The following is a 144179-nucleotide window of genomic DNA, read 5'->3' as shown; positions in this document are numbered from 1 at the left end:
CAGTGGCTGCCTATGGTTGAGAGTGTGGCAACCATAGTCTGGCTGGGTTACAAGGAAGGAAGACGAGCAAGAGAACCAAAGATCTTTAAAACAGCTTCGCAGGCACTGGCAGCTGTCACCTCCTGATATGTGTGTCCTATTGCTGAAAACTGAAGGGTTTGCTCCTCAAATGCCACAGGGATCTAGTGGGTGAGGAAGTTGAAAACCAAACCATGTATACCTCGTGGCTTCCATACAAGAAAATATACTGAGAAATTATGTTAGCTAAAGAGGTGGGGCTACAAGCACAATTGTCACAACCAATTTTAGAATATTTATTCATCCCCAAAAGAAACACAATAATTATTACCAGTTGTCCCCCATTTCTCCTCAAGCTCTCTTCCATACACATATCTGTGCAGACACTAACCTGCTTTCTGTTCCTACTGATTTATCTTTTTTTTTTACCTATTTTTCTGGCTTTTTTTCCTAGCGTAATATTTTCAAGATTCATCTATGTGACCATTAATCATAATACAACATGAATGGTTTAAGAAACACCTAGCAGATTAGTAAAGCACAGTTCTGGCTGTGTCTGCAGATGATTGACCTACAGGCCAGCAGACTGAGTTGGAGGACACACTTGAGTGTGTGTGGCACCAACCAACAGGCTTACAGCCCAGATGAAATAAAAAGGGGAATAAAGAAGAAAGCCTGTCCAGTTTGGAAGAGCTCCAGTCTTTGCTGTCACCTCAGGACACGAGTCTCCAGTTTCTTCAGCCTTCAGTGCACACTTTCTTCCACTGGTAATTCTACAGTGAGCTGCTAGAGCTTAGACCTTAGACTGGTGCTGTATCCTGGATCTCTCTTATTCTGCAGCTTGTCCCTTCCTGGACTCAGCAGCTACTTCACCCTCTGGTTCCGCAGCACACAGACAGCCATTGTGGACTCCCCTGTGTCTTGTCCTGTCTGCCCACCTAAAGCATCCCTTGGATAACTATGCATAGATTTTCTATTGATTCTGTTCCTCTAGAGAACCCTAATTAATACCATCTATGTTGTTGTATACATCAGCCCTTTACTGCTTTTATGAACAAGTAATACATCATCATCTTATGACTGTATGGAACACATACATAGCTAAACATTTTGTTTATATACTCCTCAGCCATGGGACATTTCCGTTGTTTCTACCTCCTGGTGTTATAAATAATGTGGCTATAAATATTCACACACAAATGTATTTTTTGAATAGCTGTGTTTTCATTTCTCTTGGATAGAATTCTGGGTCATATAGTAACCTATGGTTAACTTTTTAAGAAACTGCCAAACTGCTTTCCAAAGAGGTTGCACCAATTTACTTTCCTACCAGCAGTGTGTGAAGGTTCTTAACATGTCTATTGTCTGTCTTTTTTGTTGTAGCCTATTAGTGTATGTACACTAGATCTCACTGTGATTTTTATTTGCATTTTGCTAATAAAAAATAATGATATCTTTTCATGTACTTATTGTCCATTTACATATCGTATTTGAAGAAATATCTATTTAGACTCTTTGTTCATTTTTTAACTGGTCAATTATCTCTGTATTGTTGACTTGTAAGCAGTCTTTATATCTTCTGGATCCAAGTCTTTATAAAATATATGATATTAAAATATTTTTCCCATTGTATAATTTTTTTGGTATAATTTCCTTTCTTGATAGTGTCCTTTGAAGCACAGTACATTTTTAACTTTGATTTAGTCTAATTTAACTATTTTTGCTTGGTTCTCTATTTTATGCTTTTGGTTTCATATCTAGTAACCCATGGCCTGATCTAAAGTCATAAAAATTTATACTTATAGTTATCACCAATAGCTTTTTGTGGGGGGCCTTGACCCCCCCCCCGCTAGAACTCTTGAGTGCCTTTTACGGGCATGTCTAAGCCTGCTGCAAGTCTACCCGGCAACAAGGAAGTAGCCCCAGCACCCTCCCCTTGCTCCCTCCCTCTAGCCCTACGGTATATATGCTGTAGCAGCTTCTGCAATAAATGAGACTTGATCAGAAACCTGTCTTGTCTCCATCTCTCGTGTCCCCTGTCCTTTGTCATTCTCACTCCCCCTCTAGGGTCTCCGTTGACTTACCCGCGGGCCGGGACAAGTGGCGCCCAACGTGGGGCCAGAGAACGGGGGATCCAGTGAAGAACGCTGCTCGGGGGCCCAATAAAATAAAATAGAAAAAAGAGGATTGCATTTGATGTGAACCTGCCGTCTTTCCTGCACCTCGGCGAGTTGAGCAGCGATTATGGGACAGGGCATTAGCCAACATGAGTTATTTGTACAAGGTCTTAAAGAAACTTTACAGGCACGAGGGGTAAAGGTTACAGTTAAACAGTTGCTAAAATTTTTTGATTATATTAGAGATCTCTGCCCTTGGTTTCCCGCCGAGGGTACCATTGATGAGAGGAGATGGAAAAGAGTAGGGGAGGCCCTTAAAGATTACTATGCTACTTGTGGACCAGGAAAGGTCCCAATTACTGCATTTTCTTATTGGAATCTTATTAATGACATTATCTCCCAAAAAACCAAGGATCCGGTGGTGGCTCAAGCCATCCAGGTCGGGGAGATAGCTCTCCGATCGGAGGACGGGTCGATCACTCTCCCTCGGAGTGAGGAGTTTGTAAATACCCTGCGGGACGCCAAGATGGCACCAAGGCCCGAGCCCCTGTGGGATGGGACTCCCTTAAAGGATGAGGGAGAAGACTTGATGTCTTTTGATAGTGACGATGACTCAGACAAGAAAAAACAAAATGCAACTGATGAGGGTTTACAGGCGGGCTCTGCCTCTTCCAAGCCTTTTAAAGAAAAGCTTCGGCGCTCCTCAGCTTCCGCCTCTGCTCTTTCAGCCTCTGCCTCTGACCCCGCCCCGCCTGTTAAGGAGGAACCAGCCTTGTATCCTTCCCTCCGACACTTCAGAAACCCCCCCTTCCCACAGAATGGTCCAGGGGAGGCTGACTGGACCAATCTCGAGGAGGAGGCGACCAGATATCGCAATCCTGATTGGCCACCCGTAGTTCAATGTCCGCCTCCTTATCTTCCAGAACCCGACACTCCCATTGCGCCCGCTTTGGCATGCCCTGTTGTTGATCCCCAAAAGGAACTCCGGGACAAAATAGAATTTCTAAAAGAGCAAATAAGGTTAGAAAAGGAACATCAAGAACTTATTACCCAGCTCGAAGGCTTAAGACAGGCTCAGCCCCCGCAGGCCTGGCTCTCCTGACACCTTTCTAAAATTATAATTTTAAATTGAAGACCTGTGGGGGGCCTTGCCCCCCCCTGCTAGAACTCTTGAGTGCCTTTTACGGGCATGTCTAAGCCTGCTGCAAGTCTACCCGGCAACAAGGAAGTAGCCCCAGTGCCCTCCTCTTGCTCCTCCCCTCTAGCCCTACGGTATATATGTTGTAGCAGCTTCTTGTCTCCATCTCTCGTGTCCCCTGCCCTTTGTCATTCTCGCTCCCCCTCTAGGGTCTCCGTTGACTTACCCACGGGCCGGGACAGCTTTTTAAATTTTATTTTTATTAGTATATGTTGGCAGTACATAATGATTACATTCATTGTAGGGCATTGGTCCATGTATGTAACACATCTTCATTCTTTTCTTCATCCCTTCTCTACTTTCCCTCCCTCCATCTCTTGGTCCTCTTCCCTTTGCAAAAGATCTATCTCCCTGTTTCCTATGATCTATCTTTTATTTTTCTCTTTTATTTATATTTTGGGTTTCTCATGTAAGAGAAACTATGTGATATTTAAACTTGTGTGTCTATTTCACTTAGCTCACATAGTAAGGGTTTTGACCCATTTTTAGTTAATTTTACTTATTTGTATAAGGAGTCTCACTTTATTCCTTTGCATGTGTTTATGCAATTGTTCCAGAACTATTTATTTAAAAAATTATTCTTTCTTTTGAATGGCTGCTATCAAGAAATCAACCAACAACAAATGCTGGCTGAGGTGTGGGGAGAAAGGAACCCTTCTCCACTGTTGGTGGGAGTGTAGACTGGTGCAACCCCTGTGAAAGTCAGTATGGAGATACCTCAAAGAACTAGGATTGGAAGTCCCATTTGACCCAGCTATTCCTCTGCTGGGTATCTTCACAAAAGATTTAAAAGAATCATACCACAGCAATATATGCACACCCATGTTTATAGCAGCACAGTCTGTAATAACTAAATCTTAGAAATAGCCCAAATGTCCATCAACCGGTGAATGGAGATGTAGTTTTTTAAAAAATAAAATGGAGTACTACTGATCCATAAAAAATGATAAACTAGAGGAATTTATAGCTAAATTGATGCACACTGAGGCCATATTCTTAAGTGAATTAAATAGGACACACGTATGTAAATACCAAATAGTTTCTCTGGTGTGAGAAACTGCAAAAGTAAATGAGGACCAAAATGTATAATAGATAATGTAAAATAAGAAGAAAAAGTCCAAAAGGGAAGGGGAACTAGGGAGGGGGTAGGGAAAGGAAAGAAGGAAAGGAAAAAATATGAGAAGAGAAGGAAAAAACAGAAACAAAGTTTTTGTAAATAGGGAGGGGTGGAGGAGTAAAAGGGAAGGAAGGGGAAGTGAGAAAGAACAAGTTGCAGATACAGATTCCCAGTGATGAATGTGATCATAATATATACCTAAAATACACAAATAAACTTAATGAAATAAAAAAATAATAATTCTTTCTCTCATTGAATTGTCTTGGCACGTTTGTCAAGAATTATTTGATCATAAGTACATGGATGATTTTCTAAATGAAACAATGTAACTTTTATTCTTAAAATAACATATGTTCTAGCTAAAGGACTGGAAAATGAAAATAAGAAAATAACTTTACCTAATTTTTTATAATTAAAATATATTTTTTACAGTTTCTGCATGTGTGTTTAGATATATAGTAATTCATGAGGTTGTTATTATGATCAAATGGAATCAGCTGACATGCTACAAAATACTGAGAAAATATTAATAGTTATAGCTAATATTTATTATGCACTAATACACCAGTCTGTCCTCAGTGCTATGAATGATTATCTAATGTATTCCTCATAACAATCTTACTACTGTTTGGTTATGGTCTGAGAGACTTCCAAGGGTGCATGTATTAAATCCTTAGTCCACAGGGCGGTGTTCTTGAAATGGAGTGGAATCTTTAAGAGGTAGGGCCTAGGCTTATGGCTCACTGGAGCCGCTGCCCTGGGAAGGCATTAAGGTAGTTTTTGTGGGACTCCTGGGAGTTCTCATGAGAAGATGGCTGTCAAAGTAGCAAGCCTGGCCCCTCATTCTCTCTCTAGCTTCAATTTTGCTTTCAATTGTGCTCCTGCCACGGTGTGACACCATCTGCCATTGGGCCCTTAGCAGAGGACAAATCAATGGGGCCAAGTGATATTGGAGTTGGAGTATCCAAAACTATGAACTAATCAAACTTCTTCATAAGTAGCTTGTGCACAAATTATAACCAGCTTTCATTATCATGACAAAAAGTTCGCTAATACAAACCCTGTAAGTCATGTTCTACAACAAGGCCTAATTTATCATGGAGGAAATGGGAACTGACTTCTAAGTACTTCTTACCACTTGCTAAAATAAGGCTCTCCAACACTTAGGTCTTCTCTGTGCCTATGCTAGTTACATCTGTACCCTAAAAACTCCCTATAACTTCAAAACAATTCTGTAAGACGTATTTTTAATTCCCATTCCTGTTTTTGATAAGGTAACAGAAACTCAGAGATTTAGCAAGACACACAGCAAAACTGGGGTTCACATATAAACCTTCTTATTCCAACCTCAGTTATCCTTCTAGTGCACTAAAAGTGATTTTAAAATCATGTTGATATACATTAGGAACACTGGATTTCTATTGGTTTGGCTATGTAAATAATTTATAAGCAGTTATATATTGAAACTTGGAAAAGGTTTCTGGGTTTCAGTTTGTTCCTTTTCAAAATGAGAACTTTGAGTGGTTTCAAACATTTATTCTATCATGGATTTCTTTGGGAATCTAATAAAAACTTTGGACATTTGATTCTCAAAAAAATAAAGACACGCACACATATGCAAATCATTTCTGGGGTTCTGGACTCCTTAAATTCAGTCAAGTCTCCCAGGCCAAGAATTCAAGTTCTGTGATCTCTAAATTCCTTTTAGTTCCAAAATGTTAGAATTTCTATGATAACAAAACACAATCCAGTAAAGTAGCTGTAATGATATTTATGGAAACCAGTTTTTCTTCCTGCTTCAGCAGCAAAATCAGAGTAATGCAAGTTGGAATTAAGTCAGCAAATGGATTTATTTCCAAAAAAAGATAATTGAAGAACAACCCACAAGCTGAGCCCACATGGCAAGTCCCCCTGCAGAAAAAATCCTTGTTCCCATATTTGAAGTGCCCCACTCCTACTGCACATAAGATATTATTCTTAGCAGGCAGAAAATTCATCGTGACATGGATTTTAACAAATATTTATTTGGTATTTCTCGGAAGTTTCTGTAGGAAAAGTTAAGAGGTGTCTAGATAAAGGCCAAAGGGTTTCTGAATCTTTTAGGGTGACCAAGATACAAAGTAAGAGGGTGGAAAGTAAGATATGCACTTTTTCATGCTGCCTGAGAAACTCATTTCAGTTTCTCAAAGAGAATTGCCCTATTTACAGGGGCAGCACACTTCTTTCTGAGGAAGGGGAACCTGAGATTTCAGTGATCACTAAACCAGGCTCAGCAGTGGCCCGGACCCAGTGCAGGTGACAATCACTACGTGGTTTATCAAGCTCACCAGACATCTTCACTTCTGAGGCTTGAAAGAACATTCTAGGCAGCTGTTCAAGACCAGGAAATTTTAATACTGTTATATTAGTAGTAGCAAAACTATAGAAAAATAAATGCCTCTGTCCCAGTAAATTTTTAGCATGGAATTTTGATATGGCCATTTAGATTGCCATCTATTAACATAGCAAGCCAAGGACAGTCAGAGCTAAAGGGCAATTACAAAACCATATTTTAACCTGACTCCATCTATGTTTAAAAAAAAAAAAAGCATTTTCATGCCAACCAGCATTGAAAAAATAGAAAGCTATTCAACAAAATATCAATGGTGGTTATTTCTAAATGATAAAATTTAAATTTTTTTCTGCATTCAAATATTTTTCCAATAAATGTGTTATTTCTATTAGCAGAAAAAATTAACAATTTTCATTAATAGGTTAAAAGATCTTTGTATATCACTGGACATGGTGGTGCAGGCCTGTAATCCCAGCACTCAGGAGGCTGAGGCAGGAGGAGCACCATGAGTTCGAGGCCAACCTGGGCTGCATAGCGAGTTCAAGGCCAGCCTACACTAAAAAGTGAGACCCTGCCTCCAAAATTTTTTTTAAAATGATCTTATATCAAAACTAACATTGCTTAGTTTCTGCTTTTGTTTTTGTTTTATCAGAAGGCTAAACATTCAAATTGTTTTACTTTAATGCATTTATTTGTATCTATCTTGATTTACTCTATTTTGAATTCTCAAATCATAACCTGAAATAACTTTCACTGTCTGTGATAAATTGAAATAAAAGGAAGTAATCGTCCCTGGTGTTTGGATTCAAATACATAAAAAAATGAAGACAGGCACATGTCTCTCTGATGAACAGTGCAAACATTGTCTTTGTAACTCTCCATTACTAAGAAATTATTGCACTTATTTGTATACAGTATACTGAAGGGTAACTGGTTACATAAGACACAATCTGCTCTGAAAGTACTATGTAGTCCATAACTTTCAGATATCAAACTTGTATTGGTGCAGAATCCACCCTAATACTATCTACTTCCCAAAACATTAACACCTGGACTCTTAAGCAGCTAAAAAGTAGCTATAGCTTTGGTGAATTCTTCCTTCTACCTCAGTTGAATACGCTATGCTCAGCGGGTTACTTGTCAGAAAATGAAGGAATGATCAGCTGTCAAGGACTATAAACAAAGAAGATTGGTTAGGCTTTAATTATAGCAAGAATGAGCAATGGATTGCTAGGCATGAAATGAGGTGTGCCTGGATACCCTCTAGCCAAGAAGAAACCTATCTCTACCAAGAACTCCAGTAACCTGAAATTCTATTACTAGAGATTTATTGCTTTGGATCTTGAAGACTTCAGATTCTCCCCATGAATATGAAAACATCCTTTCAGTAACAAAGGTTAAGCCACCATTAGCTCATGTCTTGAAAAGATGTAAATACATGGACCATTTTCTCTGAACCCTAAATACATGGTTAATGTGAAAATGCTTTTATGGGTTGGATGACATACTGTACAAAATGTTAGGATTTCCTAGAAATTCGGGATGGATAGTAGTCACTCTGTCCAACACTATCTTTTTCCATTGGCTTGGAAAAGTTTGGTGGCCTCAATAAGAGACCATTAGATCCATTCATTTAGCCCTTTGAAGTTCACCCTTCCCAGATGTCCCATCATTTAACTAGAGCAGAAGGTCATCTGGTTTGAATTGCCTGGCTTCTGCTGACATATAAAGACACAAAGACACCGAAGTCTGGAATGCAAACACTGGAGAAGGAAAGAAAGAAGAAATGGGGCACTAGAAGAGGGTGTGTATTGGGGTGCTAAAAGCAGGGGTAGACTGTGGATGCAAACACACACACACTTTCTTCTTCAAGATTGGGCCAAGGACTGGATTAAACCATGGAAAGGCCAATGCTTATTTTCTCTTAAACTTTACCAGTAAACTTGTATTATTCAATAGGTAATAGTGAATATCCAAAATGACTAGCAATCATAAGATTTACTTGAAAAGGAAGAAGAAAGTAGTCATATTGTCTGCATTTTGCACCTGTAGATGTTTAAGGAATACATATTGAATGAAAATTAAATGAGTGAAAAAATGATGCCAGGCACAATAGTGATAATATTAACAATAACAGCAATACTCAAGGGTAAAGATAGATAGCTTACCATACATCATCAAATTAAGCATACTCTTGTCTGCACTTCATGTACTGAAAGAGTATAAAATATGTCTTAGAAGAAAAGAAAAATGTCTCTCAAACAAAGCAAAATTCCAAACCTTGAATTCTTGCTTTTATCTTTTTTTAAAACTCTACTCTCTTCCCAAAATGAATAACTACTAACTTCCTGGCCCTTCATAAGTAGGTCTTGAACTATTATTTCCACTGATTAATCTTAACTTGAATCAGGAGCAATCAAAGCATTTTGCTTTTAATAATTACGAATTTTAGACTCGTCAAAAACTTCAAAGCCAATCATTGGAAAATCTGTGATCCAGACTTAAATGGGGCAGCTGTCAGAAAAGGAAAAGCACAGTACTCTATCACATGGCATTTAAGGGGCCTCTTTTCTATACAGAAAAAATGATAAACATATATATTTTGCAGAAACCTAGTACTCAAACCATACAACTTTCTGCTCTATTTGAATACATAGCCAGCTGGAAAGACTGTAGCATAAATGAAAAAATGGATCTGGCAGTCTCTTAGGAAAGCGTTAAACTTTCCCAAACCAGTGGAAAGGGACAATAGTGAAGACAGTGACTATCTATCCTAAAATTTCTAGGAAAACTTAACATTTTGAATAATCTATTATCAATCCACAAAATTATTTTCATACTTACTATGTTCTTTAATTCTTATTATGTTTTTTGATTTGTGTGTCTGAAAAATAATGGTCCATATATTTATAACCAAGTCCCTCCTCAGAAAATAGCTCATAATTGTAGAATGGTTGTTAGTTTAAATTTATAGGATTATTAGTTTAAATTTATTATGTTGTTATAAACTAAGGAGAATTAATCTTAATACTAACTCACTTAGTTTCTTAGACTGAATGTCATGTTTTAAATTCCCTTGAATGTAACAGACTATGAACTAGGCCAAAGCATAATGGAAAAAATGAATATATTTACTAATACTAAAAATAATCAAATAGTCTTCTTTTTCATTTCTTTTTTATTCATTAAGTTTATTGGTACATTTTAAGTATACAATATGGTTACATTCATCATTGGGAATTTGCACCTTTACATGATGTATCTTTGTTCTTATTTTTTTCCCCATTCCCCTGCCCTCCTTTCAACCCCTCCACCCCTCTCTTTACAAAGACTTGTTTCCATTTTTTCCTTTTCTCATATTTATTCCTTTCCCTTCTTTCCTGTGCCCTACCCCTCCTACTTCCCCATCCCCTTTGAACCTATTCTTCCTATTGAAATAGTCTTCTTAATCAGATTTTCTCATTACCTAAGGATTAGGCCAAAATAACTTTTGCAAAAAATAACCTTTTTGAAATGTCTGAGTCAGTCTTAAGAGTACCAGTGTGCTGAATGGAATTAAATCTATTTTTATGGATTCAGGGTCATAATTCTGTACTTTTTTAGGGACCATTTGTGAAAATGGTCTGACAGTGTAGGCCACTTGACTGAAGCTGAATTGATTCTAAAACAGTTTCTAAAAGATATTTGGAATAGTGAAGTTTTAAAAAATCTTATATACGTCCTATAAACTATTTTGGGTTTTTGAAAACTCTGTTTAGTGATTCTTTTTGATAAAATGCTATCTAATAAATCTGCCTACCTCTGTGTGCCCACCTTTTGCCATCTGCTACAATTGGTGGATCCAGGTTTCACTGCCTTTTCCTTTTTTCAGATGGCTTCTCTAAGTTCTAAATGTTTATTCTTATTCTCCTTTGAATGCCTGACTATATCTTAGTCTGGTGTTTGTGGGAAGTGTCTGTGGTCTGTGAACCTTGAATAAGAAACACCATCTGTGGTTCATTTCTTTGGCATTAGAATCTGTTTAGAGAGCGTTTGCGGGGGGGGGGGGTTGTTTTGGTTTTTTGGATTTTTTTTTTCCTTTAAAACCAAATTGCTGTGCTGCCCTCTGGTTGTTTCTGATAAAATCAAAAGAAGAAACCGCCATCATGTTCCCTTACAGGTCTTTCTCAGTCTGAAATTTCATGCTTGTCTCAGAGCCCAGTTGAATATCCACTAATCACATCAGATTGGCATGCTTTATATCTCACTAGCAGGACTCCAGACACACTTTGAAACAAATTACTCTGGTCCTGCCTCCTGTTAAAGTCTTGTTTGAGATTGCTTATGGATACTTGGAGTAATTTTCCAGCCAGTAAGTGTGAGTGTATTTCCTGACAGCTCATATATGCTGTGATTTTCCATTTTCACCTCCCTTAGTCTGATTCCTACAGATTGGGGAAGGACCAGGCAAAATGCCACTTCATTTGCTATGCCTTTTGCCAAAGGTGGAAGATTTTTAATGATCTATTTTTGCAAGCTTCCAAGAGAACGTAAATGACCCATGTGGCTACACTTACAACCTAATTGTGATAAAACATCGCATCCTCTTAATTTGCTTTCTCTCAGATTCAAAAGAGTAAATGTGATCTATCCAGGGGACACATCTTTAGCCAGTCCACCAGAGAGCAGAAGCAATCTCTTGTTTCATAACTCAAAATGATGAAATTCCTTTCTTCCTTTTCCAAGATGACAATATTCTATCAAATTCACAAAGTTTTAACAAATTATTGTACCTTAGATTTATAGACAGCCATTTGTCAAAGCTCTCATTTTAAGATGTTTTGGAACACTAAAAAGTTAAGGGATGTCTAGGTTTAATTCCAACATGTAAAGAGTTTAGATATTTTCAGATCTATCTTTAGAACAAGCAAAAATGGGAACAAACTGAAACTCAATGACTTAATTCCTATTTTGTTTTTTCAACAAACCCTGTTCTTGGCAACATTTGTGTTTTCTCGTTAGCCATTTTCTGCTCCAGGGGGCAGATGGGAAGGAGAAGATGGGCAGAACACATTTGCTTTGGGACATCAGCCTCAAAATGGCAAATCACATCTGCTCACATTGCATTGGTAGGAGCCAGTCACATGGTCACAAGTAGATGGAATGGGAGGGAGGACTGGGCAGGCTGGGAAATGTAGTCCCTCGCTGGGCAGTACTTTCCAGCCACTAGTGTCCAAGGGAGGCAGAACATGCATCTTTAGTAGATAGCTAGCCATCTCAGCTACCCTGCTAGAGATTCTAAAACCTAGGACAAATCTGACTCATTATCACCCAAGTCAGAATCTCAAGCCACATGAGACAGAATTAATATTTAACCAAATTCATACCTTCTAAGTGAGAGTTAACTACAACAGATAAAAATATGGAAAAAAGTATAAAAATTGTTTTTTTTGCATCCACAAAAGTGCATGCAGTCTAGAATAACAAAAACTATAGCGAACAACTTGTCTTTCTGCCACAGGATTCATAAATAAGTATGTGGACCTTTTTATACTGGAAACTAATCCAGTTCTAGTAGTAAGTTTCCAGACTCCATGGATTAGACCTCATCTAATGCAGAACAGGGCACACTATCTCCTACAGCCCCATTACTCCAAATTATCAGGCTATTCCCGTCGCCCCTGTGATTACATAAGCACAGTAGAGTCACCAACTATTTTTGGATTCAAGATGGTCTTTTATTTGCCTCTAGGGCTTGTGACCTCCAGGAGGCTGAGGGCTGACAGAATGTATGTTTCAGCATGCAAGCAGAAGGTGAAAGAGAAAGCAGCATTTCTGTCACTGTTGCCATTTGCTTCTGGAAGTTCTAGCAAACAGCCCAGAGAGGACTTTTAAAGCAGGAGTTGCCTTTGAGAACAACCTCTACTCCTCACTTAAATTCTAATTTTACCTTCTTATCTCCCAGTAGAGGAATTTTGTATGAGATAGAACCACAGCACTATTCTTGTACAACAGGATGCATCCATTCTATGAGCTGGAAAGTGAAATCAGTTTATTAAGATGGTATTTTAGGTCCTGGATTCCCATTTCCACTAGAGAACATTTCTGTTGCTCTCCCCTCCCAAATTCTCCCACCTTCCAGTTCCTCAGGAAGGGCTTTTACGTCATCCCCTGCTGAGGTAGGGAAAGAAGTCACCATGCTCATCTTTCTTTATATCCTTATTTGATCCACACCACAGGAAGAGGAGACACTCTGGATTCCAGAGTCCTTGGCATCTATGGAACACTTGTTTTCTTTTTACTTACTGATTTTGCTGCTAATGTTGCTGCTGCTGTTTTTACCAGAATGGGCAAATTGAAAAGGCAACATAGACCTTCTCTCACCTTCTCTGTGATGTTTATCTTACAGATCAATCAGAAGGGTGCCCCTCTTCTCTTTCTTGCTCCCAAGAGGAAAGCCCTCAGGGTGGGATCTGCCTTCTAGACACCTAAATGCTTACATTCCTTAGGACTTTTAAATCTGCTGACAATTCTCTACACACAGGTCTATGATCTTCACATTTTAGGTGAGTAAACTCAGGGTTTTGTTGTTGGTTTTGTTTTTGTTTTTCTGTTCTCCACCCACTGAGTCACCAAGTCTGAGTATGAATGAGTGCTAATAAAATATCCTTATGTTGACCTCAGACCTGGGCACTTTCTCGGCCCAGCTTTCCTAGGGAGCTCTGTATTTTGGGGGCTGTTAAGCTGCTGTATTGATCACCAGTCACTCTTTGGGGAATGTTTTTCACCAGATAGAGCTGAATGGTAGGAGTGATGAGAGGTTGGAACCCCTAATCTTTGACATGGGTAAGTGAGTTAAACAAAGAATCCAAAATAATCCTATTATGCAGCACTGGGCATGCCTAAATGCCAAAATAGAATCAATTATGTAGAAACAGTATCAACTCAAAGCCTTTTTTCTGCCAAACTATCTTACCAAATGTTTTGAACCATGTCATTTGTCATTCATATACTTCAGGGGAAGGGGGACAGAACAGGACTTGTGAAATATTTTATTCATGGTTTCTGGGCATTAATTCTAATGTTTGGTGAATACCTGATTAGGATGTGACATTTGTTTTAAGTAGCAGACCCTCTTCTTCAGCTGGGTCTTTTCACATAGTGGTGAACAAGTCCTGGAGCACAGATATCTTCACCCAAAAAGCGAACATTGAACTCTTCATTGGAGTGATGGGGGTAGGAGGGGGATGGAAATATTATGGCAGAAGAAAAGCTGATCACCTCATGGCACCCAGAAAGTAGAGAGGGAGAGGGAAAGAGATGGAGATCGATACACTTTCCCAGGTTACAGCCCCACAGACCTACTTCTTCCAACAGGGTCCCACCACCTCATAGCCCATTCAGTTATGAACTCATGGGTGGACTCATCATTGATGAAGTTGGTTCCCCATGATCCAATCACCTCTCCAGCCCTCACCTCTGAACTCTGCAGCACTGAGGAATTTTCCCATTTATTCTGCTGCAGATGCATAGCCAGGAGTGTGAGCTAGACGGGAGCAATGGAGACCCCAGGATAAACACGATCTTCCTGCTGTCAGGAGGACCCAAGTCTGAGGTGTGTGCCGCAGGGCTCCTCAGAAGGGCAGCAGCAGGGTGCAAGTCCATTGCCCACAGCGGTGACCAGTGTTCCCACATTTTCTGCTGTGTTCTTCTCAGACTCCTACTCCATTCCATGGAGTCCTTGCCCTATCTAAACTACATTCACATGAGACCTGAACACATGCTCTGCCCTTTGTAGGGGACACAGACTAAAATATGGGCTTTTCAGGTGACAGTTCTAACAGACAACAAAACTATACCATCCTCAAGGAGACTAATTCTTAAAACTATATATTATTTCTTTCTCTTTGTCATGAAAAGATTCAAATTTACATAAGACTCAAGAAAATAGCATAAAGGACCCTTACATATCTGTTACTCTTCTCCTGTTTCTGGCAGGTTTTTAATAAGTACCCTTTTAAATGTTTTTATTTATTTAATTGAAAAGTTAAAATTGTAGATATTTGTTATGTAAAATATTTTGCTTTGAAGTATGCCTACATTGTGGAATGGCTTAACTGATCTAATTAATATATGCATTATTTCATGTACTTATTTGTGGTGAGACCCTCTAAAAGCTACTCTCAGCAATTTTCACCAACACATACATTATTGTTAACTATAGTCATCATGTTGTACAATAGATAGATGCCTTGTTTTTGACAATAAATATTGAGATGCTCTGATTAGCATAACTGAACTAAGCATAAGAGTACCTGTCTGTTGTAACAATAAGAAAATTCCCAGGCCTGTAGGATACAAACTGATGCTGTTGCTTTGCCCCAGCAATTAAATCAAAGCCTGGTATGTAATAGAGGCTTTGGTCTTACCCTAGCCAGACTGCTTGGAAGGTAGGCAGACTTGATCTGTTCATCAGCTCAGGCTAGCACTCAGCATTTTGGTAGATGGACTTGAAAAGAGACTATCTTTTTCCTGTTGAAGCAAAAAGGCAGCATGCATCCCTGTCAGCACTGGCAGCCATGCTGTGCTCATGAAGCAAACTGGGTTCAAAACACACCCAGCTCCATAAAGGGGAGTCAGAAAAGCACTGGGTCATAGCCATTGTATCAGTTCCTGTTTTGTGCATCTATGCTCTAGAGTTTTCAGTTATAACAACCGATTAATGCCTATTATTATATGAGAGAAGATAGAATTTCTATAACTACCATACAAATGCATTCTAAATAACGTATTTCATTTAGAAGTCACGGAGTTTTGCGAATGTTATAGAAGTCTTTTCATCCAAAATGGTTAAAATAAAACTAAGAATTTTATTATTAAAAACAAAATTTAATTACTTTTTTTCAAGATTACTAGATAAATGGAGTATTATTGGATGATACATAAGGGTATTGAAGCCTATTATTCTTTTAACCATAAGATTATCACTAATTATTTGAAGAAGTTTCATGAACATTCAAGCCTTAAAAACTTCCTTTCAAAACATGCTTTTTCTGAACAGAGATTGTTTCTATTTTTGCTATCCCTAAAATATCACTACTCTCCTATTCTGCTGGGGCTGGAACCTCTCCTCAGCCCCTGATGCTTGCATCTGTGCCATACTGAGTCCTATAGTGAACACCAGCTGAAGGAGGGAATTTTAAAGACTTAGAGTGCACCTAGTTCACCTACATTGAGCTAATGCTTCGAGATATCAAACAACTTTTTCACACTCATTTGTTCTCTTGTGGATTTCTTACAACAAACAATTCATGGTACTAAACCTGGAAGGAAAATTCTAAAACCTTAAGAATTTATGTCCTGAGCTTTATGGGATAAAAATGGGCAGAACAGCAATCGAAATTTATGCTCTTCAGAGGATAGCAAGAATGGGGCCAGTACAGAAATAACTTCAGTAGCCCTGAAGTCAGCTCTCCCATTACCTTATTGACACTTTTACTGATTTTCTCTTCCTTAAATATGGAATGTATTTGCAAAGCCACTGCACACTTCCTTTGTAGAAAAGTAAGGAAAGAAGCAAAGATACTTGCTGTGACACAAAGAACATGAAATATGATGTCAGCTGGAGAAGTTTATCCACCCCTTTCTGGGCTCTGAAGAAAAGGAATTAAGACAGAGGAGGGAAAGGGAAGGCATAGAACAAGGGTCAGGATGAGAGAAAGGAGAGAATAAAGGGGTAAGGGAATGAAAGGAGAAAGGAAGAGAGAAGATCAGGAGGGTGAGGAGGGAAGAAGTTATAGTTTAGTGGGGTAAATTTCAAATCACAGAAAGCATTAATGTATCTGCCCATCAGAGAGGAAGAGAATATATGGAGATTTTCTTCTGAATGTTATAGTGATATATTACAAAACTGTGGGAAAGGATCCACTTTCTGCCACCCAATTTCAGAGAAATATTGCCTGGGTCCACACGGCCAATGACCCCAGAGAAAAATCTGTTGGCCCAGCAGCCTGAGGCTCCTCAGCTGTGTTCTGGTTCCTGAGGCTCCCGGCTGTGTTCCATGGTGAGATCCTGGAGCATCTTGGAGCCCTGCCTTCATCGGGTGCTCCGCTTAGCCACACCGGCACCTGCAAGGCCCAGTTCCACTCCCACCCCCACCCCCCACCTTACAGCTCTTCTGCTACCTGGTCCCTCACTACAGAGGCACAGGGGATTATACTTCACATAGTTAAATGTGATAGATTAATAACCACCACAAATTGTCATTTTCTAAGCTGTGCTTGATGCTATGGTATTGCTGATTGTGACATTTGGCCTAACATGTGATTGATCTAATCAGTTTTCCTTCCTGGTATAAGGAAAATAAAATAGCCTCAGAGCCATTAGAGCCTCAAACCTAAACACAGCCATATCTGCAAGACACCTCTGAAAAGCAATCATTCCACAAGGGTTTTAAACACAAGCAACAAAGATACCTGCATTAAGCAATTTTCAAATATCAACCCAGGAATTAAAGCAAGGACAGTACCAAAAACAAAAATGAGAAGACATTTAAGCAAGGCACAAATGCAGGCTTCCACACCACAAAAAGGAAATTCTGGGGGAAAGGAAGTGGAAAAGTCGGATAATCAACCACCTGAACACCCTGAACTGATAGCACAGGAAGTAACAAAGCAGATACATGAGGCTCTAAAAAATTCAAAGCAGAAATAATCTCCCAGATAAATGCAGAGATGGTGAGTAGAGTGAAAGACATGATTAGAGGCTCTAGAGCAGAAACAGACAAGAAAATAGATGAGATCAGAAACATGCTGGAAGCCATGAATGCCCAGCATAAGAAAGAAATGGAAATCGTGATCACCCAACATAAGAAAGTAATGGAATCCATGAAACAGATTCAAACAGATATTCAGGAGATTAAAAACTCCATTGAAAGCATGCAGAGCAGACTAAGAGACTCTGAAGACAGAATATCAGATATAGGAGACAGGATCGCAGTTAAGGACCATGAAAACAGAGATTTCTTAAAGATAGTAAGGGACCCTGAGAAATCAATCTAACAGCTGCTAGATGATGCAAAGAAGAATAACATAAGACTGATAGGAGTCCATGAAAAAACAGGAGAAAGTACAATTGAAATAAAAAACTGTTCACAGAAGTAATAGTAGAAAACTTCCCAGAGGTGGAGAATTGGACATACAGATAAGTGAGGCATATAGAACTCCACCCAGCCACGATCAAAAAAAATCTACGCCTAGGCACATAATAGTCAAGATCCCAGAAACCCAACAGAAGAACAAAATTCTACAGGCAGTTAGAGAAAAAAAACAAATCACCTACAAAGGAAAGCCCATCAGAATCACGGCAGACTTCTCATCACAAACCCTCAAATCAAGGAGAGCCTGGAGTGAAGTATTTCAAGCCCTAAAAGAAAATAACTTCCAACTTAGACTGTTGTATCCAGCAAAATTATTTTTCAAAATCCATGGGGAAATTAGATACTTTCACGACAAAGAACACCTGAGAAATTTCATGCACGCCAAACCAGCACTCCAAACAATTTTATGCAATATCCTAGAAAAAGACATTGAAGGTCACAACTTCATGCAGGCCAACAGAGAGAAGACACCATGCAAGGTAAGGGGAAGGGGGAAAAATAAGAAAAGAGCCAACAACAATAAAACATCATGGCAAGAATGAGTCAATATCTCTCAATTATAACTACCAATGTTAATGGCCTCAATTCACCAATCAAAAGAAACAGACTAACAGAATGGATTAAGAAGCAAAACCCAGCAATATGCTGTATACAAGAAACACACCTAACTCAAAAGGAAATTCATAGACTGAAAGTAAAAGGAAGGAAAACAGTTCTCCATGCAACAGGGTCCCAGAAGAAAAGCAGGGGTAGCAATCTTATTTGCAGACAAAGTAGATTTCAAACCAAAACTAATTAAGAGAGACAAAGATGGTCACTACATCCTTATGAAGGGAATAATCCAAGAGGAAGAGGTGACAATCCTAAATATTTATGCACCAAATATGAATGGCCCCAACTACACAAAACAAACATTAATGGACATGAAAAACCAAATAAGCACTAACACAATTGTAGTGGGGGACCTCAACACCCCTCTATCACTAATAGACAGATCATCTAGGAATGAAATTCTAGAACTGAACCAAGCTATTGAACAAATGGACTTAAGAGATGTTTATAGAGTGTTCCACCCCACAAAATCAGAACACACATTCTTTTCAGCTGCACACGGGTCATTCTCCAAAATAGATCACATGCTAGCTCATAGGGCAAATCTAAGTAAATGTAAAAGAATTGAAGTTATCCCCTGTATATTATCAGACCATAGTGCAATAAAATTGGAGATCAATAACATAAGAAACCACAGAACATGCACAAACACATGGAAATTGAATAACACTCTCCTGAACAACCAATGGGTCACAGAGGAAATTAAAGAAGAAATTAGACAGTTTCTACAAGTAAATGATAATGCCAGTACAACATACAGGAATCTGTGGGACACAATGAAAGCAGTTCTACACCGGAAATTCATAGCAGTGAATGCCCATATTAGGACAACAGAGAGAACTCAGTTAAATAACTTAATGCAGAACCTCAAGCTCCTAGAAAAAGAAGAGCATAACAAACCCAAAGCTCATACAAGAAAGGAAATTATAAAGATCCGAGCAGAAATCAATGCAATGGAGACTAAGAGAATGATACAAAAAAGCAATGAATCAAAGAGTTGGTTTTTTTGAAAGAATAAATAAAATCGATAAACCTTTAGCCAACCTTATCAAAAAAAGGAAAGAAATGGCTCAAATCCATGCAATTAAGAATGAAAAAGGTGAAGCCACAACAGATCCAGCAGAAATTCAGAGGATCATCAATACTTACTTTGAGAACCTGTACTCTAATAAAATGAAAAACACAGAAGAAATAGACAGATTCCTAGATACAAATTGCTAAATGAAGAAGATATAGAAATTCTAAACACCCCAATAACAATGAGTCAAATTGAAAATGTAATAAAAAATTTACCAACAAAGAAAAGCCCAGGTACTGATGGCTTCACTGCTGAATTCCACAAGACGTTTAAAGAACTGCCACCATTACTCTTTAAACTCATCAAGGAAATTGAAAGGAAAGCAAGGCTTCCAAATTCTTTCCTGGAAGCAAGTGTTACTTTGATTCCAAAGCCAGGGAAAGACCCAACCAAAAAAGAGAACTACAGGCCAATCTCCCTAATGAACACAGATGCAAAAATCCTCAACAATATACTGGCAAACAGAATATAGAGAGTCATCAAGAAGATCATACACCCTGACCAAGTCGAATTTATCCCAGGGATGCAAGGATGGTTCAACATCCATAAATCAATAAATGTAATACACTATATTAACAGAGTCAAGGACAAAAACAATATGATCATCTCAATAGATGCAGAAAAGGCATTTGACAAAATCCAGCACCCATTCGTGATAAAAATGCTACAGAAAATTAGAATAGAAGGTCTTTATCTCAACCTGATTAAGGCTATCTATGAAAAACCAACAGCCAACATCGTTCTAAATGGTCAAAAACTGAAAACTTTCATGCTAAAATCAGGTACAAGACAAGGATGCCCACTATCACCACTCCTGTTCAATATTTTTCTGGAAACATTAGCCATAGCAATTAGACAAGAGAAAGAGATAAAAGGAATAAAGATAGGAAAGGAAGAAGTGAAACTGTCATTATTTGCTGATGATATGATACTTTACATAGAAGACCCAAAAAACTCAGTCAAAAGTCTTCTAGACCTAATTGCCAGATTCAGTAGAGTAACTGAATACAAGGTCAATACTCAAAAGACAATACCCTTCTTATACGCAAATAGCAGATCCATTGAGAGAGAAATTCGAGAAATAATTCCTTTTGCAATAGCATCTAAAAAAAATGAAATATCTAGGAATCAGCCTAACGAAGGAAGCAAAAGACCTCTATGCTGAAAACTACAGCACTCTGAAGAATGAGATCGAAGAGGATATAAGAAAATGGAAAGATATCCCTTGTTCCTGGGTAGGAAGAATCAATATAGTGAAAATGGCCATACTTCCAAAACTACTGTATAGATTTAATGCAATACCGATTGAAATTCCAACAATATATTTCACAGAACTAGAGAAAACAATCCAAAAATTTATTTGGAAGCAGAAGAAACCTAGAATAGCAAAAGCAATTCTGGGCAACAGAGACATGGCTGGGGGTAACACAATACCCAACTTGAAACTGTACTACAAAGCTACTGTGATAAAAACAGCATGGTACTGGCAAAGTAACAGACCCGAAGATCAGTGGAATAGATTAGAAGATGCAGAAACAACTCCAGACATACTCAGCCACCTCATCTTTGACAAAGGAGCCAACCACCATCATTGGAGAAAAGATAGCCTGTTCAATAAATGGTGTTGGAAAAACTGGATTTCAACCTACCAAAGATTAAAACTAGACCCATACCTATCACTGTGCATGCACTAAACTAAGATCAAAGTGGATTAAAGAACTAAATATCAAGACAGAAACACTAAACTTGCTGGAAGATAAGTTAGGTAGAACTCTCAATGACATTGGCATAGGAAAACCCTTTATGACCAAAACTTCAGTAGCATGGGAACTAGCACAAAGAATCAACAACTGGGACTTCATCTTATTAAAAAGCTTCTGCATTGCAAGAGAAACTACCAACAGAACTAAGAGACAACCTACAATATGGGAAGAAATTTTTAGCAGCTCTACCTCAGACAAAGGTCTACTATCGAGAATATATAAAGAATTGAAAAAAATCAGACACCCCAAATTCAAAGACCCAATTCAAAAATGGGCATCTGAAATGAACAGACATTTCTCAGACAAAGAAATAAAAACAGCAAATAAATACATGAAAAAAGGTTCAACATCACTGGTCATTCCAGAGATGCAGATGAAAACAACACTGAGATTCCACCTCACCCCAGAAAGAATGGCTGCTATCAAGAAATCAACCAATAACAAATGCTGGCAGGGTTGTGGGGAAAAAGGAACCCTTCTCCATTGTTGGTGGGAGTGCAGACTGGTGGAATCACTGTGGAAATCAGTATGAAGATACCTCAAGAACTAGGACTAGAAGTCCCATTTGACCCAGCTATTCCCCTATTGGGTATCTTCCCCAAAGAATTAAAAGAATCATACCACAGCGATATATGTGCACCTATGCTTATAGCAGCACAATTTGTAATAGCTAAGGTTTGGAAACAGCCCAAGTGCCCATAAACTGGAGACTGGATAAATAAGATGTGGGGTTTTTTTTATAAAATGGAGTACTACTCAGCCATAAGGAATGAGAAACTAGAGTCATTTATAGCTAAATGGATGCATATTGAGGCCATACTCTTAAGTGAAATAAATAGGACACACATGTGTAAATACTCAATAGTATCTCTAGTGTGAGAAACTGAAAGTGTAAATAAGGATGAAAATGATTAAAAGGAATAATTAATAATTTGAAATAGGAAAAGGTCCAAAGGTGGAGGGGTGTTGGGAGGGGAAGGGGAAAGAGAAGAAAGGAAAGGAAAAAGTATGAGAAAGAAAAAAAAAATGGAAACAAAGTCTATGTAAATAGGGAAGGGCGGAGGGGGTGAAGGGCGCATAGGTAATGGGGGAAAAAATAAGAACTAAGATACATCATGTTCAGGTAGAGCCACCCAATGATAAATGTAAATGTATTGTATACCTAAAATGTACCAATTAATATATAAATAAAAAAAGGGTTTTATGTCTTTGTTTTTCCCGATACAAATGGATATCCCTTTTGTCTCTTATGTGAACCTCTGCCCTTCCACGCACACACTTCCTGCAAATACAGGCACCGCTCTCACAGACCTTCATTTGGTCATGGTGCTGCCATTGTCTGCATTGCCCTTTTTACTTTTTTTTTTTTTTTTTTTTGGCCCTTTTTACTTTTCACACCATCTCCATGAAAATCCTACCCAATTATCAGGATTTCCTTCACATTTTGCCTCTTTCCAGATGTTACCCATGCCCACTCCAGCCTCAAGTAATCTTTCCCATCTGTCTAACCTAAATCTGGATTATTCTTTTGGAAAGTGGTTGGGGACTGAATGAACAAATGAATAAATGAAGCAAATGAACTGCTTGAACCATTCATGGCCATTCTTGATGAATCATTACCTTGGTTTCTGACTATCTCATGTACAAATCTTCCTTTTTACACAAATTGTATGCTCTAGACAAAAACAATGATAGACTGAATATCAGAAAAAATGGTATTAATGTTTGGGATCTTCTGCATCTCTCCTTTAGTTTCCTTAGTGAAAATCAAATTTGTGAAGTGTTCTGCATGTGACATCCTTCTTGCCTATTGCTGGGTAATTCAAATAGAAGAATGACAACCACTCAAGAGTGATTTTGCTAAGGGGATTCACATATCAGATGAATTTTCCTGTATTGTGTTTTGTTTTGTTTTTTCTGGTACTGGGGATCAAACTCAGGACCTTGTGCTTTTGAGGCAGGCATGGTGCAACTGAGCTAAATCCCTGGCCCTCAGATGAACTTTGGAATTGTAAAATTCCTTCCAGTTCAGAGATTCTTCAACTGTGTGCCATGCTTCCACCAAGCAGTGGTTAATTAACATTTATGACCTTAAACTGGAAAGGACTGAGAGAAATCAACAATTGTATGACCCATCCTTTGGAGACATTGATATGGCTAGTGGTCTGCAGGGTTTGATACATGGGGCCCCTGTTTACTTCTAAATTTAAAATTACTCATGTATAAGCAATTTGTCATGTTCTAAGCTATTATAAAAGTTTGAGGGAAACAAAAATTTAAAATGTCATTTCTTTGGGGGAAAAACAAACTAAAATCTTTCTCTAGAGTTACATAAATGTAGCCCTTGTGATTGTTTTGTAAAATGCAGAATTATAGATTTTATTCACTTTGTACTTTTAATGTCTCATGAATGTTTAAGTGAGAAATACCAGTTAAATCAGATTCTGTCAAAAGCTTCATTCTGGTTTTTGTTTTTTTGTTCTTTTGGTTTTTTCTGCCAGGCATTATCTCTCTGGCCTTTCATTTGTTCTACAAGTTTTTATGATTTCTATAGATAGCCCCCTGTTAAACAAGAAATAAAACATATACCTCTCTATGAGTTATCTTAGAAGATAGCTAGTTTTCTGGTATTCCTGATGATGCTCATAGAAATTTTCAGTGGACTCCAGCTTTCATTCAGTTAATTTATCATTCAATGCTTAGACACATTGCAAAATTTCTCTCCTCAGTTCAGAGAATTAATGACATCATAGACTGCCTATCCAGGTACAACTCAAGCTTCCTGGGTTCTTTACAATGAATTAATAGCTGCTAATATGCAGCCTGTATCCACTCATTGGTTCCAGAAAAAATACTTAACAGATTTTAAGATGCAAGAAAATATTTTAGTCAGCTTTCTGTCACTGTGACAAAATGCCAGAAAAGAAAAACAACTTAAAGGAGGAAAGGTTTATTTTGGCTTATGGTTTCAAAGGTTTCAGTCCATGTTTTTCTAGCTCCATTAATTTGGGCCTAAGGCAAGGCAGAACATCATGACAATAGGAGTGGAGGAATACAGGAATCTGTTCATTGCATGGCAGCCAGAAGCAAAGTGAAGAGGTGAAAGGAGGGGAGGGACAGAGAGGAGAAGAGAGGAGAGAGGAGAAGGGTCCAGGGGCAAGATAAAGTCCCCAAGGATATGTGCCCTAACCTACTCTCTTCAACTATACCCTACTTAGCATAATCTCTCAATAATGCCATCAGATTAGGAATCCATCAAAGAATCAATTCACCGATAAAGTCAGAGTCTTCATGATCAAATCAGTTCCCAAAAGCCCATTGGCCATTAGTACATGGAATTTGAGGAACATTTTAGATCCAAACTATAACATCTATGCAGAATCTTTTTTCCAGGTTAACACTCATTATTTAGGTAAATAATTTTGGCTCTATAACCATTGCCCTCCACATGTTCTAGTTTGTTTTTCCGTCTCTTATGGCTAGTTTCCACATACTGATGCAATTATGGATTGATTAGCCTTTGGTGAAATAGGAATCCCCCCTTCCTCATTCTGGACTCTGAAATTCACATGACACCTCTGCTAAGAACTCTTCAGATCGCTATCACTGAAGCCACTGGCCACTAGTTCCAACCTTCTGTGGGCTCTGACCACATTTGTATAGGTGCTACCTGACAGCATCTTGTTTTTCACATTGCCAAACCTGTGTCTCTTGCCTCCCTCTCTGTGACTTGTGATACTGAGGTTTGGAGATGTTGCATATGGGCCCAGTGCCCCGTAGCATCACTCCTACAGGACAAATATTGGACAAAGGCAAGATGGGAGCTCACAGTTCAAGCCCTCCACTTCCTCCTCCTTATCCCAATCTACATGCTGTGGTTCATATGGCCTATCAAAAAACATAGCATCAAACATCAGTTCTTCTTGATGCCGAGCATTGGTGCAATTCATAAAGACTCCTCCCTTTCCAGCTTCACTCCTCTTTCCCTTGTTCCTGCTCTCCTGAGAAAAGTGTAGTACTTAAGTTTTCAGTCAATCCCTGCTTACTAAAGCAATACCTACATGAGTCTCATGTGCTTTCTTGTTAGTCCTATTACGCTACTAACTCATATTGGAAACCTGCTCATATAAAACTCTGAAATCTATTTCTTTGTTGCAGTAAAGTAACAATAATAATAATCAGTAGCATGCATAATGTTAGAAGCTAGGTTAGTATAGGTGCTGTATAAAAACTAGCTCATTTAATCTTCCTAACATTCCCAAGAGACAATAACTTTGAAGATCACTAATTTACTGCTCATAAAACTAAGGCACAGAGAAGCGAGTAACTTCTCCAGGGTCACAGAACTAATATGATGAGCCTAGGTCAGGAGCAGGCCAACTCAGAGCCTGCGCTCTAGTCACTCTTTCAGCTGTACTTCAAAACACTGCTCAGGTTTTTAAACGAAGTATGGACTTTGCAGTTATTTCCTTGTTTTATCTTGTGAGAATTCAGTCTTTTATTGAAGCCAGCCAAGAATTTTTAGACATTCATTTATCACAGTCTCTTAAATATCCTCCTAGTTTCATACCCTCTTGAAATTTATCTCCAAGTTTCCTTCCACTAATACGATTTGCTAAATCATTAATAAAATGATGAATGGGGCAAGTAGGAATGAGGAAAGAATCCTGTGGTAAATTACCAGGAACTTATTTTCAAGTTTATCATTCTTGATCAGCCAATAATAAATTGCACATAATTATAAAATGCTCCCTATTTATTTATCTCATCTACAATGACAGCAAGGCATCATTAGTAACATCTAGACATGCTACATTAAAGCACTCTTTGAATCTGTCCTTCTAATAATCTATCAAGAAAGAGATTTGGTTTGGTGGAGTGTATTTCACATTTGATGAATCCAATATCAATTATAAGTGATCATTTTATTCCTTGAATCATCTAATATTTTATCCCAGATTTTGCTTTAGAAGCATCTAAAGCTCACCAAAAGGAAATGTTTTTTCTTCTCAGAAAAAAAAAGTAAGTTAATCGATTCCTTCCTTTCTTGTCTTTTTCTATGTCTTCTAGACCACATGGTTCTTTAAAAGGTACAGAAAATGCTTTTTATCTGCAGCATCATCTCTTCAGATTAGGAGGCTTGAATCCATTTAGGGTGGAAAATATACTCAATAGAAATCCACCTTGCCTGGACCTCCAGTTCTCTCTGTTCAACTGGCCCTGGCCTTGTGTCATATTTTAGAACAGGAGTCAGGCTGAACTTATAATCCTGCTTCATCTTTGGAACACTGATTTCACATATTCAACTACTTGGCGCTCTTTTAATTTTAATAATCTCAGTTTTTTTACATCTGATTAAGAAACATGACTATCAATACAATTCTTACTCAGCTGCAACCACCACAAGATAGCAGTCTGAAAAGTGTTATCTTTCCAAGAGCATTCTTCCCTGCTATCCCTGAAGGTCAGTGCTATCCATTTTCATTCTATTTGTAGAAATTCTTTCCTTTTATTTGTTAATGCTTTAAATCCTCTTCCACTTTATAATTAATTATTCAAATACCATTTAAAATATATTTCTTATGCTTGGTAACCAATTTCAGATTTTCAAATATCAGTAGATATTCAGCTAGAACTGCTATCTGCACTCAAATAGAGCTTTTAGACTCAGATGTGACTTAGTGGCAGAGCGCTTCCCTAGCATGCATGATGCCCTAAGTTTGATCCCCAGCACTATGAATAAAATTAAGTTAAATTAAATTTTTTTAAAAAGACAAATCAAATGGGGCCTTCTCCCATTTCTATGCAGTAGATTCAAAATGGGAGGAAGGCACAGAATAAAAATTGTTTGTTTGATATATCTCAGTGTCTACTGCCATGTGCTCTGCTTCAAAGGGAAACTAGTCTTTCGTGAAATTTTTGTACATGATTATTTGTTACAATTATTTCAGCAAATGCTTTCTATTTCTCTTGCTTGTGCATATCCTGGTGACACTAGAGAAAAATAGTACAAACATTATTTCCCTACTGGGAAGTGAATTTTTCTTTTTTTCTTCCCCTCCACTTTTTTAGTTTGTGTGTAGAAGTGAGTAGGGAGAGATGGTTTATGTTGAATTTTTAGTTTTTCTTTTGCATGATACATCATGTTCTGGATCGTTAGAAAATTTCATACAAAATGAATGAGGAAACAAAATATTTGTAACTTGAAAAACATTGTTACCTCAGGGGCATTAAGATTCTGTGAGTCATTTCCACTACCATTCCTGAGCTGGCAGCAAGAACCATGGGTAAGAAGCATTATACCCTAATGTAATTCCTCTTTCTTTCAGACCATTGTCTGGTTGGCAAATGTTATTCACTTTGCATTTGCTACATGAGGAATTATTGTCTTTCAGTCTTTTGTTGCTGCTATTGTTATATTTTGAATGAACAGATGATATACAAGTCATGCCCTGAAAAGATTCATTTTTGAAACCTTTTTGCCACCGAACCAGAGAGCATAGCAAACTGTGTGCAGGAAAATTAAGACATGGCTAATTCTTGAAGGGCAAGACCAGGTCAGTTCTTTCTATTGGTGTAGGCTGTTTCAGGCTGCATTCATCTGCCCTCAGAGGTATAATCAATGAAAATAAGAGATAAAGACCATTAAAAACTCCCTCCCGAGGGCTGGGGATTTAGCTCAGTGGTTCTGCCGTCTGCCTCACAAGTGCAAGGTCCCAAGTTCAATTCCTGGTACCAAAAAAAAAACTTCCTCCCTCTTGTGGAAAGCAGTTTTAGCAATGACAAAGTATTCAATAAATGTTAGAAATTATTTTTATCATTGTAATTTCCTACCAACAGGAAAATCTGGGAGTTTTCTGGGTTTTTTTGTTGTTGTTTTTTTTGGTACCGGGGATCGAACTCCAGTCCTTACGCTTGCACAGCAGGCGGCAAAACCACTGAGCTAAATCCCCAGCCCTCCCTTTTTTTTTTTTTTTTTAATAATTAGCTAGGTCATGAAACGTGTTTAAATTTTGTGTTTGTTAGCACTTTCTTAAGACTCTACCCCAGTTCTAGCTCCCTTCTCTGTCTACCTCCCTTCCACAAGTCTCAAATTAGATGCCAGCTGGATAGGCACTATCACTGGTCTAAAGATCTACCCCATGCTTCCCAGAGATGTTTGGGTTCTGCAGCAATACAACTTGGGCAAAAAACAAACAAACAAAAACTTGGGCTTAGCCAACATAAACCTGCCTGGGACTTGGGAGTAGGAGGGTGTGAAAGGTGTGAAAGGTCTTCAACAAAGATCTTCTTTATGCATAAGTGAGAAGCAATGGACAAGGCCTACAGTGTCATCAGACTGTGGGACTCTGAGATGTGCAGGTTGGTCCTGACTCAGCGAAGTGGTCTCCATGATTAATACTGATGAGCCTCCCTCCTGGGTCCAATCTTCAACCTTCTAACTGAGATTTCCTACAGGAAGAACCTAGAAACCTGAATTTGAAATGACCTTTTCAAACAAGTTAGGAAAACCCATATTATATGATAGTAATGCAGCTGTTTGGACACTAATAGCATCTGGTAGCCATTTTACAGAAAAAGTGCAACTTGGACTCAAGGTCTCAGAACTAATAAAAGGTGGGACTAGTATGTGAGCCCAAAGCCAAGCTCTCTTTGTGCTGAGAGGTGGCCTTTGTCTATTGATATGACCTTCCCATCTCACCTGCTTCCCTCCCTTTAGAAAATAAAATAAGTACAAGCATCTTTTTAAAAAGGTCCTTTCTGATCTGAAATTCTGTTCTATCTCAAGGTAGGATAATAGTTACTATGAGGCAACTCAATGATGTAGCCATGACCAGAGAGGCACCATAGAAAAAATGAGAAGAGACACCCAGAGAATCAGCTCAGTTGTGCCAAGTCCAGATTACATGGTAAACTCATCAATCATAGATGCTACATTTAGTCCACTTAGATCAAACCAGCCCTTTGAGCTTTTCTGCTGCTCTGTGAGTGGAGGTAGAGCAGAATAGAAAAAACATGATAGGCTCAATAGTTGAATATCGCTAGGTTCAAATCTTGGCTCTACCACTTATTAACTTCTCATTCCCAACCTCAGTTTCCTTAACTATAAAATAAAAGAAATAGTACATAGATATACTGTTGGGTTAGTGGATGCTCAGCACATAGTATATATCCAACAAACAGGTGCTTCCACTGTACCTAAGACAGAAGAGAGAGAAGAGAGAAGAAGAAGGAGAAGAAGGAGAAGGAAAAGGAGAAGAACAGAGAAGAAATGTATTGTGGGATCTGGTGACACACACACACCCACAGGATCATGAAAAATTAAGCAGAGAACTCACACGAATGAATGATTCACAGCAATGAAACCATCCTTTCTCCAATGCATATCTGCACTGTAAAAGCATTTACAGGCACCTGACTTGGTTGGCTGTATTGTGCAAGAAAACACAGACCCAGGCAGGTCTGTATATGCCCTACTGAGGTCGAGAGTCGTGCGGAGCATGGCAAATCACCCCGTGCCCTGGAAACAATCCACTGGACACCCACCCCCGTCGCTCCTCTGTACAGCCACCTGGTTCCACACTACAAAGACACAGAGGACACCAGACGACCAGACCATGGTACTGAGTCCCACTGAGAAGCTCAGAGGTCCCAGAGGGCAGAGAAGCTCAGCCAGTCCCAGAACCCGGAAGGATGCTCCCCACCTCCATCCTAGGCTCCTAGGACAGAGAAGCTCAGCTGGTCCCAGCACCTGGAAGGAAGCTCCCCCACCGCCATCCCAGGCTACTAGGGCAGAGAAGTTCAGCCAGTCCCAGAACCCAGAAGGAAGGTCCCCACCTTCATCCCAGGCTCCTAGGTCAGGGAAGCTCAGCCTGTCGCAGCACCTGGAAGGAAGCTCCCTAGGGAAGGTGAGCCGTGTGGGCACCAGAAGCACCCCCCACCCAGTGGAAATGAGAAAACACATAAGCAAGCCTCAAAAACAGACTTCCAGATCACCTACAGCAACTCCAAAGGGAAATAAGATGGAACATTCTGATACTCAACCACCTGGACTCTCTGAACTGGCAACAAAAGAGAATCTGGGAAAAATGAAATCAGAAATAATTACTCAGATAACAGCAAAGATTGTGCTCATGGGGCAAGACATGATTAATAAATCTAGAGAGGACACAGATAAAAAGAAGAGGATCTGAGGAACATGATGGAATCCCAACATAGGAATCAAATGGAATCCATAAAACAGATGCAAATAGATTTCCAGGAGATTAAAAACTCCATTGAAAGTCTGCACAGCAGAATGAACCAATGTGAGGATAGAATTTCAGATATAGAAGATAAGATTGCAATTAGTGACCAGGAAAGAAAAATTGCTTTAAAATTGTAAGGGACCACAAGAAATCAATCCAGCAGCTGCTACGCGATGCAAAGAAGAATAACATAAGGCTGATTGGAGTCAATGAAGAAACAGGAGAGAGTGCAGATGACATAAAAAAGCTGTTCACAGAGGTGATGGCAGAAAACTTCCCAAGGAGGGAAAAAGAACTTGACATACAGATAAGTGAGGCATATAGGACTCCAGCTAGCCTTAATCAAAAAAAATCTACACATAGGCATATAATAGTTAGGATTCCAGAAATCCAACAGAAGAACAAAATTCTACAAGCAGTGAGAGAAAAGAAACAAATCACATACAAAGGAAAGCCCATCAGAATCACAGCAGACTTCTCAATGCAAACCCTCAAGGCAAGAAGAGCTTGGAGTGATGTATTTCAAGCCCTAAAGGAAAACAGCCTCCAACCTAGATTGATGTACCCTACAAAACTATCTTTCAAAATGGATGGAGAAATAAGATACTTTCATGATAAAGAGCACCTCAGGAACTTCATGAATACCAAACCGGCACTCCAAAAAATTTTTAGACAATACCCTAGGAAAAGACAATGAGGATCACAACCCCAGGAAACCCAGCAGAATGAATCCATTGGGCATGACAAATTAAATGCAAAGGGGGAGAATCCAACAAAAAGAAAAAGTAATGACAAGGCTTTTAAAACTTTTAACTTCATCTCCCTGAGTGTATAATTCAATCTTATTATTGTACTGATTAGTATTTTTCTGATTCTAGAATTGCACACCATTCCTTGTGCTATACTGGCTATTTATCATCTTCTCATGTCTACTTTTTAATTGGGTTGTCTATTAATGAGCTCTAAGAATTATTTATATATTCTGCTCATAGGTTATATGCATTGGAAATATGGTCTGTTTAAGGACTACTTTTCATTTTAATGATGTCATTTAAAGTTCTAAATTTTGATGGAATCTCATTTATCAGTTTTTTTCTTTTATGCATCATGGTTTTTATATCCTAGGAAGTTCTTGCCTACTCTAAATTCATAAACATTTTCCCTTATAATTTCTTCTTAAAGTTTTATACTTTTAGGCTTTCTTATTTAGGTTCATAGATCCCTTCAAGTTATTTTCATGTATGGAAATAAAGGGTTGAGGTTAATTTTTTATATACAGATACCAGGTGTTCTAGTGCCATTTCCTGAAAACACTATCTCTTCCTCGGCTCTTGATTTGAGTTTATATTCTATAAAATGCTAATGTTAAATAATCTTTCAAAATTCAGTGCACCATATAGGTGTGGTTCTGTTTCTAGATTCTCTGTTTTATTCAAATGATCTGTATGTCTTTCCTTACACCAACATTGCCTTGATTACTGTAGCTTTAGAAGAAGTCTTAAAATTAGGTATTAAATGTCTTCCAACACTGTTTTTCTTTTAACTTTTCTAGGTCCTTTGTACTCCTACATAACTTTTAAATTTCAATATCCAATTCTTCATTTATTGCAAGTATACACAGACCTGAATTTTTATATATACCTTGTGTTTTCTAATCCTGCTAAATTCAAGTACAAGTTCTAGGGGCTCCTAGAGATTTCTTAGTATTTTCTCTGTAGATGATCATTTCATCTACATATAAAGATTTTGCTTCTACCTTGCCAATCCTATCCTAGTTGTGTCATTTTATTGCCAGACTATTTTGGTGGGGACTAGGTTTCAAAGTTTAATGGACAGATAAAAAGTAAGCAAATCTGCCCTTGTTCCCCACCTTAAGAAGAAAGCATTGTATCGTCTCCATTTATATAAGGCATTCTCACTGGAAGTATGGAGTATATGTCTTTAATCTGTTGAGAAGGCTCTGTTCTACTTCTAGTCTGCTGATAGCTTTTACCATGAACAGCTGTAGAATTTATTCCAATACGTTTTCTACAACTAGTGACAGGATCATATGGCTTTTTCTTTTCCTCTGTTTAAATGATGACTTTTGGGGGTGGATCTTCCAATGCTGAACCAACACTGCCATCCCTATAATAAAACCACTTTCTACATCCTGTCAGATCTGACTTCCAATAGTTTGTTTTGTTAAACAAATTTCTATCTATGTTCATACCTTTTTCTTCTATTATCTTTATCCAGTTTTAGGATTAGCACAATGTTGAGATCCTAAAATGAGGGGAGAAGTGTTCCTTCTTTTTTCTGCTTTTATTGTTTGATATAATTTATCAGTTAAAATGTTTATGAGCCTGTTGTTGTCATATAGGTAGGTTTTCAAGCTAGGAATATACTTTCTTTAATAAGTGCTATTCAAATGTTATATTTCCTCCAGAGTTAGTTTCATTAATTTGTCTTCCAAGGTACTTCTTAGAAGTTGTTAAATTTGTTTCAAAACAGATTTTTATAATATGCTTTCTATATCCTTTTAAATTCTGTAAAATCTGTATTAATGTCGCCTAGATCTTGATATTGTAATTTAAAAAATGTATAACTGATATTGTGTAACAGGAAGAAAAGGTCTAAAAGAGCAGGAGAATTGGGAGGGGGAGGGGAAGGAAAAAAGAGAAAGGAAAAAATAGGAGAAGAGGAAAAAAACTGGAAACAAGGTCTTTGCAAATAGGGAAGGGTGGAGGGGGTGAAGGGAGGGCAAGGGAAGGGGAAAAAAAAATAAGAACCAAGAGACTCATGTAATGGTACAAGATCCCAATGATGACTATAACTGTATTGTATACCGAAAATGTACCAATAAACTTAATGGGGGAAAAAGAAAAAGAAATCACAGACCCACCCAGTATCATTTTCTTCTTTATTAGCAGTTGGAGGAAAGAATTAAGGGGCCAATTCCATCTGGTGAAACTTTGTGTGCAACAGCACACTATCTGATATCACAGACCCAGGCCCAGAGCCCTGACGATAAAGGGCCTACATTTGGCAACAAAGGTCCAGTTCTCTGCTTCCCCCTACTTCTGCACAGTGGGTTGGGCAGAAGCAGGCACATACCCACCAAGCATACTTCACTTTTGATTTGAGTTCCAGGAAATTAGGGAGCTGAGGGGAAGAAAACTAATATTTATTGGTGATTAGCATGTTCTGGCACCATACCACATCTTTTTCTTTTGTAAAAAAATTTTTTTTTTGTTTTGAAAGAAACTTGAAAAAATAATAGATTCCTGTAGTTAGAGTCCTTCCTCTAACTTCCCTTCAGGCAGAATTCCAAGGGGGTAGGAATAGCAGAAGCACAGAGATGCAACTCATTGTTATAGTCCTACATCTCAATTTGGGTAGTGGGTTCATAGTTTTCCACTGTATTACTATTTTAGTTATTTACTGATATATAACAAACTGCCATAAGACATAGTGGCTTAAAATAATACTTTGTTATTTCTGTTAAAATAGTTCATTGAGGAGTCAGCCACTGAGGTGGCTCCAATGCCCTGTGTTCTAACTAAGGAAACCAAAACTCAGCTCAATCAGATACCAATTAACCTCCAACTAGGGACTTTCCATGGGAATGAGTCAGTTAAGGCTGCTACTACACTTTAACCATCCAAACATTTTCTTCACCTTGCTTTCAAGTTCAACTTTCAAAACTCTTCCCCTCCCATCCCTTTAGGAAAGCCCCAAACCTGCCTGGAGCAAACTGATTCATAAATTGTTGTTTGCCAAAATAAGCTCTTTAAAATGTTAATGTGCCAATGGTTAACTTGCAACATATCTCACAATTCTGAGGTGTAAATGGGCCCCAGCTGGACAGTTCTTCTCATGGTGACCCTTGGGCATAGGTCACAACTGGGATTGGAACATCCAACATGGCTTTCCTCATGTATCTGGGCCCTTGATGTGAATAGATGGAAGGTGGGCCCCTTCCTCCAAGTGGTCTCAGGAATCTCCTGCTCCATGGGCCTCTCCACATCATCTCTCCATGTAGTCTTTTCAGTAGGGTCACTGGGAATCTTATATGGCAGGTCAGAGCTCCCCAGATGAAAAACAGAAATTACTAGACCCTTCGAGAGTTGGCAGAGCAACCCTTCTCCTAAATAATCTTAGCTCACTTAGTCTCAGTGCCAATGCTGATAGAAAGTGACATGACATGAATACTAGGAGCTATGGGCCAATTGGAGCTATCTTTGGAGAACAGCTATCACACTTGAAAGACAGCAAATTAGAGCCTCCTATGGGCCAATATTTACCAAAAAATTTATGTAACATATAAGTTAGTATATACAAGCAAAATCTGGAAAGATGGACACCATGCTGTTATTCCTGCAGTTGGAAATTACTGAACATTTTTACTTTCTGAGTTATATATCTTTCCAAAGTCACAATTTTTAAGTAATGAATATAATTGAATAGTTGAGCTGACCAATAAGAGCAGTGATATGACTTCAGGATAAAGGATTTCTCTGGGGCTTGCAGTGCAATTTCATCTGAAGAAAAGATGTTATCCATGGCTTGGAGAGTCTGGTCACCTGAGACTGTGAGACAAGTCATTTGTGCTATAGTTGTTTCCTGACCCAGGTCCTTGGGTGAGTGTCTGTCTTCAGCGAACTCTGATTCAGTCTGGAAGTTGTAGTCACTGGCTGCTCATGTGACCTCTGAGATATATTTAGCCTGTGTCATTGGAATGCATTGGATTCATTAAAAAGAAATTTCAGGATGCAAAAATCTAATGTTTGAGAACTGAGATAAGACTTCATTCTGTTATTCAACAGGTAATATGTTGTAGGGGCTAGAGTTTAGGGCTACTCATTTCTGACTGAAGTGATAAAAGAGGAAGTATGTTGTCTGGCGGCCAAGTAAAGAGTCTTTGGTGAAGAAAAATAAAGAGAAATGTACACCTTAAATAATTACAGCAACTCCCATTTTCTTAGGGTTAATCTTGCCAGATACTAAGGTATTTCTCTTGCATCAGGTCATCTAACTTGTTATGGGTAGAGTGAGTCCCCCAAAAGACTATGTGTTGGAAATTTAACCTCCAAATTTTTATTTTAATCGCGTTAGGAGGTGGGGTCTGTAGGTGGTAATTAGGGTTAGATGAAGTCACAAGGATGGTAAGATCCCATAATGCCATTAGTGACTTTATTAAAAAGAAACCTAAGGTAGCAAACTTCCTCTCTCTCTCTCTCTCTCTCTCTCTCTCTCTCTCTCTCTCTCTCTCTCTCTCTCTCTCTCCCATGTTATGATGCAGCAAGAAGACCCTTGGCAGGTGTCAAGCAGTTGCCTGTGCCATGTTGTTGTACTTCCCTACCTCCAGAACTGTGAGCCAAATAAACTTTTCTTTATAAATAACCTAGTTTCTGTTATTCAGTTATGGCAACAGAAAATGGACTAAGACATAAGTCTTATATGAACCCTGTGAGGGAAGCATCAACATCCAATTTTATAGCTGGATAAAATGGGTATTGAGGGTAAGTAACTTGCCTAAGGTCACACAGCTCATGTAAGATTGAACCAATCCTAAACTCTACACATGTAATTCCTTTGTAGTAATGACCTCAGATAAGGAAAAGGCTCACAGGTACCTGGGAACTAGCCTAAAATAGTATCCTTGCACTTAACACTGATTCCCTAGGAACATACATCTCTCTTTAGGGAAGATACTTTCACACTCCACCAATTCTGGGACCTATGTACACAGTATCCTTGACACCCTCCCAGCCAGAGAACCCATGAGTTATTAGAATTAGTTTGCAGATTTCTCAAAGTTTGGGTCAGATACGATAAGCAATTACTATATATGCTACCAATACTGTACTGTGTTATTCCTTAAAGATTTAACAGTGGAAACACTGCATAGGGTCTTTTCCAAGGACATATAATGCTAATGTGGTTTTATTAACAGAACTTCATCATAGATCTCTGAACTACTCCTGTCCCCACAACCTCTAACAGTGTCATCACATTTCATCACTCTCAGCTACCAAGATCACTAAACATTGGCACATGGGATGGCAGTAATTCAGGGTTCATCATTTAATCCAAAATCCTGGTCTTGGGGTCAGGGGATGAACTCAATATTCCAAGTAGGCAGCAAGTTATTGTTCAAGAGTATGGCAGGCTGCTGGCATGGCTGCCCTCAAGCAGGAGTGAAATTCCCTTGGAGCAGTCCTGAAAAAGGAAATCCCCAACCTCTCTAGAATAGGCAGGGCAGATGGCGTCAGGAGAGAATCCATCTCAGATCTGGCAGTGACAACTGACCACTGAGAAGTGACTTAAACTACCTGCCTGCCATCCTCTGTTCACTAGAATCTCAATTTTAACATTGATGGGTAAAGATTTTGCCTCTGAATATAGGGAGACATCAAGTTGGTATCAGAGAAGTATTTTTCTATGTACAAAACAAACCTCATAACTACCCACAAGCAATATCATCCAGTACCTGAGATTGCCTATGATGTGCTCAATTTTAGGTGCTTTATAAACATCAATTCACTTTCATTCCCACTGGCTTTATAATATGATCTTTATGCTAATATGGAAGCACTATTTTTATTTCCATTTTCAAATGAGGGTACCAGGCAAGGTGATACAATGAGAAAAGAAATTTCACTTGGCCCTGACCTCCCAGTTTCCATTTTATTGATCTTTTTAATAAGATTATGTTGATTCCTTCCTCTTGAATACCAAGACAACATCTTATTTTTCATCTACCAGATGGAGAAAGATGAAAGAATTGAACAGCATAAGACATGGGTGTAAGAAAGAGAACTTGCATAAATTTCTGGAAGAGATTTATCTTGATATAAACTTGTGGAAGAATAATTTGGCAAAAAATGTATCAAAATTAACAACATATAGAGTATTTGATGGAAACTTTGGACTTTGGTGTATTCTAGAGCAGTGGTACTCAAAGTGTGATCCCTGGACCAGTAGCATTAACATCACCTGTACATTTGTCAGAAAAGTCACCTCATACCTGAAACCTGTTGAATCAGAAACTCAGTGAGGCCCAGAAATTTGTGTTTTTACAAGCCCTCTAGGTGACTCTATACATGCTACAGTTTGAGAACTACTGTTCTAGACATATACTTCCTCCTATAAAAAGATAATAGCATTTTTTCAATGTCATTTATAACTGCAAAATGAAAGAAAAAGTGGAAATAGCCTGAATGCCTACCAAAAATGGTGCATTAAAATTATCATGGTACATCTTTACAATGGAATACCATGGTGGCATTTAAAAGAACAATGCAGCTTTGCATATTCTGATATTAAGAGATCTATAGAATATATGATTTTGTTTTAAAAAATCAATTTGCAGAACAAAGTGGGTAACATCTTGCCATTTGTGTTGAGATATAAGTCACATATGTGTGGATTTGAAATGCATAGAAAATTTCTAGAAGTATGAAAGAATGAACAGAGTATTGTGTCTGCGGAGAGAAACTAAGTGTTTGGGGGACTGGAACATAGAACAATTACTTTTCATTGTTAGTTCTCTGAATCACTTTAATTGTCTATATTTTGTGTCATTTGATATCTAAAATTTTGCACCAGGGACTTGAATCTACTGACTGTATTCCTTTAACAAATTCTGAGTGTCAAATAATACAGGTCTGCACAGGAAGTGGGAAGAACATTAAATGGCCATTTAAATGCCTTCATACTGGTTAATAAATTGTTAATGCCATGTACCTTGCACTTCTTGACTCTCTGCAGCAAACCAGGAGAGCAAGAAGACTGAGCAATGTCTTTTTAGAAACTCAGATGAGAAGGACCCAGATTCTTCAAGTTCAGTACTAGACAAGGTAGACATACCCCCCTCCCCATACACACATTCATACCCATAATCTGATCACCTTACATTCCATTAATTAATTGAAAATGAATTTGTGATGTTTTGATGGAGAAAAGGAGCCTTAGGGAAGATGACAGTAGCTTTAAGTATCTGAAAGGCAAATGGATTAGACAGATCTGTGTTTAGTCTCAGAGGGCAGAATGGGGATCATAAATTTTAAAAACTTAAAAGAATGCAGATTTCAAATTTTTTTTAAAAAAATTAACTATGAAGAAGGAACTGAAAAAACAGACCTGGATACAGAATCAACAGATAAAAAGAAAATGTGGCATATACTCACAATGGAATGCTGTTCTGTTAATAAAGTCTTGTCACTTGTAACAACATGAATGAACCTGGAGGATATTATGTTAAGTGACATAAGCTAAACACAGGTAGAAAAATGATTTCAGTTATATACGGAATCTAAAAAGGTTGAACTCATAAAGGTAAAGAGCTCAATGGTGGTTACAAGACACTGTCATCGTTGAGTGGTTGGTAAACAGAGAGACAAAGACATAAAATTTCATGTTGACAGGAGGAATAAGTTCAGGAGATCTACTTTACATTACGGTAAGTACCTGTCATTAAAAATGTACTATGTACTTCAAAATTGCTAAGAGAGTTGTTTTTAAGTGTTTTCACTACAAAAATTAAGTCTGTGGGGTAATGCATATATTAGCTTGATGTAACTATTCCACTATATATATATATATATATATATATATGTTTCAAAATATTATGTTACACAATTTTTATTTGAAAGTTTAAAAAATAAAAACTTATAAAAATAGACATGGATGAGTCATTGTGTAATGACCTCTGTATTACCATTCAAGGAAAAGCTGAGATATATGAAAAGGAATATTTAAAAGTATTTAGAGGATAAATGAATTATGAAAACTTCTAGTTTCTATAATTTCTGAGATGCTAAATGTCATGGCTGTGGCCACAAAATCACTTGTGTAAGCAATCAAATATAAAACATTTGCTAACTAGAGTGGAAACATCTTGTTCTTCCTTATTTTAAACAAAGCCTTTCCGTTATTCTAATGGTGCCAAAAGTACATCATCAATGATTCATAAATCTTGTAGCCACACAATTACTTTGAAGTTTAGCTTCCTGAAACACTTGGGAAATGTGGATCACTGACAGATGACCCTGAGAAATTAATATTCAATTTATAAATTAGAATCATTTCTCTAATGAGAATAGGAACTCTGCAGAAGGAAGACTTTCAATATTTTATTATTTATGCAGAGGAATAATAAAAATATAATAAGAAAATGTTCAGTTTTGAGATTACAGGAGACATGAACAAGGTCTTAAGAATATCTGAAGCACTATGATTTATAAGAAAATTCTTATGTGTGCCAAAGGCCATACTGAGGCCCAAAGTAAATGTGCCTTGCAAGATGACAAATTCTAGAAGATTCTCTGTGCAGGGTCATCAGTTTCTACTGGGTGTTGAGTATCACCAGCTGGACTTGGAATGGGGCTTCAAGACAAAGCCCTATGCTAGCTTTGCTGTCCTGCTCCCCAGGGATGTGGAGTCCTGTTCCCTGCTCTGCCACTGGAAGTTGGAGAGGGGATTAAAGATGCTATTATCAGCTTGGCAGAAAGTAGGTCCAGCAGCTTGGTCCATGGGTTTGGCCCCAGTGAACAATACCATGTGTGCAACACTGTGTTTCACCATGGTGGGCCTAGGAGTAGGTTTCAAGTCCTGGACCTGAAATGTATTCCTTCTCTTCCTCCTTCAAGCAGGTGTCTGTCTCTAAGATGGGCACACTTCTGGGGAGGGATCTTGGGGGCTATATCTGGCCCCTGACCCCCTTCCTTTCAGCTCTTCCTCTGTGCTCTGCTTTCCAGCTGCTACAAAGTGAGCAGCTTTGCTCTACCAGGCCCTTCCACCTTATTTCTTCTGGTCACCTCGGAGTCAGCCAAGCGAGGCTGAAACCATAAACCATATAAACTTCTTAAAAGTTATGTGTGTCAGGTATTTTGTCCCAGCAGTGGTAAACTGACCAATATATAGGGCCAATGTTTTAATGCAAATTCCATAAACTCATTGCACACACAGAGTTCAGTTGAGTTTTTAAAAAATAAAAATATAAATGAATCAATCTTAATTATTCTGTTAATGATTTTTTCATTAGTTTCTTATGCCACTGAAAATGTGTTTATTAAACACCTTAATGTATTGCTTTTTTTAAAAAGGGGCCCCAATTGATATCTTTAACATCTTGATTATTGACCATGTTAGCTTTACAGAAAGTTAGCTTTGAAGGAATCATAAAGGGCAGGCTGTTAATTTCTTATTTTACAGATAGGAAAGATGAGATCCAGAAAAAATAAAACTGAGCCAAGATCATATAGCCTTGAGAACAAGTCTGAGACTGCAGCCTTTGAATCTCAGTCAAGTCTTGAGCATATGTGGCCTGGGGATGGGCTAAATCATAATCAACTGGATTGCTTTTTCAAAACAACAGTTTGGGAGCAAGATAGAGGCTGATTAAGATCCTCCAGCAACTGTCTCCTCACACCAAGTTGAAGAGATATTTACACACCAAACTATCTTCATAGTTTCATAAGAAAATTAGGTGACTGACCACAGTGGCTCCATATAGAATAATAAAGCAAAAGGTATTGAAGGGATCAGGAAATAGAGTTGCCCTATTACTCCTCCACCAATCTATGCAGCCCTAGTCACCCTACAGTCTGAGAAATCTATGATTCCAGGCCCTGTTCTACCCCTGAATTGATGTGTTGATTTGGTAAGTCATTAGGCTTCATTTTCATTTTTGGTAGAACTGAAAGTTGAACTGCTTTGACTAAAACCTTGCTGAAGCTCAAGATATTCATCAGATGAAGTTAGGGCTGCTCTGATTGAAGAAGTGGCCATCCTGCCCAATTTATTACTGCTCCATTTCCATCCTAAAAGTTGTCCCTGGGGTCCTTAGTCTTCAGCTCCAAAGTCTACTGAACACATTTTAAATCCAGTGTGCTGTATTATTTCTAGCTCTTCCAACTCCGTGACTCATCATTCCATGGATATTAGCAAATTCCCAAAACTTTACTGAATTCAAGTTTTCTCTTGAACATTCAGAGTAAGATCTTTGGGGATAAGCTGGAATGATCACACTTTCCTTTCTCTCATGAGCTTAAGGGAAAAGTTAGTAGTCCACTTGCTATGAGAAATACTTGGAAAAAAGTTGCCTTATATCATAATAGAAACCTCTTACCTTTTAGCAGTCATTGTCCAACCTTCCTCAACCTCTCAGCCCTAGACATCCACCAATGTACTTTCTGTCTCTATAGATGCCTTCTAAACATTACATTTAGTTGTAATATATTATAAGATCTTTTGTGACCAATTTCTTTTACTTAGCAGAATGGTTTTAAGGTTCATTCATGTTGTGGTACGCATTAGTACTTCATTCTGTTTCCTGATACCACTTCTTATTTAACCAGTCATGAGTTGATGGACATTGGGTTGTTTCTACCATTGGAAAATGGAACAAGTGTCCATGGGTCCATGTTACCACGCCCCTTTCTCCCAATTTGCCTCAAGAGATCAGTTCAGGGGAAGGTGAGTTTCACAGACCAGCAGGCTCTATGCTTTCTGCCCAGAGAAGGTTTGTGGCAGAAAGGAAAGCTGTTGTTTTCAAAAATCTAAGCTCACTTGTAAGCATTTGCCATGCAACTTAGGGGAGAGATACAAGCAGATGTCTCTGAGGGAAACCCAACAGAGAGGAAGAGAATTCTTCCTGTTCCTAGGAACATGGAGGGAACACTGGGAGAGACTGCTGGGCCTGTGGAGCAGTGGGGCCCCTCCCAAGAGCGCCCTGAGCCTCTCAGCAAGGAATGGCTCCCATTCCCCAAAATGGAACTCACAATTGATGAACTGAGTTCCCGGTAATTCTTTGAAGAAGGATTCCCTGGCAGGGACTGAACTTTAATTTCCTCCCCAACTTTAGGCTGAAAGGCTCAGAGCTACTATCATGTTGGTTTAAAATTGCACTCAAATCTGGGTTTTTGGACTGAGATTTACATTCACTACACAAGAGTCAGAAATTAGTGCAAGAAATTGAAATAAATAGGTGTGGACTAAGGCTAGAATGGCAATAACCCCAGCCTTCCCTATCAGAGGTAAGCAAAAGCAGAAGAAAGGCAAACAATTCAGAAAAATCTAGAATGCACCCACACCAGTCAGGAAGGGCACTTATGATGAGGTTGGGTAGCGGCAATACCGAGACAGTGTCTCCAGTAACCAATAGATGTGCAAGACAGGGCCATTCAAGTAACATGAGTATGTCCTTCACATTAATTTCTCTTTGTAATTTATAATTTATTCTGAGCTCCACAGTGTGCTTTTCTCTTTAAGTAAAAAAAAAGAAACAAAAAGAAAGACTAGCATTAAAGCTGTATGTTGTATATGTGTCTTTGTGACCATTAGCAATTTTTTGCTCTGTCGTAGTTATAGATTTTTATAATCACAGCTATTTTGCTTCTGCCAAAACCTATTTCACAGCCAGCTTGCAGACACCAAAACTCAAAAGTGGCCAGACAAATGTGAATTTTTAAGTAAATTTCAGTAATACCTTGAGATGTGCTTTTAACAGAAAATTCCCCTCCCAGAGCAGGCACAGCCATTACTTTTGTCTCTATATATAAGCTCTACCAGAGGAGAGCTTATATATGTATTTGTATTTCACTCTAAATGAAAGTCTTCTTCACCTTGCAACTGCATCATGTGACCACAACTCCCATATTACTGCTTCTTGGTAGAATTCCAGTCCTCTATGTCTTGGCACAAAATGTCCTATTTGTTCAATCTGTCTCCACAATCCTTCCCTTCTTGTTCTCCCAGAGCACTCTATAGATACTTCTGGCTGTGTCCAGATTTTTCTGATAGTAGTAAAATTCTCATTAAAAAAAAATCTACTAAACTCAAGACTCAAATATAGGCCTAATTTTAGGACAATTCTAAAAGCAAAACAATTCTAAAAACTTAGCCAGGAAACTATGAGATCTCGAAGGCAGGGAAATGTCTTGTTTTGACATATCTTGTATCTCCAGTGCCTGGTAGACCATCTGATACATAGATGCTCAGTAAGGGTTTGTGGAAGGAATGGATAAATGAATGAATAAATGAAGACCTGTGTTGACTCCGTTCTACTGCTTTTTCTCTACCCTATTCTACTCTTTGAGAGTAGATTGTATTTGTATTTCCTTTTTCTTAAGCCATCGTTATATATGTTTTACTTGGCTTACTCTCTCTTCCTACTTCTTTCCTTGAGTCTCAGGAAATTTTGCAAATGGATGACAGGCTGATGCTCGGAATACGATTGTTATTATTGAAATACAAGTCCAATACCATGACCAGGTATCTGAGAGGACAGGAAAGGGAATTGGAAAAGCAATTCTTTAGCTTTCTCCACTTCAGTGTTCCACGGATACATGTTTGATTATCCTTCACTACTCAGAGACTCATTACCCAACTAGTATACTTTATTAACATGCAGCAAACCAGGGAGAAAAATATTTTCACCTGTCAGGCACTTTGAAAGGCAAGAAATAATTTGCAGTCTTCAGAGCTACTCAGAAGCACACACTGCTTCTCATTAGAAAAATAGGCAGTTTTATCAGATATTATGTTGGCTCGACATTCTCTTAAGTGAAATCTTGATGTTAATGTCTCTCTGGCTAACACATTCATCTTGACAATTAGTCTCTGCAGCATTTCAGTTTCCCAAGAGCAAACAGCAAAACAATTTGAGATTCTCTTGCAGATCATTTTCTGAAAGCAAAAATTCTTTCAGTTAGTCTTGGAGGGAAATATGGAAGGGATCCTAAAAGGCAGGTGGGTTCAATAACATGAGTTTGGGAAGGGACACACAGCGAAGCCTCTACCTCCCTTTTTGGTAGCTTTTATTTTCCAATCATTTACTCAAAATTGACAAAGTTCCCCAAAACTGTGTCCTTTCATGCCCTTCCAACGCTTTGCAACAAAGCCACTTTCCATCTCCTACCCTAATGAAACAGTCTAGGAGTGTGAGTTCAAAGTAGGTCAGCACGGGAGGCCAAATTCTCACTTCCCAGGATCCTAGTTCCCCTATCCCCAAAAGACCCTGACTATTAACAACTAGATTCACAAGTAGGACCAGCCTCTTGCAGTGGTAATTGCAATTCTACTGAGCTCAGGGCCAGGCAACAGGGAGAGTGGAAGCTCAAGAGTGGAACTCACAAGACCTCTGTTCCCAAGGACAGCTCGCCAGGCTCAGGCCAGAGTTGGTCTACAGCTGGGACACCTCAGTCTGGTCACTTCTCCAAGCCTCCTCCATTCCTCAGCTATCAAATGGGAATAACAAAATACAGCCTTGCTCATTTGTTATGAGAATAGAGCCTGAAGTTTAGTGACTAATTGTTATTAGCTAAAATCCCTGCTAACCCTAACCTTCTGCCAATTAGAGGGTATTCAAAGAATGATATTCACTCTGTCCCACAAGGTTCATTTAAAAAAATTAAGCAATAACTAACATATCATAAAATTCACCAAAGTATACAATTCAGTGTGGTTTTTTTGTTTTGTTTTGTTTTGTTGGTATTTGGGATTGAACCTGGGGCCTTTGCACTGAGCTACAGCCCTAGCCCTTTTCTGATTTTTTATTTTTTTTGAGAGAGGGTTGCTAAATTGCCTAGGGTGGGCTCACACTTGGGATCCTCCTGCCTCAATGGTTTTTAATATAGAGTATTCACAAAATTGTGTGACCATCACTGCTATTTAATTCTAGCACATCCACAATAACACCTCATGTCCACTAGCAGTCACCCCACATTCCCTGCCTCCCCTCAGCTCTAGGCATATCAGTCTCAATGGATTTGTTTTGGATACTTTACGTAGATGAAATCACATGATCTGTCTCCATTTGTATCTAGTTGCTTTCGCTTAGCATAAACTTCCCAAGGTCTATTCAAGTTGTAGTGCATATCAGTATTGCATTCCTTTCTATAGATCAATGATTTTTTCATTGTATGGACATATCACATTTTGTTTATTCATGTTTGTTGATGACATTTGGATTATTTCTACTTTTCGGCTGTTACAAATAAAGTTCCTCAAAATATTCCCATATAAATGATCCCATATAAATAAAATATCCCCATATATGTGGGCAATATTTCTATTTCCCTTGGGGATATACCTACAGGTGAAATTTCTGGGTCACATGTTAATATGTTTAACTTCTTAATGAACTGTCAAACTCTTTTTCCACAGCAGCTGCACCATTTTACATTCCCAGCAGCAGTGTATGAGGGCTAATGAGGTTCACTGTCTTTTAGGATGTAATGTTCCCTACATTAGGAACACTTCTAAGAGGACTTGAAATTTCATCCTTTTCTTTTTTCTTCCTTTCATTCATTTCTGTTCTTCTTCTCTTCCTCCTTCCCTTCCTCCTCTCTTTTTTCCCTTCTCTCCTTTTTTGTTCATTCTTCTTACTACAAAATCTCTTCCCAAATTAAATTTAAACATGATTTAAGTAACTATAATTCTCACTAGGTTATAGCTAGAAAAGTATGGAAATATTGGGAGCCTATACAGCAGAGCAATTTACCTTTAATTTAATGTAACTGAATTACCTGGTCCCAAAATTAGACACCTTGTAATCTTTGATGCACTCACAAATAAAAGAGGAGAATCGAGTGTTGGATGTCTGCACTTTTTATCACTCCATGGAGAAGTTTCAAGCCTTTCTTCTTTATTTTTAAGGTATTTGAAGTGATTAGCCTGGTAAATGGGAAGGGGGTAGTGATCTTCAATAACTGAAGGAAAAAATTCTAGTGCGTGAATGAGGTTCCCTGAGATTTTTAGAAGGCAGGAACAGGAAGATTACAAGTCCTACACAGAGTCACAGCCTCTGGGGGAGAGCTGCAGTTCCCAGGGAAATGTTAGTGAGGGTCCCTCTGGTCAACCTGGCAGCAGGGGTGTGTTTCTAGTGGATGTCATGACTAGAATCACCCACCTGTATAAACACCAGTTGTGAGAGGAATAGGTTGAAACAATGGCCACTACTCTTATTGTTTTAACACTGAACTTTTAGAGACCATGAAACGTAGAATTCAGAGCTGGACTAATTTTTAAAGTAAAGACTTCATCTTGCCCCTTGAGCATCCTGAAGCAGCTCACATCTATTTACATATGCATAGCTTGGGGAAAATATCTTCCTTTTATAAATGACAAAGTCACAGAGAAATTAAGGACTTGTAAAATTCACATAACTTGAAAGTTTAAGCCTGATGGAGTGAAAATCAAACTCCTTCTTTCTCCACTACACCATCTGCTGTGATGTGAGTGTATGCCTCAAAGTTCATGTGTTTGAAAACTTAATCCCACTACAACTGTGTTAATGGATGAGACCTTTAAAAGGTGATTAGATCATAGCCCTTGTGAATAAGTTAATATCATTATCTCAGGAGTAAGATCATTTTGCAAGAGTGGATTTCTAATAAATTTCTCACTGACATGCAATATAAATGGTTTTGTTCCTCCATGCACTCCCTCCATGATGTGCTGCCTCATCAGGACCCAAAGCAATGAGCCTACTCAACCTTGGACCGGAAATTCAGAAACCATGAGCCTAAATTAAACCTTTTCCCTTTATAAGTTAATTATCTCAGGTTTTTTGTCATAGTAAAAAGAACCTGCTGCCTAGCACTGACATAGACTCCATGCCTCTCCCTTTCTCACCCTCTTTCCTCTTCTTGCCTTCCTCTATGGGAGGGCATAGCAAGGAGGCCATTCCCAGGTGCTAGCACCTTGATATCGGACTTGCCAGCCTCCAGAGCTGTGAAGAATAAATTTATCTTCCTTACAAATCACCCAGTCTCTGGTATTCTGTTGTAGTAGCATGAAAGAGCTAAAGATATCATCTTAGCCCTGAACTTAGGACATGCACTCTATAATTTGAGATTGGAAAGGAAAATAACTCCCCATCAAGTAGCATGGGCCTCTGCCTGTGCTCACCTTCCTATCTCTCTGCAATGGAGTCAGTTGTTTGGCCCAGCCTTCCTTGAAAGGGGCATATTGGGATTACTTGCAACTAAATTACAGCTAACTTCATCTCCACAAGAAGAGGGATGATAAGTAAATTAGATTTTATGTCATTTTTACAGAATCAGGACAATGCAAGGCTCTGGGGGAGAAAAAGTACATACATATACTCTACTAAATATTCTTCAAACTAAGAACAGTCTTTAATTTTTTCTGTAATTGCATTAATCAGCTTAGATTATACTTCTTAAAATTTTCTTTGAAATTTAATTTAATCCACTGCTTTTTAAAAAAACTTTTTAACACATCCAATTTTCTTCTTTCTCTTTAACTCAAAGCCAGAAGGATGCAGTGATTTTTAAAATTACATAGCTTTATTCATCACTTTCTTGGTTCACTTTCCTCTGCTTAAGCAAGAAACCAACTGGTAAGATCTTAAGCTTGAGAGAGACCATTAATTAAATCCAAACTTTGAGATGCTACATTTATAATGTTACAACAAATTATTAATGACATCTTCATGAAGAGGAGCAGGACATTAACATGAAAAATATTGAGCAAAATACAGAAAAGAGAGTCTAGTTGTGATGAAATAAAATGTAAAATTAACTTTGTTAGAAAATGAAAAATTCTCCTTAAAACTTTACTTCTTTCCACATTTATATTATTTTCATCTTTAATTGGCATTTCTTTCTTTTTTTTTTTTTTTTTTTTGGTACCAGGGATCAAACTCAGGACCTTGCACTTTCGAGGCAGGTGCTGGAACCACTGAGCTAAATCCCCGGCCCTTTTTAATTGGCATTTCTTAGAATCTGTAGGCCAATGTTTTGTTTTGTTTTTTCTAGGCCAATGTTTCTATTAGTGGTTAAGATATACTGTTTCCTTTTGAATTTTCATTGGCTCCTTCTGGAAGATCTCAATACGACTTCATGTTTATCTAAGGAAGGTTAGAGATGATGGTTGGAAATTATTATACATGATGAAAAGGACTCACTGGATAAAAGATTATTTGAACACTTGAGTTTGAAGAAATCCCATTAGCTAGGCATGGGTGCACACTTGTAATCCCAGCTCTCAGGAGGCTGAAACAGGAGGATCACCAAGAGTTCGAGGTTAGCCTAAGCTACATAGTAGCTTCAAGGCTAGCCTGGACTGTATAGCAAGACCCTGTCTCAAAAAAAGTTCCATTAGAAATATATTTCTCAATTCTTCCCATATATAAAATTCCATGAACTAGAATAATATTTGTAACACCTGCAAAGGAATGGGAAATTAACCAGGATTCTTTAAATTGCAACTGGCAAAAAAACCAATTTGAAATAGGTTAAACAAGGGACAAAGAATTTATTGACCCATGGGAGTATAGCAACATTGCCTTTTTTAAATAACTTCTCTTTGTTCATTTCTTTCTTGCTTTCTTCTATTTAACTATAAAATCTTTTTCCAAGTGAAGAGTTGTATCCACCCCACTCCAAATTCATATGCTGCTGCTCTATCACCCATTGCAATAGTACTCAGAAGTGAGGCTTTCAGAGGGTAATTAGGTTTGTATGAGGTCACGAGGGTAGAGACCACATGATGAGATTGAAAAAGAGAAAGAGTTGGGTATGGTGGCACATGCCTGTAATCCCACCTATTCAGAAGGCTGAGGCAGGATGCTCAAGTCTGAGATGACCCTGGGCTACTTAGTGAGTCCCTGTCTGAAAATAAAATAAAAATGGCTGGGGGTGTAGCTCAGTGTTAGAACACTTGCATCCATGAGACCCTGGGTTTAACCCCTATTCTGCAAAAAAGAAAGAGAAGGAAATGAAGAAAGAAGAAGGTAGAGAAGGAGAAGGAGAAGAAGAATCACAGCTGCCCATCTCTGGCCCCTACTACCTCTTCCTGAGTTTGCACAGAGCAAAGGCCATGTGAGGACACAGGCAGAAAGTGGCCATCTAAAGCCAAGGATCAGGCCTCACTAGACACTGACTCCACTGTCACTTTGATCTTGGAGTTCAAGCATCCAGACTGTGAGAAATAAATGTCTGTGGTTTAAGCCACTCAGTTTGTGATATTTCATTATAGCAGCCAAAGCTGACTAAAATACCACGCTAAGCCAAATTTATTTATACAGTAATAGTACTTCATGCATTTGATGCACTCACTGAGTCACAACTGAAGTACAAAAATTAATGGGTTTTATTTAGCAGACTAAGTTTTTAAAAGTTAATGTTTAAAGAATTTAAGGATGAGCTTCAGAAACCTGGGCCTCAGGAATTAAGCCAGGGAACTGAACTCAGTATCTTTCTTGTCTCATTTTATCTTTTAATTTTTTAATGTTAGCTAATGTCATTACCTCTTACTGTTAACAGGCCTTCCTTGAGCAGTAGAGACATAGCCCCTGATAGTCTTGCAACTCTGCCAAAAAAGAAATAACGTGGTTTTTTACAGCCATTAAAAGTCAACAGGGAAGACCTCTGAATTGACTCTGTGTGAATGACAAGAACAGCCTTGTGGCCAAGATCTTTCACAGAAAGGGAATAAGAAAGTTTGATGCACAGATAAAATGACAAATAGAGCTGATTTTGCTCCTCCACGGAGGCCAGGTTTGATAGGCTGTGGAGAACCTATAACCCCTGATTTTTCCGGATAACTCACTAACTCTTCTACACATGTCCCCTTGACCAGTTCAAACTCTACAATAAAAGACCCGGAACAACCTTTCTGTGCACTCGCTGACACAGTCCACTAGAAAGCATACTTGTACGAAAACAGAAGTTATTGTGGCTTTCGCAAAAAGTACTAACTTAATCCTTTGCTATGGTCTGAATGCTGTGTCCCTCTAAAATTTATTAGTTAAAACCTGACCCTCAATCACATAATATCAGGAAATGGCCTCTTTGGGAGGTGATTAGGTTATGAGGTGGGAGCCCCCATGAACAAGATTAGTGCCCTTGAAAAAGAGGCCTAAGGGAATCTGTCTCCCCCTTCTACCATGTGAAGGGTCATCCATGAGGAACAGGCCCTCACCAGACATTAATTCTGCCAGTACCTTGATCTCAGACTTCCACGACTTCAGAACTGTAAGAGACAAACTTCTGTTGTTTATAAATTGTCCAGTTTATGGTATTTTTGTCATAACAGCCTCAATGAAATAAACACTTTATATAGTCCTTTACATTTCCCCAAAAACTAGCTGTTACTATCTTTAAAATAATATAATTAATGTGTAGTGCCAAGCATGGTGCATATGCCTGTAATCCCAGCACACAGGAGGCTGAGGCAGGAGGATTGTTGCAGGTTGGAGGCCAGCCCAAGCTACATAGTAGCTCAAAGTCAGCCTGGATTACATAGCAAGACCCTGTCTCAACATATACACACACAGAGAGAAAATGTACCTTATGATGAGTGTTTAAAATTCCAGGTACACAATTGAGAGACTGTTTCAAAAAGATTTTTATTGCAAAAGCTAACATTTTGAGAACTGTGACTATTATGATATATCAACTTGAGCAGATTAAGAAATGGTGGGGCACACCTGTAATCCCAGCACCCTAGGAGACTGAGGAACAAGGATCAAAAGCTCAAACTTAGCATGGGCAACTTAGTGACTCATAAGACTCTGTGTCAAAGTATTAATAATAATAATAATAATAATAATAATAATAAACAAAGAGGAGCTGGAGATGTAGCTCAGTGTGAAGGCCCCAGACCCAATCCCAGTACTGCCAATAAAAAGAAATGCCTAGTGGGTTAGTAGAGCACACTTCTTGGTGTGGTGGTGGGGAGTTTCCAGAGATGACTGCCAGGTGGGTCAGCACGGAGGGGAGACCCATGCTGATTGTGTGTGGCTCCATCCACTAGGCTTTGAGTCCAGGTGAAATAAAACAGGGAAAAGAGAGGAAGTCGACTGCATTTTCCAAGCTCCATTTTGCTTGAGTGGGTGTGTCTGTTGCTGCCATGGACTATAAGCATCAGACTTTTATATCTTCGGGCATCCAATGGAGACTCACTCATACTAGCAACTTTCCAGGAAGCTTCTAGGCCTTTGGTTTCACACTGCTGCTGCATCTTTGTTCTTTGGCTCCCAGCTTTTTGGACCGATCAGCTCCCTCTGACTCTCCAGCATGCAGATACTCACTGTGGATTCTCCTATCTCTAATTCCGTGAGCCTACCTAATAAATTGTCTTGCTATATATGCTAAAGCTCATGTGTGTGAGTGTGTGTGTGTGTGTGTGTGTGTTTCTATCAATTCTGTTCCTCTAGAAAAGCCTAATCAATATAAGAGCCTAGTCATTGCCAAATGATCCATTTGTTTATTATGTGTGGATGAAATTCAACCAACCAGTAGGTAGGAGAAACGGCTTTTGCACTAGAACACCACTTTTAACCTTCAATCACATGTATCCAATCATCATTATGAATTCATAAAATTTCTACCAAATTTTAAAGTAATTATAGTTTGGTAATTGGTTGCTTGAACTTAAAACCAAAGAAGGACTAAAATGTTCACCTGACATTTTGGTGAGTTTGCAGCTTTCCTTCTAGACTGAACTAGTGTTGAGTTTAAGCCACATTTTAGGTCGAGTGAGAACTCTTAATTTAAAACTGACAGCAGCAGAACATAGCTTAATAGTAAGCACTAGGGAACAAAAAGTCACCTGATTATGTCAATTTTATCCCAAGCTACACTTTGCTAGTTGAGAAGTAATGCAGGAAACATTTGTGAAATTTGCTTCAAAGAAAATATTGCAACTTTTCTGGAAGACAATTATAAAGGAGAAAAGAGCACAGGCTTTGTCAAAAGAGAGATGAAGGAATGACTCTCGGCTGTGCCATGTACTAGGTGTGTGACATTAATTAAGTCACTTCACCTGTTAGAGACCCTGGAAGGTAATCATAGGTACTTCACAGTGTGGTAAAACTGAGAAACAGGCCAAGAGAAAGAAAAGGAATATGCTCATCTGTGCAAGAAGAGCATCTGGTCTGATGTTTTCATCCTATTGGAAATTGCCGGGTTATGGCCCATTTCTTGGCTTCCTTCAGAGCAAATCTCAAGAAATTAACTGTCCTGGTTGTAGTCAATTTCTTTCCCCACATTCCTTCTCAAACTCACTGTGAGAGAAAATGTTCGTGATGAGATCGCTAATGACCTCTCATGGAGTCTTCCTCTCCTATAGTGATAGGCACTCCCTTGATGATCTTAATGAATCCTCTGGCCCTATAAATTACCAGCTGTATGCTGATGAACACCAATTTTATTTTATCTCCAGCCTAGCTCTTTCCCTTAATGTTCGATTCTTAAATCCAATTGCCTCCTCTGTGTCCCTGCCTGGACACATCTCATTGAAAGTGAACTCTTAATAAGCCCTTTGAAACCTTCTTCCCCCTTGAGCTTCCCATCGCAGTCAAGGGAAACTCCATTCTTTTAGTTGCTGAGGTCAAAGTCCTTGAAGGCATCTATATCCATGAACTTTCATCAGTTGTGTTACAATTATTGTTAAAAATCTCAGAGGCTTGCAGCAATAATGTTGTTTGCTTTGCTCATGTTACATGTTAGTGGAAGGTAGGCTGTGGCTTTGTTTCATATCTTCTTCATTCCAGACTGAAGAAGCAGCTCTCAGGGACATCACCCTTCTTGTGGCAGAGGGAAGACATGCCATATTGTGGTGCTTGAAGATTCTGTCGGAAAAGGGAGCATTACTTCCAAATTCACTGAGGAGAGCAAGTCAAAGTCTACCAGTGATGGGGAACCTTTTAGAGCTTTCAATGATACAAACAGCCCACTGTGGCACACATGCCATAGGTTCGCCAACACTTGGTAAGCCATAATTCTCCCACACCAATGGGCCCAGTAGGAAGGGTCAGCAAATACAGTACTTTAATAATAATAAAAGCTACCACAGAATGTTTGACTCCTCTCTTTTTTCAGACATCATATCCAATACATCAAGAAATCCTATCAGTTCTATCTTCAAGATATACCCAGAATGTAGTCATGATCCTCTCCCTGCTCCAACATGCCATTCATTGTCTGGTGCCTGGAGCGTTTTAGTAACACAAAACTCTGCTTCTGCTCTTGTTTCCCTACTGCATGTGCTTAATACATCAGACTGCCAGACTCTGTGGAAATGAGTCAGATCATGTAACTCCTGCTTAAAACCCATGATTAGTCTTCACTTAACATAAGTCTTTACAATGTCCCATGGTCTAAAAGACTTTACATTATCTGTCCACTATGCCCTGTTTCCTTTCTGACCTCATCTGCTGTTATCTACTCCTCAAACTCCAATCCAATCCAACCATGTTTACCTTCTTGCTGTTCTTCAAATCATAGGTGCATTCCAGACTCAGGGCCTTTGCACTGATTCCTTTTGGCTAGAAATTTCCTGCCTCAAATCTGTGCTTGACTCATTCCCTCCTGTTCTTAAGGTCTATAATGATCTTCTCAAGCTTACCCTTGCTGCCTCCTTTAAAATCTCAGCTTCTTACTCTATCTTTATTTTGAGATGGTATATTTGTAAATACAAGCACAAATTATTAATAGTATCTTCTTCATGAAGCAGAGTAGAATATTTATTACATTTCAACTTAATATGTAATTTACTTGCTATAATTATTATCACAGTCTGCTAAAATACAAGTTTTGTAAAGGCAGAAATCCTTGCTTCTCCCCTAGTGTATTCCAAAACAGAGGCACTTAGATCCTAAACATATCTAGTTAGACCAGGCTAGAACAGCATTGGGGAGCACATGATAAGCAATTCAACATATATTGAAAGGACAAATTGAATAAATTAATGAATCTTGCATAATTTTCTTACTCTGCTTCATAAATTTCCCTCATATCATTGTGAAATTTATGGGGTCTATCATTTAGATATTCCAATTAAGTATCTATAGTTGACATCAAAATTGCTTAGTCTTCATTAAACTTTATTATACCATTTACTTTCCCAAATGAAAAATAATAAAAATTGGATCAATTAAAATTAAGATTCATTTTGGCTGAGCAAAAATTTTGCTACTTCTTTAAAAACATACTGACATAAGGGTCTAATGGTACTATTAAGATTTAAAACATTTGTGGATTTTGTTGTTCAGATTTGGGAGGGAGATTTGGTTGGCAGAGGTAAGTATCTTAAACTAATGCTTGTCTTCAAAACTTCGAAAGAGAAGCCCCAAAATTATTCATCTAGAAAAAATGCCATATTAATTATAATCTTTTTTAAAGCAAGAGTAGTTATATACAAAAGAACTATCTCTGGAAAGAAAAAATGATAACTGAAAATATTTCCAGATAATACTGGTTTTTTTTAATTTTGCATAAGATCCTATAGTTAAGTTGAGACATTTTTGCAGCTCTGAAGTCTCCTTGGAAGAAAACCAATTTCTTTGGTTATTGGCTGCTTTTTAATCATTTCAAAACTGATTGAGCTCATCTCCCCCCTGCTATTTCACATGCATTGCTCATAAAGTCTCAACCAATTTCTCTGTATAGTAACAGAAGTCAAAATAATTAGCCAGAGTGTTATTAACATGAAACAAAGAAGTGACAGGTAGAATTAGACAAAAAAAATTGTAATACTTGCACATTCATTCTGCATATAGTGAACAAGTCACATGCATAGATTATTGGAATTGACTGACAAGGACCAAATACATATCTTATTTTGTAATCATAAGCAAATAAAATGAAAACTTTTCTATAGGAGCCAGGAGGCATTATTGGGTAAGATGTATCAAGCCATCAAAATTACTGTAATCACACCACCGAAAGTCTATAATGACAAAGAAGACTAACCATTTGCCTAAAATGCATGGCTTTCTCTTGAAAATATACAGTTATTACTAGAAAGTGCCTGCCTACTTAGTCAGGTGGGCTATGTGACAAGCTCTTGTCAATGGAAGGTAATAGGAAAAGATGCCCCTTTCTGGCATCCAACAGAAATGGTGCCACGTAGTAAAGAAGCAGTACCCTCCCCAACTCATTTCCCTTCTGTGGGCTGGAAGTAAACTCAGCATCCCTAGGGGATGGACACCTACGGAAAGATGGGGCTTGGTTTTATGAAATACTACAAAGAGAAAACCCAAAGTCCAAGAATTTGGTCAGATTGTTATCTTTACTTTTTAAAAGAACCCACCTTTGGAAAAGAAGAGTCATAAACAGGTTTATTTGCAGCATTGCTTATAGCAAAAATGGAAATAAAACTTAATATCAAAAACTGTTAAATGAATTATGGTATATTTTCTTAGCCATATATCCAGTTATATCTGCAGAAAGCTATATAAAATATACCTTAAAGCTGGTGCTATGACTGTTGGAGAGGCAATGAGGATAGAAGTGATTAGGATAAATGAGAAAGAAAGAGACAGAGACAGAGAGGCAGAGAGTATAGGGATAGAAGGAAGACAGAAGAAAGAAAATGGGCAAATCACTGAAAACTTGAACTTAAGAAGAATCATATACTCTGAGCCCCACACACATACACACACGTGCACATACACACATGTACACACACATGCACGGAAGAGGAGCAAGTGTACATACTACTGGAGCAACTCTCATTTCTAGGAAGGTTTCAGCCCTTATGAGATGTGCTTCTTCTCTCACACATTTGGGGTGACTGTTGGCTTTCTTTCCACTCAATTTCTTGAAAGTCAGACTTTACTAATCAAACTAAGACTAGAGTAGCTCAACCTTCTACCCTCTACACTTTAGTGGTTTAGAAATGAGTATACTTCCTCCTGCCATCTACTTCTCTCCATTAGTAATTTTCTTTCAGGAATAATGTCATCCTCTTTCCTTCCAGGTTAGCTCTGTGGGAATAGGACCATGTCTTTTCTACCTCTGCATGTATACCAGGGCTAGCACACAGCAGGCTCCCAATAGACTCATTCAGTCAATTATTATGCAAATATTTAACATGTCTACTATGTGCTTGGCCTTATTGTAGGTACTAGGGACAGAGCAGGGAGTTGCTTCTGCCCTACTTTGTGCTTAGTGGAAGTACCTGCCAAGTTGGTCCTTCCTACATTCTTTTCTCTCTGATATAAAATCCATCTGAGCATAGGGACACAACTATAATACTTTAAAAATAAATTTAAGAAGGCTTCAGTACTACACATTCACTAGGAAGGCCATTTTAAAAAGACAGATAATAACAAGTGTTGGAGAAAATGTGGAAAAATTGAAACCTTCATACTACATTGTTGCTGGACTATATAATGATGGAGACACTTTGGAAAATAGTCTTCTAGTTTCTCAAAAGGTTAAATATAGAGTTACTATATGACCATCAGTTCCACTTCTAGGTACATAGAGAGAAATTAAAATATATGTCCACACAAAAACTTGCACATGCATGTTTATATCAGCATTAGTGAATAAAATGAAGACAGTCCAAATGTCTGATAAGTGATAAATAAGGAAATTGCAGCTCATCTATATAGTGGGATGGTATACAGCCATGAAAACAAGTGAAGTATTGATAGATGCTGCAATATGAAGGAACTATGAAGGTATTATGCTAAGTAAAAGAAACTAATCACAAAAGGCGACATATTGTATGATTTCATTTCCATGAAATGCCAAGAACAGGCAAATTCTTACAGACAGAAAGCAGATTAGTGGTTGCCTCAGGTTGAGGGTGGATAGGGAATGAAGGAGTGATGACACCTAAGGGGAGTGGGGTTTCTTTTCAAGAAAATTTTAGAATATTTGAAAAGTGATTGTGGGGATGATTATGCAACTCTGTAAACATACTAAAATTCCCTAAATTGTATACTTTAAATAAGTGAATGATATCTCAATAAAGCTGTTTAATAGTTTCAGAATTTTAAAGAACCATTCAATGCATAAAGTATCAGTTTCTCCTTTGAAAGTTGGGTTTCTGAAGCCACTAAAAAGGGTTCACATGAAGTCTAGCCATCATTTTGAGATCTAAAGCTCCTTTAAATACAACCCTATTGTGTTAACAAGAAAGTGATTCATCATCATTTTTTAACCTTTCCAAAAAACTGAAAATTGGCATTCCATGACAACAAACTGTTTTTCTTTTAATGGCAAGAGCCTTAGAAAAAGTCACCAACTCTTTTTTCTTTCAGTGAAAATATGATACCCAAAGTTGCACAGCTGCAAAACATCAATAGAATGAAGAAGGTTTCGGCTTCCCTGATAACTGTTAGCAACGAGTCAGACAGAAAACAGATAGATCTGTCCTTCTGCCCACTTGGAGTGCAGTCACTGAATAATAGATGCAAAGAGCAATAATGATAGGCTTCTTTTAAAATAAGCCTTAAAATTAAATAATCAAAAAAAGTATTGAGTAATATAATATGTATATTACAAAACATTGTTTGAAGACTAAATTCAACTCAAAAAATGCGAATGAAAATATGGATTGTGTTATTCACGTTTTAAAATTCATCCATTAGCTGACTTATTATGCTAAAGGTCAGAGAGGCCCAGAAGGGAACTGGTTACTCATTTGTGTCTGGACCACATGCAATCTGCCCTTCCCAGATGACATGGGAGGAAGGAGCTATGTTCTGTGGCCTCAGGGGGAACACAGTTCAGTGCCCAGCACTGCAGCAGCCTTCCAGCCAGCATGGAGGTGGTGTTCCACACCCTGGGGTGTGCCAGACTGAGAAACACTGTGTTGCACCACACACACACTATCCCACTGCAGCAGGCTTTTGTGGTATTTGCTTTTACTTTTGTTGATATGATCTCACAGGCATAACCAAACTTTATTCGGAGAGGCCTTCCTCTGGGTTCTTTGTTTGTGTCTCTGGATTAAAGCTTCCATACTATGCAGAAATCATGAAGATCTCTTCTTGGAAAAACAAAGACCCTGAGTATTTCAGGCGTAGTGGTATAAAAAGCACTCTGATTTATTTTAATTTAAGCAAAGAAGTTCTCTTAGGTGCTAGTGCTACTTATGTGGCATTATTTCTTTATTTTTCAATTCTTAATTCCAAGGAATAAAATCTCATCTTTGCCACATTTTATGTAAACAGTGGCTGAGAGCCCAGTTGGTAGTACAAAGGTCAGGGGGAAACACAACCTCTCTCGAAACTGGAATCCTGACACTTGAAAAACAACAACTGCATGAAGAAAAAAATAGATCTCTGGGAATTGGCAGGGAGCTGATAGAAAAGCTAGAAAGTACAGAGAAGCTGAAGAAACTATATGCAACACAGAAAAGAATGAAGCTAAATGGAAAGCCAACCCTGGCTCCCGAGGAGGGGGGGCCTATATCCTCTATCACAAGGTAAACCCAAAGAGGCTCGGCTGCCCCAGGAAGAAACAACAGAGCAGGCTGGCAGCACTGCCCCAAGAAAAGCCCATGGTTATTGCAAACTGCAAAAACAGTGTGGGATTTTACTCTCAAAGTAACTCCTTCCACATGACAGGCTAGAATTAAAGAAGAAAAACAGCACAGTATCTGCCATATTTGCAAGTGTTTAATAAGGGGCCATCTTGGGAAGAGGTTGACTGTGTAAGTCTGAGCTACAGAACAACTACACTTTAGGGTTTCTGGGGTCACTCTACCACAATGACTGAATGGGTGATGGGCACAAAAGATAGTTGCAGTGGAGATGCAGTCTAGCCAGAGACTCCCTGGGAAGTTTAAACTTGGGGCAGGAAGGACACAGGGGTCCCACTATCTGTGGTAAAAAAAAATCAGGCCAATCATGTGTGGCTTTCAGAGGAGGCTGGTCTGAAAGTGCTGGCATTGTGTCCAGCAGACTGCTGGATACTACCTATCCCCCACTACCTACATCCACCACGTAGTTCAGTGGTCAGTTCACTTTCCCTGTCTGCCAACATGATCAAGCATATGCTTTGGGTTGGACAGTTGCCACAGACTGGAATGTAAGGACAGAGAGGTGTATGGAGCAGGCCATGAAGCTGTGTGTAGAGAAATGTGAGTTGGGACACACAAACTAAGGGTACAGAAACTGGGAACAGTGGAAGTGAGTGCAGTCCTAAGGCAGACACCATTGACCAGTTACACTCAGAAGTAAAGGCAGAGCAGGATTCAGCATTCACACACAGCTGGGGTGAGGAAACAAAAACAAGCCTTAACAGTGACAAACCCTGATATGAAACTACTCATTCAAAAGCATATAGGAAATATAGGAAGTTTTATTAACTCATTTCTCTTTTTCTTCATTGTTTTTGGGGGGAGGTTAGGCATTATATTTTTTTTTCTTTCTTTTTTATTTTGCTTCCTTTTTTCTTTTTACTTTTTTTCTTGATTGTTCTTTTCTGTTACTTTTATCTAACTCCATTTCCTTTTATTCCTTAGTAGGATCCTTTATCTCATTTTTCTCTCCTCATTCTTATCTTTCTTTTTTTTTTTTTTTTTTGGTACCAGGGATTGAACTCAGGGTCCTTACGCTTATGCAGCAGGTGGTGAAACCACTGAGCTAAATCCCTGGCCCAACTTTCTATTCTTTGTTATTCAAATTTTACTTCTTTCATGTTCTCTATCCCCAACCCTTCCATCTTTACTAATATAACTATTAAGTTTTATTAATTTTTAGATATTTAGTTGACCCCGTGCTATTATTATTGAATTATTCTCTACTGTTAATGTTATTGTTATTACATTTAGTAGGTATTTATTGCATGTAAATTTTTGGTTGATGTTTGGGCATCAATTATAATTACAGATTTCTTTTCTATTATTAAGGATGGTATAGTGACAACTTTTATCGGTTCTTACAATATGTCAATAACTAGTAAGACGGAATCTCAGTATTGTTCTCATTTGCATTTCCTGAGTGGCTAGAGATATTGAACCTTTTTAAATATATTTATTCGATATTTGTACTTCTTCTGAGAAATGTATATTCATCTTAGTGCCCCATTTCTTGATTTGAGATGGGGGCTAAATTTTTGGAGTTCTTTATATATTCTAGATATTAGTCCTCTGTCTGAGGAGTAGCTGGCAAAAGTTTCTCTCCATTCTAGTTGTATCTTCAGTCTTTTGGTTGTTTCCTTGCTGTGCAGAAGTTTTAAAATTTGATATAATCCCATTTGTTGATTCTACATGTTGTTTCTTGTGTGTTATTCCTTGAATTGGAGTTCTGTTGAGAAAGTCCTTGCCCATGGTTACGTCCTTAAAAGTTGTAGTTATTTTGTCTTCTACTAGAAGTACAAATATCTGATAAATATATAAAAAAATGTCCAATATCTCTAGCCATTCAGGAAAATATGAATTAAGTATGAATTAATTAAAAAGCAAATCAAAAGACAAGTAACAAGAAATAAGGAGATCAGTCTTTTGCAAATATGAAGGGGTCTAAGAGATGGAGAGAGACGAAGGTGAGGGGAAAAGTAGTGTACATGTTAAGAATTAAGATGTATTGGGCCAGGGATTTAGCTCAGTGGCTTCACCACCTGCTGTGCAAGTGCAAGGACCCACTTTTGTACCGATCCCCGGTACAAAAAAAAAAAAAATAAGATGTGTTATATACACATACCAACTCCCCAGCAATTACTATGTACTACAAACATGTATTTATAAAAATTTTAAATTTAAAAATACAGATCAGGAAATTTACACACATGACTGACAAATCCAGAATGCAGCTCCTAGTCCTCCCTGTTCCCCATCCAGCTGTGTGCTCTGTGATAAGGCTGTGTCCTCTCTGTTCCCATAAAACGAAAGCATTAAATTAGATGCTTTCTGGGGTCCTTTCTGGCTCATATGTAGTTTTCTCTAACACAGTGGAAATTGGCCTCTGTGCAACCCAATCAATTCTGCTTCTCCTTAGTATGCAAAAATTATTACTATGTGAAAAATTGTCTCCTGCTTACTCATTGAAGAGAAATAATCAGAATTCATAGCAAACTGCATTTATCTTTTTACTTTTAGGATTCCGGCTTTGAGAGTCACTTCCCGAAATGCAAAATGAAAGAATTTAAAACAAGAATCAGCCAAAAGATTCCTGGCCAAGAAACTGCTTTGGCAGCATCTTGATTTCTTGAGTCATTTTTTATATTTTTCCCTTGAAGTTGTGTCCTGGCAAATCTGATTGAATCAATATGTCTTTTATGGCCAGACTGTTCTCTGGCTTCATCTATCATCTGTTCTAGAAAAGCCATTAATTCAGTAGAAAGAAGTTGTGGGAGGTTTTTACTGCAGAGAATGAAGGTTTTTTTCAACACAAAATACTGATCCAACTGGAAAAGTGTGAATGCAGCAATTTCAGAAATCAAAGTCAAGGTCAGTCTTAACCATAAGCAGGATAGGTTCCAGCCCTGGGATATGAATGTTGGTCTAGTGGAGACTGTCCCAATAAAGCTCCTCTCTCTCTGATCCTCACCCAAGCTCTGCAACATCTTCTTTAAGCAGGAAGTATTCTATTTTAAAATGCATTTTTTCTGGTAAGGTGTCAGAGGAGAAGATGGGGTCAGGTGGAGAGCTCGGGACATTGCCGGGAATGGTGGGATTGTGGCGCTGAGCCTATAGAAATGTCCCCAAGGGAGCCAAAAGGCAGGGGGAAGAATAATTCCCTAGACAAACCTTCATATTTGGAGGGGTTTCATTTCTTTCTCAATAATTGTGACATTTGTTTTTTATTTCAAGCCATCTTACATGTTTCTGGAAAGAAGACAAAGTATAAAATAGAACTATTGACTTGGGATCCGTGCTGACTGAAACAGAAAGATTGCTGCTCTTTTTTTAAAGTTGAAAGGAAAAGCTTCCTTCCGTGCTTGTATGACAAGACTGTGTAGATCCAAAAGCCATGGAAGGGCAACACTTTGAAGAGAGCATTCCATCTCTACTAGCTGATGTGTCTCTAAACGAAGCAACACAGAGCTTTTTCTTTTTTTAGTACCGGGGATTGAACTCGGATCCTTGCACTTGTGAGGCAGGGGCTGGAACCACTGAGCTAATCCCCAGCCCTAACACAACACTTCTTAAGTGAAGATACCATCTCTCTACCCTCTTCCTCTAAAAAGCTGAGACTGAGCAGAAGTATAGTCCCTCAATGTTACCATACTCTGCGCACCACCCAGCTGGAGCCTTGTCTTTCTAGTGGGAAGGTAGATGAAACCCTTTAGCCTGAAGACTGTACAGTGGTCGCCCTGATCACAAGTTCACTTCCCACAGCTTTAGCTACTGAGTAGTTCTGAGTTCAGTTTAGGTCTGACTAACATCATGAAATTTTGTACCATCCTACTCCCTCCTGGCTGTGTCATGAATCATCCCTTTGTCCAGCATCTCTACTGGCCACCCACTGGGCACTTAGTAGCCTTTTCCATGCTCAGACCAGCTACCACGGGATTCTGGTGCCTATGGTCAAGAGGAGACACTTATATCATAGCCTAACTGTGTCACAATGCCTACACCATTCACCTCACTTCGTGTCACAGTATCTGCATCATATCATCTCATATCATCACAAGGTTAAGTGCAGTGCAATAAAATGTTTTGAGAAAGACTTCACGCCCACATAAACCTTATTATAGTATATATGATTACAATTATATTATTTTATAGTTAGTTATTGTGAACCTGTTGCTATGCTTAATTTATAAATTAAACTTTATCATAGGTACCTATGCATAAGGAAAAAACATAATGTGTATAAGGTTTGGTGCTCTCCAGAGCTTCAGGCACCCATGGGGGTCTTGGAACATGCCCTGTGGGTAAGAAAGGGGCTCTTGTGTTCTGCTTCTCCTCTGTTTTCCTCCAGTGCCCATGACAGTGCTGGATAGATGTATTTACTTGACTTTAATTATCATCACAAACTTCCTGCACCTCCAGAATCACAGTGCAGTTTCCAGAGCCAGCATATTAATTTGCTGCACAATTTCAGCAATCACCTCAGAACCTTTAATTCACACATCTATTCTCTCTGCTCACTTTCACTTATTTGCTCACTGTGTTAGTATAAATGATTGGGGTGATAAAATGGCACACATTAGAGAACATTACCATATGGTATGTAATCAAGTGCTAAGTTATGTTGCACAAATTGCAGGAATTTAGGAATAATGAACATCAACATGTAGGCATACCTGGTTTGTGAGTAGACTCTTATTTCACAAATATTTACTGAAGAACATTTATGAGCCAGGTTGAGTGTCAGATGCTGGAAGCTGATGGCGAACAAAACTGGGCCCATGTTTGTCTGAGTAGTATTTCAGGCTCTTCCACTTCCAGCTAGGTATGCCCACAGGGGTGAGCATCTCGTGCTCAAGGAGCAGGTCATGGATCTGACACCACCCACCCTGAACCACCAAAAGTCAAGGAATTCAGTGCCCAGCCAATTTCCCAAGACAACATCTACCACACAGGAGAGAACCACTGTTTTGATTTTTTCCAGTATACCCTTCCCCTTTCTATAACTTGGTTTACATTGAATAATATGGTATCCATTCCCTTATGTGTGGCATCTTCCAGTAAGCATACAGCATTTGAGAATTATTCATATCATTGCACATTGTAGCAGTTTGTTCCTTTGGATTTCTGAGGAGTATTCTACTCCGTGGATGTTCTGTTCCATAATTCATTCTTCCATTTTGCTCCTCATGGACATTTAAATTGCTCCTACCTGGACCTGCTCCCACATTGCCCGTCATTTTGCCTACTGTCTGCTTAAGTGAACTTCCTCCCATGTGCAAGAACATGGCCAATGGAGTTAGACTAGCAAAGATTATCTCCCAAACTAAATTATAAAGTCATTTATTTAAAGGGTTATGTCTTATAAAATATTACTGCACATCCCTTGCATAAACTCATTGGTCAATAAATGCTTGATGAACTAGGAATTAATAATGATGATGGATATAACCTGTACTTTAAAGAGCAAGCAAGGAAAAAAAAATACTCAACAGCAGGATAAAGCATAGAATTTTAGCCTCAGTTTCTGTAGCTTTTACTGTATCCTTTTGGAAGATTTAAAATCAAGAAATAATATACTTCCACAAGAGGTTAGCATTTTTCTGTGGCTAATAAGATATGTGTTGTTCTACCTAGAAGACTTGATGAAAAATAAGGTTTGAGAAAAATTGAAAATGATTTTCCAATTTATTTCAGAGATAGTAGCACAGTTCTTTAATATTTGTTCTCAGATAAAACAGAACTGTAACATTTTCCTAGACCTGAACAATTCCCCATAGGAGGCAGAGACTGACTGCTGAAATACACAAACACTTCACCACAGAATCATTCACTTTTCAGTTCCTTAGCCTAGAAGAAGGGGAAAACACACTGATTTTAAATTCCTTCTTTGCACAAGGATATACATGAACAGGTATTACATCTATTCTAATTTCCTTTGTACCTTCTCTATTGTTTATATAACTGTCCTCATGACCAAATGTCTTAGTATTAGGTTATGTCAAATATCAGAATCACAATTAGATATGTTAGATACAGTTTTAGTCTTGCTGCCAATTCTATCCAATGGGTAGAATATATGAAGTCTGCCTAGTTTCTTCTTATGGTCTTCAATCACCTTTTACAATGAAAAGATACAAAATCTTCCCAGTGGTGCTGTTTCTCAAAGATGCTGAAATATTAATATTTCAATGGCTAAAAAATGACTATTTTCTCACTGGCATCTTCTAGGTAGTTCTATAAGTAACCCAGTTATAGGAAAGCACATTTTGTCCGAAGAACTCATTTTGTCCAAAAGACTCAGTGAGGATGCTTTCATTTTGGAAAATTACAGATACTGAAGAAAATATTAAAGAAGACACTGAAAGATAGAAAGACTTCCCATATTCATGAGCCAACAGGATTCATATTGTTTAAATGGCTACATTACCAAAAGCCATCTACAGATTCAATGCAATTCCCATCAAGATACCCTGAACTAGAAAATACAATCCTAAAATTCATATGAAAGCAGAAAAGTCCTGGGACAGCCAAAGCAATTGGGGGGTGGGGGGAGACAGTGCTGGAGGTATCACAACTTCTGATTTCAAAATATACTACAAAACCATAGTAACAAAAACAGTATGGTACTGGCACAAAAATAGAAACACATAGACCAATGGAATAAAGTAGAGGACACAGAAACAAACCCATGCAACAACAACCATCTGATTCTTGAAAAAGGGCCCCAAAACACATTGGAGAAAAGACAACCTCTTTAACAAAAGGTACTGTGAAAATGGGATATCCTTATGTAGGAGATTTAAACCAAATCTTTATCACTCATCCGGTACAAAAAATAAATTCAAAATGGATCTAAGACTTGGGGATAAGACCTGAAACTTTAAAACTTCCACAAGAAAATATACAGGGAAACAATTGAAGTCATAGATTCAGACAAAGACTTCCTGAATAGCACCTAATATCTGGGATATAACAGCAACAATTACTAAATCAAATTTAAAATCTTCTGCATAACAAAAGAGACAATGATATGAAGAGATAACCTACAGAATGGGAGATAATCTTTGCTCGCTACTCTTTTGACAGAATTAATACCCAGAATATCAATAAATAACTCAAAAAACAACACCAAAAGCACAAATAACCCAATGAATAAAGGGCAAATGAACTGAATAGAAACTTCTCAAAAGAAGTTCACGTAGCCAATCAGTAAGAAAAAAATGTTCAAATTCTTTAACTGTTAGGGAAATGCAAATCAAAAACACATTGAGATTCCATCTCAACCCAGTCAAAAATGACTATCATTAAGAATACAAAAAAAAAAATCAAGAAATGCTGGCAAGGATGCAGGTGGTAAAAAGGAACTCTTCTACATTGTAGGAATGTAAATCAGTACAGGCGCTATGGAAATCAGTATGGATGCTCCTCAAAAAACTAAAAATAAAGCCACCATTTGATCAAGCTATATAAGTGCTTGGTATATTCCAAAAGAATTAAAGTCAGCATGATATAGAGATATCTGCATATTCATGTTTATGGCAGTGCAATTCGTAATAGTTAAGATATAGAATCAACCTAGATGTATGGATAAAGAAAATGAATGAATGGATAAAGAAAATGTGATATATATATAAATATCATTCATTCATAAAGAACAAAATCACATCATTTACAGGAAAATAGATGTAACCAGAGACCATCATTTTAAGTGAAATAAACCACACTCAGAAAGACAAATATCATCACATACTTCTCTCATATGAGGAATCTAGGAGGAAAGAAAAATTTTTAGAAAGAGAGAGAGATGACATAAAAATAAAAGGGAGGCATTTAGAGAATAGGAGGTGATTGGGAGAGGAGGAAGGAAATAGGAAGGAGAGTAATGAGAGATGTTATATGCATGTACAAATATACAAGAATAAAACCCACTAGTTTGCAGAACTATTATGTACTAATAAAAGATGCTTTTATTTGAAACGCAAACAAAATACAATTAAAAACTTTCTAAACTTGTTACACTTCTGAAGCAATTTCATTTTACCTTGCTAAAATGATGGTTTGTTAAGGTTGCCTAACTATCCAATTCTCACAACTTATAAGAGATAGCAGTAAGACCAATTATATAGATAAGCAAAAAAGCCAGCTGCATACATGAATTTTTCCTAAATTTTCCTCATTATAATTACAATCTAGTTTAGGTTCCCAAAGATTTCCATGAAAAATGGAAACTGTTGAAGATAACTAATTTTTGTTAATTTTCCAAGCCAATTATTAAAACTGAAACTATATAAACTTAAACTTAATTATATTAAAAACAAAGATAATAAATACAACTTCACTGTTTACTTTTAGTTTACCTCTTTTGTTATTATCAATGCTACCTAGGTTATTTAGTGCCTTGTATCTATATATGGTGAATACAGTACATAATGGTGTGTTACTTTACATCTCTTTCCAACTTTGTACCCAGTGACACCACATTGATCATTTGAAATTGATCGTGTCAGTGATATTTACAGCATAAAATTCAATAGTCTACAAAGAAGAATGTGATTTATTGTTAACCACATGAAGTTAAAAATATGATGGACAAAATGTTAATAATGTAGATTTAAATGTGTGTCATATCTATAACCATTACATTATAAATAATGCAAAACATTGAGAAAATATTCTTTGAGTATTCAAAAATTTTCTCATTCAACAGTCATTTATATCACTGACAAGTGGAGTAAGTGAAGTTCCAATATATATTATATTTAGTTTAATGTATTTCTAAAAATGTGAGAAGCAAGTTAGCAATAGGAAAAATATCATATTTAATGCCAATAAATTTACTAGAAAAATTAGAGGATTGAATACAATTCCATTGGTTCAAATCATAGTTGAATCGCAATATTTAGCTATAGATATAAGAATAAGTCAAAAACAATGAAAAAATTCTGAGTCACCGGCTATGCAGAATTCAAAAGAAGAGTATTACTTATCATTGTTTTTACATTGTGGTTACAAATTCTTTTTAACAATAAAATTATAGGTCCAGGGATTTAGCTTAGTGGTTTCATTGCCTGCTGCGCAAGTGCAAGGACCCAAGTTCGATCCCCGGTACCAAAAAAAAAACAATAAAATTATAATAACTTTGCATATGAATATACATATTCATACTGTTTAGCAAAGCAGTTATTAGTCATTTACCAGTTTAGCACTACTCTTCAGTCTCAAAAAATTGAGTCTTGGGCCAGGGATTTAGCTTAGTGGTTCTCCGCCTGCCTTGCAAGTGCAAGGTCCCGAGTTCAATCCCTGGTACCAAAAGAAAAAAAAAAAAAAAAAGCAAAACAAAAAAATTGAGTCTTATAAAGAGAGTAAAAATATTACTGATTGCTTAGGGTTAATGTGAGATTCTCTCAGAAATTGCTGGAAAAGAATAAGCTGAAAAAGTGTCAAAAATTATTACGGATGGCAATACTAAAGATCATAGAGATTAAGTTATCAATCTAAAGTTGTTCAGTTTGTAAAATTATCCATTGTACTATGTAGTGCTTGAAGACATGGATCTTCTCTCACTTCATCTTATTCAATTGGGAGACAATCCCATTACCTTAAGAAAATATTAGCATATTTGATATGAATCAAAGTTCTGAATTTTTTGTTTTGTGGTATGAATATCTAATTATTCAGCACTATTTGTTAACAAGATCATCTTTTCCCAATTTGCTTGCTATAGAACCACTATCAAAAATTAGTTTTTAGGTTTTGACCATTTCTACAGTCTCTATTTTGTTCCATTTATCTATTTATCTTGACACCAATATCACACTGTCTTGATTACTGTAGCTACACTGTAAATCTTAAAATCATTCACTTTGTTCTTATTTTCTAAATTTTGTTTGGCTAATAGAGGCCCATTGCATTTCCCCATAAATTTTAGAATCAATCTGTCACCATCTACCAAAAAAAACCTTCTAGGATTTCATTTTGAATGGGTTAGATCTATAGATCACTTTGGAGAAATTTGACATCTTAATATTGTCTTTTGATACCCAAACATGATGTATTTCCCCATTTAATTAGGGTCTTCTTTAATTTCTCTCAACATTATTTATAGTTTTTAGTGTGCAGGTCTTACAAGGCTTTTGCAACTTTATTCCTAATTATTTCTTGTCTTTTTTACATTATTCTAAATGATATTTCACTTTTTAACTGCCCATTGTTAGTATCTAAAAATACAATTAACTGTTTTCTCTTGCAATGCTCGAGATAAAAACCCATGGCCTTGTACCTGCTAGGCAAGCACAGTGCTACCACTAAAGTACATCTCCAGCTCTTGGTTAACTTTTGTATATTGACCTTGTAAATTTCAACCTTAGTAATTTCATTTATTATAGCAGCTTTTCTGTAGGCCTCATAAGATTTTCTACATAGTTGTGTTCAAGTATAATGTCTTAATTTCCAAGCAACTTTGCTCATATTTGAACTGACGAAAACACTTGTCATTACATGGGTCAAACAGATATTTATCAAAATAGCTAGGCTTAAATCATCTTTCTGGGAAACACCCAATGATTTCACCTCTAAAACGGAACCACAGCAGCAACAAGATCTAAGGTGGGTGGAGCAGGAGCTGAGAGGCAGGAGACTGGGAGATGTTAGATCACAGCCTGATCTCCCATGCCAAGTAACCAGTCCCAGGGAGGGATTTCATCATGAAGATCCAGCAGGCACACCCAGTGAATGTCAAAGGTCAGGCAGTCAGTGCTGATTAGAAAAATGTCAACAATCAACAGAGAGAACAACACAACCAATCAGTTAAATAAGAATCTTTTGTCTTCTTTCTTTTCCTTGTTCTAATACAATAAAGAGTTTGAACCCAGTAGAAGGGGAAGGAGTCTAAATGAGCTCATCCTGCCCCCAATATAAGGGAGGAGGATGTAGAATAAAAGATCACATCATGTACCCTCTGACCTCCCTACACATACAGGTATATGCACTATAACCCTTAGAGCTCCGAGCCTAACCTAGGCTAATGGAAAATTTTTGAGTCAGACATGATATGGAAATTTCAAGCAAATCTTATAACCAGGAAATGATTAATTTTCCCTAAGATCCCGTGAAGGAATCCACTCTCCTGCAGAGAAGGGAGATTCAATGTAGGACAGTGAGGGGCTGTGACACCAGAAGAACAATTCAGTGTTGTGCCCCACCCAGCAGAGAAAAGTGAATAAAACGTATATCTGATTTAACTATATCTCACTATTAAACTAGTAGACTGGATATAGATAATGAATTTAGCTCTAGACAAAGCCTGTTATACAGACCTTCCTGTTTGGTGTTAGAACAACTCCTTTTAGCAGTGCAGATGCCATGACCTGGGGCCCTCTGTCAGGGCAGAAGGATACCTGTGAACTCTCCAAGTAAGAGGTCTGATGCAATGAGAGGATTCAGTCAAAAGTCAAAGTATCTTTGCTGGTCTCCATCTCCTTGACAGGAAATTCAAAAAGTTGGACTGAATTCTCTTTGATACTCTTAGCTCCAGCTTTTTTACCTTTACAAAATGTTGGTTTATATTTTCCTCTTGTTTCTGAGTATTTGGAATTTGTCTCTGAAAGAATCATCTATTCCTTATGTACACCACACCTGCACATGCCTATGGACTTTGGCATGTGTTGCTCCCTTGGCTTGGAATGCCTTTCCCATTTAGCAAGGACAAACATTACCCATCCTTCAAGGTCAGCTTCTGTAAATCCCTTCTCCACGTGAGAATGACTGCATGTTTACTCTGACTCCCACAGTACTCAGGCCCAGGGCTGTCGAAGGAGATATGGCTTTACATTTGCTATCTTCTGCTTAGCCCAGGTCTCCTCTCAGAAGAAAGCCCAGCATCTAGCTAGTTCATCATTCCTCACCATACAAAATTTTAGTAATGGAAGAACATGAAAAGTGAGCAATAAGAGAAGCTTATTGAGAGAGAAAAAAAGAGAGGTTTTACTGATCCATACACTAAAGAGATGTGCCTGAAAGGGAACTGGAGAGTGGCAAAGAAGCCTGCAAGCACCAACTCTGTGAGAGTTTGGGGAAGCTTGAAATACAACGGAAACAGCTTGCAACAAATGGTGCTGGAACCATTAGAGACCCTTACGCAAAAATGGTATCTCTACATCAGTGCTAGTATCTGCAGGTACAGGGAGAAGAAAATGTAGATGTTTTGTTAGGCTATAGAAACCGAATTGCCATTGGCTTCTTTAAGAACTTTCCTTAGAGTTCAAATTGTTTTTCAGTCATTCTACTTTTAAGCTATTGTGTCTTTTAATACATCCACGTAAAGAGACTGGGGCTTTGTGTTAGTGACACCTGTCTTGCAAATCTTTGTAAGCTGGAATTTCTTTTCATGTGTCTCCTGCTTTTGCTGCCTTTCCTCCACCTCCAGATTCTCCTTGAGAGTAAGGACTGTGCCCTACTAATTCATTTCTCCTGCTTCTAGATCAGAATCTGATGATACCAGTGAATGAATTATTCCCCTAGAAAATGAGCCTTGCTCTGGAATTCTACACAGTCCCCAGGCAGGTTCTGGAGATATTGCCTGAGAGATAACCAAATAGATACAAATGAAAAGTTTAAGAGCTTTAGAGTCAAATAAATTTGGATTCCAGTCTGAGCTCTACCATTTAGTAATTGTAGGACCTCTAGTTCTGCTTCAGTTCCTTCAAATGTAAAATGGTGGTTATCCTTGTTTCTGCTATATAGAGTTGTTACAAAGATTAAATGAATTAACACATGACAAATATTAAGTACCAAGCCTAACACACACCAACATGTACAAATACCTCAGTTCACTAACGCTTCTGCTCACAAACAATTTGATTCTGAAACAAAAGCATTCAACAAAATTTTTGCTTCTGTTCACAAACTCTACATGAGAGGACAAATACAACCCGGCCATCTTTCCCACACAAGCACAACTGCAGCCATCTTCCCCAAAATCGGAAAACAAATGCAGTTCGTGAAATGAGGCACCACTCTATATTACAGGTATAGATAGATAGACACAGTATATCTGAATACATTTAAACATATACAGACATATTCAGCTTCCACTCTAGAACTTCTCTTAGAAATGCTCTTGCCTCTTAGATACATACCTAGTAAACCTTGTATCATTTCTAAAAAGAAACAAACACATCTACAATAACGCTATCACAATTATGTGTGTTTAATTGACTGAAAGAGAACAGTAGGCACATGAAACTGCAACATATATATCACTTTAAACTATTAATCTAACCCATTTTGCATCATACATACACCTGTCAGGCAAAGGTTAATAGAGAGTTTATGAAATTCAGAATGCAATTAAGTCTCAGAGGAATCTCAGCTAGAGGCCATGGCAGTTTCTATGGCAACCAAAGGGCTCTGGCAAAAACGTGAAGGTGGGGGGAATTAATTTAAAGGCAAGATAAGCACATAAATACAGCTCTTGTCTACCTTTTTTTCTTAGTTCCAATAAGCAATCTTTGCTGCATATAAACTATTATGCAAAGGAAAGTATAAATCAGATTGGTATTCCTAGAATTAAATACATTTTGGCAAATGCTTAAAGGTGATTCCGCTTTTAAAAATGTATCACTTCTCTGGATTTCCAATTTATAAGTGTGTCAGGTGTGGGTCTGAAATTCCTTGAGGGGAAAAAAAGGAGAAAAGATTAAAAGAACAGAACAAGATGTTGAGGATGATTACCATATACTGTGAATAACCTTCTCAACACCAACTAATGAGGTTTTACTTATGATCTCAGAAGTTGTAATCAGGCCAATGGAAGAAAATGTGGCCACAAACAGAATTGGTTCTCCTGTGATGAATTTCACATCATTAACTTAAACAAGACAATAGTGATCATCTAGTTGAAAATTTTAATTTTTTTCACCATAAATCAAAACCACAGAATTTAAGGAGTTCACAAAGCATAATCAAGTCTGGAATCTAGGCATCTGAACTTCTGACCATAGCTTTCTCTGTATGCTACATGCTATTTTCTTCTCTTCACTTGTTTCTTATGTGCAGAATTTAGGAATATTCTTAACAATTTTCTATCCCAAGTAGTTTCCAACTGTTGAATTTCCTGCTCTTTAGAGTATTGCAGATGGTCTGATTTTTTTCAAATCACATGAATCTTATTTTGGTATATTGCCCCCTAAGTTTTAATTTGGTTCACATTTGCCAAGCAACTTCAGATTTGCCATGAATAGAGCTTAGGAAAGATCTGTAATTATTCATCTGTTTTATGCTTTCATTCCAACAGCTCTGTATTCAAGGGGCAGCAATATACAGCCAAATATATCCCACTTGGTCTACGTAAAAGGGCCTAAAAGAGAGAACGGACCAGAGAAATTCACAAAGGACCCAAAGATGTTCTCAAAAAAAAGTAGACTTCCAAATCCACCTCCAAGGAGTAGACTTTCAAATAAAAATATTCCATCACTGGGCATGGTGGTGCACACCTGTGATCCTAGCACTCAGGAGGCTGAGGCAGGAGAACTGCTGCAAGTTCGAGGCCAGCCTGGGCTACATAGTGAGTTCAATGCCAGCCCGAACTAATAGTGAGACCCTATTTTTTTTTTTTTAAATCGTTTCCTCAACCTTTTAAAGCCACATTTAGGGTGTGTTTATCATGGAGTTGTGCGGAGTTCAAGACTGGTACAGTAATGAAGATGGAGTTTCCAGATGAAAGAACCACCTGGGATGACAGTGATCAGAGTGAAAACCCTGGTCTTGCTTGGGTGGATCCTTTCTCAGTTATCCCTCTCCATTGTCTAATAGGTAAGCAACTCTTGTGAGATTGATCTGGCTTGAAAAGTTTCTGCTCTGTGTATACATAGGAAATGCTTTTCCTTAGTACCAACATCACGCGAGGTTTGAGATCACTTTGGAAATCTTGTTGGAATAAACTAGGCCTTGCCCTGGTTAAACTGAGAGTCAAGATCACTGAACAGTTAAAGACTCCCATAAATTCAAAAAAATCCTGCTGCCTGACTTCTAATTCTTATTCTGTGACCTCAAGTGATTCCTTTGTAAGGGGAAGATAAAATGGAAGAGGGAAAAATAAAACGGCATTATAATTCAGGAAGCGTTGTTAACACAAGGAGTTTCTGCTACTTTCCCAAGGTTTGCATTGAATACAATCTATAGTTTATTTGATTCAAGTAAATGCAATAAACAAATTCCACGAGACAACTCATGCTATCTTCTCTGGGTCTCCAGCCATGTGGAAAAATGGTGGCTGGTGCACATGAGGAGATAGGCAGCTAGATGAGAGTCCAATTCTCCATCTCTAATACTAAGACAGAGAAATGACAAAGAACTAGGGTTAGAAGTCCCATTTGACCCAGCTATTCCCCTGCTAGGTATCTTCCCAAAAGAATTAAAAGAATCATACCACAGTGATATATGGGTACCCATGATTATAGCAGCACAGTTTGTAATAGCTAAAGCTTGGAAACAGCCCAAGTGCCCATCAACTGGAAACTGGATAAAGAAAATGTGGTTTTTTTTATAAAGTGGAGTACTACTCAGTCATAAATAATGAGAAACTAGAGACATTTCTACCTAAGCGGATGCATATTGAGGTAAGTAAAATAAATAGGATACACATATGTAAATACTGAATAGTTTCTCTAGTGTGAGAAACTGAAAGTGTAAATAAGGATTAAAATGATTAAAACAAATAATTGATAATCTGAAATAGGAAGAAAAGATGCAAAGGGGAAGGGGTGGTGGGAGGGGAAGGGGAAAGGAAAGAAGGGAAAGGAAAAATTATGAGAAAAGAAAAAAATGGAAATGAAGTCTTTGTAAATAGGGAAGGGTGGAGGGGCTGAAGGGCACACAGGTAATGGGAATAAAATAAGAACCAAGATACATCATGTATAGGTACAAGCACCCAATGATAAATGTAAATGTACTCTATATCTAAAATGTACCAATAAAAGAATCTAAGAAAAAAAAAGACTGAGAAATGATACCAAAAGTACAGGTCAAATGTTGATTTTACCTATTTCTACAAACCACATCTTCTCTAAGTTTTTTCTTCCCATTCATAAAATGGGGATTATCCTTGGCAGCTCTATATCCCAACGTTATGTATATAAAATGAAATGATGACTGGAGGTGTTTTGATTAAGTATGGAACTCACCCTCTTTGCTTTCCCTTACATGCTTTTAGAAGATACTTTCCAACCTATAGCCTTTACTACTAAATAGACAGCCATGTCTTTTCATTTGACAGTATCAATTTTCACATGCCCACTCGGCCCATGCTGGCCCAAAAGGCACCACTCCAACATCTATGCTAGCTTTGCTCGAAACAATACACTTAGGTCGGTCACACTAAATTTCCGACATTCTTGGAGAAAAATTAGTGTGTAAGTTGTGGGTCCTGTAGCTCAAAAGTCACAATGGACTGAGCAACACAAATTAGGAGAAATAAAAAGTATGAGGAAGGAAAAGCTAATTGGATCAGCACAGGAAGGAGACCTGGGAAGGTAACTGAGCTCCATTGAGAGCATAGTAGCAGAGGTCCAAGAGCTGTTGCCATCAGGGTTCCCAAAAGCTTTCTGGATACAAGATCTACCCACTCTTGTTTATCTCACAACATGGTTCTCTTTCTGTTCTCCACTGCCACCTTGGTCCATTATTATGAAGTTAGCTTATAATTATTGTTTAACCCTCCCCATTACTCTACATAAATTCTTAAACTTATTTTACATGGTCCAGCTAGAGAGGGTCTTTGCACCCAAAAAGTGAAGAATGTTGCCTCAGTTGACCCTCACCAAGGGTGAGAAAAACAGCTTTAATCAAGTCCAGTTAACACTTGACCTGAATGTCTCAACCTGGTCAGTTTGTATACAGCAATATGGTGAGTAATACCCGGCACATAATATAACACATGTTCTTCCTTACAAGCACTAGAAATACATGCACACATACACACCTCTGTATCATTGCCTGAGATTTCCAGCATCATTATATCTTATCCTGGACAAGTATTTTTATTTTCCAATTGAGTTGACACACTAGTTGGCTAGACAATTAGAAGAGATTTTCTTATATGATTAGACCTTTTCTTATATGTTAAAATTGAAGAAGAACCCACAGTAGCAACGCAGGGAAGGGGAAACAGCTTGGTAAGATTAAAGGGACTTTAGAGACCAGGTGAATTGAATTACCAAGTGCCATAAAAAGTCCCCCCCAAAAAACACAGTTGTATTTTTTTCCCCTATGGATTGGATATTCCCACGACTAACCAAAAAGAAATAAAGGAAAGTATCACAGAATATCACAGAAGAGACCTCTGTGGTCATCTATTCTTCCTGTCTTAGTCCCTTTAGTGCTGCTGTAACAGGATGCCTGGGCTTGGGTAATTTATAAAGAATGAAAATGTATTGCTCACTGTTCTGGAGGCTGGGAAGTCTGAGGTCAAGGTACCAGCAGGTTTGGTCTGGTACAGCCATTCTCTTCCTCCAAGATGGTGCTTATCTGCTGCATCCTCCGCAGGGCAGGAGCGCAGCATCCTCACTGGCAGAAAGGAGAAGGGCCAAGGGTGACAGAGTGAACCCATTCCAAAAAGCTCTTTGATTTCTTTTTGAAGCAAAATATTTATTGGTACATTTTAGATATACATAATGATAATATTCATCATAGAGAATTTGTACCTGTACGTGATGTATCTTACTTCTTCTTTTTTCCCATTCCCCCAACCTTGACCCCTCTTCCCTCCTTATTTACAAAACCTTTGTTTCCATTTTTTTCTAGTCTGTCTTTTTTTCTTGTCCCCTCTTTCCTTTCCCTCTCCTGCTTTTCTCATGTGAACATTTTCTTCTTCTCATTTGAACACTTTCTTCTCATTTCCCCATATCTATTACACATTTTTTCTTTATTTCCACTTTCAGTTTCCCACATTAGTGAAGGAACCCCTTTTATAATGGTGTTATAAAAGCTCAGCACCCTCATGACTTAAACACCTCCCAACACTAATGCACTGAAGATTGAGATTCCAGTGCATGGACAGAGGTGGGAGTATAAGACTAGTACCATGTATCCCATGGCAAGAAAATGAGCCCAACAGGTGGGACACATAACTTCTCCAAGGCACAGCAGTGCAAGAAGCTTCATGAGCAGCACTCAAAAGCAGACCCTGCTCCCCAGATGAGTCTTCCCTGTGCCACACATCACTTGTCAAACCATAATGGTAAGTGAGATAAATCTGACACACAAGCTGAAATGCCACTGACTTCTCTCATATGGGAAACCCAAAATATAAATAAGGAGCAAAATGAAACATAAAGGTAGGAAACAGAGAGATAGATCTTTTGCAAAAGAAAAGAGGACCAAAAGATCGGGTGTATGAAAAAAGGATTAAGATGTGTTAACTACATGAACCAACTTCCCGTGGTGAATACAATCATTATGTACTGCAAACATGTACTAATAAAATAAAAATTTTAAATGTTTGCTAAATTAACTTTCAGTATCTCCCCTTCATAAGCATAATGGTGTTCCAAAAGTAGAAGCTCTTTGTTGGAAGGCACTTATAAGACTGTAATTTTGGTTGTTGGGTAATGCCATATCTGCCAGCCTGAGCTTTCACAGCTAGGGACATTGTCTGGGTGATCTACAGTGGGTGACCTATATTTACCCTTAGATAAAGGTCAAGGAAGCAAATTCAGCAAGTCATTTTCCAGAGTTTCCACTTTTCTACCTCTGAGCAGAGCTGCTTCTATTATATCTTATTTTTAGTCTGAGAGAAAGGAAATAATAACCATAAAGTTTATGATTATCTGATTTTGAATCTTTCACTCAGCCTCTGCAGGCACATTAATTCTTCTTGGCTTTTTTTTCTCCTGCTCTCATTCCTTCTCCTTGCAATTCACACAGGATCTTTACTCTCTCCCATGGTCACTTCCATTTTCCTGCTTTGTCTGTGTCACTCACACAACATACAAAAAGATATTCTCACTTTGCTCTGCATTCACGGGTTTATGCAATAATTGGACCCCTGAAAAAATTTTCTGAATATTTCAGGATTCTTTCCAGATGGTTTTGTGTGACTCACACTGTTAACTATATAGCAATTTTCTTTGTTTCTAGCATCTCTCCAAAGAGATTTTTAAGTGTAATCGTCCAAATTCTGAGTTATAACAACATTATTATGATAATCATAATGAACAAACTGCAAAATTTCCAAGATGGTTTTCCTGATGAGAACTTAATATCATTTAATAACATCTTTCAAGTCTCCTGAGAAACTTCAGTTGACTTTGTAAAATTATGCATTAACTGTAGAATATGTAAATATGGCAGTGCTAGCCACAATGCATTCAGTGAATGCGAGGTTGGGCATGCTTCACAGTAGTCTATGTCTGTGGAAGTTGGTACTTGATGGAATGCAAAGCCTCAGTTAGCTAAAATGTTCAGTATTTCTGAGGAAAACCAAAGCACAGGCCTGGAGGTTAGGTTTCCAATGCCATGTTTTGGAACCAACTGGCTATGTGACCTGGTACAAGATATTAAATTGTTTCAGGTCTAGATTTTGTCATTTTCCAAATCATGTGGGATTTAAAAGTTCTCTGATCTTCCCTCCAGCTCTGTAATTCTACCATGATTACATTCAGAAGGCCTTCATAATCATATAGTGCATAAAATTATCATGATTAAATTATTGAAGCCTTCAAAGGGAGAATAAAAAAAGAAATTATGATAGAACAAAGGACTGAGATGACTATATACAAAGTCTAGGCTCAAAAATTAATAGCATTTCTGTACACAAATAAACTCATTGAGAGAGAAGTTAGGGAAAACACACCCTTCACAATAGTATCCAAAAAATGAAATACTTAGGAATCAACCTAACAAAGAAAGTAAAAGACCTCTACATTGAAAACTACAGTACTCTGAAAAAAGAGATTGAAGAGGATATTAGAAAAATGGAAAGATATCCCTTGTTTTTCAGTATGCAGAACTAATATAGTGAAAGTGGCCATATTCTCAAAATTGTTATGCAGATTTAATGCAATCCTGATCAAAATACCAATAGCATACCTCACAGAATTAGAGAAAACAATCCTAAAATTATTTTGGAACCAGAAGAGATCTAGAATAGCAAAAGCAATTCTGGGCAACAAAGGCAAAATAGAGGCATCACAATTCCAGACTTGAAATTATACTACAAAGTTACAATGATAAAAACAGAATGGTACTGGCAAAAAAAAAACGGACCTGAGGATCAATGGAACAGCCTACAACATAGAGAAACAACTCCAAACACACTCAGCCACTTTATCTTTGACAAAGGGCCCAAACACCTTCACTGGAAGAAAGATACCCTTTTAATAAATGGTACTAGAAAAACTGGTTTTCCGTCTGCCAAAGACTAAAACTGGACCTATATCCCTCACCATGCACTAAACTAAAATGTAAATGGATCAAAGATCTAAATATTAAAACAGAAACGCTGAACTGGCTGGAAGATAGAATAGGTAGGACTCTTGAAGACATAGGTGTAAGCAAAGACTTTATGAACAAAACCTCAATCACACAGGAAATATCACAATGAATCAACAACTCAAATCACATCTTATTAGAAAGCTTTTGCACAGCAAAACAAACTACCAAAAGAGTAAACAGACAACACAAAGAGTGAGAAAAAAATTTTGCCAGCTGTTCCTCAGACAAAGGACTAATATCTAAAATATATAAAGAAATGAAAAAGGTCAGAGCTCAGTCCAAAATGGGCATCTGAAATGAACAGACATTTTTCAGATTAAGAACTAGAAATGTCAAATAAATATATGAAAAAATGTTCAACATCACTGGTCATTCAAATGGAAATTAAAACAACACTGAGATTCCATCTCACTCCAGAAAACAATGGTTAATATCAAGAAATCAACCAAAACAAATGCTGGTGGGAATGTGGGAAAAAAGGAACCCTTCTCTACTATTGTAGGAAATGTAGACTGGTGCACCAGTGGAAATCAGTGTGGAGATTCCTCAAAAAACTAAAATTAGAGGCTCCATTTGACCCAACTATTCCATTTTTTGGTATCTTCCTGAAAAAATTAAAAGCCTCATACCACAGCAATATATGCACACCCATGTTTATAGTTTGTACGCAATTTGTAAAAGCTAAATCTTGGAAACAGCCCAGATGGCCATCAATTGGTGATTGGATAAAGAAGATGGTAAAGAAGATTTTATATAATGGAGTACTACTCTGCCATAAAGAAGAATAAATGTGAGACATATCCAGTAAACAGATGCACCTTGAGACCACACACTTAAGTGAAATAAATCAAATGCACATGTTCAAATATCACATGATTTCTCTGGTATGAGAAACTGAAAGTGTAAATAAGGTCTAAAATGTATAATATATATTGTGAAATAGGAAGAAAATAATCAAATGGGAAGGGTAAATAGGGATGAGGAAGGAAGAAAGGAAAGAAGGGAAAAGGAAAAAATAGAAGGAAAATGGAAACAAAGCTTCTGTAAATAAGGAGAGAAAGAGGATTGAAGGGAAGGGGAAGGAAGAAAAAGAATTAAGATATGTCATGTACAGGTACAAATTGCATATGATGAATGTTACCATTAGGTATATCTAAAATGTACCAATATAATTCATTTTTTAAATAAATAAATAATAAAATCACCCAAACCTTTAATGGAACCATAAAAAAAGTACAAAGTGCTGAGGAAGACATGATCTTTGTGTTCTAGTTTTATTCAACCTAATAGGAGAGGATGGGTGGGCTGCAGTCACTAATCATAGTGTTTTGTGTCCATGCCAGAGAGCATCCTGGGGAAGCAGCACTGACTCAGACCAGGCTCAGCCTGCTGCCTCCACCACGCAACCCAGCATGACCCACTGGTCTAGCCAGCACACGCTTTGCAGCCATGGGGGTGCAGCTCCAACTGGAAATCACATGACAAACATCAACATAGGATAACGCCTTCCAATTAGATATGTAAGGATTGCAGAAGACAAAATAACCAATGAATTTTAGAAATCAGTAAATTTTGAGGGTAGGGAAACAATTTCTTTCTTCACCTACAGCTTGGCTTGTTGTTTGGCTGTCCAGCAACATAAACAGTTAAGAATCTGGTGGCAAAAAAAGTCTACCATTCAAATTGGAATGAGATGGAAGAAAAAGAAAGAGGAGGAAAAAGGAATAAGTTTGGTAGACAAAAAGGCCTGTTGTATCAGGATAATGAGGAATTTGGAGCAATGGGGGCTGATACCTTTGAACCCAATGCCTTCCAGAAGTCACAAGCTCCCAAGAAGTATACAACTCACTCAACCACAGTGCTAAAGGTTACCAATGCTCATTGCCATCAGCTGCATCCTCCCAATATTACTGGGCAACTGATAGCACAGATGAATCCTAATAAAAGGAGGAGGAAATATACATTGAGTAAAGTAAAACCACAAAACTGTGAAGCAGGTCAAAAAATTGTTAAAGGATGAACTCAAAACCAAATCACTGTTTGAGTGGCTTTAAGAGCTCCTGGGGAATCCTGGAGCTATCTCCTTTAATGAGCAGGTCAGCAGCCATACAATCTAGAAGCCTCGTTTTACCAAGGAGGTCTCCAGGCCAAGTCAACAGATTGATGTTAACACTACTTCATTTCTCTAGTCTCTGAAACTAGTATTAGATCATTGAAGAAAATGCTCCTGGAGTATGTTATGAACTGCTCTGAATGTGAATTTGTGTGCTGTTCACCATGTTAGTAGCTGATTGCTGGGAACAGAAACTAAGGCATTCCTGTGCACTTGGCTTTCATTACACCTCTGAGAAAATCTTAGCACCACTGGCCTGTACCCTGGATTTCTCCTTGGTTTCAAACTCCACCTTCCATTCCCTCTTATGAATCAGGGATAGCATTGTGTGACAGAATTACTTTGTTCTTGAATGAAAAAGAGCAAAGAGATCTTGATGCTCCACAACCCTTGGGGAGATATCAGTAACTGCTGAATGTGTTTTGGGGGTCTGTATTGGGCAGATGCCTTTGAGCTTCTGTGGTCAACACAGACTGTAGAAGTCCACCAAGATTTCTGGTAGTGCCTTTCTAGGAAATCACTGGTGAACAGCAAAGTTCTTTTATACACACATGTACCAAAGCACTTCCTGAAATAAAGATCTGGAAACTTTCTGAGGTGATACAACAAAGTCAGACTGGACTAACACCTCAATCATGCAGGGCCGTGTCTTAGGTAAAAAGAAACAGTTAGAAGTGGCTCACACCATCCCCGTGAATTACAGTAGGACTGCCCAGCAGCTCCTGTCTAGTTTGGTACAAGCGTTGGAGGGCACGGGAAAGAGGAAAGAGTCTAGGAAGATGGCTACCTTTGGCTCTGACTATCCTTGGCTCTGTGAAATCCCTCCCTGGACCACCCAGAGACTCAAGGGCACCTCCATTCTTTGGTAAGTGTCATCTTACCACTTGCACTCCCCTCTCCAGCAATTTGGAGATGTAAGAGTTTTATCTCTTGCTCTTGGGGTTTGTGTTTCCATTGGCCATTTAAGGACAAATTAAAAATTTCAGGAAAAAGATTAGGAAAATTTAAAATAATTGAAAGTAATATGAACTATCCAAAATGAAACATACACACACACAGATACAGATGGGAGGAAATGAACAGAGGAACAATGAGTAAAAGCTTCAATCCACCATATATTTTACTGGAGTGGGTCTGTCAAAGAAGGAGAGAAAAAAGATAGACAATAGATAGATGGATAGATAGATGGATAGATAGATAGATAGATATTTAATGAAATTTTGTGTTGAAATTTTTCCAAATTTGATGAAAATCATGAACCCACAGTTTGAAGAAGCTGAATGAAGCCCAAGCAAAAGAAACATAAAGAAAACTACACCAAAGCACATCATAATCAATTACTGTGAATTATAAAAATTTGGATAATAAATACTATGTTTTACAATAACTTATTAGTCAAAGATAAACTAAAAAGAGAAATCATAAAATATTTTGAATAGCATGAAAAATATGCCAAAGTTTATGGGACACAGATAAAACAACACTTATTTTTATTTGTTTTTTTATTAGTACATGTTTGCAGAACATATTTCCATTCCTTGTGTGGAGTTGTTATGTGCACATAACACAGTATTTAGAAGGAAACACATGGCTCTAATGACCTATTTTAGAAATGAAAAAAGCTCTCAAATCAATGACCTCAGTAGCAAATAAATACATGAAAAAATGTTCAACATCACAGGTCATTCGAGAGATCCAAATGAAAACAATGCTGAGATTCCACCTCACTCCAGAAAGAATGGCTGCTATCATGAAATCAACCAATAACAAATGCTGGCAGGGCTGTGGGGAAAGAGGAACCCTGCTCCACTGCTGGTGGGAGTGTAGACTGGTGCAAGCACTGTGGAAATCAGTATGGAGATACCTCAAAGAACTAGGACTGGAAGTCCTATTTGACCCCGCTATTCCACTGATGGGGATCTCCCCCAAAGAATTTAAAGAATCATACCACAGTGATATATGTGCACCCATGTTCATAGCAGCACAGTTTGTGATAGCTAAAACTTGGAAACAGCCTAAATGCCGATCAGCTGGAGACTGGATAAAGAAAATGTGGTTTTTTAATAAAATGGAGTACTACTCAGCCATAAAAAATGAGAAATTAGAGACATTTATAGCTAAGTGGATGCACATTGAGGCGATACTCTTAAGTGAAATAAATAGGATGCACATGTATAAATACCGAATAGTTTCTCTAGTGTAAGAAACTGAAAGTGTAAATAAGGACTAAAATGTATAATAGGTAATGTGAAATAGGAAGAAAAGGGGCAAAGGGGAAGGAAGTGGGAGGGCTAGGGGAAAGGATAGAAGGGAATGGGATTAATATGAGAAAATGGAAAAATAGGAACAAAATCTTTGTAAATAGGAAGGAATGGAGGGGTTGAAGGGAGGGCTGGGCAAGGGTGAAAAATAAGAACCAGGAGAGATTATGTGAAGGTGCAAATTTCCAATGATGAATGTCATTATATTGTATACCTAAAATGTACCAATGATTAGAATGAATAATTGATAATGCAAAATAGGAAGAAAAGGTCCAACGGGGTAGGGATAGTGGGAGGGGCAGGGGAAGGGAAAGGAAAAATGATGAGAAATGGAAAAAAATGGAAATAAAGTTTTTGTAAATAGGGAAGGGTGGAGGGGGTGAAGGGAGGGCTAGGAATGGAGAAAAAATAAGAACCGAGATGCATTATGTAAAGGTACAATTCCCAATGAGAAATGTAACTGTGTTGTATACCTAAAATGTGCCAATAAAAGAATTTAACAAAAAACATTAATAAGAGAACAAATAGAACTCTAAATAATGAGAAGGAAGGAAACAATAAAGATTAAAACATAAATCAGCAAAATAATAATCACAATAAAGAAACAATGAAACCAAAAACTCATTTTTTAGAAGATAAGAAAAACTGCTAAATGTCTAATCGATGTGATAGAAAAAAGTAGAGAAGACACAAATTACTAGCAGGAGAAATAGGACAGGAGACATAACTTCAGATTCTAGAGATATTAAAGAAGTGAATATTATGAATAGTTTTATGCCAATAAATTCAACACTTACGTGAAGACTACAGACTTTTTGAAACACAAATTACCAAAAATGAGTAAAAAAGAATTAGGTTGCTAAACTACCCTATATTCATTTTTTAAAATTGAATTTGTGGTTTAAAAAATCAACCCATTCCACTAAGATTATTACTATCTCATGTTTGAAGCTGTAGCTGCTCTTTGATTTTTTATTATTGTTATATCTTTGCAATACATAATAATTACATTCATTTAGGGGAATTGATATATAGATATATATTATAATTTTGATCATTTTTAATTCTCTAACCCTCCCTCTTCCCCTGATTTCCTTCTCTACCCTTCAATAATTTGTTTTCTACCACTTCACATTTATTGTACTTTTTAATTTATTTATATTTTAGGTTTATTATATAGTACAAACAATGTGATATTTAACTTTCTGTTTCTGACATACTTCATTTAACAGTAGGGTCTCAAGATCCACCCATTTTTCTACAGATGACTAACACATCCTTTGTTATTGCCATATAGTATTCCACTCTGTATATATAGCACATTTTCTTTATCCATTCTTCTGTTAGTGGGCATCTAGGCTGTTTTCATAGCTTAGCTATTGTGAATTGTGATCAGCTGCTTCTTCTTTTATCAGTACATGTTTGCAATGCATAATGCTTACCTTTCTTGTGTGGAGTCGGTGCATGCACATAACACATCCTAACTCTTTCTCACTCCTTCCCCTCCTGTCTTTCCCCCCACCTCCATCCCTTGATCCCCACCCCCTTTGAGAAAGACCCATCTCCCTGCTTCCTACTATCTAGCTTTCATTTTGCTCTTCATATTTCTCATATAAGAGAAACCATGTTGCTCTTTCTTTTTTTTTTTTTTTTTTTTTGGTACCAGGGATCGAACTAGGGACCTTGCGCTTTCGAGGAAGGCGGTGGAACCACTGAGCTAAATCCCTGGTCCCCATGTTGCTTTTTAAAATATTACTACAAATGTCCTCCACTCTCGATTTTCTTGAAACCCAGCTGATGATGTCAGAGAAGCAAATGCACTGAAAACCTGCTGCTGCCCCCATGTCAGCAAAACTTGAAGCCCTTTGACATGACAGAAGAATCACTGAAGTCATTCACCTCTACATAAATCAATATATAGATATAAAGAAAAAAAATAGACCAAAAAGCCTAATTCCCTTCTTTACTGCTCATTTCCCTCTTAAATCTTTTCTCCCTGTTAGTAGACAAGGGCATCTTTGGCAGAAAATGACCAATATATGAGTAAACAAGGCCTGCAATCAAGTAGCTGTACTTAACCTACCTATGGAATCTACTGGAAGACCATTGTATAATGCGGGACTGATCTGACCCCCAACTTCCTCTTTGGAAGATCACCCAACCCTTTGGATAACAGCTGATTGTCCGGAGAATTTTGGACAACAGAACAGACTCAGGAACCACGGGGCTTGACAAGACTAAGAACAAGTGTGCTTCTGTTTGAGCAACTTGGCAGCCTGAAACTGAACACATGATGGAAAGTGACACCCTTGCCACATGCCCAGGGAAGGGGGACAGGAATCCATTGGGCAGGACGTTTTGAAGGTTGAAAGTATGAGGTGACTAGGTACAAAAACAAGTATTGTTGCTTCTTGGTGACTTCTTTCTCTTCCCTTAAAGCTCAGGTTGGACAGAAAGGAATCTTCTGATTTCCAAGCACTAGGTGTTTCTGAAAAGACAACAGAGCAGTGACTTTTGCGGGCCCTTATTGGAAATGAGGAGGTTATAAAGCACTGTGACAGTGTTTTCCCTTTCTTCCCAAGCACAGGGCCATTCAGGTTTCTCCAAACTTCAATTTAATGCCATAAATGGTGGGAAACTAACATGGAACTCACTCATTTTTTTTCACTCTTTATCTCATGGATTTTTAGGAGAAAAGAGGCCAGATGATAGTTGAGAATTATGCTTAAATAGATTGATAATACTGATCTGTGTTTCAAACCAAAAACCCAGCCTCAAGCTGTCCTGGGCATTTTATTGCAGGAGTTTGAGGCCTAGGAAGGAATTTGGATGAGACTCGGGTAGGGTTGACAGAAGGGAGGCTGGGAAAGCTTCTCAGGAGTGCTGTGTCAGCAATCCCCACTACCAGTGTAGCTGAGGAAGGAGAGGCACTCAGTCTCCCCTCATTCCTTTTCCAGTTCCCATCAGTTTTCACGGAAATGCCTGTCTGACCTGTCCACGAAACTCCCCTAACCTGACACTGGTGGAGAAGTAAGCAGAGGATGAAGAGGGTATGGGAGTTTCAGAGAGCAGAAAGGCCAGCAGTGGTCCCTACAAAAACTGGAGATTACATTAGACAGCAGCCAGTCAGGGACAGCTGTAAATAGATCCCATGATACCAAAAATTGTCACTTCTTGGTTCCTTAAAACTTTTGCCATAAAAACCAGTGAAACAAATATTTTATGTGCTTCAGCTTAGCATGGGACTGTCAAGAGTAAGTTGGAACCCAATTTCAGGTCCTCATAGAAATCTTTAGTGTTTAAGAAACAAGGACAGACTCCTATCTCTTAAAATTTGCCCCTTGAAGCCAAATCCAGTGCCCAGGTTTGTCATCTCTCCTCTATGTGATGTAAATCCTAGTCCAGCCTGGACAGTTTAGTGACTTGTCTCAAAATTTCAAAAATGCAAAAAAGGGCTGGATGTAGCTCAGCGTGAAGGCTCAGGGTTCAATTCCCAGAACTGCAAAGAAGAAGAAAAAGGAAGAGGATGGGGAGGGAGAGGAGAAATGGCAGCCCCTCACAAGTGTTATTGGTAGGCACAAAAATCACCTGAACAGTTTGTTTTCATTTGTTTCAGACGTGTTTATAAATGCTCATTAAAGCACTTTTAAGATGTCTGCTTTAAAATTCTTACCAGATCAGTCCATCTGCACTGTCTCAGTGACAGCATCTGTTAAATTTCATTTTTCATCTGTTGATTTTCTTCCTTCATTTGATATTTGCCTGATTCTTGGCATGATGTGCATTTCTTTATTGAACTCTGGACATTTAGGGTACTAGGGAACACCAGACTGTATTTCAAAAGTGAGCAGTGCTGAAGCTGGGCTGAGGGTGGAAGAAAGGCACTGAGTCTTTACCATTTTACCACTGGGAGAGATCAGAAGGCCACACTCGCCACCCAGCCCCCACTTCATGGCCACCACATGGTAGTGGAGGTTCATGCCCCTGGTGGGCCTCTACTACCTTGGTGAGGAGGTACCCAGGAAGGGGTACCTATCACCACAGAGTGGAGGTAGCAATCCAAGTTCCCCATTGGCTTCCTCCAATACCACCACAGCATGGGCAGGTGTCCCTCCCTATTTCCAGGTCGGGCCAGAACTGGATTTTCCACCTGCCCTTTCAACAGAGTAATAGTGCCACATGGAGTTTTGGAGTATGTATTGGTATTTATTGTCAAAAGGCCTTATATAAACTATTTTATGCATAATGGCTAGGGTCTTGGCATTACTTTTTAGTTAATACCTAACCAGTTCACTTTCTTTTCTCCACCTTTCAGAGACTTCGTGCGTGTATGTGTGTGTGTGTGTGTGTGAGAGAGAGAGAGAGAGAGAGAGAGAGAGAGAGAGAGAGAGTGTATGAAGTATGCTGGAAACATCCAGTACAAGTTTAAATTTTTTAAAATCTATTATAGTAAGAGATACATTGCCATCAATTCTGCTCAACCCCCACCCCACCCCCACTTTGAACACACTTAGCCCATCATTCATGGCACTTTCTGAAGCAGTGCTACAAGTATTTTTGTGTCTTTAGTTGCACTGTCGTGGCTGCCTCAATGCCTGAATCAATTCAAAATGTTTGCCTTTCTTGGTCATTTGACTTTGGGGAAGAGCCAAAAGTCACACAGTGCCAAATCCGGTGCATTAGGTGGATGAGGATACACTGTAATGATTCTATTTGACAGAAATCATTGTAAATGTTTTGAATTGATTCAGAACTTCAAGGCAGCCATGAAAAGACACTCACAAAACAAGATCCAGAACTGCTTCAGAAAGTGAAAAGGATGATAGGATAAGTGTGTTTTCAAAGTGAGGGGGAGTAATTTGAAGGTATTAATGACAACATGTCTTTTAATGTGATAAATTTTTTAAACATTCAGTGTATTTTTATCATACCTGATATAATGTCCAAGGTTTGGATCTGTATTTATAGGAAGGTGAGGGAGAAATTCATTTACTCCACTGGTCTGGTACTGAAAGCCTTATGATCTGTTTTGTAAAAAGCAGATCCCTGCCTTCCACCCTTCTAGGAAATTCTGTTTCCAGTACATCAGCATGAAGCTCAGTAAACACAGAAATCAAACCCAGAAGGAACAGAGAGGGCACTGCTTAAGTTCCATAAGTACAATGAAACTGAATACTATGATTCTCAGAATGAACATAATAATGAAAAACTGTCTTCAAATGATCGTTACACTCCATGACCTTCGCCTTGTAAGGCATTTACAGGAGAGTCCAAGGTACTGATGTGCATGTCCAAAGTCACATGGTCATCCACGCAAGAGGAACGGGGATGGAGTTCTGATGTTTTTGTTCCCTTTCACCTTACCTTAACTCTAGATTGTTTAGTATTACAGTGAGCTCCCGCCTTTCAAATGTCAGTGGCTCTCAACCTGACCACAATCAAAATTACCTGAGGAATTTTTTAAGATGCTTGTACCTGAGTGCCCCGTCCCATCTACGCTCACGGTCAGGGCCTGGGCCTCAAGATTTTATTTCACCTTCCAGGAGATTCTCACGGGCACCCAAGGATGAAATCACTGTTTCTGTGTTGTATTCTACCTAAGATAACTACTTATAATCTAAAATGTTTCTTATTTATTTTTTTCCTTGTGACAATAAGGAGCAATAGCTGGAAGAATAACAATGCCTTGCAGGCCCCCCTTTCCGTCTTTGTCACAATCCTGTAGATGCTAAGCTGCTATGCAAGTCACCTCTTAAAAGCATTTGTGAGGATGAAAAGGTTCAGAAGGTATTAAAGGGCATAAAAATTAATTGGACACCATGTTTGCTTCAAAGTAAGTTTGCAGCTGGCAGTCAAAGGGTGTGAGAACAGCCACAGCTGGATCTGGCTCCTGGATCTTCCAGGTCTGATAATGTATGGATATTTCCACTGGTATTCAAATTAATATCTGTAAGAATTATAAAAACAAGGACACTTCAGCAATCAGGAGCACAATACTGACCCCAAGTGGAATAAAACCTAAATTGTACTTCAGGGTCCCTAACAGAGATGAGAAACACAGGCTCTGATAGAAGAGAAATATCACATGCAGAATAAAGCTGCTGAGCTTTACAGATGCTGGAACAAAACCAACATGTTGATTTCTTTAAAATAAACTTTGATTCAGAAGACAGTAGTGATTCATTAGGGAATATTTGCTTCCAGGTAAATGCCCTACAAGGTCATTCTGCACATAAATAAATTTTCAATTACCAGCATATATGGGAAAGGTTAATAATCTTTAGATAGGTACAATCTGAATCTTTATTGCTGAAAAAAAAGAAAATTCTTAGAAAACACTCAATAATCTGCCCTAAATAGAAATAAAGTAGGGGTTTTTTTGCCAAAATATTTAAAAGGCAATTTTGTAATTTGACTTCTCAAAATTTTGAAACTCATTTCTGTGTTCAGTGTTTATGAATAGATACCGAAGAACAGAAAAAGCAAAGCAAAGAAAGAAAACAAGCAATCATCTGCCCCAAATGGGATCAGGTGCTCCTAAAACAAACACTGACAGCCGCAAGCCCACCAAGATGCATTTCCCCTTTGCTTCTTTTGTCACCCAAATGTGTTCACTGACCTAGTTGTGTCAGAAAAGCGATGGAAACGATGGGAAGAGGCCCAAATAGTGATTGGTGAACTTATAACGGCACTCTGAGAGGCTCTCTCTGCATCAGCGTTAGCCCGGCTTCTGGTTTCAGGCTCATCTCTTGGAATATGCTTTATAGTCAATGACGACCTCCCCCAAAATTCTTTTGACTAAGGCCCTGTCTTATTGGTTGAATCCCAATAGGGAGAGGTTCAGCCATAAAGACTCTCATAAACGAAGAGGAAACCAATAAGTATCATTTGCAAAGATGGGAAAAAAAGAGTATAATTAAGGCCCTCAATGAAAACAGGTTGCTGTTCTCCTCCTTACCCAAACTAAATGTTCTCATCATTCTTGTTCCAAAAAGTAACATATTATTAAAGGCAGAGGGAGGGGAGGTCTCTTTACAAAATATATGAAACTAAACCAGAAACTGAAATGAGAACATAATGTCTCTTCCCGTACTTTTCCAAGACCTTGCCCCAGGCCAGTTCAGTCTGCGGTGTCTCTAGGAGTTATAGGAGGCCCTGCACATTTTCTTGATAATAAGAATCACTTGGGTCCTTGTTAGACATAGGAACTCTCAGACCTCCCAGGCCTCTCCCAGACCTACTGAACACCATGAAACGCCATTACCAGTCTCACTCTTCAAATGATTTTGCTTATCATCAATATTCTTACTTAAAATATTCTGATGTATTTCAATTAGGGTACAAGTCATAATCATTTGAAAACACTGAATTGTGCAAGATCTCTCACCAACCATCCTTGGTTTCCCAGGAAATGAGAAATTATAACTAGGCAATGTAGATGTTCTTGCACCATAAAAAACCATAGCATACGTGGCTTTTGCTGCTTATTTTGCATTGTGCCTTGTATTTAACTCAGCTTAAATTAACTATGACTTTATTTTGAATTAGTGCGCTCAAAAGAAATGTATTAGATTAAGGCTTTTCATTTGGAGAAACCATAATATTCTCATTACCATTTTAATGGTCATTTGGTTGTTAAAAGTGATAGTTCATGCTCCTGGGAAGTAGCCCTGAATCAAGGGCAATAATGAACAAGGAGAGAATTCTTCAGGCTGCTGGGACCCAGCTGCCAGCCTCATCTGACCTCCTCACAGTCCATCTCCTCATAGCACTGGGGACAGTCCTGCAGATGCTGTCAAAGATTTCCATGGCATGGTGCTGCTTGCAATGGATTGTAAGACTTAAATGTGTCTTTTATAGTTTCACATAAAGAGAATGGATGACTACTGGCCTGAAACCTTACAATTTGTCTGGCTCTTTCGTTTCAAAGAACAGATCCACTCAGGAAAAGGAGTTTGGTGTAGGTACCTGTGCAGAGGTGGCAATGGTCTGAATATGTCTCCCAGAATTCATTTGTTGGGAACTTAGTACCTAGTGCAATGGTGTCCGGAGAGATGGAGTCTTTCAGGAAGATGTTTATAGGTCATGAGGACTCTGCCCTCCTGAATGGATTAATGCCATTATAAAAGGGATTTATAAAGGTTCCCCCCCGCCCTTTTCTTTTTCTTTTTGACCTTTTGCCTTCCACATGTGAGAACACTGCATGGAGACCCTTACCAGATGCCGGCACCTTAATCTTGGACTTCTCCTCCTCCAGAACTGTGAGAGTAAATCTTTGTTCTTTGTCAATTACCCAGTCTGTGGTATTGTGTCACAGCAGCACAAATGGACTAAGACAGACTACAAGGGAAGAAGACAATAACCATGACTGAGGAGGGTCATCCAACCAGGTGCTCCCTCTGTCCCTCTCCTAGGCCACTTGCCACTCTCTCCTGCTGTCACTGTTTCTTTCTGTGACTGTGCTATTTCCACTTGCTCCTCTCTAGCCTCCAGTTCCTTTGCATCTTGGTCTTGCTTAGAGCCCACACTGGCCACAACTCTTGAAGTTATATCTCCCACTGCTAAAGGTCCCACTGTCTTGTCTTCCAGGTAAGGATTCTTTAGAAGGAGAAGATGATCGGCTCAGCAAACCCTATTGCACCAAAGGAGTAAAGGACAGGCAGGACGAGCATGCTCAGCTGAAGCCTAGATCAGGGTCCTCTCAACCCCTGAGGCTGCCAGGGCTAACTGATTGCTGGATTGTGGGCAGTTGAGAGGGGAGTGGAGCTCAGACATCCAGCTCAGTAGGAGACACCAGGCAGGCTCAGGACACCATGATTTCCAATGTCTACAGAAATATTTCCATATTTTAATAACCAGTCTGTCCATACTCTTAGCATGCTACTGAAAACCCTGCCTCCTTAATAGTGGAGAGGGTCAGGGACATGATAAATAGTCTCACCACCTTAGAAGCTGGGCTGAGTTTAACAGGCATTTGAAGCTTTATTTGTCCAATGCCTATACATATATTTGAAGAAGTTATAAACATTGAGGCCAGTGAAGACTAAGGTGTTTAGTTCTCACTCAAACCCCCAAAGAACTATTCATGCTCTTCTGCACCAAGAGAAACTAGTCAGCCACTCATTGTTAGCAGACCAGGGAGTGAGGGCTTCCCTGAGTCTGCTATCTATTATGCTGTTATAGTTTACATCTGGATGTTCCCTCAAAGTCTCAGGCACTCACAGGTGAGGCTTTTGGGAGGTGACTAGATCGTAAAGGGTGTGTGAGTTATCAGTGGATTAGTCCACTGATGAATTTGAGTTCTTGGCTAAATGTGAGCTGGGAAGTGAAGCCTGGTTGGAGGAGGTGGGTCACTGGGGGCGTGGTCAGGTGGGTTTATCTCCCTTCCTCCCCCCTCGAGCTCTCTGCTTCCTGCCACAGTGTAATAAGTGAGCCTCCTCTGCCCTGCCCCTTTACTATGCCGCCCTGCCTTGGAGCCAGCCCACTATGGACTGTAACCTCTGCAAACTGTGACCCAAAATAAACCTTTCCTCCTCTAAGTCGTGGATGTCAGGCCTTGTGTCTCAGTCACAAGAAAGTAACTAAGGCATATGCGTATATCCAATTATGGCCCTTGGACATAGGGTCTTGCATTCCACAACTTTAAAATTGCATTGGGTAGGCTCTTCAGCCCCTTTCTCAGATTCCTCACGTGTTCAGGAGCTTATTTTAAAATTTGTGAGCAGAAGTATAGGCAGTGCTAGCTTTAGGAAGAGGAGGAAGAAAGACAGGAAACTAACTTTGCTTGAAGAAATCCTGCATAGCAAAAAAGAATACAGCCCCTACTATCAAATCCTGACTCAACCAATTGGAGTATGTATAATCTCGGTAAAATTACTTACCATCTTCCTGCCTCCATTTTCTCACCTGAAAAATAAGAAAATAAGACTTCACAGTGTTGTTATAAAGAACAAATAAGAAAATCCATGAAACATGTTTAAATTGCTACTTCATATATCCCAAGCACCCAATAAATATTAGTAGGTATTATCCGTAGAGGCCATACTAGGAAATGTCCATTAATTACATCATTTAAATATTGTAACAACCATACAAAGTAGGTGCTATTAATTCCATATTATCCATGAAAAACATGAGGCAGAGATATTTTAATTCACCTAAGTAAGGGGATGAATAGCCTTTCTTAAAGACCAGAGAATAAACATTTAAGGCTTGGCAGGCCATACAGCCTCTGTCATGAGTATTCACCTTTGCCATTAGAGCAGAAAGTAGCCATAGACAATAGCAAAGGAGTGAGCGGCACTATGTTGTAATAAAAGTTTATTTACAAAAACAGGTGGACTGACCCTTGCCAGCCAGCCATCATTTGCCAACTCCTGGCCTAAGGTCACACACCAAAGAACTTTAGGAATTAAACTGCAGAAAATCCTTCTCTATCCACTAAACCAAAGATTTTCTAATTCTCTTTTTAGTCATAGAAACATCTTTTGTAACTGAAATTTTACACAAACCCCCAAGATATAAATTAAAGCCAGACACCCACTTATACTTGTCTCCACCTAACCATCCCAATTACTGCTCATATTCAAATCAGTGCTCTAAAATCAGGCAGGGTTTGTTTTAAAAAGCAAAATTGGAGATCTCTGCTTCCAAAGCCTTGGTGCAGATGGCCTGGATGGTGCTGAGTGATGTATTTCTTACAAACCAGATGATTCTGACTTAGGGTATCCTCTGACCACTCTTTGAGAAACATAGATAAAAGTAAAAGAACCTAGCTCCTAAGCCTGATATACATCAAGACACAACCTGAGTTTCACTGACTTCAGTTTTTTACTTAAATTTGAGACAGGAATCCATCTATTTTCATATAATCAATGCCATTGCCTAAAAGTTCATCAAATACTTTCAAAAACAACAAGCCTTCGTCATACTTATGTCGTAGATATTCCTGACACCTGGTCTTATAAATGTGAAATACATATAAAATTTTTTCCAATTCCTGCTGTGAATCTACTGGGAAGCTACAATAGTAGATCAAGAACTATATAAGACATTGGGGTAGAAAATTGGTGACAGGAAATTATTCCCATAATTTACCTTTGAAAATAACTTCCTAGAGTTCTGACACCCCCCAGAAAGTGGAGACAGTGTTGATCATATGGTGAAGGGATATTAAATAAGTGTCTGCTCTCAGCACCCAGGGTCAACTGAGGGCAAGGAGGGCTTAAACAGGGACCCAGACAATCAGATGCCTGAGAAGCAGGAGCTGGTATCCAGTTCTATTTCCAAAAGAATATTATTAGCTGAGCAAGGCACAAGCATTAAGTTTTTAATATCATTGTAAGTGCCAGAATGTCCTCATAAAATTTGAAGATGTATGCTTTCTGGCCCCACAAAGAACAGCCTGTATTTTTCTGGACTACAAACTTGCCCACAGGAGCACTAGCAAGAAGAGCTGTCCTTTTGGCTGGTCTCCCTCTTTCTTGGCCTCTCTGGGGCCACATCCAGCACAGGTTTTTCCCACAAAGTTGGATGCTCCATACCTGGCTTGGCCCCTGGCAGCTGGAGCTGCTAAAGATTGACCCAGATAACGTGCCCCAGGTAACTAAAACTAGAAGCAGCCTGGGGCGCCTAACTGTGAGGGTCTCTACAAATTTCCTTGTGTTTTAGCACATCTTCTGCCCCTTCTTGCTAAGACTTACAGGGATGCAGCTCTATAAACAAGTGAAAAGACTCTTGTCTCCCTGAAAAGCTGACAATCTAATCTTTTTTATGGCTCTTCAGGGGATGTAATAGACAGAGCACAGGCCTGGAAATCAGAATATTACAATAATGTCCTAGCTACAGTTTACTGGAGGCATACCATGAGTCAGGCTTTATGCTAAGCACTTTATCTAGACTAATTCATTTACTTTCACCACAGTCTAACAAACTGTATTGTGTAGGTTCTTGCTACTCAAAATTTGGTCCACAAACTAGCTACATGGACCTCATCTTAGAAGCTTAGCCAGAGTTGCAGTCTTGGGCCCTGCCCAGAAGTAAAAAAACAGATTCAGCTTTTTCCCAAATTCTAGAACTGGCATGTGGTGCATACTGCAGTGGAAGAAGCACTAATGGAGCTCCCAGACAAACTAATTGCTGAATCATCTAGCTGCTTTAGCACTGGTTTTCTTACCTGAAGATAGTGAGTGTGTTACTAATAGTCCTTCCACTTGCTGAGCACATTGCCTTGCATTCACTGTCACTAATCCTCGAGACAGAGAGGCTGGTACTCAAGTTTCCATCTTACAAATCAGGAAACTAAGGCCAAAGGCAGAAAAACAGCTTCCCATTTGCAGAGTTAGTAAGCAGGAGACCCAAGATGTAAACCTTCCCTGAGGTCTGAAAGATAACGCATTTTCTTCCTACCAGACCACCTTTCTCAGAAGATCTCTGAGATCATTCAGCTCTTAGCCAACATCTGGCTTGACTCAATTGCTTCCTTTATAAGCATATCAACCACCCAGGACTCCTAACCTAAGCAATACCCTGTTCTTGCTTAGCTCCTCCCCTACCTGGCTCACCACATTGATTTGTCCACCACTGTGAGAACCAGGTTCTTCAGACCTTAGATGAGCAGCCAGCTGGCTAGCTGACTGGCAGCATGTTTTCCAGAGTGCTTTCTACTGATTACTGGTCACAGCTGGCCCCAGTAACACCTGTTCCTTTGTAGATTAAAACTCACCCTCACTTGAAATTTCCTAGGAATGAGCCTTGCCTTTCCCATCCTTTGTTGAAGCCCAGACTACTCATAGTTTCTTGTTTATACAGAAAGTCAGAGCCAGCTCAATACAAGGTAGCATGACATCTGATCACTCCCAGCTCAGAAGCCCTGTCACATGACATCTACTTCAACCTGTCACTTTACAAAGGAGCAGTTTGAGGGCCAGAAAGCAGTCCATTTTCTGTCTTTTTTGTAAAGGTTGCCCTAAGTCTCTTGCAGTGAACTTTTAGCCCACTCCATTATATCTACAACACAATCACTAGTTATTGATTTATTGTTTACGTTTGATGACAGAAAATTGCAATGTTTCCTATTGCTCTAAGAGCCCAATAAAGTCAGAAAGGCTTGAAGAAGAGACAAAACAGAAGAGGGAAAAACAAATAGGAAAAAAAAAAAGATGAAGGGGAAGAAGAAAATCCAGGAAAAAGTTTGAATTCAATTTTCTCCAACTCAGGAGTGAAGTTAACTAAAACTTTTCCATAGTAAGAGTAAAACTAGTTGCCCTTTTATAAGTATACTATTCATTGAGTACTCTTAAGTATCTTCTAACTACAGGTTTATTTAATCTTTATGATTCTATGGATCAGGTGCTGTTATCAGCTCCCAAAAGAGGAAAGTGACGCCAAGTAGTTGAGCAATTAATGAAATTTAGAGTTACGGGCTGAGATTGAAACCTTGGCCTAAAACCTATGTTTCCCCCACCCTCTTTCTGCTGGAACCATGAGCAATCTCTCCTTTCACTACCAATCTCCATAGGCAGGAATATCATCTTTCATCTGACCATGCAGGCTTCAAAACCAAGACACAGCAGTGAGCCTGTGTATTAGTCATTTTCCCATCAGTCAGTGGGTACAGTAACCAACACCCACAGCTTAAAGGAGGAGAGGTTTATTTTGCCTGATGATTTAGTCCATGGTCAGCAAGCTCCAGGACAGAAATAAGATGGCAGAGGGGTGAGGCGGAGGAAAAGGTGCTCAACCCATGAGAGAAAAAACCAGAGAGAAAAAAAGAGGCTCTGGGAAAGGAGATAGACCCTTGTAGGTCACACCCCCACTTCTGAGCAGACCTCACCTCTTAACAACACATTCACTCTGAACTCTTCAGTGATTAATCCACTGATAAGTCTAGTGCCCTATGATCCAGTCATCTTGCAAAAGCCCTGTCTCTGACCACGTGAGCCTTCTTGGTGGGGACATTCTAGATCTAGACCATGACAGATTGTAAGCAAAAGAGCATTAGCTTGGAACAGCTTAATAAGAAGTCAACAATTCCTCTTCTCCTGGATGTATATGCTGCTGTGGGTGCTTTGGAAACTGACATTGAACACTACTTCACTTCTACCCTTCCAAATTAGAAACACAAAAATTACTCTAGTTCCACATTAGCTAGTTTCTCATTATGTAGACAGTCAGAGCCATCTTCATCCAATTTATTGCTACATTAGTCCCAAACTTGGTGAAGGAAACACATTAACTTTTAATAACACGCCTTTGATGACTTAGAGGAATCAGTCCCTGCCAGTTCCTTTCTTACATTTATCCTTGAGAATCGGGGAGCAGTGGAGCAGAGTGGTGCGTTAAACTTAATCATTCTGCAGGTGAGGGAAAGAAAGACTTTGGAATTCATGGGAGAATTTTTAAAATACAACCAGTGATTAATCATCTGCTGAAAGCTTACAGTAGTAAGCAGTAACTTGGTAGGTTCCTGAAACCACATTTATTCCAAATTCTGTTGATGGAACTAATTAGAAATAGGAAAAGGAAGGGAGTTACATAGAATTTCCTTGGGAATTATTCTTCCTGGTCACAAATATGCTTTCCAAAATAAGGAGCAATTTTGGTTTCATGCATTACTATAATAGACCTGAAATTAATTCAGAATCTAATCATAACAAGAGCCTTGAGAATCATTGCAATTTCTAGTCAAATTATTATCATCACCATCAAATGTTTATTGAGCATCTAGGATAATAGCTGCTAGGAATGCAAAGAACCCTGAACCCCTCTTCCTCTTCTAAAGGAATTCAATAGAGATAAAAATAGTAATTCATGTTGGAGTTCACTTGAGATAAAAGATATTACAGAAAAAAGGCAGGGACAGGGAAGGAAGCCAGGAAGAGGGGTGACATGGACAAAGAGAGCTCAGAATGCAGAGAGTATGCTGTTAAGGGAAGAAAGATCATCTGTCTAGGGCACAAGGTTCATGCCAGGGTTGATAGAAGCCTGGAAGGGAAGTAGTTTATGAAGGGGGCATGTCAAGTGGTCATTATTTCCACTCTTTGGTATTAAGGAATCACTGAAGATTCCACAGTAGGGGAGTGATTTAGGCAAAGAGCATTTAGGAATATCTCCAGTGAGCATATGTGCTATGAGACTGGGGAAAGAGAGGCTCATTTGGAAGGGTCCCCTGAATTAGGAAAACCAAGTACAGACTCCGAGGACAGTCTGTGGGAATATGAAGTAAAGGATCACTCTATAGTGTCTATCATTAATAAAATGAAATAAGGTATCCATGCTTCTTTCTCCATGCCTCTGGAATTACCTGTAATTTTCCACTTACCCTTCTACCTGTGACAGTAGAATAAGAGACAGACCAGATTGAAATACTTTACTTTTCTCTCACTGCTCTTACACTCTCAAATAAATTTCCTTTGATTTTGTTTTCCTCCTTTAAAGTGCTTAGCATTTTATGTTTTACCATGTTTGTGAAAAGCCCTTGTTTTAGTGGATTTCATTTTAACAAGACATCTTCCTCAAGATACGTGGTTGTTGAGTTGACAATATCAATCAAGTATTCTGAAGAAAGATACTGGGTAATGCAGAACCAATCTCAGGCCATTGGGGTTGGTCTGCTGCCTCGGGAGCTATTCTTTTAATTGGCATTGGAATAACCGTTGCCTCCAAGGGCTGACTAACTCTTCCAAACAATACCCAATCCACAGCCATTAAAATTGAACATCCCTCCGTTATGTATGGGCCCTCCTGGAAACACATGGATTTCTCACTTGAGGACCAACCTTTCTCATGGAGAGAAAATAATGATCCCTAGAAAAGAAATGTAATACCCAATGATGACTGTGCCAGGTGACAAGCACTGCTCTCAGCCTTCCATGTGGATTATCCCATTTATGCCTGTATAGTCACTTTCCTTGTCCCTTAGACAAGATACCTGGCATTTGCACCTTAAAGAAGAAGAACTTTATTTTAGCTTGTAGTTCAGAGGTTCAGCAGGCTTAAATACAAAAGGTGTATGACAGAAGGGTCTGGGCTGAGGAAAGATGCTCACCTCATGGTGGAGAAGAAGCAGAGAGAGAGAAGAGAGGAGCCAGAGAGGGTGATATACATAAACAGGTCACACCTCCAATGACCCGCAGGCCCTACCTCCTAAGAACAAGGCAGTGATAGCAATCACATGGTCCAATTCTCTTCCAAAAGTTCCACCTATAAGGGACTGAGGCTCTTGGGGGACATCTAGATATAAACCATAACAATCTCTGAAAGCAAATTCTGTAGAGTTGATGTGATTATCATTGAAGTTTTCCTAAGGGAGAAACTTAAGTTTAGAGTATAAACAGCTTGCCTAAGATTATATGGCTAAGAAGTGGCAATGACAGGGGAGCCTTATCCACCACTCCATCATTCAAAATGGGCATGACTCTGAGGCAAGTAAGACACTTGTTTTGGTGCAAAATTAAAGGGATTTTCAACAGAACCAGTGGGCCAGCCCCAAGGAGCCTATCTAATCTGTAATGAAGCTGGCCTAATGTACCCATCATCCATAGGGCTTGAACAACTAGGGTCATCTAGAATATTCATCTAGCCAACTCCACCAGCACTTTTCAAACATTAGTTTCAGAATCCCCTGTGGGTATTTGATAAATTCATATTCCTGAGATCCACCACAGGAAATTAGGATTTACTTGCTCTGGGCGGGTTTTGTACCCTTCTCTATACTTAGCCTCCTGACATTGACGTTCCAACTGTCCTCTCACTTAAGATGGAGAGCTAAGATGACACAGGGGGTGGGCAGAGGGGAGGTTAGCCTGAGAGCAAGCGACTCACCAGAAGAGCAGAGATGGAGAGAGAAGGGATCAGACATAGAGCATAAGCTAATTCTGGGGCTGAATAACCAAGTCTGCTTAATCCATAATAAAAGATAGCACTGTTAGTATAGAGAAATATGCTGGAAAACTATTCAGGATTAGCTATGCTGGAAGCATTACACAGATGATGCTACTGCTGTAACAACAAACCACAAGCTACAGACATACTAAATGTAATGCTCAGATACAATTTCAAGAGATTTTTCTTAGGCACTTCAAAAATATTTCTTTGAGAAATCAAATAAATAATATTTTTATCAATGTTTAACTCTCCAATTCTTCAGGGTTAATACCACTGAAAAAAAAATACCAAGAGCCCCGCTGCCATCCCAAGTTCCTAGGGCAGAGAAGGTGAGCCGCATGGGCACCAGAAGCACTCCTGCCTCCCATGGAAATGAGAAGACACATAAACAAGCCTAAAAAACAGACTTCTGGATCACCTACAGCAACCCCAAAGGGAAATGAGATGGAACAATCTGATACTCAACCACCTGGACTCTCTGAACTGGCAACAAAAGAGGATCTGGGAAAAATGAAATCAGAAATAATTACTCAGATAACAGCAAAGATTGTGCTCATGGGGCAAGACATGATTAATAAATCTAGAGAGAACACAGATTTAAAAAAATGAGGATCTGAGGAACATGATGGAATCCCAACATAGGAAACAAATGGAATCCATAAAACAGATGCAAACAGATTTCCAGGAGATTAAAAACTCCACTGAAACTCTCCACAGCAGAATGAACCAATGTGAGGATAGAATTTCAGATATAGAAGAAAAGATTGCAATTAGTGACCAGGAAAAGAAAAATTGCTTCAAAATTGTAAAGGAACACGAGAAATCAGTCCAGCATCTGCTAGACGATACAAAGAATAACATAAGACTGAGTCAATGAAGAAACAGGAGAGAGTGCACAACACACAAAAAAGCTGTTCACAGAAGTGATGACAGAAAACTTCCCAAGGAGGGGAAAAGAACTTGACATACAGATAAGTGAAGCATACAGGACTCCAGCTAGCCTTGATCAAAAAAATCTACACATAGGCATATAAAAGTTAGGATTCCAGAAATCCAACAGAAGAACAAAATTCTACAAGCAGTGAGAGAAAAGAAACAAATCACATACAAAGGAAAGCCCATCAGAATCACAGCAGACTTCTCAATGCAAACCCTCAAGGCAAGAAGAGCTTGGAGTGATGTATTTCAAGCCCTAAAGGAAAACAGCCTCCAACCCAGATTGATGTACCCTGCAAAACTATCTTTCAAAATGGATGGAAAAATAAGATACTTTCATGATAAAGAGCACCTCAGGAACTTCATGAATATCAAACCAGCACTCCAAAAAATTTTAAACAATATCCTAGGAAAAGACAATGAGGATGACAACCCCAGGAAACCCAGCAGAATGAATCCATTGGGCGTGACAAATTAAATGCAAAGGGGGAGAATCCAACAAAAAGAAAAAGTAATGACAAGGCTTTTAAAACTTTTAACTTCATCTCCCTAGCGAGTGTATAATTCAATCTTGTTATTGTACTGATTAGTATTTTTCTGATTCTAAAATTGTACACCTTTCCTTGTGCTCTACTGGCTATTTATGAGCTTCTTATGTCTACATTTTTTTTAAATTTTTTTTTATTGAATTCTTTTATTGGTGCATTTTAGGTATACAACACAATTACATTTCTCATTGGAAACTGTACCTTTACATAATGCATCTTGGTTCTTATTTTTTCTCCATTCCTAGCCCTCCCTTCACCCCCTCCACCCTTCCCTATTTACAAAGACTTTATTTCCATTTTTTCCATTTCTCATCATTTTTCCTTTCCCTTCTTTCCTTTCCCCTGCCCCTCCCACTACCCCTACCCCTTTCGACCTTTTCTTCCTATTTTGCATTATCAATTATTCATTCTAAACATTGGTACATTTTAGGTATACAATATAATGACATTCATCATGAGAAATTTGCACCTTTACATAATCTCTCCTGGTTATTATTTTTCACCCTTGCCCAGCCCTCCCTTCAACCCCTCCAGTCCTCCCTATTTACAAAGATTTTGTTCCTATTTTTCCATTTTCTCATATTAATCCCTTTCCCTTCTATCCTTTCCCCTAGCCCTCCCACTTCCTTCCCCTTTGCCCCCTTTCTTCCTATTTCACATTATCTATTATACATTTAGTCCATATTTACACTTTCAGTTTCTCACACCAGAGAAACTATTCGGTATTTATACATGTGCATCCTATTTATTTCACTTAAGTGTATCGCCTCAATGTGCATCCACTTAGCTATAAATGTCTCTAATTTCTCATTTTTTATGGCTGAGTAGTACTCCATTTTATAAAAAAAAAAACCACATTTTCTTTATCCAGTCTCCACTTGATGGGCATTTGGGCTGTTTCCAAGTTTTAGCTATTACAAACTGTGCTGCTATGAACATGGGTGCACATATATCACTGTGGTATGATTCATTTAATTCTTTGGGGACGATCCCCAGCAGGGGAATAGTGGTGTCAAATGGGACTTCCAGTCCTAGTTCTTTGAGGTATCTCCATACTGATTTCCACAGTGCTTGCACCAGTCTACACTCCCACCAGCACTGCAGCAGGGTTCCTCTTTCCCCACAGCCCCGCCAGCATTTGTTATTGGTTGATGTCATGATAGCAGCCATTCTTTCTGGAATGAAGTGGAATCTCAGCGTTGTTTTCATTTGCATCTCTCGAATGACCAGTGATGTTGAACATTTTTTCATGTATTTATTTGCTATTTCTACTTCTTTGTCTGAGAAATGTCTGTTCATTTCAGATGCCCATTTTCGGATTGGGTCTTTAAATTTGGGAGGTCTGATCTTTTTAAGTTCTTTATAGATTCGAGATAGTAGACCTTTGTCTGAGGAAGAGCAGGTGAAGATTTTTTTCCCACATTGTGGGTTGACACTTCACACTGCTGGTAGTTTTTCTTGCTGTGCAGAAGCCTTTTAATAAGAAGAGATCCAACTTGTTGATTGTTTGTGCTAGTTCATGGGCAACTGAGGTTTTGTTCATAAAATCTTTTCCTACACCGATGTCTTCAAGGGTTCTACCTAACCTCTGTTCCAACTGGTTCAGAGTCTCTATTTTAACATTTAGATCTTTAAACCATTTTGATTTTAGTTAAGTACATGATGAGAGATATAGGTCTAGTTTTAATCTTTGGCAAGTTGAAGCCCAATTTTTCCAGCACCATTTGTTAAAGTGGCTATCTTTCCTCCAGTGAGGGTGTTTGGCTCCTTTGTCAAAGATGAGATGGCTGAGTGTGTCTGGCATTGTTTCTGCATCTTCTAATCTGTTCCACTGATCCTCCAGTCTGTTTCTTTGCCAGTACCATGCTGTTTTTATCACAGTAGCTTTGTAGTATAGTTGCAGGTTGGGGACTGTAATACCCCCTGCCGTGTCTCTCTTACCTAGAATTGCTTTTGATATTCTGGGTCTCTTCTTGCTCCAAATGAATTTTTGGATTGTTTTCTCAAGGTCCATGAAGTATGCAGTTGGGATCTCAATTGGAATTGCATTAAATCTATATAGCAGTTTTGGAAGTATGGCCATTTTCACTATATTAATCCTTCCTACCCAGGAGCAGGGGATGTCATCCATTTTCTGATATCATCTTCAATCTCTCTTTTCAGAGTGCCATAGTTTTCAGAGAAGAGGTCTTTGATTTCTTTCATTAGGATAATTCCTAGGTATTTCAGTTTGTTGGATGCTATTGTGAAAGGAACTATTTGCCCTATTTCTCTCTCAGTGAGTCTGTCATTGGTGTAGAGGAAAGCTATTGATTTTTGTGTGTTGACCTTGTAACCAGCTACTTGACTGAATTTGGTTATTAAGTCTAGAAGACTTTTGGTGGAGTTCTTGGGGTCTTCTATATAGAGTATCATGTCATCTGCAAATAATGGCAATTTGACTTCTTCATTACCTATCTTTATTCCTTTTATTTCTTTCTCTTGTCTAATTGCTGTGGCTAATGTTTCCAAAACTATATTGAACAAGAGTGGTGATACTGGACATCCTTGTCTTGTTCCTGATTTTAGTGGGAAGGATTTCAGTTTTTGACCATTTAGTATGATATTGGCTGTTGGTTTTTCATAGATGGCTTCTATCAGTTTGAGGTAGAGACCATCTATTCCAATTTTATGTAGGGTTTTTATTATAAATGCATGTTGGATTTTGTCAAATGCTTTTTCTGTGTCTATGGAGATAATCATATAGTTTTTGTCCTTGGGTCTATTGATATAGTGTATTACATTGATTGATTTGCATACATTGAACCATCCCTGCATCCCTGGGATGAATCCCACTTGATCAGGGTGTATGATCTTCTTGATGATCTTCTGCATTCTGTTTGCCAGTAACTTATTAAGGATTTTTGCATCTATGTTCATTAGTGAGATTGGCCTATAGTTCTCTTTTTCAGTTGAGTCTTTCTCTGCTTTGGGGATCAAGGTGATGCTTGCTTCCAGGAATGAATTTGGGAGTATTGCTTCCCTTTCAATTTCATTGAAGAGTTTCAACAGTAGTGGCAGCAGTTCCTCTCTAAATGTCTTGTAGAATTCAGGAGTGAAGCCATCAGGGCCCAGGCTTTTCTTAGTTGATAAGTTTTTAATTACATTTTTAATTTCATTGGTTGATATTGGGTTGTTCAGAATTTTTAGGTCTTCTTCATTCAACTTTGGTAATTCATATGTATCTAGGAATCTGTCCATTTTTTCCATGTTGTCCATCTTATTGGTGTATAGGTTCTGGAAGTAGGTATTGATGATCCTCTGGATTTCTGCTGGGTCTGTTGTAATTTCACCCTTTTCATTCCTAATTGCATGGATTTGGGCCTTTTCTTTCCCTTTTCTGACAAGGTTGGCTAAGGGTTTGTCAATTTTGTTGATTCTTTCAAAGAACCAACTCTTGGCTTCATTGATTTTTTTGTATCGTTCTCTTAGTCTCCATTGCATTGATTTCTCCTCTGATCTTTATAATTTCCTCCCTTGTATGAGCTCTGGGGTTGTCCTGTTCGTCTTTTTCTAGAAGCTTGAGGATAAACATCAGGTTGTTTAATTGGGCTCGTTCTGTTTTCCTAATATGAGTATTCACTGCTATGAATTTCCCTCATAAGACTGCTTTCATTGTGTCCCATAGATTCCAATATGTTGTATTGTCATTGTCATTTAATTGAAGGAACTGTCTGATTTCTTCTTTAATTTCCTCTGTGACCCACTGGTTATTCAGAAGTGTGTTGTTCAGTTTCCATGTGTTTATGAAATTTTTTGAGTTTCTTTTGCTATGGATCTCCAATTTCATTGCACTACGGTCTGGTAATATACAGGGAATAACTTCAATTCCTTTGCACTTACTTAAACATGTTCTATGTGTGAGTATGTGGTCTATTTTGGAGAATGACCCATGTGCAGCTGAGAAGAATTTGTTCGGATTTTGTGGAGTGGGAGACTCTGTAAACATCTGTTAAGTTCATTTGTTCAAGAGTTCAATTGAGTTCTAGTATTTCATTACTTATTTTTTGTCTAGTTGATCTATCTATTTGTGACAGTGGGGTGTTGAGGTCCCCCACTACAATTGTATTAGTGCATATATGACTTTTCATGTCCATTAGTATTTGTTTTATATAGTTGGTGCACTAGTGTTTGGTGCATAGATATTTATGATTGTCATCTCTTCCTCTTGGATTCTTCCCTTTACAAGGATGTAGTGTCCTTCTTCATCTCTCTTAATCAGTGTTGGTTTGAAATCTACTTGATCTGCAAAGAGGATAGCTACTCCTGCTTTTTTTTCGGGTTCCTGTCACATGGAGTATTGTTTTCCACCCTTTAACTTTCAGTCTATGAGTTTCCTTTTGAATTAAGTGTGTTTCTTGTATGCAGCATATTGTTGGATTTTGCTTCTTGACCCATTCTGCTGGTCTGTTTCTTTTGACTGTTTAATTGAGACCATTAACATTGATGGTTATAACTGAAACGTATTGATTTGTCATTGCCATGACTTTTTGTTTTTGTTGGGTTCTCCCCCTTTACATTTAATTTCTCATCATGCCAGATGGGTTCATTCTGCTTTGCTTCCTGGGGTTGTGATCCTCAATGTGTGTTCCTAGGATATTGTGTAAAATTCTTTGGAGTGCTGGTTTGGTTGGTATTCACTAAGTTCCTAAGGTGCTCTTTGTCATGAAAGTATCTTATTTCTCCATCCATTTTGAAAGACAGTTTTGCAGGGTAGATCAATCTGGGTTGGAGGCTGTTTTCTTGTAGGGCTTGGAATATGTCACTTCAAGCTCTTCTTGCCTTGATGGTTTGTGTTGAGAAGTCTGCTGTGATTCTGATGGGCTTTCCTTTGTATGTGATTTGTTTCTTTTCTCTAACTGTTTGTAGAACTTTGTTCTTCAGTTGAGCTTCTGGAACCTGAAAAATTATATGCCTATGTGTAGATTTTTTTTGATCAAGGCTATTTGGAGTCCTATATGCCTCACTTATCTGTACGTCAAGCCCTTTTCCCCTGCTTGGGAAGTTTTCTGCCATTATTTCTGTGAAGAGATTTTTTATGTCATCTGCACTCTCTCCTGTTTCTTCATCGACTCCAATCAGTCTTATGTTATTCTTCTTTGCATCATCTAGCAGCTGCTAGATTCATTTCTCATGTTCCCTTATAATTTTGAAGCAATTTTTCTTTTCCTGGTCACTAATTGCAATCTTATCTTCTATACCTGAAATTCTGTTCTCACATTGGCTCATTCTGCTGTGTAGACTTTCAATGGAGTTTTTCATGTCCTGGAAATCTATTTGCATCTGTTTTATGGATTCCATTTGTTTCTTATGTTGGGATTCCATCATGTTCCTGAGCTCCTCTCTAGATTTCTTAATCATGTCTTCCACTAGGGGCACAATTTCTCCTGTTATCTGAGAAATTATTTCTGATTTCATTTTTTCCAGATCCCCTTTTGTTGCCAGTTCAGTGGGTCCAGGTGGTTGAGTATCAGAGTGATCCATCTCATTTCCCTTTGGGGTTGCTGTAGGTGATCTGGGAGTCTGGTTTTGAAACTTATTTATGTGTTTTCTCATTTCAACTTGGGAGGGGCTGTTGGCACCTGCATGGATTACCTCCTCTGAACTGGGTGAGGTGGGACAGTGGCCGGGAGCAGTGGTAGGGATGGTGACCCAAAAGCCCTTTCCTGTGGGCTGGGAGCAGCAGGAGGGATGGTAGCCGAGAAGTCCCTTCCTCTGGTCCAGGAGCAGTGGGATGGTGGCTCAGAAGCCCCTACCTCTGGGCCGGGAGCAGCAGGAGGGATGGTGGCCCGGAAGCCCTTTCCTCTGGGCCAGGAGTGGTGGGACAGAACGTGGCCCAAAAGCTCTTTCCTCTGGGCTGGGAGCATTGGGAGGGATGGTAGCCCGGAAGCCCCTTCCTCTGGACTAGGAGCAGTGGGACAGCGGCTCAGAAGCCCCTACCTCTGGGCTGGGAGCAGCAGGACTCAGTACTGTGATCTGGTGGTCTGGTGTCCTCTGTGTCTTTGTAGTGTGGAACCAGGTGGCTGTACAGAGTAGCAGAGGTTGGGGGGGCCAATGGACTGTTGCTGGGGCACAGGCTGATTAGGCATCTTCCGTGCAACTCGGGACCTCAGCAGGGTGTGCACAGACCTGCCTGTCTGCAGCGGGCTGATTCACCGTCTTCCACACAACTCAGGACCTTGGCAGGGCATGCACAGACCTCTTATGTCTACTTTTAATTGGGTTATCTATTAATGAGCTTTAAGAATTCTTTATATATTCTGCTCATAGGTTATATGCATTGGAAATATGGTCTGTTTAAGGACTACTTTTCATTTTAATGATGTCATTTAAAGTTCTAAATTTTGATGGAATCTCATTTATCAATTTTTCTCTTTTACACATCATATCTTTTTTTATACCAGGTAGTTCTTGCCTACCCTCAATTCATAAACATTTTCCTTTATAATTTCTTCTTAAAGTTTTATACTTTTAGGCTTTCATGTTTAGGTTCATAGATCCCTTCAAGTTATTTTCATGTATGGAAATAAAGGGTTGAGGTTAATTTTTTATATACGGATACCAGGTGTTCTAGTGCCATTTGCTAAAAACACTATCTCTTCCTCAGCTCTTGAATTGAGTTTATATTCTATAAAATGCTAATGTTAAATAATCTTTCAAAACTCAGTGCACCATATATGTGTGGTTCTATTTCTAGATTCTCTGTTTTATTCCAATGATGTATATGTCTTTCTTTACACCAACACTGCTTTGATTACTGTAGCTTTAGAAGTCTTAAAATTAGGTACTAAATGTCTTCCAATACTGTTTTTTTTTTAAACTTTTCTAGGTCCTTTGTACTCCTACATAACTTTTAAATTTCAATATCCAATTCTTCATTTATTGCAAGTATACACAGACCTGAATTTTTATATATACCTTGTGTTTTCTAATCCTGCTAAATTCAAGTACAAGTTCTAGGGGCTCCTAGGGATTTCTTAGTATTTTCTCTGTAGATGATCATTTCATCTACATATAAAGGTTTGCTTCTACCTTGCCAATCCTATCCTAATTGTGTCATTTTATTGCCAGACTATTTTGGTGGGGCCTAGGTTTCAAAGTTTAATGGACAGATAAAGAGTAAGCATATCTGCCCTTGTTCCCCACCTTAAGAAGAAAACATTGTATCTTCTCCATTCATATAAGGCGTTCTCACTAGAAGTATGGAGTACATGTCTTTAATCTATTGAGAAGGTTCTGTTCTACTTCCAGTCTCCTGATAGCTTTTACCATGAACAGCTGTAGAGTTTAGTCCAGTACTTTTTCTCCAACTAGTGAGAGGATCATATGGCTTTTTCCTTTCCTCTGTTTAAATGATGACTTTGGGGGGTGGATCTTCCAATGCTGAACCAACACTGCCATCCCTATAACAAAACCACTTTCTACATATTACCAGATCTGACTTCTAATGGTTTGTTTTGTTAAACAAATTTCTATGTATGTTCATACTTTTTCTTCTATTATCTTTATCCAGTTTTAGGATTAGCACAATGTTGAGTTCCTAAAATGAAGGCAGAAGTGTTCCTTCTTTTTTCTGCTTTGATTGTTTGATATAATTTATCAGTTAAAATGTGTATGAGCCTGCTGTTGTCATATAGGTAGGTTTTCAAGCTAGGAATATACTTTCTTTAATAGGTGCTATTCAAATTTTATATTTCCTCCAGAGTTAGTTTCATTAATTTGTCTTCCAAGATACTTCTTAGAAGTTGTCAAATTTATTTCAAAGCAGATTTTTGTAATATGCTTTCTGTATCCTTTTAAATTCTGTAAAATCTGTGGTAATGTCTCCTATATATTGATATTGTAATTTTAAAATGTATAATTGATATTGTGTAACAGGAAGAAAAGGTCTAAAGGAGCAGGGGAATTGTGAGGGGTAGGGGAAAGGAAAAAAAGGAAAAGAAAAAATATAGGAAAAGGAAAAAAATGGAAACAAATTCTTTGCAAATAGGGAAGGGTGGAGGGGGTGAAGGGAGGGGAGGGGAATGGGGAAAAAAAAAGAACCAAGATACTCATGTAATGGTACAAGATCCCAGTGATGAATGTAACTGTATTTTATACCTAAAATGTACCGATAAACTTAATGGGCGAAAAAAATACCAAGAAAAAGAAAGGAGAAGATACAGACTTGATATTTAGTAGTCAGTAATACTGCATCACTATATGCTATAAGCATGTATTGCAGCACATCACTGTATGTTCCATGTATATACTGCATCACTACCTGGTTACTCCACTGGGACAAAAACTTCCCTAAGGAAGCTCTAGGTCTATCTGTTTCATTAATGAATTTTAATGTCGAGCACTGCACCTAACACATAAAAAGTAGCCACTCAATCGATGCTCCTGTAGCATGCCAGAGTACTATAGAATGCAAGTGCTAAATTCCATCATACACTATTCAAATTGTATAGAAAGATCAATCTAAATAATGACAGAACTTCTGAAAAAAAAGTGAGACTTCATCTGAGTTTTGAAGGGCTTTAAGTCCATGGACAGTTTCCCTCCCTCCCTTTCATCTCCCCTTCTATTTTCCACTTTTTCTTCTCTGTCTATAATCACTCTTTGGTAATCACATTCAGTCCAATGATTTCCAATGTCATCCATAGCATAGCAATTTGCAAATTCATATTTCCAGGATTCAATTCTCTACAAAAATCTAGTCATGCATCCAGCTATGTACTTGACATTTCTATGGGGAGTTCATTCAAAGGGAACTTTTAATCAGTTCCACCTCTCCACGCTGCTGCCAACTCTGCCCATTCCCAAGCTTCCCACTTTGGTAAATACATGTCGTGTTGCTTAGGCTAAAATCCTTTGAGTCAAGCTCAAGTCCTCTCTTTCTCTAAGTTCCCACTTCCCAAAGCAAGATTCCTTGGCTCCATATTCATACGATATCCATAATCTGACCACTTCTCACTAAAACAGGCATCTCCTGCCAGGATTTCTTCTATAACCCTGACTGGCCATCAGCTCCCATTTTAGCTCCTCCCAGTCCCCTTTTCACTTAGAAACCAGGGTAACTTTTTAACTGTCCACAGGACATTAAACTCTCCTGCTCAAAAGTTCTTACTGCTCAACCATCTCACCTGGAGCAGGGGAAAGTCCAAAGTGCTCACTGTGTCCTCACCTCGATGACCCATTTCCTGCTGTTCTCCACGTTGGTGATCAGCTCAAGCCACCTTAGTCTTTTTGTAGTTCTTCAGATCCTCCAAGCACACTTGAGCTTCAGGGCCTTTGGATTTGTTGTTCTGTCTGCCAGGAAGATTGCTGCAGATATTTCCATAAGTCTCTATCACCTCTTTTAGATCTTTGCTTAAATCTCCCCAATCACAGCATTTAAAAATAATGTCTCTGCTATGGAGAAACCTATATACCCATGTGTATTACTGCACTATTCACAATAGCCAAGATATGGAATCAGCCCACATGCCCACCAATAGATAAGGGAAATGTGGCATATACACAATGGAGCATTATTCAGTCCTAAAGAAAAATGAAATTATGTCATTTGGAGAAAATGGAGAACTGTAGTTCATCATGTTAAGCAAAATAAGCCAGACTCAAGCACATATTGCATATCTTTCTTAATATGTGGAATCTTTTTTAAAAAAAATTACATGAAAGCAGAAGGGAGTGTGTTACACAAGAAGAAGATCAAGGAAGGCAAATGAGCCAGTATGGATATGATCAAAATATGTTATACACATGTATGAAGATGCCATAATGAAACTCAGTATTTTCTAAACTGAATATGTCCTAATAAAACATACATTTAAAAAAATATCTCTCATTCACCTGCATAACTCTCTTTCATTTTACTTTGCTATCACCACCTAATATTTGATGTACTAGTTCTCAGAATAAATTTACGAGAGTGGGGACTTTATTTGACTTACTACTGTGTCTTCAACCCTAAGAAGAAGGATTAACACACTGTAGACCTTTAATATTGCATAAATAAATTAATAAAAACAATATGTGATTCAGGTTGATGTAAAAACTACAGGATGAGATTATAAATGATGTGGAAGCATATAGAAAGAATATGTCTATAATGTGGTAAAAAGTTTATGCTAATATGTAGTTGGAATTGTTTGCATTTAAAACAAAGCTGAAATGAGATATATTGAGACAAATCCCCAGGTGGGGGATTTAGCTCAGTGGTTCCACTGCCTGCCTTGCAACCACAAGGTCCCAAGTTTGATTCCCAGTAACAAAAAAATAGATCATTGGAGATAAATTCCCTTGAGATTATTTAGAATAACGATCACAAAATACATATTCTGAACAGAAATAATGGTATATGGTAAATGTTATTGTATACAAAAAGAGACACTAGCATGATATTAATAATAATTATTTCTGGAAATTGGAGTTATGGGTGATTTTTGCCATGTTTCTTTTAGTTTTTTGAGTTTTCAAATTTCCATTAGTAGTATCAGCTAATTTTACAACTAGAAAAAAATATTTTAAAAGTTGATTTAGATTTTTAAAGTACAGAAAAAGGAAGTTCAGGGAGAAGTCATTATTCTCTGTATGAAATATGACTAGTGAATGCCAAATATATTTGAAAAGAAGTAAATGAGAAAAGGGTTGTAAGAAAGGAAAGAAGGTTTAGGAATCTTTCCCAAAGGTGATTTTGGAGCCCAAATTTGAATGACCGTAAGAACCAAACACAAAAGGGGTAAAATTTTTTAGACAGAAAGAATAACAGGAACAACTCCTGCAAGATGGAATGAACTTGATCCCAGGCTCCTAGGGCAGAGAAGCTCAGCTTGTCCCAGCACCCAGAAGGAAGTTCGCAGCCTCCATCCCAGTCTCCTAGGGCAGAGAAGGTGAGCTGCGTGGGCGCCAGAAGCACCCCCTCCAGTGAAAATGAGAAGACACGTAAACAAGTCTCAAAAACAGACTTCTGGATCACCTACAGCAACCCCAAAGTGAAATGAGATGAAACAATCTAATACTCAACCAGCTGGACTCTCTGAACTGGCAACAAAAGAGGATCTGGGAAAAATGAAATCAGAAATAATTACTCAGATAACAGCAAAGATTGTGCTCATGGGGCAAGACATGATTAATAAATCTAGAGAGGACACAGATTAAAAAGTAGAGGATCTGAGGAACATGATGGAATCCCAACATAGGAAACAAATGGAATCCATAAAACAGATACAAACAGATTTCCAAGAGATTAAAAACTCCACTGAAAGTCTGCACAGCAGAATGAACCAATGTGAGGATAGAATTTCACATATAGAAGATAAGATTGCAATTAGTGAGGAGGAAAAGAAAAATTGCTTTAAAATTGTAAGGGAACATGAGAAATCAATCCAGCAGCTGCTAGACGATGCAAAGAAGAAAAATATAAGACTGATTGGAGCCAATGAAGAAACAGGAGAGAGTGCAGATGACATTAAAAAAAACTCTTCACAGAAGTGATGGCAGAAAACTTCCCAAGGAGGGGAAAAGAGCTTGACATACAGATAAGTGAGGCATATAGGACTCCAGCTAGCCTTAATCAAAAAAAATCTACACATAGGCATATAATAGTTAGGATTCCAGAAATCCAACAGAAGAACAAAATTCTACAAGCAGTGAGAGAAAAGAAACAAATCACATACAAAGGAAATCCCATCAGAATCACAGCAGACTTCTCAATGCAAACCCTCAAGGCAAGAAGAGCTTGGAGTGATGTATTTCAAGCCCTAAAGGAAAACAGCCTCCAACCCAGATTGATGTACCCTGCAAAACTATCTTTCAAAATGGATGGAGAAATAAGATACTTTCATGATAAAGAGCACCTCAGGAACTTCATGAATACCAAACTGGCACTCCAAAAAATTTTAGACAATACCCTAGGAAAAGACAATGAGGATCACAACCCCAGGAAACCCAGCAGAATGAATCCATTGGGCATGACAAATTAAATGCAAAGGGGGAGAATCCAACAAAAAGAAAAAGTAATGACAAGGCTTTTAAAACTTTTAACTTCATCTCCCTGAGTGTATAATTCAATCTTATTATTGTACTGATTAGTATTTTTCTGATTCTAGAGTTGCACACCATTCCTTGTGCTATACTGGCTATTTATCATCTTCTTATGTCTACATTTTAATTGGGTTGTCTATTAATGAGCTCTAAGAATTCTTTATATATTCTGCTCATAGGTTATATGCATTGGAAATATGGTCTGTTTAAGGACTACTTTTCATTTTAATGATGTCATTTAAAGTTCTAAATTTTGATGGAATCTCATTTATCAATTTTTCTCTTTTATACATCATGGTTTTTGTATCCTAGGTAGTTCTTGCCTACCCTGAATTCATAAATATTTTCCCTTATAATTTCTTTTTAAAGTTTTATACTTTTAGGCTTTCTTATTTAGGTTCATAGATCCCTTCAAGTTATTTTCATGTATGGAAATAAAGGGTTGAGGTTAATTTTTATATACGGATACCAGGTGTTCTAGTGCCATTTGCTAAAAACACTATCTCTTCCTCAGCTCTTGAATTGAGTTTATATTCTATAAAATGCTAATGTTAAATAATATTTCAAAACTCAGTGCACTATATATGTGTGGTTCTATTTCTAGATTCTCTGTTTTATTCCAATGATCTATATGTCTTTCCTTATACCAACACTGCCTTGATTACTGTAGCTTTAGAAGAAGTCTTAAAATTAGGCACTAAACGTCTTCCAACACTGTTTTTTTTTTTAACTTTTCTAGGTCCTTTGTACTCCTACATAACTTTTAAATTTCAATATCCAATTCTTCATTTATTGCAAGTATACACAGACCTGAATTTTTATATATACCTTGTGTTTTCTAATCCTGCTAAATTCAAGTACAAGTTCTAGGGGCTCCTAGAGATTTCTTAGTATTTTCTTTGTAGATGATCATTTCATCTGCATATAAAGATTTTGCTTCTGCTGTGCCAATCTTATCCTAGTTGTGTCATTTTATTTCCAGACTATTTTGGTTTAGGCCTATGTTTCAAAGTTTAATGGACAGATAAAGAGTAAGCATATCTGCCCTTGTTCCCCACCTTAAGGAGAAAGCATTGTATCTTCTCCATTTATATAAGGCATTCTCTCTGGAAGTATGGAGTACATGTCTTTAATCTGTTGAGTAGGTTCTGTTCTACTTCCAGTCTCCTGTTAGCTTTTACCATGAACAGCTGTAGAATTTAGTCCAATACTTTTTCTCCAACTAGTGACAGGATCATATGGCTTTTTCTTTTCCTCTGTTTAAATGATGACTTTTGGGGGTGGATCTTCCAATGCTGAACCAACACTGCCATCCCTATAACAAAACCACTTTCTACATCCTGCCAGATCTGACTTCCAATAGTTTGTTTTGTTAAACAAATTTCTATCTACGTTCATACCTTTTTCTTCTATTATCTTTATCCAGTTTTAGTATTAGCACAATGTTGAGTTTCTAAAATGAGGGGTGAAGTGTTCCTTCTTTTTTTTGCTTTAAATGTTGGATGTAATTTATCAGTTAAAATGTTTATGAGCCTGCTGTTGTCATATAGGTAGGTTTTCAAGCTAGGAATATACTTTCTTTAATAGGTGCTATTCAAATTTTATATTTCCTCCAGAGTTAGTTTCATTAATTCATTTTTCCAAGGTACTTCTTAGAAGTTGTGAAATTTATTTCAAAGCAGATTTTTGTAATATGCTTTCTATATCCTTTTAAATTCTGTAAAATCTGTGGTAATGTCTCCTAGATCTTAATATTGTAAGTTTAAAAATGTATAACTGATATTGTGTAACAGTAAGAAAAGATCTAAAAGAGCAGGGGAATTGGGAGGGGTAGGGGAAAGGAGAAAAGGGAAACGAAAAAATATGAGAAGAAAAAAAATGGAAACAAGGTCTTTGCAAATAGAAAAGGTGCAGGGGGTGAATGGAGGGCAAGGGAAGGGGAAAAAAATAAGAACCAAGATACTCATGTAAAGGTACAAGATCCCAATGATGAATGTAACTGTATTTTATACCGAAAATGTACCAATAAACTTAATGGAAAAAAAGAAAAAAAAAAAAAGATGGAATGATCTTGAAGTGTCTGATGCTTGGTAGCAAGAGTCGAGGTTGCAGAGGTAAGCAGAGGTGGGTTGTGTAGAGGTTTGTACATAAAAGTAAGGTATTTGGATATTATTATAAGTATAATGACAAATTATTTCGAGGCTTCAGCAGAGTAGTACAACTAAATTGACATGCTCTTTCTGTTGTGAGAAAAGCAGAAGCATGAAATGGAGCTTAAAAGTATGTAAACTGAAAAAAACGGCATGGTCTAGGTTAATAATAGTAGAGATGCCAAGTGGGATATATTTTAAAGGCAGATAATGTTAATATGTTATTAATAGATTATATTATTATAGATTATATAATTATATTATATAATTAATATTATATTATATTATATTAATATATTATAATATAATATATTATTATTATAGATTAATAGATTATATTATATTATATTATTATATGTTGATATGTTGTTAATAGATTGGTTGTGGAGGTAAAAGAAAAAGTGAAATGAGGAAAATTATTATCAAGTCATATGGAATCTATCCTAACCTACTAACAGAGTCTGGAGGCAAATGGATTCACATTTCGCCTAGAGCAAGACTTTAAAACTTCCATATTGCTACTCCAAATGCAACTACATGCCAGAGAGAGTGTTGGTTATTCACTGTTAACATGTGTCCTCTGCATGCTAAAATACTGTTGAAGGATGCGGTAACATGGTTTTAAAGAAGTAGAAAGGATGAATCTTTTTCTTTTGAAGTTTATGAACTTATAAGTGAGGCAGGACAAGAACAAATACATATATTATTATATATTATATATATTATAAATAAGCCTTTTCACGTGCTTGAGCATTGACATAATACACTCTGATTAATCAAGAAGGCTGATGTACTTACTGTAATTTCATCAAGAATTGTAGCTCTAAGAAATTGCACTAAAAAATCCAACTCTGTGGTTTATAATTACAAGATTGGGAAATGCCCACAGTTAAAAATATTATTGGATAATGGAAGTCAGTTCCACATGCCCATCTTTAGCCTCTGTATTTGCATAAGAGTATGTCACTCTGAATGACAGGATCATCAGTCTGTTTATTCTTCAGCTGGATTTACCCAACATTGAAAAGAAATGGCCATCTGAATAATGGACTAAATTTTCACTTGTCACACATGTGTTTTGAATATTGTAATAAAGAAAGCACAGAGTAAAATAAAAGAAACTTGCCTTCTAGGGAAGCTACCTAAAACAAATTTGCCATTAAAATAACCCAAATATAGGATTGTAAAAAATGTCTGACAATTAGATCTCACTTGAAAACTTGTTAATATGTCAAAATGAACTTTGAGAATAAAGAAAATTTTCAAAAATCAGTAATTATGGCACTGTTACTGAATTAGGAGCCATTCAGCAACTGATAATTCATTAGTTCTCTGAAATTTTACTTAATGGCTATCATAGAATGAGAGAATGAAAATAATTATCACATTCAGCAGATTTTTTTACTCTGCATAATTTATACCATTGAAATTTCAACAAGCTACAGCTATTGATTAATCAGTTAACTTTTCTTTCTCTCATGGTTGAAATATGATTACTAATTTTATTTCTCACATTTTAATTCACTACAAGGAAGAACAAGAATTTATCAACTTAATTGCTAAAGAACCTCAGGCTTGTATATAAATGGTAGTTGGAAGAGTTCTTCTCTTTCTTTATGAAAAATAGGTACCTTCAGACTTCCAGGGCTGGGAGATCTTAGTACATTTTTCTCTCATCTGGGAGCTATCCACCAAGAATCAGTACAGGGCAGTGGTTAAGAATGAGGGAATTACAACCCAATACTGAATTTTAATCCAACTACTTTGTGTACTCACAGTGGAATCATAGGCATGTAACTTTAACTCTCTCACAAGTAAAATGAGAATTCTAGAACCCATACTACAGAGATTAAGTGAAATAATGCATGTCACGTTTGGGGCACAGTGTCAGATGTGTAAGTGTTCTAAATTGGCTATAAAGATCGTTGTTCAAGAAACTCCCTTAGGACTGAGATGTAGAGCACTTGCCTAGCATATGCGAGACCTTAGGTTGAGAGAGAGAGAGAGAGAGAGAGAAAGAGAGAGGAAGCAACTCTGTATATGGTTTGCCATTACTATGGTTTGCCATTACTATGGCTTTTGCAGCTCTAAAATGTTCTGTTTTGAGTAACAAGTTAAGGACCCAAGAGTTTGTCTTGTGTCAACGTGTGGTGGCCCCAATAGTATTATTTTCTCATCTAGTTTTTTCTTGAAGAGGCTATCATAGAAGAAGCCTAGCTTTAGTGATATGCCTGTTTTTTGAGATCAACAAGATCATTCAGGAGAGGGAGGGATAGAGAAGGATCTATCTGTAGCATATTTAACAGGTCTTCTAACTGCATCTCTTTTAGACAAAGTTTTACAAAAACAAATATGTACATTCAACTTCCATTTTACTCCCATCTTCTCTGTCTAAAAGCATTGTTGCTGTACTGGTAAAGGTAAAACTACTATTTTTAAGAGAAAAACTGAAGCCCCAGACAGATAAGGAGATTGTAAACAGGGACCTAGCTACCTAAATGAGTTTCAAACTGGACAAAGAAAAAGTCCAAGGATACAGAGAGAGCTGCTACTGGTAATCTCTGAAAAAAATCAGAGAAAAGCAAAGCATAATTAGGCTCCTCATTGTCACAAAATAAAACAGTTGATTCTATGAAGCTCCAAGTAGTTTAAATAGACACAGAGAAATCCTGTAGAAAGCTAATTCAATCTACCAACAGCACTAATGGATGTGTGGCTGGCTGGAAGATGACAGAAGAAATCAAACAAGTTCCTCTTCATCCAATTAACTTTATCTTCATGCTTTACAAAGACAAAGAGGAAGAGGACTGAGGGTTCCCTCAATGATTGAAAAAGGAGCAGGGATTTGGAGCAAAGATCTATATAGCATCCTGAGTTGAAGTCCTCAGATGCTATGGAGACCATATCCCATAAAATCAGCCTGAGCGAAGCCAGGGGTGGGGGAGCAGAGGAAGACGCAGCCTATGCTCAGAAGAGAATAATGGCAGTGAGAGTACCAGTCCCAGCCCAGGCACAGGGCTGCAGAGACCTGAGTGGAAAGCAGCTACCAGCAGTGATAGCACTGGTGGGACAGCTTGTCAAGGAGAATTAGTTGACAAGTGGTGTGTAGATTATTTCTGAAACATCAGCAAAGTGATGCTGGGCCTCTACACAAATTATCAAAGAACAGTGCTCTATCTCGATGCAATGTGGAATAAAATAACAAATTTATAATTTTAAACATCTAGTATGTGCCAGGTAGGGTGTCTAACACTCACAAGAATCCTATGACACAAGTTCCATTTTTCTTCATGTTACAAATAAGGAAATTGATCCTTAGAATGTCAACCAACTTGGTCCATAAAATATGACTGATAAATGCCCATTAAGACCTGAACTCTAGTCTATGTAGCTTCAACTTGAGAACCATCTTCTGTACACTTGAGACAGAGAGATTCTGACACACCAGATGTTCACAGTTTGGATTTGGAATATCCCCTGCCCAAAGCTCATGTGTTGAAAGCTTGGTTTCTAGCACAGCAGTGTTCAGAAGTGGAGCCTTTGGAAAGATGATTGGATCGTGAGGGCTCTAACCTTACCAATGGATTCATTCATTGGTGGGTTCATAACTTGAAGGCATTATTGGAAAGTGATGGAAAATGAGGAGGTGGGGCCTGATTGAATGGAGTGGGTCATTGTGGCGTTCTCTTTGGGGACTATGTCTTGTTTGTGGTCCCTTTCTCACTGGTTTTCTCCTACTTAGCTTCCTCACTGTCCTGATATGAGCAGCTTTCCTCTACTGTTGGTGGTCTCTCTAGAGGGAGACCTGGAAGCCCAGAAAGCACCGACTTTTAAAGAAAGAAAAGGAGACAGCCTGGGGGACGAACAGCAGTTGAATTCCTCTGGCACTATTCGACAATCACAAAGGAAAGAAGCAAGGCTTTTATACATGTAGGAAAGCAGCTTAGTTATTCTGGCTATCATCTTTCTGATTTTAACCTCTGGTGACAAATGACTTTAAGTGACTCATAAAAGCTACAGGTGAATTCACAAGTCCCCTGTTTCCATTCACCAATCCCATACATCGAAGAGCACACCGCAGCCCTCTTCTTATCAAATAGTATCAAGAGAGCAGGACAACTTTAGCCAAAATGAAGCCCACCGGCCCACCACAAACATCACAGATGTGCATAGTGAGTCTTATCTCTCTTACCACCCGTACAGTCATTGGGTCACAGTCCTCTGATCCCAGGAAATGGTAAATAAGAAAACTAGGAAAACCTGTTTTTCTCCTGTGAGACTTTTACAATGTCTCTTAAAGTTTTCTGGCATTCTTCTAACAAATAGACTTGTGGAATTTCCCAGAAACGACTTAATTTTCTTAGTTAACAAACTTCTTGTGATCTATTCTTACAACTAGATAGCTGAATTCTACAATGTCCCACACTCTACCACACCCTTCTGCCAAGATGTTTCTGCCTCACTACAGGCCTAAAAGCAATGGAGTCCATGAAGAGAAACCTCTGAAACTGTGAGCCAACATAAAGCTTTCCTCTCTTTAAGTTGTTATTCTTAGGCATTTTGTTGAGTGATGGAAAGCTGATTAACACACCAGGCATCTTTTCTCAACTTTGGAAACCATAATTGCATACCTAATGAGTTTAATGCCCTTTGTAAAGAAGATCTCTCTCGGTCTCTCTCTCTCTCTCTCTCTCTCTCTCTCTCTCTCTCTCTCTCTCTCTCTCTCTCCCCCCACTCCCTCCCTCCCTCCCTCTCTCCCTCCCTCCATCTTTTCCCCTGACTCTCTCTCCCTCCATACACCTAGGAAGACCATGTGAGGACATAACCAGGTAAGAGATAATTTGCCTCATAACCACGTAAGAGATAATTTGACTATGCTGACTATGCTGTCATCCTAATCTCAGGTTTCTAGACTCAGTATCTATACAAAATAAATGTTCTCTTGTGTAAGCCACCCAGTTTATTAAATTCTTATTATAGTAGCCAGAACTGATTAAAACAATTACCTAACTAAAAATCAATAGTTTGCTGATAAAAATAGATTGGGTATCTTAAACAATAGAATTGGGTTTTTAAAACTAATAATTATGTTTTAGAAATATGTACTAAAGTTTTGGATAAGATGATATGATGTCTGGGATTTGTTTAAAAATAATCTAAGGAAACGGAAGAGTAGAAGGGGTCAGAGATAAAAGAATATCAATCATGACTTGATCATTACTGAAACTGTGAGAGGGCTACATGAGGATTCTTTATACTTTTCAATTTTTTTATTTATTGTTTGAAATTTTTCATAGAAAAGCAGTGCTCACTACATTAACAGAGTCTATAGTAGAGAGAGGAAATAAATTAAGCAAAGACATAATCACAATAACAAAGCCTAGCAAGAAGTGAAAAATATAGGTTTCTCTGAAATTCCTAACAGGAGGACCCAACCTAGTATAGGGAAGATAAAGGAGTGCTTCCCTGAGAAGATGGCATGCAGCTGGGCCTGGGGACAAGTGTAATATTAGCCAAATGAATGGGAAGGGAAGTGGAAAGAGAAGAGTGTTTCAGCCAGGGCAAACAAGATGGAAAGCCCAGAGGTGAAAGACAGACTACCATCCAAGGAACCAAAAGAAGTCTGCCATGACTGAGGCTGGAGAAGTAAGGAGAAAAGAAAAAAACATGGCAGAGAAATTGACCATTAATTTATTTTCAAGTGGAGAGTGACAGAATCAAATTTGAAGCTCCAAAGTATCACTCTGGCTTCAGGATGGAGAATTGACTAGAACAGGGAAAGCCTAGGGACATGGGGTGACCATGTAGGGCCTACTGCTTTTGTCTACACTTGAGAGGGTGGCAGCTTGTACTACAGTGGTAGTCTTGAGTAAGGAGAGTGGCAGGGAAATTCAAAAGCTATTGAGGATGTAGGAACCACAAAACTGAACAAAGATACTAAGTAAGGAGGGGCTAGTGAGGGAAGGAAGAGAGTCAAGGATAAACTTCAAATTTCTGATACATGTAACTGAGTCACTGTGATCTGAATGCTTGTGTTTCTCCAAACCATATGTTGACATCTGAAGCCTCAAGGTGATGGTATTATTAGATGGGGTCTTTGGTGATGATTAGATCATTAGAGTGGAGCCTTCATAAATAGGATTAGTGCCCTTATAAAATTGGCCCAAGGGGCTGGCTTTCCCATTTTACCATGAGAACATAGCATTAAGGCACCATTTATGAAGCAGAAAAGAACCCTCACCAGACAACAAATCTAACCGTACCTTGATTGTGTGTTGAGAGCAATGCTACATAATTCTAGGGAAAAATCATTTGAGTAGGCCTACTTCTCTTGCCTACAGACCAGCTATGACATTCCAGACATAACTGCATTTTGCCCTCGGGTCACAACTGAGACCTCAGTGATCTGGCAATGCTGTAATCTCCAGGACAAGACCACACCTTCGGGAGATGCCAGGGAGGAACCAAATCTTCATCTGCATAGTTCCTCATTGTTCTTAGATTTCCAGTGCCCCCCAGTCTTTTTACACCTTGTTTATCCCAATGTAAAGTACTGAACTCTGCATTTTCACTTGTTACATCTGTTTCCCCATGTACTGAATAAAAAGTGCTGCAAGCTAGGGGGTCTTTTGTCTTTGCTGTCCAGAGCAGCACTGATCAGACCCAAAGCTCAGCTTCTTCTCTGTCTCATTTGTCTACCTTTCCTGTAATTCGCCGCGTGCTGCCATGGCTCACAGGAGACTAGGACTTACTGCAGAGGTTCTGGTAACGTCCCCTTCCCCTGTTCCCTACAATCGTGGATTTTCCTGCCTTCAAAGCCATAAGAAACAAAGTTCTGTCATTTATGAGCCACTCGATCTATCCTACTTTGTTACAGGATCCCAGAATAAGATTTTGCTCTATTACTACCACCACTAACTGACTCCCGAAATACTGACCAGAAAACAGGATTAGAAGGGAGAACAATGAATAGTTAGTGAAGCCATACAAATAGATGAGAAAATCCAGGAAGAGAGTTTGAAATGAAAACAGGGCCTTTGACAGGAACCAGAGAGATAAGGAATCTAAAATTAATATTTCATAAGAAAGAAAGACTTAGAGTGGACCTCAAAGCAAAATTCTCATATGCATAGGACCCTAATTTTAAAAACAAGACTTGATAGTTCATATGTGTCCTTTTGAAGGCTAATCAAAAGCCAACGGTTTAAGATTAGAGAAATATATATGGGTCTGTTGTAAGAAAGAATTTCCCAAATGATCTAAGTTCCCAAGCTCTTATGGTTTGTCCAAGTACACTTCAATGACATTCTGTGTTATTCCATTTGATCTTTTAATTCTATGAGATAAGTGTTTCTGGCTCCATTTTGCAGATGAAAAAATTAAGTACCAAGGAGATATGCGCTTCATTCAAGAACACACAGTAAGTGAGTGTTCCTGCTAGAATTTGAAATTAGGCTTCGAAACCTATATTCTTTCCATCCAGCACCCTCAGAAGAATGTTGAACTAAACTTTATAACTCTTTCTATGAACCTAAAATAAGGAAGAAAATGTGAAATGTTCCCAGAAGGACTGCTACATACAATCATTTGGTCCCAATCTTTCATTTCTAGGTGCAAAGTGGATGAAGCATTTGAAAAACTGTTTTAAATAACATGTATATTCCCTCCCACTGTGTGTGTATGTGTGTGTGTGTGTGTGTGTGTGTGTAAAGCTTTTGCTAAAACTACTTTGAATGCTGAAGATAAAGATTTGACACTTCCCATGTACAAGTCCCTCAGCATTTTACGCAGAAAAATAACTGAAACTGTCTTCCTGGGCCATTTGATGTAAAATACTCCTGATAGAAAAAAATTCAATAAGAACAAATTGGCTATGTGCAAAATTAGCCATCAAACATTACTGTGGGGTTATTAGACTTTTAGATACATTCCTCCAACAAAAAGCCCCAAGTTCTACGCGCCATTTGTGGTATGCGATGCAAGACATTTATAATTCTATTGTGTTTCAGCTTAATGCTGGAGAACTGTCAACCTCTTTTCATGACAGCATTGGCACATGTAGTCTGACTCATGCTAAGAGAGTTGAAAATTATAACCTTTCAGTAGCACATTAGTCTTCATTTCCCAATTTATTTGTAGCATTTTCAAGTGGCAAGACATTTTTACAGCATACATATATTGCTAGAGTTATATAAAAGTCAAATTCATTCTAAAGCAAAGATAGGTGATAAATATCCAGTCATTCTCTGTTGCACTAGAAATAAATAGATTTTGGAGTACGGACTTATTGCCATAATTTAAGTTAGCAATTAAAGTGAGATAAAGAATAGTTTACTGAGTGTCAAAATGCTAAATTGTGATCAACAAGCACATCTGTATTTCTGAAATTCATATTGTAACTTTGGGCATGTTAAAATTTTCATTATCCATCTTCCTCTTTAATAAAATAATAATTCATATCCAAATCTTATCTATCTCATTGAGCTGTTCTGATGCCAAAGGAGATGAGATCACCAACAAGAGAAACATAATAGATGTGCAAAATTTCTGCCTATTGCCATCTTTTCATTCATTCATTACAATAATAAATTTCTTTTCTATGTTTCTGTGGCTCTTTCTCCAGGCCTTGTGGTACAGTGTTTTCTCACTGGTCATATGTGTTGCTTTACAATGATTTTTTATTAATGAGGTTTGCCTTTGAATTTAGAAGGAAAAAGAGATCCTAGCCATCATTTATAAACTGGGATTATGGGGAAAATAAATCTTGCAATTGGATAATGCAGAAATCCACTGAATTCTCTGATACTAGTGGGTGCCCAAATTATTCCAAACTGGTGTTTGTCAACAATGTGCTGGATGCCTCTATTCTGTCACCCCTCTGTGCTTAATATTGTGATGCATGGCTGCCCAAATTCCCATTGTCAATACCTGCAGTACCTTAAGACCTTTTCAGATCACAAGAACCAACTCTGCTCCCACTAGGCAGGCCAGAAATGGCAGGGACCTAAGGATTCTAGAAGAGTCTTTAACCAATGACTGATAGGAGCTAAAGGATAAACCATCCAACTCTAGCCCAGTGTCTAGATCAGAATCAGCTCTCAGATCTACAACAAATCCATTGAGATATTTTACCTCCAATAACCAGGATAAGTACATATAGAAGTGAATCTATTAATCCCATGAAAAGGACCTACATTTATTTACCCATGCACTACCCTGCGTAGAAGGGAACCACTAGATTGAGCATTGTCTGAAACCAGGTCTGAGAAGACCCTGGAGAATGAAAAATGTTAGAAGAGGGGAAGTAATGGAAACTAGTTGATAAATGGACTTCTGGGATGAGTCTGTCTCACAATGAATCAATTTCTCAATATTTGTTGTGTAATAAAGATGATAGCCTTACCCCAGGTAAGACTCTCACATTAGTTTAGATCTTAGGAATAAGAATGTTGATAGGCTCATTGTAAGAGGAATGCTTTTACCAGGGAAAACAGAAAGGGTTCCACCAAATGCTCTATGGAGAAGTAGAGAAATGAGTTTCTGCCAGATATCATTGTCTCTGGTCACTGTAAGTTGTGAGAAAGTACCTGAGAAAAATAATTTCAAGGCAGAAAGGTTTACTTTGGCTGATGGTTTCAAAGGCTTGGTTCCATTCTGTGGGCCTGAGGTAAGGCAGAAGATCATGGTGGCAGGGCATGGTGGAGCCAACTGTTTATCTCATGATTGTTAGCAGAGAAAAAGGGAAAGAGCCAGAAAAGAAGGGACCAAGGATAAGGTATATCTTCAAAGGCACCATGACCTAGTTCCTCGAACTGGACCCTACCTCCTAAAGCCTATTCAGCTATGAACTCATCCATCAGTGGATTAACCCACTGATCAGATAATATCTTCATGATTCAGTCACCTTGAGGCCCCACCTCTGGGCATTGTTACATTGGAGATTTAGCCTCAATACACAAGTCTCTAAAGGATATTTCATATTAAACCATAGCAAAAGTGCATAGAGTTGTTACTATATAATAGGACAAAGGAAGATCTGCAACAACCCAGAGAATTCACTGGAGCCCTGGTTTATGTGTCAATTCCCTATGGCAACTCTATAGGAGCAATTTAAAAGCCCTAACATAGCATCACTAGGATATAACAGAAACTCAGGACCCTTGAGGATGAAGGTTGATGTTACCTCACTATGGAAGCAAAATCCACAAGCAGAAATTCTGGCTAAGGCTGAAGGAAGTCTAGAGTGAATAGTAGAGGATGGAGATGATAAGCATCATTATATCCATGAAAGCAGTTGCAGCAGTGAAAACCATGAACCTGCCCATGAATTTTTCTATTTATTTGCAACTGTGACTGGGCACAAACTTGAAATAAGATGGGATGGAGTAAAGTTAATGTGAGTCACAAGTGGATTTGGGAGAAGCAGGAAGAGACCACACCATTCATCTGTGCCTCGCCCATGTCCCCTTGACATCATTTTCTTGGCTCAACTTTTCCACTTCTACCACCCTCAGCTACTTCCTGAAGGCTTTTTTTGTCCTGGAACTAATGGTAAGTACCTGGGAATTAATCTATCCTCATTCTGATGTAACTCTTGACCAACACCAAGGGTAGTTGATAAGTAAACACCCAGATTCCTCAGTCTTCCTATGAGATAACCCAAGTATGCCTTTTGCACTGTCTCCTAGACTTCACAGAGGAACTAAATTCTTACTGCCTATATAATAGACTCTTGTTTGACAATGCATCCTTTTTTGGCTGCCTTTCGTTAATTATGGGAATGAGGAGGCCAATACAAGGAGTAATCAAAATATATGGTGAATGTTTAAATATTTTTAAATCTACCACAATAAAAGACATATAGCTATTAATCCCCCTCAAAATACACCCTCACTTCAAACACACTTATCTAATCTTTCTTGTCACTTTCTGAGCATGTTCTGAAAATCCTTTCTCATAAGTGTCTTTATGAGGTGTGACCAAAACTTTAGTGAGTGCTGCCAAGTGCCATCCAACAGGAAAGCAGGCTTTTAAGAACAATGCCATGTGCCCTCATCCACCTTCCTCACCAGATCTGGTGCCATGTGGCTTCTACCTCTTTCCCCAAATCAAAATGATCATGAAAGGTAAGCATTTTGAATTGATTCAGAACATAAGGAGAGCCATAACAATGAAACTAAAAACATGAAAGATGACTTCCAGAACTGCTTCAGAAAGTGGCAAGATTGATAATATATTCCCAGAGGAGAGGGGATTATTTGAAGGGGGGTTGATGGCAATATGTCTTTTACTGTAAAGAACTTTTAAAATTTAAAACTTCCCTGTATTTTTCAAACACAATTGGTAACTATCAGAGCTCCAGCCATCACTTGCACTGCACAGCTGCCTAGAAAGCAATCTAGGTTCACCCAACAAGTGTTAATAGCTGAAAGTGCAAAAAGCATAGGATACGCACAACAGTAGTACTCTATTTGAAGTTTTTCTTTTTGCTACAAATATGGATACCTCAAGATAATATACAGGGATAAAAATAAAATGGAAGCCAACAGTATGGCCTATAAAATAAAAAATTGATAAACTTGACCTCATCAAAATTAAAATAAAACAAAAAACAAAATTTTGCTCTCTGAAGTAACCTATAAAAAGATAAGATACTGACTTGGAGAAAATATTTGCACACTTCACATCCAACAAAAAAATTTATGTATAGAAAAAAATATATATAACTCAAAACTCAATAGTGGAAAAAAAGCAATTAGAGACAAATAATTAGAAAATGGGCAAAAGACATGAATAGACATTTCTCTGAAGATGGCAGATGAGCACAGGAAGAGATGTTGAACTCATCAGTCACTAGAGAAATGCAAATTAAAGCCCCAATGCATAGTCACCATATTAAAAGGGATAAAGCAAAAAATTGATGACCCCAAGTATTGACAAGAATGTGGAGAAATTAGGGTAAAGGGAGGGCAGGAGAGTGGGGAAAAAAATAAGAACTGAGATACATCATGTAAAGGTACAAGATCCCAATGATGAATGTAACTGTATTGTATACCTAAAATGTACCAATAAACTAAGTGGAAAAAAAAAAGAATGTGGAGCAATTACATCACTCATACTTTGCTGATGAAAATGTAAAAAGGCACATACAGCCACTCTTTAAAAAGAGTATAACAGTTTCTTATAAAACTAATCATGCACTTATCATGTGAACCTGTAATTTCAGTCTTTGGCATTTATGCAAAGTAATAAAAATCTTCTCTTCATACAAAAAACCTATAAATAAAGTCCACCGCAGCCTTATTCATAATTTCCAAAAGATAAAAACAATTCAGATCAAATGCTCCTCAACCAGTAAATGTTTAAACAATGGTATATCCACCTAATGGAATAATAATAATAATAATAATAATAATAATAATGAACTATCAATCCACATAACATCTTGAAGGACTCTCAAAGCAATTATTCTGAATGAAAATAATCTCAAGTTATATGCTGTATATCACATTTATATGGAGTTTGTGATATACAGAAAGTGTAGAGATGAAGCACAGATTGGTAGTTACCAGGAGTAAAGGAGTAGATGCTGCTATAAAAACGTAGTGCAAAGAGTTCCCTGTGATGGGACTGTTCCATGTCTTGACTGTTGTGAAAATCCCATCACTCCAGGTGTGATAAAATTGCATGGAACTAAATATATACACACAGAGACAGACCCACAAATGAGTGCTTCTGAAACTGTTGAAGTATGAACGAGTCAGTGAGTGGTACCAATGGTAATTTCCTAATTCTATAATTATACATAGTTACCACTGAGGACAACTAGGTGAAGGCAATATGGAATCTCTCCACAGTATTTCAACTACCTGTGAATCTCCCAGACTTAGTTAAATAAAAACTTCTTTTCTTATAAAGTATCCAGCTCCGGGCATTTCAGTACAGTAATGAAAAACTGAATAATACATAATAGAATGTACTTTAAAATGCTATAAAATACAGTGTTCCAGAGAAATACAGGGCAAGGATTCTGCTTGTACTGCTGAAAAAATCCATGCTGCTTATTGGAATAGTCTGTTTCCTTGTCCAGCTCTGTCCCTGTAGAGATGGTTCTACTATGGAAAAAGCTAAATGCTGAGCCCAGTCTTTCTCATTCCAACCAAACCTGACTCGTGGCTTCTGCTGCAATACTCATTTAAGAAATACCTGCAAAATGATCAATCAAAACAAGAATGAGTTCCTAAATCTCTTAAGAATACTGTTTGCCTGTCCAGAAATGTGGTAAATAACATTTTCTCTGAGATGTGCATGGTTCGGACAGAAGCCCTGGTTTTGCATAGAGCTCTGTCTCTTTTACTTCCTCACATGTAACCATTAGATTATTGACTCTCCTAGGAAAGAGAAGGCAAGCACATTTTTGCCCCTGTAGTTGAAATTTGATGTTGAACTAAAAATCACTCATACATCATAAGAGAATTAATATAAATACATTGGATTTTTAGTTCATTTGCCCAGAAAACAAGTGTCTTTTGAACCCAAGGAAAGACATTCCCAGAGAAAGAAAGCACTTCTCTAAGTGGAGTTCGAGCATTGCAGGCAGAGACAGTTCTGTCTTGCTGTAAACCTCAGTGCCCACATAGAACAGACGGTAAATGAATATATAGTGAGTTAATTAATTACTTAATTACAAGAAAAACACTCGGATTCCTGCATTAGGGAACCCAAGCTCCTGTTCACTGCTTAGCTGTCTGCCCTTGAGTAATCTCTTTGTGATACTTGGCCTCAATTTTTCTAGGACATGGATAAGGGAAGCTGTTTACCCCAACCATTAAGCAGCAAAACCATTCTGCATACTTTGTACTGGAAGCTCTTGGGCTTCAAACTATGTTCCAGGAACACTACTGAGAAAATGTCACTGCTGAGTGGAAGTAGCCAGATTGATTACACTTGCGTGACAGTCACAGAAAACATTTAGGCTGGCACTTCTAGCAGCCTCCACACTTGCTCCTGAGGTGAAAGGGGAGTGAGAGTAAACAATTCAGCTAGTCTTCAACACTGTTTTTCCAGAAGAAGCCAGATTTCAGTAAAATTGAGAACTAAACAGTTTGTGCTTTTCCATTCTCTCTCCCTAATACTTATGTGTTCAGTTTAATAATTTTTACCTTTTAAAGTAAATTGCTATTGCAGAAACACAACATACATATTGTGGAAATAAGTAAAACTTAATAATAAAAATATGACATTTCTATCATGACGAGATTGCCCTAACACCTTGGTGCATGGCATTTGTGGGCACTTTCTATGTTTAATGTACATATGCATGTAACTGCAAGGAAGTGATATGCCATTTTATCAGCTATCTTTTCATTCAATGATCTTTATGCTATTATTGCAACTAAGATCTAGATGATATTCAGATTTTCATGGTTGACCCCAAAACGTTCTTAAACTGGTTTGTTCAAACCAATATCTTAACCCAGTACAAGAATGGCATTGCATTTCTTTTTCTCTCTCTTCATCCTTTTTAAATCTAGTTCATCCTCCAGGATCTGTGAAATAGAATGTCTCAATTTTCCTAGAAAATATCCTGCTCTCTGGATTTGTATTTGTCTTTACTGCTCTTTTGCAGCATTGTTTCACTATTCTTACACAATAGAAGTTCCACCTAAAGGCTCGATGGATTCAGGTTGTACCACACTGAAAGATTTGCACGTCATTGGTGATGCCAAGTCTGACCCCTGGTTGGTGTGATGATGATCTTGTTTCATATTTTGCTCTAAAGTTTCCCCATCCCCTTTTTTCTAAGTGTATATCTGCATGTTGATACTATGGGGCTGTTCAGGTCTCCTTCAACTATCCTAAAGATTTTTAAATACAAATTGATCATGTATGCCTGGATTAACATTCATTACAATTTCCAAATCACGTTTTCCTATTTCTTTGCAAATTAAAAGTAATCCTTCTTCCCCTTTGAGCATCACAACTGTCCCCTCAACCAATTGTGAAATCTCGGGGGTCTACCAAGGGTGTCTTTCACCTCTGGTTAGTATGGCCACATATAAATTTATGGGCTTCTACATTTGCTTGTGCTGTTCAACAGGGTGAGGGGAGCTCACTCTGGTCATATCTTTGTAAAATATCACTCCCATGGCTTTCTGTTTTATAATGACACTATTGAAATGACACTCATATATAAAGGCAGCTAGAATGGGGTGGTCCATTTCCAAAGTGGGATCATGAAGTAGGTCTTGGAAATAGGCACATTTGGAAGTGGTTTATATCTCATAGGAAGAATTCAAAAGCTGTTCTGTTTTTTGCCTTGGGAGGTTTACCATCCCCCAAATCCCTTCTCCTCTTCACTGCCCAACCCTGACTCTGCAGTCAGGTCCAGTGGGTTGGGGGTGACTCAATCTAAGCCAAGATCACCTGCCCCATCCTTGGTCCTATCTGGTCCACAAGACCTAACAATACATGACTACTGAAGCTATGGCCTCCTGAAATTCTTGAGTCACAAATGCTGGAAATGAAAGGATACACTTTTATCTTGTGTGTCTTGTGTATCAGGCATTCTTTTAGGTATATAATTCTGAAACAGAAATTTACGAATAAAGAAACTGAGGACAGAGATATTTGTGCTCTTGCCTGAACTTCAGACTCAGTCTTTCTTAACATTTTACCATATTGTCTCCTGCTGGCAGAGTGCACCTGCCACTCTAGATGCTAAAAATGTCACATGAGTGTGTGACTGTCCAGGCCAGTGGTATACAAGAAGTTTTTCAAGGGAGTTTTGAGATATGCCTCCTTTCCTTTAAAAAAAGAATGTCTGAGAAGAAACTACCCCTCCCTACTTTTACTTTCTTTTTTCTTCTTTTTCCTGTCTTTTTTTCCTCGTTTATTTTTTATCTTTGGTGCGATTATGTGAGAATATTAGGCCTAAAGGTATGGAAGTCATCTTGTACTGTATTTTTAAGGATCAAAGCCAGCATACAGACCATGACAAGCAAAAAAGCAGGCAGAACTTGAGAACTTAATGTCAATAATCAAGGCAGAACTCGAGGACTTCATTGTATCAATGATGAGGCTTAGCACTGCCCTGAGTCCCAGCTTGCTGTTACATAAGATAATAAATATCATCCACACTGGTAAACCTAGGAAAGCAAAGGTCAAGGGTTTGAACTCCAATCCATCTGTATCTTATGAAAACAGGAGTTTCAATTTGTTGGTTCTCCCGATTTATCTAAAATATTCAAAGGAGACTCAGGGAGATAGCTACCCCTGCCAAGTTCTACCTAGCTGCCTGCAAACATAAGCTGGATGCTCAGTTCTTTCCCTGCCTTTTCCTCCTTCCTGAATCTGGCCTATTTTTCAGTGGTTTGGTCTGTGACTTACTGGCTGATCTTGGCCCCAAATCTGTTCCTCCATCAAGACTTGAACATGCCCTTAGGGTCTGGCCTGGGAATGACATCTGTCTCTACATCAACTTCTCTTCTCCTACAGAAGTGCCTGCATGCTGTCTGGAAGCCCAAGCCAAATAGAAAACAAATGCTGAGCAAATACTCTGGTCTTCAGAGTACGGTGTTCATGTAATAATGTTTTCTGCTCCTAGACTCCAGTCATCTGTCCATTAGATAGATAGATAGATAGATAGACAGACAGACAGATAGATAGAAAGAAATGCTGAGCGAGAGTATACTTACCTCTTGCAATATTAGGTGCTGACATTTTCTTTCAGGGAAATACCTTAATTTCACATACCCATTTCCATTAAGATTCATTAATTCTTGTTCTTGTTTTTTCCCATTCCCCTTCCCACCCTCCCAATGATGAATGTAGTCATAATGTATACCTAAAATGTACCAATAGAGTTAATTTTTTTTAAAGATTCATTAATTCAATTAAAAGGCATTATCCACATATAATATATACTTCTGTGCTATATTATATTATGACTATATAATGTGTACTTTTATGGTATATTTAAAGTGTCAGATACAGTTTATAATAGTAAAACTTGGAAACAGCCCAAGTGCCCATCAACTGGAGACTGGATAAAGAAGATGTGGGGTTTTTTATAAAATGGAGTACTACTCAGCCATAAAGAATGAGAAACTAGAGACATTTATAGCTAAGTGGATGCACATTGAGGCCACACTCTTAAGTGAAATAAATAGGATACACACGTGTAAATACCAAATAGTTTCTCTGGTGTGAGAAACTGAAAGTGTAAATAAGGATCAAAATGTATAATTGATATTGTGAAATAGGAAGAAAAGGTCTAAAGGAGTAGGGGAATTGGGAGGGGTAGGGGAAAGGAAAGAAGGGAAAAGAAAAAACAGGAGAAAAGGGAAAAAAATGGAAACAAATTCTCTGTAAATAGGGAAGGGTGGGGGGGTGAAGGGAGGGCAGGGGAATGGGGAAAAATAAGAACCAAGACACATCATGTAAAGGTACAAGTTCCCAATGATGAATGTAACTGTACTGTACACCTAAAATGTACCAATAAACTTAATGGAAAAAATAAAGTGTCAAATAAAAACTTAAATTGCTCCCTTAACCAAATTGTAGTTTGAAGGTCTGCCAATGCCTTAACTGAAACGAAAGATACAGAAAGGAATGTTTTTTATTTCTGAGATCCTTGATCACCACGAATATCCCTCCCCAATACACAGTCGCCTGTGAAGATTGAGGCCAAGAGCAGAAATGTCTCCACACTGTCACGTCTGATGTGTGAGCCTGCAAAGTCAGGGGCTGGGTTTGTTTTTACTCAGAATCCGAAATTTCAGATGACTGGAGCTGGAGGGGCTACAGCACATAAGAAACCACTGACTTCAGGGACTGAGGAAAGGGTATAATTTGCTTAGTCTGTTAATTATGATTATGTTCTTTGCCCTTTTTGGAATGTCTAGTTTAAATCCTACTAGCACGTGTGCATTTCTTGACATCTGGGACCTCCACTGGAGACTGGAAGAACTCCAGTTCACTTGTCAGGCAAGGAAGGGCCAGCTAGGCTATGATGAGCCTTACTAGTTCCTTTCTAAATGTGCTTTTTTTCGTTTTTAATTGAACCACCTGAGAAAATGCCAGGAGCTAAACCCTAACTCGGAGCAACTGACACATTAAACTCAACATTTTACAGTAACAGCACATAGAGATGCCAAGTTCCCTGGCTAAGCCGAGTCGTCTGTGAAATGTGGACACAATTCAGTTAAATAATAGAACAGTGGCAGCCTGGATTTATGTTTCTGCATGATTTCTGCTTAGTTCAAATTAGACCCACTGATTTCTCACCAGGCAGTTTAGACGGTAGGAGACAGTTCATATTCAGTAATAAATCTCATTTCCTCTCAGACTAAAGGAGACAACAAAAGCCAGATGTCCATTAAGGCTGCTCATTATGCTCAATGATCCAAAGATGGATGCGGTGCATTCCTGGATTTTCTTCTGGACCACAAGGTGGTGCTCAATTACTGGAAATGCTTAAGTTTGCTGGTGTCAGTTGCCTGGGAGAAAATAGAAAAAGCCATCATCTCAGGTGGCTGAATGGAGGGAGGAGGAGAGGGAGAAAAAGAATAGGAGAGGGAGAGTGGAAAAGGAGAGGCACAAGGAGAGGACAAGAGAGGAAAAGAAAAGAAGAAAAGGCAGCACTAAAAAGGGACTAGCAAGGACTCAGTGGACAGCAAATCCCCACTAATTCTTTGAGACAGAGAAAGAAGGGGAGAGAGAAAGGATAGGGAAAGGAGAGGAAAAGAAAAGAAAAGAAGAACAAACAGGCTTAGTAAAGGTGTAGCAAGGCCTCAGCGCACAGCAAGTTCTCACGACTCTTGGAGAGGGACAAGGAGGAGGAGAAGGAAAGTTAGAGGGAGAAGAAAGGAAAAGGAAAGAAAAGAAAAAGAAGTACAAGTCTGAAGGGCCTAGCAAGGTCTTAGTACACAGGAAATTTCTACTACTTCTCGGAGAAAAAGGGAGAAAGAGAAGGAAAGGGAGAGGAAAAGAAAGGAAAATGCAGGCAGCATAGGAAGGGCCTAGCAAGGTCCCAGTGCAAGACAAAATAGCAGTAGAACTTGGAGATAAAGAGGGAGAAGGACAAAGGAAGGGAGAGGGAAAGTGAAGAGTAGAGAGGGGAGGGCAAAGGAGGGGAGAGCAAAAAAAAGTAAAATTGAGTCTTAGAAAGGCCTGGCAAATCCTTAGTGCACAGTAAATTCTCAGAAGGCCTTGGAGAGGGAAGGGAGAGAGAGAGAGAGGCAGAGGCAGCAGAAGGGGAGGGGTGGAGAGGGAGAGGAGAGGAAAGAAAAGATATAAAAAAAATAAAACTAAAGAAAAGAAAAAAAAAATGCAGGCCTAGAAAGAGCCTAGCAAGGCCTCAGGGCACACAAGGCAAATTCCCACTAATCCTTAGTAAATTCACCAGAGCCTGAGTTTCAGGAGATGCAGGCTCCAGGTAAATTAGGTCTAAAAGTCAAAGAAGCTTAAAAGTGTAATTAAGTCTTCAGTTCAGTAATGAAGGCAGCACTAAACAATAGGCCAGGTGATTAATATAACTGAGCTCAGAGCTGAAAGAGCCCCATTTTCTCTGTCATAAATCCCGCACCTACTACGGACAGATGGGCTAAACAGGAAAGGAAACCACAGGTGGATCTGCAGGAAATGCCAGGCAACTGGGAGGTCACCTTCCCCCCCAGATTCAGAGAGCTAAAGATGAGGGATCAGGAGCCTCCCCCACCCCTTCCTCGTAAGCCAGTGCTGGCCCAAGAATAACCACATGTAGCTCCTGAGCACTCCCTGCACTGGCTCTGAGTGCACCCCAGCTCAGTAACCGTGCTGAGTATTGATTACATGTAGAACGATAATTTGGATATTTCCAGTGAATAAAATTGTAAATCAATTTCCCCTGTTTCTTTTTACTTTTTTTATTTGGTTCCTAAAACATGTTTAATTACTTACCTATGTGGCTGGCATTGCTTCCACAGGCTATTTCTTCTGTAGTGCTGCTTTACAAGGCATCAATGTAACCACATCATCTGTAAAATATTGAAATGCTTCTGTAGAAGTGGGGTGGTAGCAGTGGCTTTGTCACACAGCCCCTCTGTGTATCACCTTTACCTTGACTGCTCTGTCAGAGCCCTGCAGGGCCTACAGCCCAGCCAGCTTGAGGTGGACCTCTTACTCCTGGTGTCTGTCCCACCTTGTCCAGAATGGGTGTGGATCCAAAGAAGGGTGGGCGTTCCTGGTAGTGCTGAGCCTCTACAGACACATGGCCCATGCCTGTTTGGTATCTCTGAGTCACCCTGCCATAATTGTCGCAGTGACTCTATGGGTTGCCAAATGTTGAATATCACCCACACCTGTAAAGTTTGTGCTTATCGCTAATATGACATTTGTCAAGTTGCACCAATTATATGTTGGTCCACCCAGGTAACATATGAGCTTATGTGGAAGAAAATCTTTTCTTTTCATTATTAGTACATGTTTGCAGTACATAATAAATTCATCAGTGTGGGAAATTAGTGCACACACATATCAAATCTTAATCTTTTTTATTTGCCCTTCCCCTCCCCACCTGTCCCTATTCCTCCATTTGTAGATGCCCTTCCCATCTGCAAATGGTCTACCTCCCTGTTTCTATCATCTCTCTTTTATTTTCCTCTTTAAATTATTTATATTTTGAGTTTGTCATATAACAGAAACCATGTGACATTTAGACTGTATCTGATTTATTTCACTTAACATTATAGTCTCAAAGTGCATCCATTTTCCTACAAATGACTCAAATTTATCCTTCTTTATTGCAGAGTAGTACCCCCAAGTGTATAAATGCCACATTGTCTTTATCCATTCATCTGTCAAATGACATATAGGTGACTTCCAAGATTTAGCTATTACAAATTGTGCTACTATAAACATGGGTATGCATATATCACCTGTAATATGATGTCTTTAACTAACTCAGGCAGGAAATTACCTAGAAGGGGAATAGCTGAGTTGGATGGAATTTCTAGTTTTAGTTTTTTGAGGGATCACCATACTGATTTCCATAGTGGTTGTATGAGTTTACATTCCTACCATCAATGTTGAAGGTTGCCTTTATCCCAGTAGTCTCACCAACATTTGTTATTATTTTATTTTTTTAATGTACAACTTTATTATCGTTCACTAAACACACACATATACAAAAATTAAAATTATTCAAAGAAAAACAATGCAAGGGAAAAAAACTATAATAATGTTCAAATATAATAGAACTCAAACAAAGCAAAACTGAAAAGTATTTAAACATTTTTCCATGTAATTAAAAAAAAACATCTCAAGCATTAACAAGACATCAGAAGATGTGATTTGTTTTAGAAAGATTTTCAAAACTAATATTGGGTAAATAGTGGTCTGGAGAAAAAAATTCTAATTAACTAGTAGACTCCACGTAACTAATAACTAGTAGACTCCATGTTATTATTTGATTTCTTGATGCTAACCATTCTTTCTGGAGTGAGATGAAATCTCAGTGCTGTGTCAATTTTCATTTCTATATTGGCCAGAGATATTGAACATTTTTTCATGTGTTTATTGGAAATTTCTATTTCTTCCAAGAAGTGTCAATTCATTTCATTTCAGTTGCCCTTTGTGGGCGGGGGGGTGGAATTGAACTGGGGCCAGGCAGGTCGCAGCACCACTGAGCTAAATCCCCGGCCCAGTTGCCTATTTTTTTTTTTTGGTACCAGAGATTGAACTCGGGACCTTACGCTTGCGAGGCAGGTGCCGGAACCACTGAGCTAAATCCCCAGCCCTCCCCATTTTTTTAATGTATTATGGAGAGGTTTTGTTTCTGGTTGTGACTATTTGGGGTTCTATATGCCTTTTGTACTTGAATTCCTTCCTTAAGTTTGGAAAGTTTTCTACTATTATTTCAACAAATTTTTATACTTCTTGAATCATCTTCTAATTTTTTCTTTATTCCTATAATTCTGATGGGTTTTTTTAAGTCAGCTACCAGCTCACATGTTGTCTTGTCATTTTAGGGTATCATTGAGTTTATAATCTACTATGTCCACCTTGTCTTCAATTTCTGACACTCTGTCCTCCTCTTGGTCAAACCTGCTATCCATGTTTCTATTGAATTTTTCCTATCTTGGGTTTCTGCTTGATTTCTTTTCATAATTTCTAGTTTTTAAGAAAACTGGTCATTCATATGTTACATTGTCTTGTTTAACTCCATTAGTTTATTGTGTCTTTTATCTTTAAGCTTGTCAAACATTTTATTAGTAAAATCCTTTATCTGTTTAATAAGATCCTCTCTAAGGTCAGCAAACATTTTATGAATTTGCTTGACTATTTCTCCTTTGAGCTCTTCATTCATTTTGACCATTTTATTTTTTAGTTCTTTGCCTATAACTGCCTCTACTTCAATGACCATGTATGTGATCAGCTTGGGAGGGAATTGATGATTTTTGAAGGCATCAGCTTTTGGGGAGTTGCCTTGCTTTCTCATATTTCTATTGTTTTTGTGCTGCAGGTTGAAAATCAGTTATGGTCATTACTGTGTAGATCTCTTTAGTTAGAATCTGTCTCCCTGTGATGTGCTTATGCTTTGTTATTTACATCCCTCTTCAATCTACTGAGCTTAAGATTTGAGTTTCTTCTTATTGCCCAACTTTCTCCTGGCTTGATCCCCACACCACACAGAGAAGAGAAAACAAACCACAGTAATGTTGATGACACAAAGACAAACCAGAAAATGGTTTACAGTAAAAACTAATTAATAGAAACAACTGGCAATAGAAAAGAAATCAGTAATAATAATAGAGTCAAAGACAAACCAGATATTGACATACCATAAGAACCAATAAAAGCTACCACTCTTACCACTCAACCACTCAACAATAGAAAAGGAGATCTGCAATAGTTGTACAGACACAAAGACAAACAAAATATTGATATATAGTAAATATCTACTAAATGCAACAACTATACTACCATTAACAATAAAAAAGAATTCAGCTATCAGAGCATAGTCAATTAAATATCTTAAAATTAATAAAACTTAGTAGTAATAATAAAAATAGAGGGGTGGGGAAAGTGAAAATGAAAGAATTGCAATTTGAAAAAGAAAGAAAAGAAAGCTGAGGAGGAAGAGAGAAAAGTGAGATAAAGAATTCATATAAGAATAAAAGAAAGATAATAGAAGTAGACAAGAGTAGCAGAAAAATAAAATAAGAAAAACAAAAAAGGAGAATAAAACAAAGAGCAAAAGATTAAAAAGAAGAAGAAAAACCAACCCCTGAAGAACAAAGAGAAAGAGAATTGAGTCCAAAAAATTCTTCCATATGTTTGGGTGAGTGATTTCTTTCCAGGGCCAGTGATTTCTCTCTTTCCTGCAGTACTAGAGTTCACCAGATACAAGAGAGGGACAGTGAGTCACAACTAGGTTCTATTTCGTTTCTAAGCCCACTTTTTTTGTATATATGCTGAGTCCCGCCCCATCTTTCCTTCCGGATGGGACTGTGGGACCAGAATGACTCCATTTTGGAGCAGTCTCCTTTGTTCTCTCAAATTTGTGCTTGAACTGGGACAAAGGACGTAATCCACAACTCGAGATTCCTAAATTTATTACTCAGCCATCTGTTTGCCCTAAAAACAAATGTCCCGGGCCCACTATCTATAGGACAATCTGTTAACGTGCTGACTGTCCACACAGGGTGGTCGTGGCCATTAGTCAGGATGTCTGCTGACCATCAGTACGTGACAGTAGACCACTAATCTTTGTCCCCATTCTTCTTGTAAAAACCTATACGTAATCCCCTCCAACCCCCAACGAGCCTAGCCAATCAAAATTCTACACTTCATACTTGCTAAATATTAGCCAATCATGTGGCTGCTAATGACCAAAGCTTGTTGTAGTCTCAATAAAAACCCTGCTAATTTGGAACTCGGGGCTCTCAATCTTGATCCGCTGTGTCAGTGACAATTGAGAGTCCCTGCTTAAGCTTGAATAAATGACCCTCGTGTGCTTACATCGGAAACGGCCTCCTGGTGGTCTTTGGGACTTCGTAATCTGGGCACAACAGGACCAATCAATGGTACAGTGTCTGCCTTAGGGTTATATTCGCTCCAGAGACTCTTAGTGTTTGTGCCTCTCTGTGCACTCTGTTACTGCCATCTCCACCTAGACTTATAACCTATGGGTTTGTGAGGTTTCTCCCCAGGGCTGCCAGTCCTCTCCAGACTTACTTTATGTTTGCAGAGCCAGGTCCCCTCCACCAGGAGCCAAGGTAAGTGTTCCAGACTGCTTTGTTCTTTGTGTATTGTCTTGAGTTTTTCCAGTTTCTCTGTGATTTCTAGTCTTCCTATTGGGTCTTTCTTAATTCCCAGAACTCTTCTTTCTTTTCTCTCTGATAAGTTGTTATTATCCAAGTGTCTCAATTCCAGGTCCTAGAGAGACTCTGATTTGCTGCTGGCCTTTACTCTACCATCTTTCTCTGTGAAGGACACATCTTAGTGAGTCTTACCCTCCCTGCTTCCAACACTGTGAACACATACATATATCCATTGTGCCTAGTGCTTTGTGCGTATGTTGACTACAGGTGATTCATGGAAAGATACCAAAGCAGTGCCACCAGGCCACACAGTACCCTTTGACTCCTGGGTTCCTGTGGAACATGCTGCCTCTCATGAATCCAGAAAGGAGGCTGACTTTTACACAAAAAGCTGAGGTCAGTGTCCCTACTGGGGTTAGGCTAGAGAAAAACACAAAGTAAGAAATCTGAAGGATTTATGCAGTGAAGAAAGCTGAATCTAACCTCAAAGAACTAGGACTGGAAGTCCCATTTGATCCCGCTATTCCACTGCTGGGGATCTTCCCCAAAGAATTAAAAGAATCATACCACAGTGATATATGTGCACCCATGTTCATAGCAGCACAGTATGTAATAGCTAAAACTTGGAAACAGCCCAAATGCCCATCAACTGGAGACTGGATAAAGAAAATGTGGTTTTTTCATAAAATGGAGTACTACTCAGCCATAAAAAATGAGAAATTAGAGACATTTATAGCTAAGTGAATGCACATTGAGGCAATACTCTTAAGTGAAATAAATAGGACACACATGTATAAATACCAAATAGTTTCTCTGGTGTGAGAAACTGAAAGTGTAAATAAGGACTAAAATGTATAATAGGTAATGTGAAATAGGAAGAAAAGGGGCAAAGGGGAAGGAAGTGAGAGGGCTAGGGGAAAGGATAGAAGGGAATGGGATTAATATGAGAAAATGGAAAAAGAGGAACAAAATCTTTGTAAATAGGGAGGAATGAGGGGTTGAAGGGAGGGCTGGGCAAGGGTGAAAAATAAGAACCAAGAGAGATTATGTAAAGGTGCAAATTTCCAATGATGAATGTCATTATATTGTATACCTAAAATGTACCAATGATTAGAATGAATAATTGATAATGCAAAATAGGAAGAAAAGGTCCAAAGGGGTAGGGGGAGTGGGAGGGGCAGGGGAAAGGAAAGAAGGGAAAGGAAAAATGATGAGAAATGGAAAAAATGGAAATAAAGTCTTTGTAAATAGGGAAGGGTGGAGGGTGTGAAGGGAGGGCTAGGAATGGGGAAAAGATAAGAACCAAGATGCATCATGTAAAGGTACAAGTTCCCAATGAGAAATGTAATTGTGTTGTATACCTACAATGTACCAATAAAAGAATTTAATTTTAAAAAAGTAAAAAATAAATAAATAAATAAATAAAAAGAAAGAAAGCTGAATCTAGAGTTTAAGAGTTTTTAACTTTTTGTGGTACTAAGGCTTGAACCCAGGGCTTCACGCATGCTAGGCAAGCACTCTACCACTAAGCAACCCCTCCACCTGGTATTTCATTATTTGGGGGGAATATAATGGCATCAAATGACCAAATCATGTTTATTCTGCACTTTGAGGTCTTAATATTATCCAGTTCTTTAAAGCCCCATTCATTTCATTTCTCATTTATAGAAATTTCTCTCCAAGCTCTCCCTTGACTCAAAAAAAATCCAGGATAGAGAGTTAGTTAAGCTTTCTCCTCCCTGATCATAGAGTTTTTAATTTTTAAAAATTCAGATACTGTCTCACTAAGCCATTAAATTGCACTGGGCTCAAACTTGGGATTCTTCTGCTTCTGCCTCCCAGAGTAGGCATGGGATTATAGGCATATGTGCTACTACACCCAGCTGATTGTAGGTCTCACATAGTTCTTGCAATAGTAACCATTACCAACTACATCCCTGGTGGAGGATCTGCTATGGCTGCCATGGCTTTCCAGGGAGTAATTCTTTGTCAGCTCTAAAGGACAAAGCAGTGGATTCATCTGTGCCCTGGGGGAGACCTCAGCTTGTCAGCAGACCTAAAGGAGTCAGTGGCCCTACAGCCACACAATCAGAGGAAGGATTGTATTGATGTGGAGAACAAAACTCTGCTCCAGGGCTTTTTCTCTGCTCTCTACTCAAAAGAGCTGTGGAGGTGTCGGGGAAAAGCTTGCCCATCTGAAAGCACAAGCACTTGGTGTGAGGTCCCAGACTCCCAGGTGCTCCCACGAAATGAGGGTCCTGGAGCAGCAGATACCAGCTTACAATAACTAAAGCAGTTGGCTTTGACTGAGGAGGAACACAACTTCCTTAGAGCCCCCAGTCATGGCCAGCCTCCTAGTTACCCTTTAATGAGTACTTACAAGATCCCAAGCTCTGTTCCAAGGGGATTCCAAACCTTACTTCAATCACCATTCTAAATGGAAAGATAAATAGTATCACTGACCCTCACTTTACAGATGAGGAAAGTTACAAGCTAAGTAACTTAATTAATGTCATACAGCAAATGCATACTGAGAGCTTCTCTATTACTACAAAATGCTACTCCTTCTAGATGGGAGATGTTACTTACTCAACAAGGAAATATACAAAACTTTAGCCTGGCAGAAAGGTAAGATTCACCAGCCCCTCTCTCTCCACATAACATGAAGGAGTGAGGCTTTCCCTGGAGGGAGGACACTGAGGCACTACCCTGTACTAGTAGGGTCACAGCTAACACCTGACAGCAGTTCTGGCTCAAGAGGCTTATTTGAAAGCAGATTTGAGGAGTATAACTGTCAATCAAGTGTATGTGAGGACACAGGTATACCTAATTAAAGGTATAGAAAAGAAAGAAAATTTAGATATATTATACACCACTTCATTTAACTTTCGTCTCTTATAGGAGAGTGGATAGAGGCTCACAGAGATTAGGTGACATAACAAACAACTAGTAAGAAGCAAAGAAAGGATTTAACACAAGACCACCAGTCTCTAAAGTAAAAGATTTCCAGAGTGGATGAAATTCCTTTTTATGGTTCCTCTGAACCTTATGACTGTGGGACTTTAGGAGAAATTCAGATGCTAAAAGCAATCGGAAATGATAGTGCCTAAAACAGGTAATTTTCTTAAATAAATGCCATCTTCTCTTTCCTCTGTGTTATGATAACCCTTTGAATAGAGTACTTATATTAGTAAAACATTGATTGAAATATAATCTTCTGTAGGATTTAGAATTTTTCTCCTTAAAGTCGTGAAACCTAAGAGTAGGGAAACAAATGTTGATTTGTCACCTACTATGCTTAGAGACTGAACGCAGCAGACTTCACCCGTGCCAATCCTAGATAATGCTCTGGCTGGAAGCCAGGCACCCAAACTTTTCTTTCTTACCTCACTTCTCACCATCAAGAAGGCTCATTGATCCTCCTCCAAAATTATCTCCATCATGATTCAAGCAGCCAGTATCTTTATCTACACCTTGAAATGGCCACGTTTGCCTTGCCAACTTCAGTCTTGCCCCTGC

At 38.3% G+C, this 144179-nt stretch overlaps 1 long non-coding RNA gene across 2 annotated transcripts; it reads right to left on the bottom strand.

Moving 5' to 3' along the window:
* Window positions 1-76474: 76474 nt before the first annotated feature.
* Window positions 76475-143032, bottom strand: LOC147825616 (uncharacterized). Of its 2 annotated transcripts, none has more exons than XR_015440337.1 (7): window positions 140575-143032; window positions 136297-136373; window positions 134644-134855; window positions 93647-93671; window positions 91983-92105; window positions 87439-89712; window positions 76475-86253 (listed from the first exon to the last, which is right to left on the bottom strand). It is a non-coding gene; the product is annotated as an uncharacterized LOC147825616 (long non-coding RNA). The 2 variants fall into 2 exon arrangements; XR_015440336.1 differs by lacking the exon at window positions 140575-143032 and adding an exon at window positions 136456-140568.
* Window positions 143033-144179: the final 1147 nt, after the last annotated feature.

Source organism: Heterocephalus glaber, unplaced genomic scaffold (genome assembly GCF_053883595.1).
Source record: "Heterocephalus glaber isolate CG9 unplaced genomic scaffold, H.glaber_assembly_v1.0 deba00001497, whole genome shotgun sequence".
Classification (NCBI taxonomy): domain Eukaryota; kingdom Metazoa; phylum Chordata; class Mammalia; order Rodentia; family Bathyergidae; genus Heterocephalus; species Heterocephalus glaber.
Note: the sequence above shows the minus strand (reverse complement) of the source record. Positions and strands in the feature narration are given on the sequence as shown.